We start from the raw sequence: 133,698 nt of genomic DNA on the forward strand, positions 1-133,698 counted from the left end.
TAATACAACAGTCTGCAAACATTCTCTCTTGTGGCTCACTTAAGCTACAACTTGTCCATGAGAGTTAGAGTAATACCATCAAGTGTTACGTTAGTTTGTCATCCATGTCGTTACTACGTGCTTTTAGTTATTTATTTTATATTTTTTTATCCAGTAATTACTCAAACAGAACTTCCTTCATTTGCATTTTCTTATTAGTTTTAGATTCAGGTTGCATACAAGCCGATGTAACTAAATGATTTACGTGTTTGTGCTGTAAACGTGGTGCTCTTTCTTTCCGCATGAACTGTATTATAAAAGCGCAAGAGGGAGTCATGTGGTTTACTGGGAATTATTTTAGCTTGAACTCAGACCTCTATTTATCCATCAGTAACTACAACACACACACACATGTACTGTAATATAATGAATCTTAAGAATTGCTATCTACATATTTCAGTCATTTTGCCAAAGCAGTTTTGTGTGTGTGTGTGTGTGTGTGTGCTTGCGTGCGGAGGTGTATGTGTGTGTGTGTTCCTGCCTGGGATAACAAGAACTCGTTACTTCTTTAGCTACTTTTATCCACACAGATTAACACCACAGAAGTTTATAATCATGCTCAGAGGTAGAGATAGCAAATACAGTACATATATCAACTGTACTTGGTAGAGATATACAGTATAGGAAATATAAATATGTGTGTGCATAATGAGTTGCAGAAACTTACAAATGAATATGGTGTTACTATTTTTTTTTTGTCCTTTATGAATGATTCAGTTAAGATTTTTTTCTCACATTTGCAAATATTTTCCTGCCATTGATGCCCAGTGGTTGGAATGTTCAAGGTGAAGTAATGTTGTTCTCGTGGAAGAAAAACATAAAAATTTATTATTTTTGTATCAATTATATCATTCCTGATGTTTAGAAGCAAATTTTATTATTAATATATTGGCCAATGTATTTACTTGGGTAGTTCTAAAGTCATATTGTACTGCCCTTCCCCTTGATGTTAAAAGTTATGTTCTTGATTCTGTCCTCACCATTGTGGCTCATAGTGGGAAGAGAGTTACTAGTGTGGAAAAATAACTTAATTGAATCACAAATAAAGTAATGTACTGTACCTCATAATTTTATATCGATACACCTAGCAAGTGGCCTTAGTACCGGTTATTCCTGGCTGCTTTGTAGGGCGTTACAGAAGCCTGGCCTCGTACAGTTTAAACATTAAATGATACTGTGCTATATATCTTGTCACGTTGATTCAGTAGTCTAGTGAGTGTCCACTTAATGTTCGTGCAGTTACCTACAGGTTTTTAACAGGTACAGTGGCTGGTACATTTTGTGAGATGCAGCAACTCTGTGTAATGCTTATTTATCGTCCTTAGCCTGGCTACTATTGTAACGTTCCTTAGGGCTACATTACAAAACACAACAGTCGCTGTACCAGGCAACTGTACCTTTTGAAAACCTGTAGGTAATTGCACGTACATTAAGTGGACACTAACAATAAACACTGGCGAACATTTAACTTTGTGATTGTGCCAATAATAAACTAAATTTAATCACGCAGGGGACAACTTAAGGTAGAGTGTATCTAGAAAGTTATACTACCTTTTTAAGTCTCTCATCTGCAGGGTAAAGTTTAGTCTAACATTGCCATATTCAGTGTGGGAGAATTTTTCAGCGTTCATACATCACCAGACGACAGAATCAACATGATAACAGATCCATGTGAAGACTTATGGAGGTAATTTTGAAACCCTGTGAGGCCAGACTTGTGAAAGAGCCACTATAACAGCATAAAATATTTAGATAATGTCCTTAGGTTACCTTCTCCGTCAGCATCAATATCCTGGTGTAATGAAGTACAGCATCTGCCATGAGGATACTGATCAAATGGGCCCCAGTCATAATAAGCCCCAACATGGTCTTTGATATTAAGGTTCAGTCCAAATGGGCTCCTACCAATACTAATGGTTAGGTTGTTCTGAAGTCTGGCGAGGATTGAGGCTTATTTGACTCGCATCCTCCAACAAATAAACCAACATAGTACTGTGTCTTTGGTAGTTTTATCACGAGTCGATATGCAAATTTATGTGTATGTGGGACCTCCGACTGAACATCTACCTATGAATTTTCCCCCCAAAACTGATTAATTTTACTCAATACATTAATATATAAAGGTAATGGAAATTATCAGGGGTTGATGGTGCAAATCTGTTGTTAGCAGCTCAAGCAGTTATGGTCTAGCCCCAACACAATGATTTCTGGCCAGTAATATGAAATCCATATTTGTGTGTGTGTTTGTGTGCACCTTTATGAGGGACTGTGGAAGACAAGCTTAGGGTTTTGCTAACTGTGTACAAGAGGTTTATTTACATGCCATGGACTCGGGTTAGAAATATAAATTGAGTCATTGAAAGTGAAGCTGCTGATATGTATATAAATTATAATCAAAATAGCAAAATAATATGTCTACTCCAAAAAGTGCTGTACTGTACTGTACAATTCTTGATGGAAATATGACTAACTATTGATGTTAGTTACATTGATGGTTTTCATTTTTTTTTTAAGTGTAGTTTGTATTGTACTGTTAATTCTTCAGTGACGTAGATAATTGGTTGAATGTCTGAGGAGATGTTATGAGTGAATAATTATTGCACAAAGCAGAAGGAGTAACTGGTGGTAGATGTACTGTAATGTATGTGTTGATGATAGAAAGAACAACAAGGACCCACATGTGAGACCAGTGTACAAGTCATAAATTATTTATTGTTGTAGATAATGCTAAGCCAACAAAAATGTCAGATTACAGTGCAGGTTCTTACTTGTTTAACGTTTACAGTCAAACTCTGATTATGTGGAAATTGGATTTACTGTACGTGGAAAGCCTAAAAAATATTTAGTTTAAATTCACTAGGCCACCACTTAAGATATTATATTGTTGTATACACATTATGATCAGTATAATTTGTAGCATTCGGCCTTTTTTCTGGTATATAAAACAAGATGTGTCTACCCACAGTAATGTCTACATAAATAAGGTTTTACTGTATAGTAAAGATATTTTCCTGTTAGTATTTGTCATATATCTTGGCTTTTCTATTATATTGTAGGGCTTTCAAAATGATGTGATATTCATACCTCCCTCAATCTGTCATCAGCAGTGGATGAAATGGAAGATACTAGCCTCTGGACCCAATTGTTTGTTGAGAAATACCCCCTGATAACTACCAGGTACTGTACCTGTCTAGAAAAAACATGTTGAAAGCCCTACATAGTTTGGTTTTGTTAAGGTGGAAGTGATATTGTTGATAAACTTGGCTGTTCTTTAGTGAATATTGTGTGTGAAACAGAACTGAGATGACTGTTATACATGTAGCAAAGTGTACAGTAGTATATGGTTTTATTAGAAGGGTCTCAGAAAATGTGTATTTAATGGTGTTATAAAGAACCTTGTATCAAGGCTGCTGGGAGAAGGTGTGAGATAAAGCTCTTGTCGTGTACAGTCATTGTTGCCACATCTGTGTCTCGCCAACAATGGCCGTATATATTAAGAATTGCTTGACCCAACTGTTGATTAATATGGAATTTAAATTTTATAAAGTGTGGAGCAAGTGTTTCATCTGTTAAATTTATGATAATATACACATTTTCAAAGAGCTTACATTTATTTTTGATATTACAAAAATGTACAGTGTATGTACACGTGATGAATATGATAATTTCTAATAGTAACTTATTCTGTCTTATGACGTCTTTTTTCATAATAATATTTTTTGCTAATTTTACAGTTTGTTTTCCAGAAATGTGTTGAAGCTCCGGCAGAGTACCGGTAATAATGACACATTAAATTTCAATTATTGGAATTAGGTAAAATTTGACATTTATTTATAATATATACAGCATCCTCCCAAAAAATTATTGGAAAGATAAGAATTATAAATATCTCCCCATATGGACAACTTGGTGTAGTTGTGTGGAGGCTGGGAGTCAGCAGCTGTTCCTCAGTACTGTACTGTACTGTACCGACGTATCTGAACCGTAGCTTTTAAATTATCCAGTAGCCTAATATATGATATATTTATATTGAAGTCAGATAGAAGAAGTATTACTAGTTATATTAGAGTAACATTGTAATCCATCAAACAGTTGTTTTAACTAGACGAGAAAATTGAAGTTAACTATAAATTGTTTATTCTTGTAATCAATAATGAGAAAGAAAATTCATGTTTACTGTTATGAAGAAAATTCAAGTACAGTACCCTGGTTTGTTATTATGAATACATGTATTAGTCTGTAGGTGTTCAGCAATGGTCTTGATATTTTTTCTTTTTTCATGAATATTTGAACATTGAGATGTTACTGTACACCCACTACAGTGATCAAGCCTTATTAGTCATAGATCTGATGTTTCATAAATTTTACAGAACCAACATATTACTTTACATGATCAAATTGTTCTTGACAGATTTAGACGTCTGCTGCATTCTGTTTTTCGTTGATTTATTAACAGTAACTGCTCTGTGCCCTCTGCAACTATTGTTATACAAGTGTAAATGAGTTTTACTTGCTGTGCAATCTCTTCCATTTAATTAATAGATATTGTATTTAAACATTTCCAGTGTATGAATGGATGTAGCATATGAAAAATGGTAAATTGTAACAACGTACTTAATCTATCTACAGTATATTTTATATATATATTTTATTTATATATATATATATATATATATATATATATATATATATATATATATATATATATATATATATATATATATATATATATATATATATATATATATATATATATATATAATGAGTTCTAGTGTTGTAAGAAGGAAGTTACACTTGTGTCTCATGTATAGTAACCCACAAAGTTTTGTCACCTCTCCTCCTGAACCACGAATCCAGAGATTCAGACTCATGAACCCGAATCAGTAGACACTGATGCATTATTCTGTTCATAAATTCTTCAGATTCACGAGTCTGAATCTCGGGGTTCGTGGTTCAGGAGGAGAGGCGACAGAACTTTTGTGGGTGACTGTTCAATGTATTTTTATCATTCTGATCTATCCTATGATTCACACTCATATGTATTTACATAATATGGTTTTCTCAAGTTGCAGTAAAGCTTTACCAACATTACCACATCACATTACATTCAGTTGTCAGAATATTCCTCACTTCTTGTTTAGTGTATGTTCTTGACATGTTAGTACTGTAGTACTGTACAGGTAGGTTGGTCAGGATGGGCACCCACAGCTAATGATCTTAACCTCATTGGTGATCATTCCTAACCCAAAACCTGAGTTGATCAACCCTGACCTCAAGTGATGCAAGTTTAATTTTCAAAGTTCTGATTCTTTTTAACAAACACTCAGAACCTCATAATCTCATGTAGGATATAAAAAAAATTAAGAGAAGAGAAGGTAAGAGCACTGTACACATCCCTGCAGGTAACTCTTCATCCTTACACTACACACCATATTTGCTTTTACCATTATCTATTCTGTATATTTTTTATGACGAGTATATACGTAGTATTTTCAATGTGTACAGGACTTATTACTTATATATACATAGTACAAGTTTTATTTATTTATTTTTTCAAGCAACAGTTTTAAGTAATTGGGAACAGTATTTTGTTTTTTAAGGGTTTGTGTTGTATATTGTACCATATCTCTCTCTCCTTAGTTATGCTTCCTCGTTGTTTATTTTCTCCAGAATTAGCCGATCTGAAACCTTGTATATATACCCTTCACATTTTATATTCGTTAGTTTAAATACTGTACTACTGTACTCTTGTTGCCTGTTTTCACTCTGTTGCTTATTTCCTTGTTGCCTGTTCTCTCCTTTTCCTGTTCTCCCTTTGTCCTGTTCTTTCCTTATTGCCTGTTCTCCCTTTGCCCTGTTCTTTCCTTGTTGTCTGTTCTCCCCTTGTCCTGTTCTTTCCTTATTGCCTGTTCTCCCTTTGTCCTGTTCTTTCCTTGTTGTCTGTTCTCCCCGTGTCCTGTTCTTGTTGCATGTTCTGTCCTTATCCTAAAAAAAATCCTTCCCTTATAACATTGTCAAGATTTACCAGACGTTGTACAGTATATCCCTTCCGGAAACATGTATTACTGTGTTTACATAATTGGACGACAGTATTTGAATCAGCTGAGGATTACTCCCGCCAGGTTACTTCACCTTAAGATTAACCATCCCAATTTTAACCTAACCTAACCTAATGCTAATTAACCTAACCCCTCCCATAGCATTAAGGGGTTTAATCGTTAGGTGATATAAGCTGGGGTGACTAATCTTCATGTGATTTTAGTATATATTTGCACAGTATATTTGACAGAACTTGAGTACAGTTTGGAATCACATTGCAGGAAATTTCATCAGAATTTTATCTTCTTAATTTTTCTTTTGGCTGAGAAATTTGAATTAATTGATTATTTATAACATTATTCTTTTCATTTGTTTGTCAGGATCACAGAGAATGTTTGTATTTATTTATTTATTTTTTCACCTGTTAGGATTTAATTTCAGTAGCTAGTGCAGAAATCCCTCGATAACTCAGCATTTGGTAACTCGGAATTTCATATAACTCGGCATGGATATGGTCTTGGAATGTATTAGTATAACTCGGGAAATGCCGAGATATGTAAAATGATATCTGGCCACCTGCATCCCTTCCATACCTCTGTGTCACCTACTATGATGCTTCATTCTTTGCCTGTATTGCTGTTAAGTGTTACTTTTTTACATTTAGTAATTACAAGTACTCTGTACACACATATATGGGTCCATAATTTTTTATTGTTGAAGATTTGTAGGATGGGGGAAAGTACCTCAATAAGTCGGAATTTGGGATAACTCGGCAAGGCCAGAGCCCCATATGTGCCGAGTTATCGAGGGTTTACTGTATATAATTATTTTTTCTTATCTGATTCTCGGGCATAAGTAGATCACAAACATACACATGTATGTCTATAGGTCTGAACATGTACACATACACCAAAGATTATTTTTAGTTCTAGAATAATAATGACTAGAACAACTTATATATGAGACAGGAATTACAAGATAGATTATAATATAAAAATATGGCAAGAAAATGAGACCCTTCAATATTTTCTCCATCATAAATACAAATATAGAATACATTAATACTACAGATGTAAAGTACTGTACACATACACACGAATGTAAACGTACTCCCACAAACATTGATGCATATTTGTATAGAGATATGTACTGTACAATGCATGAATGGATTGTGTACATTCATCAGTGTACATAAATAAAGTATACAGTATGCAGATTGACATACTTTTAATATGTACTGTACTAGAAGGCAGTATGACGATATGTAACAGTGATTCTCTTAAAGTTTGTGAGTGATAGCATGTTGTACTAGTCAATCATATTTATTATTTATAGTTACTTTGTTCATATAATTTATAGTGTAACTTAACAAAATACATGGCTTAAGCTTTACCTATCATCTTTTATTTCTACCTACTGGTGTACAATATTTCTCGTTTATACTACAGACATTTAATATCAAGGTAAATCGATTCATTTATAAGAAGAAATGAATCACATGAAGATCAGACACCCCGAGCTTATTTTACCAAACGAATAAACAACCATAACAAAAACTCAGTGTTTGGGTGTTTAATCTTCAGGTGAAATAAGTTAGGTGTATGAATGCATGATTGGAGAGCATAAATTGGTAGATTTTGATGAATAAAGGTGGGGAGCTGAGTATATTTATGAAACAATCTAACCGGATATCTTGGAGGCCGTCTGTTGCTTGTACTATGGCAGAAGTGTGCTTGTAAAGGTAAAAAAAAAGTAATTGCGTATTGGTAAAGACTGCATTTTGATGAGAATACATTATTTAAGAAAATGCCTCGTCAGTTTACTTTCTGTCCAGCCCAATTAATAAAGTACTGATATTTAAATACATCTGTTAAAATTAATTGCAAAGTGTTTGAGTTATTGTTCATAGCTCCTGAACATATACTGTATACTGACAGAGCATAATACAGTATATTCTTATCATGTGTCTTCCTGGTCGACAGTTCATGATAAGCTGCAAAGCACAGTAACTAACCCCTCCGTTTCCTGTGATAAATAATGGCGCCTTTCTTTGATACCTGAAACATACTGAAACAAAAGGCCTATTTTCACTACAATAAAATCATAATATTACTAATGGTAATATATTAATAATCTTTGGAAGGTGGACTGTACCGAATACACTTAAAGGAGCTGATGACAACACCCTATAATAATAATCTGCCTTATCAAGTTTATCTACAAATTCAGACGAGTGTGGCTGGAGGAGGCAGAACGGTGTCATATCTCACCTCTCCAAACTGATCCATTGTGACAGCTTGTGCGGGTATATCCTGTAGTTATAAATTCACGTGTATAGTTCTCTACATCTGCGCTGTGTATTCATACCGTACTGTCATATACATATAATATTAATAATTTCACGTTATCTTATTCACCGTTCAGGCATTTGATCTAGTTATTTGTTATTTTATGAACTTTATTGTCCCGTGTTACAGGGTGTGGCGTTGAGGACATGTGGCACCAAATGTCACACATGCTGAGTCGGTGCTGCACATGTTCTAACTTGGTGTTGACTTTAAAGTATTCCATAGAGGTATTATTTTATTATCTTTTGCTGCTATGGTGTGGGATGTATGGAGTAGTGTCGTTGGTGGTGTTTAAAGTTTATACACACGAGGATTTAAGTCAAGGTTCTACTAAGATCTTGCGTTCGACTTCCGTGCCGAGGATGATGATGGCTCAGGTTAGTTCTTGTGTGTTTTAAGGTATTATTAAAACACTAGACTATTTTTTGGGGGGGCCAGGGCTGAAGGGATGGATTTTTCTAATTGGACGTATCATCAGTTCACTTATATTTAAATCATTAATAAGCAAAATATGTAATATAGTGTGAACAATTTGTGTCTCATTCTTCGCCTTACATGTTTCTCACGTGTTCGTATATTCCTTGACTTTAACTTCGGATGTAATTGTTTCCCAGTTCATTATGTTAATGCTGTTTTTTTCTGAATGTTCACATTTCCGTTTCAGTTAGAGGTGTCAGACATGAAGACAGCTGATGGCCTCAACAAGGTGGGTGAGAGTCTTGGCTCCAACCTACTGAACACATGTTATAGCTCAGCCCAATAATACTCCAGCCAAAAAGCATGAATCGTGATAGTTCAATTCTCTTTACAGATGATTGAGCGGGTGTGGCCCTACTTTGTAAACTACTTAGAAGACAAATTGAAATACCTTTGGGTGCCAGAATTATTACGTTGTACACATTTTCCCTCTTGTAAGCTCAGCAGTGTAAAAGTTGGGCCACAACCTCCGAGGGTTTTGGGCATGAAGGTTTATGATAGCACCTGTAAGGACGAAATCATCATAGATGTGGATGTGGGGTGAGTGACTACAGTGTGTTACAGTCATGCAGTTGTCATAGCGTCAGGATGAGTACTCTTCTGTCCTTTGAACTTCGGAAAATAGTTGCCGATAATTTTTTGAATCCCCGAAAATTTACTATCACAAATTACACTCTTTGCGAAGTGTGGTTGCTGATACTGTGAATATAATTCTCTCATTTGGTTCTAAAATTCGCTGGCTGGCTCCCTGAGTACCTTTAGTCCACTCGACTCGACAGTAAATGGATACAGTACGGTCAGTACCTAACGTTACAGTTGGGTAAGCAACGGTCAATGTCTGCCAGGCTGTTTCCTTATGTACCGAAGGCTTATTATAGTGTCCTGTGTCTAATTTATTGTATCCCCTTGGGTTGATATTGTATCCAAAGTTCACAAATATTAAATTTATGGATAGTACTGTACATAACATAAGTTAGATAGGTAGACAGTTTACCTAACATCATATAACGACAGAACTCACCCCCAAACAAACATTATACATCAGGGAATAATGTTCACAAGACTGCCATATTTCTTCTCTTGGTAAATCAACTGTTTAAAGGTGGTGGACTCATGATATTGTGGAAGTGGGTCCCATAGGGCTAATTGCCTGTCAGGGGAAGTGTGGATACAGCAAACTGCGACCTATACCGGTACCCATTTTTGGTATGCAGTACAAGGACGGAATATGAACAGCACTCAGCAGTACATTTAATCACCTTCACCTTCCTTACTAGTTAGGTACAGTACAGTATATATTTTCAGCTGGGGGAACTGGGTGCAAACCAGTGATCCAAAGGACAGGAGGACTGTTTCCACTTGGCCACCAGACCTTTTAGAATATTTTAAGACAACCATTACTCATTTTTTTCCAAAATGTAGAACACCTTAGGGACATTTTAATAGAGGTTTATATTCACCTCAAAGGGCATCGCTCAGTCAAATGTATGTATCTCTGGTGTTAGCAGATATCTACCCCACTAGAGGTAACATCCTCAAATTATAGAAGCTATCAGTACTATACAGAAAACTTTCAGAACTAACTTTTTTGAGTAAGAGTTGTGAACTGTTGGAAAACCTGCCAGAGAATGTTGTGACAGTACCAAATGTGAGCTCCTTTAATTTCAGACTTGACCTTTGGTACATGGTCAGGTACATTCAAGAATCCAGTATTTGTCAGCAGTGCATAACATAGAACTGACTGACTGACTGACTGGCTAGTATGCTGGCTAGTGGTGTACAGTATAGGATAAAATCAATCCATATGTGTACTGTACTGTATACTCTTCACCACTGATTGTCCTGGTAGCTGTTTGGGTAGTTGGTCATGTGTCTTAACCCTTTAGAAGGCAGTGCCACACTTAGGTATTTTATCCTGGCAAATGCCAGATAATTTTATTCAGCTGAGAGAAACCCCTGCCTTCTAAAGGGATAAGTACTGTTGGCAAATACTGTACTGGCTCTAAAAGGTACTTGACCATGTGCCAGTGTTGGTTGAGTCTGTTCTTAAATGAGCTCACACAAAGTAAAAAGAAAGTACAGTAGCCACTCAGATCTGTCAGTACTTTAATGTATTGAGAATAGATAAAAGTACGTAGATTTATTACAGGCAGTTATTCCTTTGCTGTGTAGAGTACTTTACAGTATCTCTCATAGTACAGTACAAGTAGTGTTAACCTGGTATAGTACTAACACTAAATGCTGATCATAGGATTGCATTTTTTATATAAATATTTTTTTAATTTATTCTTGATTTTCAGATATGAAGGATACCTGAACTTCGAATGCATACTCTGTGCTTTTGAGATAAAATTGTTAAAGGTAAAGTTAACACAAAACTCAAGTTCCTTTTCTTTCTTCAGTAGCAAGACATTTAAGTTTTTGTGTATATATTCCTGGAGCCTAATGCTATCTTAATTGCACTATATTGTACTGTATACTGTAGCTGTTCTTGGGTGGCTGTATGTGCAGTATTTCATTGCACAATTCAGTACAGTATACTGGTGAACAAATAAGAATTTTATGACTAATGAATCTCTCTTTTCTGCAGGCCAAAGGAAGTATTCGGGTATTACTAACACCTCTGATGTCTTCTTGGCCACTAATAAGAAGTGTACAGGTTATGATCATCAACTGGCAAGGAATGGAGCTTAAATTTGGTAGAATGCTACATTTTCTAAGCTCAATGTATTCTGAGGAAAAATTATGGTAAGATGGAGTTGTGTATGTACTGCACAATACTGTAATTTTGCAACACTACCGGTAATTACTTGCCACCTATGGTTTATCAAGGTCACTTTTTGGTGTTTGTTTGTTATTCTAGATGTACTTAAGTTGTTAGACACATTAAATTCCAATTTTGAGAGAAAGATTTTTGGGTCTAAAATCCTATAAGGGGTAAGGCTTGCCGTTTCAGCCATGATCTTGACTTCATTGGTTTTGCTCAAAATTTCAATACAATATATAGTAAATTAAGAGGTTTTGTGAGTTTCATATAAACGTTTTGTCTTGCTTTGGCATTTCCCTAATTAACAGAATTTAGAGCATATTACTGAGTGCTACTGTACAATTAATTATAAATTGGATATTCCAGGTTTAGCTTACAATAAGTACCTTATGGTTTTACTTTTCCTTGGCTGCATGTGTCCAGAATTACTTTTATTTTGACAGCCAGATGTTAAATGATAATGTGTCAAAGAAGATTGAAAATCATTACAATTTTCCCTTGGTACCTGTGCAAAATGCTGAGAATTATGAAGATTACAAATCACCAACACCAATGGTAAGTATTTATACTTTTTACCTTTATCCTCTTTGCCACTGATTGGCTTGTTCGCCACTTGGGCAGTCGGTCACGTCTCTGTTACTCACTGTTGGCAAGTACTGGGCATGCACTGGCTCTTGAATGTATCTGAACCTGCTCCAGTGTTGGTCAAGTCTTGTCTTGAAAGAGCTCACACTCGGCGCCATCACAACTTTCTCTGGCAGGTTGTTCCAAGAGTTCACAATTCTCACTCCAAAAAAATTTGCCCTTACAGTTTTCTGGACTTGTGGCTTCTTCAACCTTGAGCTATGAAGAGCAGAGATAATAATGGTTGCCTCCAGTGTATGAGAAAGGGCCACCCCAGCACCACCTTGCAGTTAGGAGGATTCATGTACTGTATGAACAGGAATGTGAGATGAATAGTTTTCAAGGGATTTAGGAAAAAATTTTCAAGATCCATATTGCTAAATAGCAGAAGTATGCTAATTGGACATACGTACAGTATAAATAATATTTACTGTACAGTATTTTTTTTTTTTTTATAATTTAGAAAGAGAACATTTACCTCTACTGTAAACTGTTCTTGATATCTGTACTGTACTATATTTACATTTTTTATAAGATATAGGTTTATGGCAAAATTAATTTCTTTGTTCATATCTGTAGCTAGCAGAAGCCTGCCCTACTAGAGGTCATAGTACTTGCCAACAGTGCGTAACAGAGACGTGACCTATCGCCCAAGTGGCTAACGAGCCGATCAGTCGTGAAGAGGATAAAGTATAAGTACTGTACAGAAAATTGTCAGAGTAAACAGTAATTAGGTCATAACTGTGGACTAGTATAGTTTTTATATTGCAGATGTTTTTATGTTCTTGTACAGATAGAACTGTTGTTGGGCTTTCTTGTTTTTCTAGGGTGTTGTCCGACTAAATGTGAATACCTCGGAGAGTGAGGAGGTGAAGAAATGCATCATTCGTCTTGGGGTCAAAATATTCACAATTGGCAAATCATGTGAGACTGTATGTGAGGTAAGCGTTTTATACCACTTAGTATATATATATTTCCTTTCTTTCCTCACAGTTCCTCATTCATTACTTTGTTTAATACAGTTTGTGCTTTTTTATATTTTTGGGGAGGAAATGCTGTGCCAAAATCTTTATTGGCCCTGTGGTAATTTATTTACCATTAGGATGGTAACAAACTCCTCAAATTCAATTCACTAAAGTAGTGGGCATATACTACAGACTCATGAGTACTGTATATCTTTGCAGAGAGTGGCCTCTTCATATTAAAATGTGTTATCACTGTACGTATTGTACTGCTGAAGGAGATGTTCCCCTTCCACAACAAACCCTGTTTCATCAGTGATGTGATCACTAAATTAGTTTTTTCTTTTGGTGCTTCACCTACCAAGGTTATTAAGCACCGTTAGCTAGATTTTAATTTTAGGTTCTTCAACTACCAGGGTTATTAAGCACTTTTCTCTTAGTTTTAGTTTCTACATTCTACAACTTTTAGAAATTCAGAATAAAGATCCTGTGAATGTTTCTACCATTTTCAGGATATATGTTATGCATCTGCCAGAACAAGGGGGATAAAATACTACTTTACAATATTTGGAAGTGAAGCAAACGACCCCCTTTTCAGGTAACATATATTGTATGTACCTGTAGTGTATTTAAGTTTGTTTTTGAACTGTTTCCTTTCCCACATACTCCCAGGTCAGTGTAGGAACCTCAGATTTTATGTAATCATTAGTGCTGTACACACGTTCCATAAAGTATCTTTTCGATTTTGTGTTAGACAATATGATACAACGAGGAAGGATTTTGACAACCCTACTGACACTACAGGAGTTACAGTGTTCATTTTGAAATTCATTGGACCCCTCCATAAAGATAGTTTTTGGAGTGTGTGTGTGTGTGTGTGTGTGTACATCAATTTTATGCAGTGCACATATACAATACAGTATACACACACAAACATAGACATACATGCAAATGTTAAATAAAGAGTTTCATTGTATCCTCTAATGCAGTACAGGTATGTAAATTGTGCAGAATTTATGTATATACAGTAATTCAATGATTTATTCTAATGTTTTTACCGATAAAAATGAAAGATTTGCAAGGTAATGTTTACTAAGACCATAATCAGTATTGAAACTTGTAAAAAAAAATACTGTACTGTACTGTATATATATATACCTGTACCTGTATAATTATATAATATACAACTATAGTACAGTATATCTATATACAGTACAAGTATATCTAACATACAATAAATTCTGTACATAGATTTTACTCATAAACTTCAAGCATGCACAGTGCACACATCATGTTGCTAACTGCCTCAGTGAAGAAGGCAAACTAGTGGCCATGCTTTATCACCCAGATAACTGGTAATTGCTTTATGATTTTTTTTTTTTTTTTAGAGATGAACTGGATCTTCAGGATGTCATAACAAGGAAACATATTGTAAGTCTTCAGTTTAGTCTCAAAGGTTATTGAAATGGATGTTTTTTTATTATTTTTTACTATTTATTTTTATTTTTTTAGTATAAATGCAAATGGTAGATGAATTAGCCTATTTTGACCAGGAAAGATTAATGCTTGGGAGATGGGGATGGAGGGTGGAGCTGGTAATTAATGTCTGTCTCTCCCATATTGCAACTTCACATGATAATTATAATCTGCTGCTAATGGAGTATTTTTTTCTCTTGGTTCTAAATCAGGTAACTTTAAAAATTTGTTAATACCCTGTATATATATTATTTGTTATTTCTTTGAGAGTTACTCTTGACTGTGTTTATTCTGATGCTGTACAGGTGAAGAAGAGATACCTTGCCAATGACACTTCCTCGCCATGCTTGAATGTTGCCGCTACCTGGCTTGAGCTCTCAAAAGATAAAGACTTTCTGACGAAGGTTTGTGTTTGAAGAACTTTTCTTACAACGCAAAAATATTTTATGTTAGCCAAATAAAATGTTAATACTATAGTGATGTCCCCGTCGTGAAGGGTTTAACATCTTCCTCTTAGTGATAGAAGTTGTGTGACTTTGTAAGAGCTGTGACTTTTAGGTGAGCAATTTGTCTGTTGGTATTTAAGGGCAGTGGCTGTTAGGTGAGTATATTGTGTGTGACAACTGAAGAATGAGTTAGAATGAAAGTCTTGTGAGGACGAGAGATGCCCAAGACCATATCTGTCTTGTATGAGTTGAAGAAGTGTTGTTAAGTTTTATGCTTTGAATTTATATTATATTTTTTAGTATGCTGTGCTTACTTTGGAAGATAATTATGAGGGCTGTAGAAAATGTTAAAATTTCACATACACTGCACAGTAATTTATTTATTTTTTAACCATGTACAGTAATGTGTCGTAAAAAGTAGAACCTGTATTATATCATTTATCATTAATTCTTGTCTTGTCAGAAAGTTGAGGAAGGAGCAGATGTGACACAAAGCTGTGGGTTACTGAAGGTGTGGGTGAAGTCTGTGCGGAGAGTTAAGGTAAGTTGTTGATGACGCGTGAGTCGGGAATCCACTTAATTATGTTTTATATAAAGTTCTGTAGGTTTCTTGACTCCAGTACAGTATATATACAGTAGTTCATGTTCTGTGTGGCATTACATCAGTGGTTTATTGACAGCGTGAACAAAATCTGTATGTTTGGCTACAAGTTGGAAAGAAGGAGCGGACAACAGGTGTCCGTACATTGTATCAACATGATCAAGAGAGGGAATATGTGTTTAGAGAAGGCTTTGATTTCCTTATTGTTGATCCAGGCACACAGAAGCTAGCGATCAAGGTAAGAACACCCTGTTTTATCTCTCACAATATTCAGATTAAGATTACAACTTGTCACCCAACAGAGTGTAACAGAGAACAGACTGACTGACCAGCTAGCATTTATAACTAGCATAGGTAGATTTTTCTTTACTAATAATACATCATTTTCTCTTCACTATATTACATATACATTAGATTTTTTGGCTGCACAATATTTTTATTTATGTATCAGTCACATTATCTATCCATCGTCCATTTTAAGTATGAATGCATTTTTTTTAGAATATTTTGTTTGATTTATTATTTCACCATTTATCATCAGTTTATTAGTCACTTGGGTGGTTGGTTTGTTATTTGTTACTTTTGTATGAACTATTATGTCTAGTGTTAGTACAGTAAACTGCAGTACAGTACTGTACTACCTGGAGAAAACCTGCCATGTTTGGTAGTGAGGGTCACACTGAACCCTGGAAGCTGTAGTGAGAGATTCACACTTTACCGCAGCACCACCAACACCCCATTAGAATGATATTTGTTGGCTGGTATTATTTTACTTTTACTTTTATCCTCTTCACCACTGATCGGCTCGTTAGCCGCTTGGGCGATCGGTTCACGTCTCTGCTACTCACTGTTGGCAAGTACTGGGCATGCACCGGCTCCTGAATGTGCCTGAACCTGCTCCAGTGTTGGTCAAGTCTTGTCTTTAAAGAGCTCACACTCGGTGCCTTCACAACACTTTCTGGTAGATTATTCCAAGAGTTCATAACTCTCACTCCAAAAAAGTTTGCCCTCACAGTTTTCTGGACTTGCGTCTTGAACACTTTCAACCAACTGACAGTCCGTAGCATATCTCGGGGATCAGATGGGGTGACAGTACTCCAGATGGGGAAGCAATTTTCTCTTGAAGATCGTTATGAGGGACGGACTGTCTAGATATCTGAACGACCTTCTTATAAGACCCAATAATTTATTTGCCTGATTCACCTTCTCGCAATGGCCCGAGAACTTCAGCTTATTGTCAACATACACACCTAGGTCCTTCTCACATTCAGTCTCAAATAGTACAGTTACTCCATCACGTTGGAACATATGAAACGCCTCCTTACCGTTGGTACACCCCAGGTGCATCCTCTTACACTTCGTGACATTGAATCTCGGCAGCCATTTCTTCGACCATTCTTGGAGCCCACAGAGGTCCTTCTGCAGCTCTTCACAGTCCGCTTGGTTCTTGATTTTTTCGAAACAACTTGGCGTCATCGGCAAACATTTGTATGGAGGAGTGTACAACGTCAGGCATGTCATTTATGAAACAAACAAACAACAGCGGGCCCAATACACTGCCCTGTGGTACCCCGCTTGTGACAGGTACGGATGATAATTTCGTGCCATTAATCACCACAAACTGCTTGTGGTCATGCAGAAAGTCTTCTATCCACGCACGGACATTTCCCTGAAATCCGTACCCTTCCAGTTTGATTTTCAGCCTTTCGTGGGGTACACTGTTGAAAGCCTCAGTCTTCACCCCCTGTTCAGCTCACTAGCCAGTCAGGTATTTTCTCTGTTATGCACTGTTGACAATGTACTGTACTGGGCATGTATGGGTACTGTAACACTTTTTATTGCATTCAGATTTATAAAAAGATTGATGGAAAAAAAGACTTAATCGAGCTGGAAGTGGAGCAAGACCTTAGCTTCTTGTTGAAGGAGCCAGAGATGAGGACAAGAGAAAAGAAAATCTATTTTAAGGAGAGTAAGTCTGTCATCGTTCTCAACCTAAGTCTTTGGGTAAGTGATCCTATTTACTGTATGTTGGAGTTAATCTCTTAACCCTTAACTGGCAGCTGAGGATTCCCTACTCTTACCCCCCACATGCACAATACAGAACATGAGGAACAAAAAATGCTCACTTATGGTGGCTGCTGGCCCTACAGCTGCTGTATAAGGGTTAAAGACATCAAAAATTGTGTAGGAAGTGTGGGACATAAGCCTAAATGGGACTCTAATGTAATTTGGAATGGTGAATGGCTGGAAGGGCGAAACTGTTGTTTGCCAGATTTAGACCTCATATTTATAATGGGAGGGATTGATACAGTTTACAACATTGTGGAGTCATTATGATATATGAGCTGCTGTGCTGTACTGTTCTGTAATGTTCCTGCACGAGTATAGAGGAGGAGAGTGAGGTGACTAAATGCTGTACTGTACTATGTATTAAGTGTGAGTAAGATGAGGGAGTAACCAGGAGCATTACTTTTTCATTTATTTATTTATCTTGTTTATCTTTTCAACACTTATCAACTCAGTAGCTGTTTAAGGTGGTTCGTCTACTCTTTTTTTTTACTTTGTTATTACTTTCACCTTCTAATGTTATTACAGGAGGTACCAGAGTACCCAGAGAAAATCGGTGTTTGGTTAGGTTACATTGTATAACACCTATCTCACATCTGTGTGTGTGAGAGAGAGACAGCATATACTGTATGTTCAAAATCATATACTGTATTTCTTTGTAGTATATAAGATACATTTAGTAGTTTCCAGGTCCAGTAGATTATTTTTAATGACATTTTCTTCAGAGCTTCAAGCCTGTGCACATACCTGCTGGTGAGGAGAGCAACATCAGACACAATGAGAATCCTGACTGGGGGGAACCATTTCTTTCTCCTAGTGTAAGCTGTGTAACTCAGCCTCAGAATACTTTCTCAACAAACACTGGTTCTCAGTCTTCAACAACTTCTGTTGTGGAAAACAACCCAGCCAGTGTGGAGAACAGCCCACCCAGTGTGGAGAACAGCCCACCCAGTGTGGAGAACAGCCCACCCAGTGTAGAGAACAACCCAGCCAGTGTGGAGAACAGCCCACCCAGTGTGGAGAATAGCCCACCCAGTGTGGAGAATAGCCCACCCAGTGTAGAGAATAGCCCACCTAGTGTAGAGAACAACCCACCCAGTGTAGAGAACAGCCCACCCAGTGTGGAGAATGGCCCACCCAGTGTAGAGAACAGCCCATCCATTGTACAGAACAGCCCATCCTGTTCCACTGCTGAGGTTGGTGTTGAAGACACGGAATGTGTGACACTAGCAGACCAGATTGATGGTGCAGGTGAGTGTAAAATAAGATCAAAGTGAAGGTAAATGGCCTCTCCTCTCAGGCACACACTTTGGCTATGAGAAAAATTGAAAACACAAAAACAAAACAAATCAAGGAAATGAGGCACCCCTGCTTATTAATTTTAAGATAAAACGCCCTAATGCTAACCTAACCTAAGGTAATATTTAATCATTAGGTGGACTAAGTTGGAGTGCCTTATCTTAACATAATCTGTTTTCAACTTTAGTGATTTCTTGAACTACAGATGGATGCAGCCTGGGACTGGTCCAGCTGGGCATCAGATATGGTAGTCAGAATAAATTAACTATCTCAATCCTGAACACTGAGTAAGTTTTTGTGAATTTATTTTTTTAAGTTTTAAAATTTGCAATTGAAGAGGATGATGTGTGTAAGGTTGAGTGAGCTGAAATGAGAAGGATGAGATAGATGTGTAACATGATACTGAGAACCAAGAAGCCCTGTTTAGAGCTAAGAGGTCAGTTGGGTATTGGGAGTATTGGTGAGGTTTTATGTAGAGGTAGGCTGAGATGGCTTGGACATGTGGAGCGAATGGAGGAGACTAACTGGGAGAAGAGATACAAAAATTTGAATGGAGAAGGGGACGAGAGCTAGGGGTAGGCCATGAATGTGGAAGGGAGGAGAGCTAAGGATTGGTTAAGAATAAAATGGGGAGAAGCTGTAAGAAACGACCTCAGAGATGAGAACCTGATTAAAGAGGCTGCAAGAGACCATAATGCATAGAGAGCTGCCATCAGGTAATCTGTATTAACTCTCCCAAGTGTGGAAGATGGCCATAACGTGGTAATGAGATAAATGCAACAACAGATAAAATGATGAAACGATGATGCATAGGTACATATATACAGCATATACACACACATGGTAGTGTGTATATCACTGGTAGTTAGGCTGTCTGTGGTGTACAACTCCAGTCTGTGAGCTCATGCATGGTGTTGGCACTGAAGTTGGTATTCAGTACCATGAGGTGTAATAGTCATTGTAGCTGACATCATCAGTCACCCTCATCAGTGGAGTATCACTGGAGTACCATGAAGGTTGAATAGGTGTCAAATGGAGTTCCAAGGAGCTAATTAGGGTATCACTAAGGTATAACTGGAGCTTGCTGGGGAAAAAAATTACTTGGACACTTATAATACTGTACTTGAATACTTGAATATATCATAATCTATAGTTCACTGTTTTTTTTGTTTTTGTTTTTCTAGATTAAAAGGAAAAGCCACTAAGGAACCAGGCAGCACAGTGTGGAAGGTCCACCTCTACCCCCAGCAAGACAAGGACACTAAACAGAAAGTAAAATGTTTATCAGACAACAAAATGCAGTTTGAATGTGATATTCCTCTTGACAAACTACCAAGTTACATTCTCACCATATCACTCAAGAAGTCAAAAGCCATCTTTAAGTGCTCCCTTGGTCAGGTATGTGGAGTTTAGATAGACTTTATTGTACATTCTTTTGAGGAAATTAAAGAATATGTAATAATATTTTTGTGTTCTTTCGCAGGTGAGGATTCGCATTGCATCTATAAAGACCAATGAGGTATATATTCAGTGGTATAACCTTGAGAAACCAAATGATGATGGGACAGTACATTTGATTGAGACTCCAGTACTACTGGACAGACGAGAAAATTGAGTTTGACAGGAATGTGTGGATGGAAGGCATATACAATGTTGGGCCAATTACGAAACTTGGATGAAGATGTAATTTACACATTACAGTACAGTATTGGGTTCATTGATGATGGCATAAGGATACAATATGTACTACAGCTGGTACAAGTATTATTCACTTAGTCAACAACAACAGTGCAAAGGAGACTTTTTGATACACTGATGCAGTATATAAATAATACTGTAATGTCATTGTTTCGTAAAATAAAACGAACTTCGACTGATGAAGATCTCCCAATTGTTTACACTTCTGCTAAAGAAATTGCTTTATACAGTCATAAACAAAAGTCATGTTGCTTCTTCTTTACTCCACAAACCCCAAGGTTCAGACTTGTGAACCCGAAGTACTAGGCACTGATACATAATTCTGCTCATAAATGCTTTGGTTTCACGAGCCTGAATCTTGGGGTTTGTGGAATAAAGAAGAAGCAACATGACTTTTGTTTGTTATTACATGTGATAATATTACTTTCATATAGGATTTGTTATTTTGAAGATTTGTTGTACGGTATTCTTACCGGTATATCATCCATATAATGATTATAAAAGTTTTCTTCATGTTTCCTTGTCCCATTGTATTCTCTATTAAATGTTTTACAGCCAAACTAATATTTCATTCTATTTATTTCTTGTGTCATTCTCGTGTTATTTTATTGTAATTTCTGCATATGGTTGTAAGTGATTTCAAGTGTGTATGCTGATTAAACTTGCACACCACATCCTTGCTTGTGTCACATCTCCATCCGTGTCACATCCTTGTCTATATCAGATAAACAATTATTTGTTTTTATTCAATACTGTAGTTAATTTGGATTTCTAAACCTGAATGGCTGGAGGGTAGCTTAGTGTCATGTGGTACTGTGTATGTGTCTGGCTCTAGAATGAAATACAAATGTAACTAAAGTTTAGTATTAATAAAACTCGTGTATTATGTGAGGAGACAAGATTTACAGTACAGTATTATGGTAATCATTTATTCATCACATTAGGTAGAAGTCCAAAGGATTATATATGTGTTGTTCATTAATCTTTGAGGATCACAATAAATATTATTATTATTAATATTGGTTGTACTCAATCACCATTTATGGTTACTTTTAGCCTTACATAAATTTCACCCCTTATTGATAATAATCCTGACTGGCCTCAGGGTAGAGTGACTCTCTGGGCTATGGTTTTTGAGCTACAACTGCAGACAAACTTTGACAGATTAATATTACTATTCTTATTGATATTAGAGAACTACAATGGTAAAATGACTTGTGTAAAACAACAAACACTACATCAATAAATAATAGTGTATGAAACTTGTGAATTTTTTTTAACAATCTGAAAGAGTGTTGTGACGGCACTGAGTGTGAGCTCGTTCAAGACCAGACTAGACCAACACTGGGGCAGGTTCAGGTACATTCAGGAGCCAGTGCATGCCCAGTACTTGCCAACAGTGAGTAACAGAGACGTGACAGATCGCCCAAGCGGCTAACGAGCCGATCAGTGATGAAGAGGATAAAAGTAAAAAGTAATGACACCGAGTATGAGCTCAATCAAGACCAGACTTGACCAACACTGATGCAGGTACAGATACATTCAGGACCCAGTATATGCCCAGTACAGTACTTGCCAATAGTGTGTAATAGAGACATGACCTACCGCCCAAGCTGCTGAAGAGGATAAAGTTAAGTACAGGGGGGTATTACTCAGAATACTGTGTATGGTGATCATGAGACAAGTCATTCATTTTTCAAACTGTAATCCAGAAGGGGCTATAACAATATCATATGAATTTTAGCCCGTGTGTTGTATGGATAAACTGTATGCTTTATTTCATCCTCTTCACCACTGATCGACTCATTAGCAGCTAGTGTAAGTTTAGCTATTCTCTACATCTATGGCAATGAGAAGCTCATTCTGTATATGGTATAACCAAGAATTTTGAAAGAGTTTACAAGCTTGAAAAATTTATGCAGTTACTATATGTTTAAGTCTACCAAGTATTGAGTAAATTATGACATAATTCATTTCATGTGGGAGATGGTGCTCCAGCCTTAATATATTGACATGATTCATTGGAATTTTATTGCATTATATCAAATTTTTGCACTGATATAATTAGTAATTAAGAAAAATATATCAGATATAATTGAAGCATTGTTATTCACCAATAAATGTTGAGCTAGCCTCTTCAAAGCTTCACAAAAACAAAACTGTTCACATTAGGAAACAATATATCTCATGAAATTCATTGTGAACACATGAACACATCTTCGTAAATTTTAAGAGATTAACTATTCCACTTAATGTACGTGTGATCGTTATTTTGAATATTAATAGACACAAAAGTGAGTCATGAGTCAAGGGAAAGTGGGCGGGCGGGAGCTGAAGCCTTACCCGACCATCAACAAGTGTCAGACTCGCTCCCGGTCGTCGACTGCCAACATGTTGTGGCCGAGAGATGCTGCTAAGTTAATTGCCTCTAAATCCCAGAATGTCAGTATTGTAAATGAAGGAGTAAAGAAAGTGGCTAATGTCATCGCAGAGGCCGTGAGGGATGGCAAGCTGGACATGGAGGAGTTCAAACAGGTTAGAGACGACGCTGACCATGAAACTACCTGAGTGCTTCTTGTTATCACCTGCTCCACAAATACACTGAACAATGTAATGGTTATCTTAAAAAAAATAACACCCAATCTCACCTCACCTCATCTCTCCTTGGATCTCACCTCACCCTCCTATGTATGTTAGGTTGGTTAATGTTTAGGTAGAATAAGCTGGGTGGAGATTATTCAGGTGATCTAATGAAGAAAGGTTTGATAATCTATACAAGAATGTTCAGAAGTTGTTACCTGTTTTGTGTGTGTGTGTTGACGTCTTTTACTGCTCACATTAACAGCCGGTTCTCGTCAGTGCTTAGAGCTGGTGACTTGACGTAACTTCTTGATGTGGAGGAGGAAAAAATTGGCAAAAATAGAAGTTTCATTTTTTTTTATTCAAGAGGTAATAAAAATATTTCTTCTGTAACACTTCCCATATTTTGATTACCTGTACTGTATTTAATTTTGCATTGTATCTTAATCCAACTAAACTAAACTGCCGACCATTAGTTTAGCTTCAATTAGGTTGGGTTGTTAGACTACTGACAACCTAACCTAACCTAACACAACTTTCTTGATAAGTGGGTCATTATTTATCCAGTAAGATCATCATATAAGACAGTGGTGCAGATAATGATAAACAGCGATCCGACTAATTACCCAAATGTAGCCAAATGTAGCCGCAATGAAGTCAAATAATGGTCCTACATGAATAAATCGGACTGCTAATCACTTCTCGACTAGTATTTGGTGTCAGAAAGTCACAAAAAATTGGAATACTTACTTTAATCTGAGTTAATAGATCGCTTGCATGTACCGACGGAGCGAGGAATTAAGTATCAGTACTATTGTATTCCTTTTAAAGAGTCATCACTAATAGGTTTAATTTGTAATGTAGTTAAGCATGGAAATACTGAATGTGAAAGTCATTTATGAATTAGATTACTGTAGATGGAACACCAGAGTGTAACATATAACCTGACAGAACTTGGTTAGTTTTGGCTGGTGGCTTACAACAGGTTGTGATCAGAGGTAATACTGTATAGAGTTGAAGGAGATTTACAGTATAATGTTTGAGCAGAGTTAACCTCATTTCTAAATCTTGTGCATTTAATGAGTTTATTTATATAGAATACAGTACTGTACTTGTAACCATTCAACTTATGCTCTGGACTGTTTTGGTTGGCCCACAGAATGAAGTGTTGCCACTGAACAAGGGACTGACTAAGGCACAGCTTGCTGACTGGGTCTTCCTTATTGACTCACTGAATTTTAACTTTTGGACACCTCATGGAGTCCCCAAGTACACCGTTGAGTATGAAGGACAGGTGAGTACTCCATGGTTGTTATTAATATTGGCTGAGAGGTTAAAGTCTGTCATAATTAACTCAGAATGTGAGCTTTTGAGAGTTGGGATCTTAAATCATGAGTGGCTGTTGAATTGAAGTTTCTACTGTACTGTATCTTGAGAAAATTTTAAAGTTTAGGGTAGAAGATGCCTTTGAGATAAGATAAGGTTAGTATATTTTGAATTATGATGATGTCTTGTTATCACCATTACCATACTCCTGTCCTTCCCTGCCTGAAGTCTTTTAATACCTATATTTTTCAGAATGCAAGGTTGTGTAGAACCAAAGAAAATAAATATTTACAGCTTCTCTATTCTTTGCTCTGTTATCTATGAACTTTATTTCTTGTGTACCAAGTTAGATTTTAAGTTAATTAACAAATAATATCCCTCTTCTAATTCGGTGTGTCAACATTGAGGGAGTTACCTAGTCGTTCTTTGGGTGGACTTATTGGCATATATATATATATATACCCCCAAAAAACAAAAGCTCTGTCATTCTATTTGTCCAAAGATGTGGTCTGTTTCCCCAGTGTAAGTTCAGCTAAACTGTGATAAATCTTAGTCTTACTGTTAGTTTGACCTAAGATGTGTTCACACCACCACCACAATGAATGCATTTTAATTCTATCATAATACAGTAGAACTTAATGTACATGTCACAATTTGCGTTAGTACTGGACCATGTTGCCCTGTCAAATTGTAAACATATTTTTAATAACGTCACTTCTCTTATACAGTATGTATTGCTGTCATATCATTTTATGCAGTTGTTTGAATTCAATTTTCATATTCCTGTACTGTATTGTATGTAGCAAGTACTTTTTAATGAGACTGTTTTTAAGTTGAGGTTAAAAAGTATTTTGTTCTTCCTCTTACAGAAAAGGAGTGGATACTTGGCTATGGTTTCTGCTGTCAACAGGGCTATTGATGAGGGGAAGAAGATGTATGACCCAAAGTTCTACTCCCAGCTTACTATTGAAGACATCAAACATATATTCCGTTCTGACACTGCATCAACAATGCCACTGTTTGAAGACCGCGTTAAAGTGCTGAAAGAAGTGGGCGATAAGCTTATAGAAAAGTACGATGGAACATTTGTGAATGTGTTACGGAAAGCAGATGGCAGTGCTGTGAAGCTGATTGACATTGTGACAAGTGAATTCCCATGCTTCAATGATACTGCCACCTTTGAGGGACAGAAAGTGGCCATTTTTAAAAGAGTGCAGATTCTTGCCGCTGACTTGTGGATGTTGTACCGTGGAGAAGGTCTGGGAGCATTTACGGACATAGATTCACTCACCATGTTTGCTGACTACAGGGTTCCTCAGGCCATGGCATATTTTGGAGTACTGAAATATTCCGACAGCTTGATGGAAAAACTCAATAAAGAAGAGCTATTTCAGTCTGGAGATCGAGAAGAAGTGAGTGTTAAATTTTTTATTGTTTTTTCTTTTGTACAAACATATACTGTACATTATATGCAGGGGTGTGGTGGCTGAGTTGATATATTGTACTGTATTACTTGTTTCTTGTCTTAAGGGTCGTTGGTTTGATCCAAGTCATCCTTATTTCAGTCCACCATTTATATGGGCGCCAAATATTACAGTTGGGGGATATGAACGTAGTCATGTGCTGTACAGATACTAGCCACAGTGTGTCCTTGTATACTGAAGACTTAATATATACAGTGTACACTGTTCTGTCTGGCAATAGTACATATGGGATTTACTTTCACCCTTTTTTTTTGTACATATATGTGTACATATTTTCAGTATCAGAGAGACAATGGGTAAAAGGAAAATAATTGTGTGTACTATAGTATTGTATCATGTTTGAAACTCACAGTACTGTACAGTGTAAGCAGAGAAGAGTACAATAGTTAGTTCAACGTCAGGAATCAGTTACGGTAGATGTGAGATGATTAATTACTAAAACTTCACTGTAGCTTGGTCATGGCAGTGTAAGGAAAGGTTGTGAAGGGTTGGGAGGCTGACAGGGGAGTTGGGTTAAGGATAAGCATCATAACATACCCTGGATTTTGTGCAGAAGGATTTGGGATGGTGATAATGTATTCTTAAGTTTGTGGGAATAATGTCACATACGTTTATGAGAGGGAAGACTTACTGATGCTCATCTGGTATGTCATGGAATCTGAGGCTAACTTGGGGTTCATCTGTATTATTTTGATTTCTGTATTATATTTAGATTTGTTGATGTGGCCCATTAAAGGAGGAAGAATTGCCCTGTACAGTATAACATATACCTACCTCAAGGCCATTTACTGCGCATGAACTCCTTTGTTTTTCTAATGATGAATTGTTGTTTTATTCAAGTTTCACAAAGGACAAATGAAGTACAGTATATACAACATGAGGGATTTCTTAATTTAGTAATGTTTTTTCTTCTAAATTTGGTAGAAATTTTGGGACATCTGATCAAGCCCAATTTACACGTTAGTAGTCTTGGGATCTGGGATTTTTAGCTTCCCAGATGTGCTGATTGTACATGAGTTGTCTGAGATGTGCATAAGCTATCATTAATTTTTTGGTGTGACAGCTACACACATTATATACCTGAGACCTCCAGAGATATAATCATATTTCTGCTAATAGTCTTGTCTCACCCAGAACTAAGTCTCAGTGTTTTCAGGGCTCAAGTTTATCCTGTAGAGGTTGCCCAGTTTTTTCAATGTGAGGAGTTTATATTGTACAGTACTCATCTGGCAATGTTGACTTAATTTCATTTTTTGTTGTTTCTTTGCACTATGAAGGTGGAAATCCGTGGCTGCTCTATCCATGCGGCCGAGCTCATAGCGACTGAAACACGCGAGATTCTGGCATCTTGGAATCAGCCATCCGGAGGCATTAATAGTGTCAAGGTGGACTTCTTTCTTTGGGACTACAGGTTGACTAATGCTACACAGTTAGATAGTATTCCCTATCACAGAGTGCGCTGCATTTATTACTAGGACTCTGCGCTATAAAGTAATTACTGAACTATACTCTTAAAACTTTCTGGGTTACTTTGTTTTTATTGTGAATATGATTTAAATCACAAATTATTTTAAACATTGCCCGGTAAGTCATTGATGATTCATTTCATGGATAGAAAGCCTCCAGATAAATTTTGTTGCAATTTTATAAATATAAGTGAAAACAAACTCATTGATTAATAATGATGACAACCCAGTAAATGAACAACTAACTGTAATAAAATAAAATGAACACAAAGAAAAATTTGTGTTTTATTTGTTATTACCATATCATTTTGTATTGCAGTAATGTACTGGTGCATTAACTTGCATTTAAAAGAAGTGTGGTCTTCTTGCAAAGTCTTTTACCTGTGGAATAATATACAGCATGCTGCTGTTCCACTCCTTGACGATGTTGTGAGCAAGGAGCCCCAGAAATGTGTTCACCAGGAGGGGTGTTGGCAAGTGTGGTATGGTAATCACAAAACTTTTCATCAGGCCAAGTGGCTTATAAAGTTTACTTATATCTCCAGTTACAGAAAGTAGTGGAAATTGCCTATGTAAAATAACTACAGTAATCTCTAGTTAACTACAGGGCTGTGATCCGCAATTCTCCAGTTTTTGGCATGGGCTTTGTCATCATCATCATCATCAACATTTTGTGCCCAATTTCTACATTTGTGTGGATTGGCCTTGTTTACTTGATGGCAATTGTCCATGTACAGCTCAATGTTTAAAATATTTACTGTACAGGATGTATGATGTACTGTACTGAGGGACATGAAAATCCTTTACTCTTAGTTGCATCTACATAAATCTGAGAGCATTAGTTACTGCATTTGTGAATGTCTGGAGTTACACTATTGGTCTTTAATGTCAGCAGCCAAGCACCACCAGCAAGGACCTCTTCAGTCAGGCCGGCAGCTGATGGTTAAATTAACACTTGAAGATGTTAATGACTTTATAGGTTTATATAATTTTTCCTTATAATTTTGCTTGACAGAGTACTGTACCTATACACACTGGTAGTTATAAAAATTTGTCATCCTACCTCGAGCTGCCGCTTAAAGACACGGCCTAATTGGCTTATTCTGGTGCAGATGATGGCCCCAGTGACATCACAGGTGTTTATAACAACCCCAGAGGACTATTGAATCCTTATAATAACCCCAAACTTGGAGTTGAGCGACCCCACTGATGGCTCTAGTTTAGCTCCGAGTCTTACACCAGTGTTAGAGGAAATAAAACCCAGCAAGGTTTAAGAAGGATGCTAATATCTGGGTAAATAAATCCTTCATGTACAGGGTTCACCTCTTGTGTGTGAACAGCTAAATACAAATCGTAAAATGTATGAAATCAAATACATGTACAGCTACCATTAAAGAAGGTACTGTAATGTATAGCAGACGGAAGAAGTCAGCACAGCCACTCCTCGACTTACGACGGGGTTAGGGACGTAAATCCAGGTCGTAAGTCGAATTGGCCGTAAGTCGAAAATGCGAAGATAATACATAGAAAATCTAAAATGGGTGTCTCTTTTTCTTCTCAGCACCACAAAACTCTCACTTTTAAGCATGACAGCCATTTTAAAGGGAATTACAAAGGAAAATTTTGAAAGTACACAGTGCAATCACTAACGTCGGGACTCGAAAATACGTAATTTGAAAATTTTTTGGTACGACTGGGACTGTCGTATGTCCGGGTGGTCGTAAGTCGAGGAGTAGCTGTATTTGGAACATTTCACCAGTAAGAGGGAACATTATACGATACATATAGTACACAAAGCCCAGACAAATAAGAATTTTAGTTTCTCATATACCAGTACCTAAATTTTGCACATTAATTATGTAAGTGAAAGCCAACATATCACTTGGATTTTCTATATTTTTCACCATATAGATATGAAATTGGATCAGGTCCCATAGATGTTGAGTTAGGGGAGTGAAAGTCTGTTTAGGTAACTATGTTTGTCTTGATGTCTGTTGAAGCTTCTCTAAATCCTTGGTTGGTGGTTATAGTTTCTCTGCTTGTTCCTCTTGTGGGCAGTCTATTAGTACTTGGTATGATGATGATGATGCAGTACAGTACAATACCATGTTGGAACTAGGGCCTAGCCTTTTACATTTTCCCTGTAAGAGCTGGAGATGTAAGGATGCATCTATCTGGCTCACTCAAGCAATGATACAAAGATACATTCTCAAAGGTTCAAATGTTACTTTTCTACCCAGAGAAGAGAGGCAAGGATATATCAATATGGTTTATTTTAAAGGGATATCCAGATACAAATCATGAGATGTAATGGCAGACATTTTCAGACTTTAAAAAGGAATCCATGTCTTCTCCTTGATAACAAACAGACATTACATACACAGGAAAAGACTACTGTATAGAATAAAATTTACAAATATATACAGTACTGTATATTCCAAGCTCATTGAATAATTTCTGAGTGAATTTTAGGTCTAAAAATTAATATCTTGGTCAGTTAGACATAGTATTCCTGGTGGAAAGTCTAGTGACCTCTACCCATCAAAAAGTGCTGTAAATATACAGTACAGTACAGTATATATATTTGTAAGAGTGATTTAAGATGGGATTTTTTTTTGTGAGGGAGTTTGGAAGGAATAGTTGTGGTCTGGATTTGCTTGTAGAAGGCCAAAGGAACATCAGGGATACTGTTAGGGATGTCAGGAATGGTAATGGTATATTGTCACAGAAGGTTGGGAGTCATGGGGAGGAGGTAATGGCAGAACTCAAGGATGGTAACTGTAAAACTCTAGGTCACAGAGCTCCTGGGTGATTGAGGATGTTATCGTGTTGTTCCTGGATGGTTGGGTATGATACTGTAAGAGTTTCTGGATGGTTGGGGATATTGTTGTAGACTATTGATAATAATTGGAGATTACAGAGCTCATGAATGGTTGAGGATGTTATTGCAGAACTCTCAAGTGGTTAAGGAGATTATTGTAGAACTCAAAATTGGTTTGGGCCTCGTGGATGGTCAGTAAATTCAGTAATGGTTGGTGTGAGTGGGTGGGGAAAAAGAGGGACTTGCAACTAACAGGCTCAGGGGTCTCAGACACAATTTGCCGTCAAGACACAGTTAAGAGTGCTATAGTCAAAGGTGTAACTAGTAGGACAAGTCATTTCTTGTCCTGGTCCGGAGGTTATTGCACAGTAGTAGTAATTCGGGTTGCATGCATAGGGGCACTTGGCGAATGCACCCACTTGTGTGCAGGTGCAGGAAGGCAAACAGTCAGGGGCCGGGGTTGTGGGGATTGAGCAGTTTGAGGGTAGAGTGCAGTAAGGGTTGTTAGGATTTGTGTCAAACACCAATCCAAACTGGCATGGCCACAGCTCTGCAAACTTCCCAATATGGTCATAAGAGCAATGAAAGAAATGACTCATGCAGTAGTCATCACACTGGGGGAAATTCCCAGCTGTACTGCAGTTATAGCTGTCTTTACACAAGGCGTCCACATCAACGGTGTTCACGACCTGCCCAAAGAGAGAGAGAGGAAGGTGTTTGATAGTGGTAGAACCAATTTATGTACTTTGATCCCAATATCATACGGGGAAAATAAAAAATACTGTACTGGATTTGAGAGACACACACATGGGGTAAGTAGCAGCAGATTTTATACTCAATATCTTGGTTTAGTACAGTACAGTATACACGACAGCAGGGCCTCAAGACTATACAGTACTGTACTGCACTATGCTTAAATTTTCCTCCCAAACTGACACAATTACTTTAAGACATGAAGGTGGTGGCCAGAATATTTTTATATTGCATGCAAGGTTTTAGTATAATAATAATGCAGTATACTGTAATGATGAAAAAGATAATTATAGTATTGAGTCTTGGCAACTAAATAATGTACTGCACAAGCACATACTATACCATAATAGGTTTACTGTATCCTAAGTTTGCATGGGGGGGGTGACCGACTAAAACTTTCAGCATCCACACATTCAGGCTTGAGAGTACTGTACTGTATTTAAAAAGACCATAAGTTGAGGTATAGTCTTACCATAATTAACAGGAGGACTATGACAGGAAAGATATTAGACTTGGCCATATTGATAACTAGCTGGGGGACCAAGAGAGGCGACTGTGGTTGTGATGATTGTCAACTCGAGCACTAGGAGAGAAAGTGTGGGTAGTGGGCAGGTGCGGTGAGTTTTATGCTAGACATCACTTTAACCTTGCTCGATACTTCATTGCAGATAACAGTAATGTCTGGTTTTGTTTCTCAGATCTGTGAAGGTTGACATCATGGTGTGTTGTTACGAAAGCTTGGATTTTTAGTCAAGTTTTTGTGTGAGTTTATGGTTGTCAGTTTAATGCTAAGTTTACTCCTGTATCACTTATACACCCAGTCTTATTTTTTATTGAAACATAATTTGGATTGGCCTTTGTTTAATTTTGTTGATTTTTCTGTTTAACATAATAGAAAACTAGCTCAGGTATCTGGCCTTGTCTTCTCAGAGCTGTTTACATAACCACACCACACTTCATCTCTATGTTACGGAGGAGTTAACACCAACATAATAAAACACACACACAAACACCACTATTAAAGAGGGTGCCTAGAATTAGAAGAGCAGCTCAGAGTCTATGTACCATATGTCTGCCCTTGGGTAAAATTAAGTGCACAAGCAAAGAATAACCATACCAATTTTCAGCTCTGTTAAAAACTGTGGTCATGCACTGTTAGGCTGATCTCCACCCTCACAATTTAGACATTTGTAAGGATTCTCGGTATTATTTACAAAAGCAAAACCCAATTCTATGCCAAATTTTAGCCACTTACAAACACTATGCTTTATATATATTGTACTGCTGCATTTGAAAGACATTGAACTTTCCAGCTGCTAACAGTATACTGTACTAAGTTTCATTAATTTTAGGTAAGTTGTACACCCACTAACAAATTATTTGGCACCCGTGTCATATTGTATCATGCAGTAAGGGTACCAAAATTTTTTTTGTGGGTGTACATGTATGTATCATGCATGTATACAAGTGTGTGTGTGTACAAGTATCATGTACACCCACAAAAAAAATTATTTGGCACCCTTACGGCGTGATACTGTACAATATGACACGGGTGCTGAATAATTTTTTAGTGGGTGTACATATTGTGTTCTATAACAGTGAAGTACTGAAGTACTGTATAAGTATGGGACCGTTTATCTGCATGCGGTGGCCCGGGGGGTTGCCGAATAGGGTTTTTTTATTTTCTGGAATTTGTAGCTCCAGGCCTAAAATGTATACAGTAAACCTTCTGTTCCGGCAGTAAAGCTGCTGTTCGGATAACTAGATTCACCCTTAAAAGTAGCTGTAACTGTACACTGTAACATTAAAACTTTAAATGGTAGACATGCAAGCAGCAACAATGAAAACATATGCAGTATATAGTACAGTAATAATGAAAGCATAATAAGTGGAAAACTATATAAGTTAATGTACATACTGCACTGTAGTTACCCCTGATACTCACCTTAACAATGGTGCTCTGCCACGGACCCTCTGACCTCCACACACACTTGCCACATGTCTTGACAGTGGAAACCCGTAGATACGTAAAACTTTATATCTTCTGATAATTATTTCTTTTTGCACTTTCTGTATGTAGGCATGTGTGTGCATGTAACAGAGTAAAAAAATAAAAGTAAGATTATGTGTAGTACAGTATCTATTCAAAGTTACGAGTTGAAAAATAGTTTGTACCTTTACCTATTATTTATTTATTCTCTTTCATTTTCTGTATGTAAGATTGATTGTGTCTGTAACAGTAAAGAAAGTGAGGAAAATTAGATATACAGTATCTACCCAAATTTACGAGTTGAACAATAAGCATAACATAACATACAGCTCACAGGTGGGGAACGGTTGGAAATATATTCTCACTTGGTCCGGGAATTACTTTTGGCACTCATTTTAAATAATTTGTTGCAGAAGAGCCAGTTTTTGGAGTATTCTGGATACCAGGACATTGGATAAATGATCCCATACCTGTACTGAAGATTCCTATGAATGAGTACAGATATTGTGGGATACGTCCAACTTGATTCCCATAATCTTTCAGGTACAGTACTGTAATTTAGAATATTGTGTTTTACTGAGGATGAGCAAATTTATTTTTTATTTTATCATGTCAATTTGTTTTTTGAAAATTTTAGTATACAGTAATTTGTTTAAAGTTTGTCACTAATACTCCATAATTTAGCCAATTATATACAGTATATCTACATAGTCCCGTCCTGACATACCTTACCTAACTTAATCCTTGTCATTACTTATCATTTATTAGCCAACCTTCCATTTAAGATTTTCACACTTCCTGAAGGATTAAATAATTGTCTTTAAAAAGTTCTATCATCATTATCAAAGTTAAATCATTATCATCAAATGGTTAAATCATCATCTTTAAATGATTAAACCATCATCCTTAAAGGATCCTATCATCATCCCCAAAGGGTTAAATCTTGGTCCTCATAAGATTAAGTATGTAGTAGTACTGTACAGGTATATGATAGAGTATTTGTTACCATACTGTACCTTGTTAGATAAGATAACAGGAAACACGTGTCTTTGTTCCAGCACTGTACGATGAGGTGGCTGTACAAATGACATTGAAGTCTCTACAATAGCAATTAAAGAGCTCAGTGGATATTAGGCCTTTAATGACTTTCTTGGGCTAGCACTGGTTGAAACAACATACTATTAACCATTGATTGTGTACCTGCACAGTCTATGTACATGATGAACCAATGAAACATGCACGATAATATACAGTATACTGTATAAATGTCGTTATGTGTGGGTGTACGATGTTTGGTTGTGGTCACATGCAACTATTTATTGTCCCTTCCCACTGCCACTTACCGGCAATATTATCAAAGTCGTTGAAAGCTTACTTCCACGGAGATCCATAAAGACTTTAGCTACAAGTGAAATTTTTTGCTGAAACTTCTTTTTGAACTTCAAGATTAACAATGCAAGATGGATACTGTACTGAGGAAGGTAAGAAATATGAGAAGCACAAATGAGATTAAGTTTGTAGATTCATAGACCTTGTATACTGCCATCATAGGTGCCTTGTATACTGATGCCATGAGTGCCTTTTATACTGCTGCACTAGCCCCAAATTGGTGGCCTGATTCCCTAAGAGCTTATACAGTAACATTATTTTCTCAATGGTGTAGATGATAGAAGGATTAAAATACAGTAGAGTCTGAATGCAATCTACAGTAGATGTCATTTTGAACCATCAGCTGTGTACTCTCTCTCTCTGTTGCCTCCCAACTGGTGGTAATAAACATACCTAGTGAAGGCAGGAGCTCAGTACATTATCATGTTACAGTACTATACAGTATTTGGATGTAAAGGGTATACTGTACTGGTAATTATTATGTTTAACTTAAATCAATCAATCTCATATATCTTTTTAGCTTCACTTCCTACACGACTTGTGAATTCTGGGTAAATAGATTATCCTGGGAAAATTTCAGTGAATCGTAAACAACATCTGCAGTTTCTCAGCCTTGTCTCTCAAGTATAGTACTGTACAATGGTTTAACAGTAATAGCATCGACTTTGTTCAAAATCTCAGTACAGGTACTCCTGAACATGCTGATTAAGGATCTGTTGACCAAAATTTGATATCTGAATTATTATACATTTGAATTGATGCTTGTGTATTATTCTGGATGTATAGGCACATTAAATTTTAGTTCTGAGAGAAAACGTATTTTTGGCCAAAAATCCTGTAAGGCATAAGACTTGTCATTTTGGCCAAAAAATAGATTTTGTTCAAAATCTCAGTACAGGTACTCCTGAACATGCTGATTAAGACTCTGTTAACCAAAATTTGATATCTGAATTATTACTTGTTCAAATGGCTTTTAGAAAATTTTAATTACTTTTCAAAGTCATTTGAATAAGTAATAATGCAGATATCAAATTTTGGTTGACAGATCCTTAATCAGCATGGTCAGGAGTACTTATACTGAGATTTTGAACAAAATCTATTTTTTGGCCAAAATGACAAAAATTGTAAGTCTTATGCCTTACAGGATTTTTGGCCAAAAATACTTTTTCTCTCGGAACTAAAATTTAATGTGCCTAACTATTTAAGTACATCCAGAATAATACACAAGCACCAAAAAGTGACCTTGAAAACCCATAAGTGGCGAGAAATTAGCATTGCAAATGTACTGTAATTAAAATTTTCCAAAACTCATTTGAACAGTAATAATTCAGATATCAAATTTTGGTTAACAGAGTCTTAATCAGTATGTTCAGGAGTACCTGTACTGAAATTTTGAACAAAATCTATATTTTGGCCAAAAATCCTGTAAGGCATAAGACTTGTCATTTTGGCCAAAAAAATAGATTTTGTTCAAAATCTCAGTATAGGTACTCCTGAACATGCTGATTAAGACTCTGTTAACCAAAATTTGATATCTGCATTATTACTTATTCAAATGACTTTGAAAAGTAATTAAAATTTTCTAAAAGCCATTTGAACAAGTAATAATCCAGATATCAAATTTTGGTTAACAGATCCTTAATCAGCATGTGATATTTTGGGCTGAGAAATTAATTTTGCTTTCAGAATCTCAGTACAGTATAGGTATTCCTTGAAATGCTAACTAAGGATCTGGTTAAAAAGTTGTTATTTTGCCAATAACTTGTCCTAATGATCTATATTCTGCAATAGTATATTTAATTACATCGTTTCAGATTGCAATGTTTAAAGACAAAATGTAGCATTTGTCACAATTTTATATAAGTTTTAATGTTTTATATTTAACACAGGTACACAAGACATATAGTTCACAGCAGCAGTTCAGCTCATTCAAGACACGGTTGACCTGTAGTTCAGTTACAAGACACCAGCGACACCACATGTTGGTGGAAAGAGTGCTGTCTTTGTGTTATGAACAGAAACTTAATGCTGGCTGGAGATTTTCATTTAATTTTGACAAAAGATTTTAAGTTTGATATCTTTCTTAACTAGATTCAAAGTTTATTTTATAAATGGTTCACTTTACTGTACTTTAATAAATGGTAAAGCTCCAACCTTACAAATAGTCTTATTTAATACAATTATAATACTGTATACTGAAATTAAAACATGGAAATGGTGAGAGAATTCTATCATTAAATATAACATATAAATAAAGAATAGTGTGGCACACTACTGTAGATGAAAATTTGAACACAAACAGTTGAAAAATGTACTGTGACTAGATCAGCCGTTTTGAATTTTATTATCCACACACATGATGACAGACTATAAATATCTGGACACTGATAAGTTTGTATTGACATATACTGTATTCATACAGCTTATTGGTTACAAATGTACAAGAAAATATAATTAATTAGTACAAAAACACTACATGTGAATTACAGTTCATCAGCAAACTTATAATGCCTTTAACTTCAAAGGATAAAAATAATAGTCATGTGACCAAGCAAATAAAGCACATCATGACACACAACACTTCTACAATCTTTTATCTTCAATAAGATTAAATTGCAGCAGAGCAAAGAGGAAAAGAACAATGTTTATATCTACAAAAACACAATGGAATCATCAGAGGATAATCCTGAGGACATAACTAGTTTTTGTTGATTCTGCAATGATTTATATCTGGTCTAGAAAATTTATTTGATAAAAAGAATTACTTTATGAGGTAACAATTATGAGAATTATTTATGCTGTAAACAGATAAATCAGAAAGATTATCGGATTAAATGGATAAGCCAAAAAATAATATAGCATAATTCAGGTGGCAGTGGATCTCATCATGATTAGGAACCCCAGCTAATGCTAAAGGATGGGAGTTAGCTTAGAACAAGTTATCAATGGGGAGTTTAATCATTGGGTGAAGTAAGCTAGGGTTTCTTACCTTCATAAAATCTGTGACAGTTTTGCGGAGTATGCTAAGTCAGAGGATATAATGAAGAGTTTACCAGAAGAAGGGTTGACTTATACAATCACCATCATGTACTGTACAGGCGGACCTCTTATCACTAGACTGCATGGTAAAAGGGGGTGATATAAAACAGCTCAATTAGCATCACGTTGTTCTAACAGAGACGTGTTGACGACAACACTATTTCTTACCCACGAGTGATATACTGTACTGAACTGTACATTATGGGGGTTTCTCTAGCATCAGTAATAGCACTCTTAATGATACTGTTGACCAAAGAAATGTATAAAAAAAAAAAAAAAATCATTCATAATGACACTACAGTAGACATAAAAAAGTACAGTATTGTACAGTACTATTGACAAAAGTACTCATGGGCCAAAACAAATGCTGGACATCAATCCTAACATGCTCCTACAAACATCACAACTGGCTCTCCACCTTACTGCTTCTTGATTTGTTTACATCCTTGAGAATGGTTCAGATGATTGACATAGCAAGACCAAAGCTATTACGACTACTGTACGTACTGCCCCACATGTCTTATGACCAGCATTTTTACATCCATGTTGATGCTTTAACCTTGACTGGGTGGCAAAATTACCAACAATATTACTCGTAGGCCCATTCCCGAACATTTTAGGTAAATAGTAAGTTAAAAAGCATGTCTGCAGGAAGTATTCAAATCTAGCAGGGCAGGATGCTAATTGGTGATGTAATAATCAGCATATGCTTCTCTAACTCACTCAGCATTTGCTTTCCAGATGGGACAAGAGCGATATATGTCACATGGTCTCACCAAGAACTTTTCAACTGTTTTATAAATATAATTTGTAAATTTATACGAAAATAATGAGAATTATAATGAAACAGTGTTGTATGAGGAAAGCCTGTATAGTATGTTATATCCCAAATTCAGAACAAGATGGCATATATATAAAAGAACTGCCCCAACTATATTGATGCTCAAAATATTTGCTGAAGACATTTACATTCTGTCAATTGCCAACTTAGTGTATATAACTTCCTGGGGAATGGACAAAGATTACCTGTATGTACCTGTGTTTGCACTACCAAAAAGTATGAAGTAGGGAACAGGTAAACCAAAATGCAGAATTTTAGAAAAGAAATATGAATCGCTAAACCACAATACTGTACTTGAAAAAAGTAATTATAAGCCTGAGAAGGTTTAGGTTACATAACTCTGGATTTTTAAGTTTAACGTATAAACTTAAATTTATTATTCAAATGAAGTTCTGGGTTTGATGTACAAAGGAAACAAATTTTTTTATATGTACAGTACTGCACCAACCTTGTGTGGATAAGTCAGCATGTAAAGTACTGTACACAAAAAATCTTGATATGCAGTACTGTACTGTACATTCACCATAGCAAATGTTGCAGTTCGCAATTATCATTTGTTTCATTCAAGTACAGCACTGTATCTCCTTATTCATATAGCCTTAAATGTTAGCACATTAATTTGGCTGCAAAGAACAAACTAAACTGTGTTTTACATAGTAATGCATAATTTGATATTCAATACGGACAAAAACATAATGAAGTGAAATGTTTCAAAACACATGTACAGTATTTTATATGAACAATAAAACTGTAAGGTACAGTATACTGTAATCTATATAAAGTCGTCAATACAAATTCACCTTAGTCTTGATCCTGCAGTTTATATACTGTACGCACTCTCAATCCTTCCACTCAAACTCACTCTTATCTGTTACACAAGCTTCCTCCAATCATTTCATTTATATACTGGTATGCTATAATATCCACCCTACCTACTGGTCTCCGCTGATCTCTCTACGGTAGTGTTAAAATTCCTGGGTTCACTTAACACAGACGCTAAGTAATCCCTGATCACATGGCTGACGTTACTGCCAATACAGACCAGTGTACAGGAGTTGTGGGGACATAAGCAGAGAGCAGCAGAACAATCCTCTTTCCACTTTACAGAGGCAGGCAAAAATTAGGGGTTACACAATTCTTTCTAAATCTTTTTCCAAACTACCATTCTTCCCAAATGTATTACAAAATACAGTAATCCCTTGTTAACCGTGGGGATTACATTTTAGAATATTTCCCGTAGTTGGCTAAACTGTGGTTGGCGAGGGCCGAGTCTAATGAGAAATATGGAGTTAAGGTGAGTGACCTCTGAGCCATATCTAAAGTCTTGTAATGTATGGAACATTAAATACAGTCTACTGTATTTAGTTGAGTTCCCTAAAAGTGAGATAAATGGGTATGCTGACCTCCCAGCAGCTTCTAGGCTAGATAGATTCATGGACGATAGAGGGTGGTTGTAACTCCCAACAGGAGCTGCCATGCACAGGCCAACCGGCCTATTGCAGACTCCTTATTTTCTTATGTTCTATGTTCTAGTGAGTTATGACATTTGCCAGCAGTAAAGTTCATAAATAATTATTTTACAATTAAATAAATAGACCAACTTGATTATTTTTTTTTTATTTATTGTATTAAAAAAATATTAATATTGTTTTCACATACCCTTTGAAATTAATATTGGTCATATTAAACCTAACATTAGGGGTAACTTATGTCAGATGCTGCTTGTCACATGGACCATGTGACATTGCCATTATTAAGCAAGTGTGTTGATTGCGGCTGGAAATATTTAAAACATTCAATTTTTCATAATACAACTACAGGACTGTATTAAATTTTGCCCATTTTTGTTTGTAATATAATCATGTTTAGAAAATTTGCATGAGTATGAAACTAAACCATGTACTTGGAGGCATTAAGCATCATCTGTATGCTACAAAATATAAAAATGTGGATACTCAAAACTCCAGTTACTAGTTGGTGAGCCTGTGGTTAGCGAGGGATAACTGCAGCTAAACCTCCAGCAATTTCATCATACATATACTGTTGTGGACAAAAAGAATTCAGCAGGAGGAAGGGAGGGAAGTGGTGTATGGGAGGGTAGATGGACACTTGGCATTGTTGCAGTGGGGAGGCAGTGAATAGTCTCCTCAAACATTCAACTTTTTACAGCATAATTTAACAAAATAAAAATAAATCTGTGGCATGGAAAAGAAAACTGGAGACATAATAGCCATCTCTAGATGACGCTGTACGGTCTCCACCTACCCCTACCCTCTGTTCCTCTCTGCTGAATTCTCTTCATCCACAACTGTACATCCATATAACAAATTTATATCTTCTCATATTAAAAATAGAACCTCTTAACTTTTCATCTCCCTCCAGTTATCAAAGTTACTTTATTTACACCCATTCAAAACTAATTGTGCTGTAGTCCAAACAAAGGGCAGCTTATTTCTTCACCCAAAAACACAAGTAGGTCTACATATCTCTCAATTGATGTGTTTAAGACCATCATCCACCCCATTAGTCTTGATAATGATGTGATAAAGAAATATGATGACATACGTAACTTTTAACACTTAACACTTTAACACTTGCACAGTGTACAGTACAGCATTCAGACAATGACTTATTACACAACACATTCACCTACTTTCTTCACAACATTACTGGCATACATACAGTATATATCACAAACTTCCCCACACTATCACCTCTCTTTCATTCATATTTGTGACAGATTCAGTTCATGTTTCCCCCCTGTTGATAGCTTCATAATACATATTCTTATAAGCTACCAGATAAAATTCCTGAATTTTTTTTCTCAACCTAAGTCACGTCTCCCACTGACACACACAGTAAGGAGACCGATCATCAGTATTGTGACTGACTCCTCTCTACAAATATACCCATACCCAAAAAAATTCTGGATCACATCATGATTAGCTCCCCAGCTTACTTCACCTAATGATTAAAACACCCTAATGCTGCTACCTCGGGGGTGGGAGGGGGGGGGGGTTAGGTTAGGTCATGTTAGCTTAGGCCAGTTTGGTTTAGGTCAGTTTAGGTTAGTATTAGGGTGATTAATCTTAAAGTGAAACAAGCTGAAGGGATTAACCTTTAGTGATCCAAAATTCTACTCTCTTATACATCTCTACTGACTTTCATTTACTCATTCCTGACACCCCAAATACCTGATACTTTTGATACAGTACCAAAAATACAGAACTCATAATGTAATATAAAAAAACCTCCAGTAATATTTATTTTTTTCAGAGTAATGTTGGTTTTAAATGAGATCAAAATTTGCATATATTAGAATACAACCAATAATAATACTACACTGTACATATTAAAAGGACAATACCTGCACAAAAACAGGGCAATGGCAGCCAAATTTGTACATAAATACCATATATGAGACGTTGCCTAAGACAGTGATGAACTAACTTGGAGGAAAACATAACATTGTTGGATTTTAAATGAACCAGGTCTCATTTTGTAGGTATTTTACTGTGGATTATGGGTGGGATAATGCAACAGGGGAAACATTACCACATATGCAGCAATAAACACAAAATATAAATGGTACAAAGTAAAGATGTGTATTATTATTAGTGTATCGTTATGTGAAGTGGTGCGGGAGTGTTGCTGGCGTGAGGAAAACTCCAACCCATTCCTCACTGTCTTATGCCCAATGTTGGTGGATTTCTACCCCAGGACAAAGCTGGAATTTAAGTAGAACAATGACAAGTCACCCACACCATTCTGTAGAACAAGGTCAGGTGTCTGGGACCATGATAGGCTCATCACTGCCTTACTCAATGCCTCATACAGTATTATTATTCATAAATGAATTTGCTTTATTTTATCATTTCTAATGTATCAAACATTTGCTTTCTAAAAAAAAAAAAAAAAAAAATTATGCACATACAGTAAATCCAGAATTTTTGGTAATGCTTAAATTAATTCTTTAACAAATTCATTTATGAAGGAGCTTATAAATGCTTTAAGTGCATAGAAAGGAAAGCTTTAAGAGAGGAGCACATTATTGCTTACCTTATAAAAAAGTGTGTATGGTACTGTAGTATAAAAAAATAAAAAACATCTTGTAGAAAATGTCCATACATATTAACACTATACTGTACAGTACTTATATAATGCAAGGAAAGCTGTTTGTCTGTAATATGTCTACCCTATATACATGTAGTCCTCGTTTATCACAAGACTTCCATTCCCGAAAACCCTCGTGATATGTAAAATTGCTGTACAATGTGAAACCAATTTTATCATAAGAAACAAAGTATTATGGAGGGGGGTTACAGTATTACCACTAAATACTGAACTGGCTGCTCACCAGTTATTTCGGTATAGAGAGGAAATTCTGTACTCGTGTTGCTTTATCGTACAGAACCCATTATAAATTGATAAAAGAACATAAAGTGCATACTACAAACATATATGAAATATGGCCTACAATATAACTGAGAGGCATATGCATGATGTTCCACTCATCGCCGACATTCAATTGCTGTTCCTTCACCATGTTCATGTTGTTTAACCCCTTCACTATGGTGATGCCACTTTTAATATTTTATTTGGCTAATGCCAGACGATTTTATTTAGTTCAGAAGGACACAAAGAAATAAGCAATGTCTAATTTCATCTCAAAAATGACCTTTTTTCACTATTTCTTGATACAAGGTTTGCTTAGCGGATATCTAACGGGTTTCTTTGATCTCATTATGCACGATTTGTAAAGAAATAATTAAGTACATCCATAAAGAACCCCCACACCATGTGTCACCTCACCTACAAACTTCTCACGGATTCACGCGCATAGTATGAATATTTCTCTTGCAATAAAACTGGGAAATAACAGAACATGTGATGATACAATATTTAGTTCATAAGAATTAAAATGCGATAAATTGAAACTGCAATATGCAAACTTGAGATACACGAGGACTACAGTACAATACACAAATCTATGTATTATCTACAGTTACTGTATTATAAGAAATTAATATATTGGCCATTAAGAATACAATACAATACTTACGGCAACAAATAATCTTTTATGAACTATATATTTACACATTATGTACAGTCTTCTAAAAAATATATCATCACTTATATTGTCTGTATGTATATCAAAGGCACCAACCTCAAATCTGCAACAGCGTTGGATTAAATCAAATAACAGACAGGATAAGTTTTCTAAAGCTTCAAGTGACATAAGCTGAAGAGAGAGACCAGCCTATTCCATTTGCATACAGTAGTTTAATTCTGTAAAGCTTAAAGATAATCTAACTTAGGTTTAGTTAAGTTAAGTTTGGTTAGATTAGGTTATGTTAAATTACATCAGATAAGGTTATGTTGTGTTAGGTTAGGTTACAGCTGGATAACATTGAGATGAGTTTGATGAAGGTGAACTGAACTGTGTAATGAAGAGTAAGTAAGGTGGGGAAGTTTTAAGTAAGGTGGGGAAGTTTTAAGTAAGGTAGGAATGTTTTAAGTAGGGAGGAGAAGTTTTAAGTAATATGGAGAAGATTTAAGTAGGGTGGAGAAGTTTTAAGTAGGATAGGGAACACTTAAGTAGGGTATAGCAGATTGGTTAAGTGAAGTTTATCGCTTGGCTGACCGTAAAATAATCCTAAGCCAATACACATCAAGTGGCTGTGCACACTATACACACACATAAACAAACATATCAGTGACTCTTACACTTCTATGAGAATCCAATTGATGATAATGAGGTAAAACTAAATGAATTATTATCAAGTACATTTACAATAATCTGATGATATATAATAATCCCTAAACCATCAAATAGTTACTTGTTGGTCACACTCTTAACAGTTATTCTCAAGTTCATCTTACTAAATATATTATGCTTGCAACCTGATAACTACTGTAGGATTTACGATGTGATATCTTCTCAATCTTGCGGCTAACGAGAATTTTCACGAACCTTTACGTCAGCCTTATTAAACATTAATTCTCACCGCCTGTAATGTGATCGTTATATTCGGTAACTATTCATCTGGAACAGGGAAAGTGAGATGTGAGTTCTTGTTAGTTAATTGCACTGTTGGGGGCAGGATGAAGATGTGGCCAAGGAAACTGTTATTGCCAATATGTGATGGTGCCTGTATAGCTGTCTCACTAGTGTGTAGCAGGAGGACAGGATTATGAACTGTTTGTGTGTGTGTTGCAAATTTTTTCCCCAAAGGCCTGATATGTATGTATGTATGTATGTATGTGTGTGTGTGTGAAAAATCTTCAATGCATTCCGCTCTAAATGTGGTCTCTTGAAGCATGTATCGGTGCGGTTAACTCAGAATGTCATAATTCCTCCATCACACACGCAAGAGCTAGATGGCTATAAGGGTGCCTGGCATCCATCAGTGTGAGTGACAATAGCACAGGTCATGTCTGATATCCTGAACCAACCATGTAAAAAAAAAAGAATTATACTTATAAAAAAATCTGTAAACTTCTCTAATACCTTCATGTTTCCATATAAGGTAACACAGGTGCCGCTACTTCCCCAAATATCTCTTCTAGTGTACCGTACATCTTATCATCTTGATGTTTCCTGGACAGCTGTCAACATAGGCTCTTGCTCACATCCTACATAGCTGACAGAACCTCTACAACTGCGTCCTCTGTAAAGATACTAATGTGTTAAAACTGACAGCTATAACACAATAAATCATATATTCATTAACTTTAATGCATTCTCAACAGTTTTACAGCACCAGGTAGGACAAATATTTTTACAGTGTAAAAAAAGCTTTGAATTCAGTCAATGAGATATGAAGGCACAGTGACCTAAGTACCTGAACAGCCATATAACTGGCCAGGTACAGTACACGGGTCTCTCTCCCTCCCTTGTAAATACTCTCCCCTTTCTAGCCCCCCAAAAATGACCCATCCTTATATTTCAGGCATATCACATAAATAGGTGCCCACTATGCAAAAAATTACAATACTTTTTCATGTTATATCTTGTTTTAATGAGTTTTAATTGACTGATAATAATAAGAACAGCTTTAAAATATCATGCCTTTTCAAGACTGTAACAGGATACCTCCACATGGTTAGAATTCAATACTATACACCCCTCCATTTATCTACAACTTCAATGTAATTATCAACAAATGCGTAAGTGGACTGGATATTTTGTTACTAAATTTTCTGTATAAAATTATTCCTTTTAATCACATTATGTTCCCAAGTCACATCATCTCCTCATTCCCGATTCATTTTACTTTTTCCACTGTGTCCAAGAACATCCATTCCTACCTACAGTCCTTGTCTTTCCATCTGTTTATCTTACCTACAGTGCTTTTATCTGTTTACATTTTCTCGGTGACAGGCAGAGGAAAGGGTCCCTCTGTCCACTTGATTAGTTGGTGTTCAGGGAGCTGTGATGCAGTCATATAGTCAGTGAGGAGTGTCTGAGAGAAATTGTAGTGGTTCTGGTTGCTATCTTGCTCCCTGGGGACGTCTCCAAACTGACGATACAAATCTGCAAAAATGTGTGTTCGGTATAAGGCCTCTTTCACACGAGCATTATTTTGTCGTTCAATGGGACCATTCACTCCAACATGTGAAAGAAGCCTAATAAATAAAAAAAAGTTAACAGACTAATGAAAGCCAGGGATAATAGTGTACAGTTATATATCTCAAAGTCACTCACTCAAGACCCAGATTTCATTGAATTCTATAAAGTACATAAGCCACAATTAGCAGTCACTCTATATATGTGGATTCTTAACACAGGAGTACAGTACAGTAAAGTACTGTATTACACAACAAACCTTTTAGTATAGCAGACGACCAAAGCTGCAAATGTAGATCTGGAATCTTGGAAGCCAATTGCATAGCGGGTGTGACCATATTGTGAGCTTCCCGTGGATTTCCCAAGGCCAGGAAGATGTGTCCAAGGAGTACCAGTGAGCAGGATGTGAGGCGGTTCAGGTCCTCAGCATTTGCCATTTTCAGGGACTCGCGCAAGAATCGTCTAAGATCAAAAGTATCAGCTCAGGTGAATTAATAACACACATAAAAAGTCTGTATTACAAGCAAGGATTTTTCTTGACTGTGTGTCTTACCTTTTTTTGTTTTTAAAGGTACTGGATGGTTTGTGACTACTGTAAGTGCAAGACAACTGAGCAGCAACAACACTAAAAATATCAACTGCTAGTAGGAAAATTGTTTCGTGTTTCAAATAAAACCTAAACAAAATAAATACAGAAAATAAGTTGTAAAAGTAATCACCCACCAGGGACAATACATGATACTGTACCATTAAATTTGTTTTTCATGTCTTATGTGGAGTGATTGAGATGTGGTTGAAAGACTGGCTAAAACACACAGCAAAAAAAAAAAACGAACTCCCCTTTTAACCCTGATTGTACTCAAAGGGTTAAACAAGTAGCAAAGAGTAGCTGAGTGTAGCCACTGTCTCTGAAAAGCTTTCACTGGTGGAGTCTATTATGTAGTAAATAAATTAAAAGTTTCTGTACACTTACTTGCCATCATTATGACGACTAGTGAAAAACGCGTGGAGGCCTTGAACATAAAATGACGCTGCACGCAAACTTTGAGATTGTGTTGGGAGTGTGTCAGGATTTATTCTGTCCATAATAGCTGCAAAGTCCCGTTCCCGCTGACATCTCAGGTACACCACGGCCAGGTTGAGATTTGCAAAGATCCATAGATCTCTGTTCTTTGAGGTCTGCAAAATATGCAATTATTTGAAACTGTATACTGTGCTGTACTGTACTGTACTTACAGCGTCTACAACACGTCATATAAAAACACATGACTACAAATTGGATAGCCACTGTACAGGCATTGTTTTGATATTCATGTATGAACTGCTAAAATGGTGGTTAGTGTGCATACAAGAGCATGATGTAGTGTACAGGTGCCTCAGCTAGGTAATGTGTGGATCAGTGAGCTGGATATACTGTGTGGGTGTAGATACCAGATACATGAGTTGACACAGTGACTGGGGTACATTCTGAAACTTCATTAAAACCAAAACACTTTGACGACACTAATTCAAGAGATCCCCAAAAAGGGATGAAGTTCAGCAGCATTGTGTCCTGTCCTCCAGAGAATTATTCTTTACTGATGTTAACTTCTTAGTGAAATATAGGGCTGAGTTACTTCACACCAAAGTTCTTCAATAAACCATCATGAAGTTTTGAAATAGCCTTTCAAAGAACATAACATCATCACCATCAATGTTTTATGGCTATTTTCCACACTTGCATGAGTTACTTGTGATTACCTGATGGTTGCTGTTAAGTAAAACCAGAAGGGCACTACATGTATAGTCAATTACTAAAGTCCATTCACCTCTCTCCCTGAACCACGAACTCTGAGATTTAAGCTCATGAATCTGAAGCATTTATGGACAGAATAATATATCAGTCCACTGCTTCGGGTTCACGAGTCGTAATCTCAGGGCACAAATTTTACTGAAGTATGGTATATATACTGTAATGTACTGATTACTTACCCTGAGAGCTGCATTAAACTGAATCTCTGCTGCATTGGAGTCATTCATACTCATGGCATAAACAGCTAACAGTGTGTGAAGTTGTGCACGGTGCGCCTGTACAGAGAAAGAACACTTTGAATGTAAACAATATACTGTGTATAAAACTTTATCCTCTGAAAATTAGATATTGTCATTTCTTAAGATCTGAGTAATATTGGTCTTTGAAGCATTTGTTATTATCATTTGTAAAAAGTTCAGTCATACAAGTTAATTAGATAAATAAGTCCTGTATGACAATTGTCTAATATTCAAACATCTCATTGTTATTTGATTCTGTTTCTTTTTTAGTACTGTACAGGATAACCAGACACAAGGGTGGAGCCACTAGCCACACACCCCTGGTCTTAGGACGAGGGATGTGTTCAGCCCAAGAAGGTAAAACACGTACGATAATCCCCCACAAAAAATATACTGCAATAGCATTAATGATGGACACACCTGAAGTTGCTTGGAATCCTGTTGAAGGAGCTGGCACACCTTAGCAATCTCCTTGATGGCTTGAGCTTTAGAGCCAATAATGAGGTGACACATGACACTGTGTTCCAGAAGCAGCAGCTGTAGTGAGCTCAGGATAGATACATTCTCTTCAGCTGAAAACCACATAATGGTATAAAAGCTTTGATTTGATTATACAGTAATCTGTTTTCTAGTTAAGCAGAGAAACAGAAAGATGGTTAGTTTGTAAAGGAGTCTCAAGCCAGACCTGGTTAAAAGTATTAGAAATATTAAAAGTAACTAGATAAAGTTGATTGAATTTCCTAAAAGTGAAGTCAAGGTTTTTAAATTAAAATGTAATATGAGGAGGTCTGCAGATGAATGGCTGGAACAGAAACCATACTGGGTCTGAGAAAGGGGGCAGTGTTCTTCAATTTGTTTGATTATGACATATTCCATAAAGTTGGAAGATAACTTGTGGTCTGAGAAGACTCTGGGAATGAACTTACCTCAGTGATACAAAATATCAGTATAATGTAATGTACTTTCTGTTAAAACTGCCACCGCACTTTATACAATTCTGAGACCGTGACTCAGAAATAACAATATACTGTATTTCCATTAATAAAATTTCCTCTTTATTTTAATTCCACTAACCTTTAAGTTTATCAATCTGCAGCAGAGCTTTATCTGTGTACTTCTGTGCCTTCTCCATGTAGCCCGCCTGCATGGAATGCATCACAGAGACGAGGTAGACCAACACACACAGCTGCTCTCGTGGCAGCCAGGCAAACATTTCACTTCCACTGCTGGGAATGATCTCTGGAATAACAGTCAAACAATACATATAGTTATTGTTCACTTAGCTCCTGTCAGGTAACACCAGTACAGTATAAGAGCAAACACATTTTGTAACAAGGTACCACTGATAGTACATAAAAAAAAAAACTGTTACATCCAGCATAACAGAATAATAAACACACTGAATAACTATTACATTATGCTTGAATGTTTTTATTTAATTATTAGTTTTCACTTTTACTGCAGAAGTACTTACTCATCAGACATTAATTGTATATCATAACTTAGTGAGATGCTCTGAAACATGGAAGGAAAGACAGGTTGCTTAGGAAACCACCCATGATACAAACCTGATGGGAATTATCAAATGAAATATACCCAAGCAAAGATTTATTAAATTTATGGAGGTATTCTGGGATGTTTACAATGATTACAGACATACGATGATACTGTAGTAGGTTCATTGTTCGTCACAGAAGACCACCTTTACTGTAACAAAGTCCATGACCCTCTTGTTCCCCTTGTATATTAAAACACCACCCACCACCAAAATATATATGGCTCAAAAATGTCAAAATTTATCAACTCAAAATTCAGCACTCTCATTAATTCGCACATTACCTTTTCCTTTTCAGATACAGTACAGTACTTACCCTGTTCTGAGAGCTGTGTGATGTTTTGTATGGACTGTTGCAGCTGTTTGAGGGCTGGCTTGACACTCTTCACCTGTCCACTGTTGAGGTTGTGACATACCAGCAGCACCAAGTAGAAAACCTGATGATGAAAGATGAATAAATAAAAACAGAAGAACAGTTTTGAAGTATGTCTGACTTATTTTCCCTTGTATGGATTATTTTCCCATGTATGCATTATTGTCCCATGTATGCATTATTTTCCCATGTATGCATTATTTTCCCATGTATGCATTCTTTTCCCCATGTATGCACTCTTTTCCTATCCCCCTTGAGCAATATTTTCTACTCTGTGTGAGGGAGAGAGTCAATCAAGGGTGTGGACTGTAGTTTGTGTTGGAAAGAGGATGGTACAGAAGAGGAACACAGATGATGATACTTCAGTCACTGCTGCAGGTCTGACAAGTACAGATTTAACCTAAGGGTGGGAGGAAGTAGGAAAAAATCATGAGCATTTAATTTTAAAGGCACAAATTTACTCTAAAATAAGTGACACTCCTCTCATCACATCCATCAGTCAAAAAAGGGCGTTTCAACAGAGTCTTGGTTCTAAAACATAAGGGACTGACATATAAAGTTCCTTACCCTGAGGTGCTCCTTCTGACCCTGGGCTCCATTGTACTGCTCAACACTCTGGTTAGCTTGAGCGAGTAGAGTCTGAACCTCTGCTGCTCCCCGACCCTCCAATAGCATCACCTGCACAAATAGAGTTACCCAATAAATTAAAGCAAACTGGTTTTGAGGATTTTCTGGTTTCCTGGGTCCGAGGTCATTCATGTTGCCCCAGGCCTACCAGTACAATACAGTACACCAAGTTTTGCTTCCACACACACACACAAGCTCAGTTGGACTTTGTTTACTTCTTAAATAAGAAAATAAAGATAACCCCATTGCATGCATATGTAATATAAAAAGAGAGAATTTAATATAGTCTGTTTAAAAGTTTGAGAGTACCCTGGATAGGCCTACACAGCACCATATCTTGGGGTTGTTTACGTCTGAAACCCACAGCTTCATGTGTGTAGTGAGATATTCACCAGAAGTAAAGAATTCAGAAATAATTATTGTCTGGTTGAATGAACAGCCTAATACCTTGATTAATTTATTAATTTTTACCAGCATTAATAGAGTACCAGTATGTCAATTTTTTTGAGAGTTTACAGTTCTGAGGGTCTGTACCTGTAACAAATTATCATCAGGAGTTCACTAGACAGTTGTGAGTCTGAAAGTCATACAAAATGCCATCCTATAAACAGTTCTTGATAACTGTGTGTTCTCTGACCCACTTTAGCATATCACAGCACTGCAAGGAACTGGTAAAACATTATCTATCCACTCCGTCTATTTTTCTATCGTTTAATATGAAAGTAAATCTACTATACGGCCCCGTCAAAACTCAGAAGTCCCATGAGTGAAGTAACAGATATTCAAAAGGTCTGACATAAATAAAAATAAAACACAAACATCACCACCAAACTAACACCTTTAAGGACACAGGGATGATGTGCTCATGTTCTGACAATTTAAATTTCACATAACTCATTATTGTGAGACAAGTTTAAAGACTATTATGTGGTACAAGTATTAGCTCGTTAACATCCTATCTCACTGCTACAAGATACTTAAGTCTAGTACAGTATTTACAGAGCCATGGGTCTCCTCCCACCCAATCAAATACTGACCATGATTTTGCTTAGCAGGAAGAGCAGCTGAGTGTAAGCAACGCCCTGGATATGACAGTACTCAAGACCCATTTGCAGAAGACCACCTGCAGTTGCATAGTCAAGTTCTGCTAACCCTAACTGCTGTAAAAAACATTGCAAAGATTAGTTACTGTACAGTTATATAACTCTAATGACCTTAATAAATACTTTTTCTATGTATTAATTAAACATTAATCTTTTTAACAATAACAAATCAAAATTTTCCTCTACAACAGAAGAAAATTATTTCAAAAACAAGTATGTCTTCTCTATTACTGCCTCTATGGTAAAAGTATAAAATACAACATAATTCAAGGAGAAACTTATTTATTTTCCCAGTAACTAAAAAAAAAACAAATTATATTTCACATCTTATCTTAGTTTTGAATATAGCTTCAGTACACGCAATACGGTAATTTATTACAACCTACCCTAGCCTATCCATAAGTTAGGTTCGGCCCAGTTCATATTAGAATAATTTTAATGATTTGTGGAGTTGCAACTCACTTACCATTAATGGTAAGAAACAGAGTACAGTACAGCACAGTACTGTATAGTATAGTACAGTACTGTACTATAATGCCACACTAAACACACTAGCAGCAAACACCACTCCCACTACAATAACACAACTGCAACCTGTAGTTACAAGTGGAATACCTGTACATTACAGTATTCCAGGATATAGTACTGCTGTAATAATAGAATATTTAATTCTAAGTAAAATGATGAAATATAACTTACAGCTAATTGGAAGATCAGACGACAATGCCAATACACACTCTGGCGAGAGAGCTCAATTGCTCGACGCAGAAGAGATTTGGTATTACTAGCACCTCCGGCTTGTTCGTATAATTTTGCCAATTCACTTGCTGCCTCAAATCGTACGTCATCAAACCCGGCAATGTTCATTGAAAGGTTCCACTGTTGGAAAAAAAATCAGTCAATGAATTATTAATATTAGTACTGGTAAGTCATCCAATACTCGAGTCTACCTGTACTCTTAGATTATCCGAGACTGTTGATGCCGACAAAGGTGTGGGCACATACAAGTATTATAGACGTACTAAAAATGTTACCTTATGCCTTGTTGATCCACTTGTTTTGAGTATTGTATATAATAACATCTGCATGAAATGATACTTTTTGTTCTATCATTAAAATTCACATCTGGGTTCTAATACTGTAAAGTACACAAGTCAGCCAACACTGGGGTAATCATACAGCTGTTGTAATCTCAGTAATACTGTCCGTAAATCACTCTTGTACATCTCAACAACAAGTTCTGTAATGTATTGGACAGCTTCATTCTTACCTTGAGGAACACTGCAAATTAAGTGCAGGAGCTGTAATTTCTTTTACTTTGTTTTTCAGTAGTTTTTCTTCCTTAATTAAAGGTACAGTACCGTTACATTCTGCCATTTCCATTTTTGTGCTTCGAGTGTTGGTGACATGATGATGCGAAAGACTGTTCCACTTATCATACATCATGTGCTTAGGGTGTTCCAATAAGGTTAATTAAAATTATCATGGATTATTTGTACAGTATAATGTAGCAGTTACTTACGGTAGTGTTCATATGGAAAGTTTATATGAAGTGTTTGTATATTAACACTACGAAGCATAAAAATGGTGGTGATTGGATAAAATACACAAAACAAAATACTGTCAAGGAATTGCAGTTTCGTATTTGTTATTTTGCCGACATTTTCTGTTCTGAACACTAAACTATGTTTTGGAGTAAATTTAATTTTTTATACATAACAAACCTTTCCAGTGACCATTGCATTCACACATACGCTTCCAGTGACTGCTAGGTCTTAAGACGAACCAAACTACCCTAACCTAAACAAGTTATATTTATGTATACTGTATACCATATTACATCACTGTTAGGTAAGGTTAGGTTAGATTACGTTGACTCAACTTATCCGTATAAATTATCAACTGACAGTATGAGTTTGTTTCTCAATAACTGATCAAGTGTCAGCTCAACGTGGGGGATAAAGACCATTATTTATAACAGCTCCGGAAAACAAAAATATGAAAACTAGAATTAATCATCTACAATTTTCTCGATACATTAAATGTTGTCTTCAATAAAAAAAAAACTAGTTGAGACCGGGTGGTGTAGGTGTGCTAGTATTGCTAACTATTACAAGCAAGAGTATGAAATGCCTGCACTTGATTTGCAGGCGAGACACAGACAATATCAGAGCGAGAGACATTACCCAGGTGAGAGAGACATTACCCAGGTGAGAGAGACATTACCCAGGTGAGAGAGACATTACCCAGGTGAGAGAGACACTACCCAGGTGAGAGACAAGACACAATAATATTACTCACTGCTTGTTCCAGGTGGTCACGAGCCAGCTGGGAGTTATTAGTGTACTGTATGAGGAGGTTGGCCAGCTGGAGGTGGGTACGGGCCTCTACCTTAGGGGGGGGACGGAAGGTCAGGACTGCTTGGAGACACTGAACACAGCTCTTAATATTAGCAGGCTCTTGGGTACGGAACCTCTCAGCCAGTGCTAGTAAGGAGAGGTAATAAGCATCTTGGGAATTAGCCATAGCATCGAAGTTAAGACGAAATAGAGCGACACAGTGGGAAAAAAAAGTATAATGTGTCCCTGGACGCCTCTGAGACCTCCTCCTCCCACCACCTTGTAAACACTAACCTCCAACTCCATTTATTTACACTAAAACACAATTAATACATACAATTATATACTATACCTCATAAATTATATATTACAATATTATTTTCATCATTAAAATAGAGTAATTATCATAAATAAGAAATATAACTCAAATGACCATTCATACTTTATCTCACCACTATTAACACCAATAAACCCAACCATCATCATTATTTTAAACATTATAATCAATTAAATTATAACTCTATTTGTATATTATATAAATAAAGTTAATTGTAATGGATTATAGGAAGATTTAGTAGTAGTAGTAGTATAATGGTCCTTGGGTAGTATGGTGGGGCGTCAGCTGTTAACCTTGAGAGGGAAATATTACTGCAGCTTTTATAATGTGATTTAGTGAGTTATTTCTACTTGTATTACTCTATTATGTATGTATATAATATTATGTAACTATAGAGGATGTTATATAATGGTTGGTATATGTGGATTAATGGAGAGAATGTTGTAAATGAGGTTAAGTGATTGGGTCCAGGTGTTGAGGAAGGGGGTGGGGCTACTGTCGGCTTTATATACTGTCTTTAATTATTATTTTCTTCAATTATTTCACTATTATACTGTTGGGTTTAAGGATTGTGTGTAAGCAGTAGGATTATTGTGTTAAATAGTCATTATTTGTGTAAGTTATGCCTGGTTGTAGAGTGTCAAGCTGTCTGTCTGGGGGGTGATGGTGTACTCGAGAGCTTAATTGTTTTATACAGCTTGAAATATATGAAAGCTTTAGGTGAAAATATGTCCTGTTAATTTATGTCGGTAATGTGGAATTATATACAGGAAAAGCTGGTGAAATGTGAACTAGTGTCAAGTGAATTGTCCATTACTGCATATGACCTGACCCAAGTTGACCTAACCTTATCTAATGATCATTGCAGTTTGGTTAGGTTAGATACCATCTTGTAAAACTTTCTCCATATATCAATACAGTGTGGATTGTTGGTGCTCGGAGAAATTTACTAAAGAGTGGATATGGATTATTTGGGCGATTGATGTTACCGTCATGATGCTGTATTAAGCATAAAATCCTAAACCACTGTAGTAATTAAGCCAAAAGCATAAACTAGAAATGCTGGTAATGTTACAGAAAAAGGTGTTACAACTTTCTTTTATAATTCTCTGCCAGTAAACAAACAGTTATTCCAGACGACCGATTTGTTTTTCATTTGTTGGTACCAATAATGGCGTCAGTGATTCCTTTACAGTAGCCAGTGTAGCGTGGCAGTGGAGACAGTACACTATAACTGACTTGACTGTGTGGTGAGGATATGATTTTTCTTATTCAATGAAAAATGAATACGGTAATATCTCCGTTAGCCGGAATCCCTCAAACCCGGAACTCTCCGATAGCCGGAATTGAAATTTTCCGTGGGGCACATTTTCTGGAAACTTCTGAGAAAATTTTCCAACTACCCGGAAAATTGCGGGGATGTGGGAGTGTTTTCCTTGCTTTGAGAGAGTAGTCTCTTTGCCCGGAAATCCCTCATTCCCGGAAGTGCTCTGCACCAGTTGTTCCGGCTAATGAAAATATCACTGTACATACACTGTATTGTATAATATTTTTGAAGTGGTTATTACTGTTTTTTATGTGAGTATAGTACTGTATTGTTGGTGCCAGCCTGTGTTTACTATTATCACAACATCAAGGTGCTTTTATTTTATAAGTTTAGTTGGAATAATTGTGTATCCTGATATATGAGAGTCATTAAGTTCTTTTTTGGTTAGGTTAGGTTAGGTAAGGTAAATATTTATTTCTCCATAATTTGGGGGGTTTTCTTGAGAAAAGGAAGTTTTATACTACTGTAGTATGTAAAGTTTCCTTGTGATACTAGTTACCTGCACACCTCTTGTAAAGTAGTATCGGGTAACTTATAATTTTGGGGGGAAATAGCTGAAGTATTAAACATTAAAAAGATCATAAATGTTTATCTCAGAATATTGTACTAAGAGTGTTGTTTTGGGGGCAGTGTGTCAAGTCTCTCTTATATACAGTATTGGAATTTCCTTGTATTCTCTGTTTTCTGAATTATTAAGTGTGTTTGTTTAGCTCCTCAGATGATACCACCTAATACCTCAGTTCCTGTCCATCACTAAGTTATTTACCTACAGTGTATGTGTGACCATCTCTCTCTCCCTCACCCCTCTAATACAGTCAGAGATGTGAAGATCCTCCTTCAATGTCACTGTGGAAAGTTTAACTCTTAATCTGCTCTATGCACTATATAGTACATGTTAAGATATTATCATTTGTATTTATAATAAATTGATGATACAAAACATCTCTTCCAGGTGACTACTGTACTCCATCAAACCCTCACCACCTACTGTAACGCCCAAGCTTTTCACAGCTTCCTTGTATGGTTTCTCACGTGTACTGTAGTCATGTCCAATATGGATTTTGAGAGTCCCGATGTAGAGAAAGAGTTCCCTGGTCTTTATGCCTCCGAGTCGTCTCGCCGCAGTGACAGTGACTGTGAGTACTGTAGTGTAGTGTATTGTATGGTGTTTTAGAAGATAAGTAGCCTAGCTATATTTGCAGTAGGTGACTTGACTTGTTTTTAGCATCATACTTATATATGAATACAGAAGTGAACAGTGATTAGAAAAATATATAAACAGTTAGAAATTTTTCAATAAAGTTGTATCAGTTTTTAATATTCATCTACTTTCTTGATGTTTTGATGGGTTGGTGTGACTGGCCTCTTGTGGAAGTTAGTTTAATGAGTTTAAAATTATCTTTTAACGTTAGATATGTTAGTCTTGTGTTTGAACTTTGTTAACATACAGTAGTGGAAATTATGTAACGAGGAAACAGATGAGGTTCAGTATTAACTAGTCATGAGAGTTCTACATAAGTCGTCTCTTCACAAGTTAAAACTATAAACATTACAGGATTAGCTTGATATTTGAAAAGTAATGTAGGTTATTAGGGTGATGTCTTCTGTCTGTAAAATTATACTAGTCTTGTACAACAAACTAAACTATTTAGGAGGTGACATCACTATAGGAAATGACATCAATACATTTAATTTTCCTCCCGGTTACACCAGAAGGGAACTTAAGTCTTACCCGTAGGTTGTCTGTTTATTTGCCTGTAGACAGCATCAGTGTTTTAACTATTGTTCAGATGGCAGTATATAGTGTTAAATGCTATTATACGCTGATGCTCCTCTCATAAACTTAGGATCAGATTATGAATACTTCCTGTAGTGTTTTGGTGACATTTCTTTACTGGAAGTTTCATAAACCAAGTGTTGAGGGCCAGGAAGGGGAAATGTATTATACTTTACATATACTGTGTATTTATGCAGCATGTATATTTACAGTATATATATATATATATATATATGTATAGATAAGCCAGATACCTGTAATACTGCAGATTGATACGGATGAGGACAAAAGAATAGCTTCATAAATTCAGTAATAATTTGGTAAAAAGTTGTCCTTTAGAACTTTAAATTCCACATATAAGTCTAAGTTACTGGGAGATTTATTCCCCGGGTTATTGTGTGCTGTAGCAGAGGAACTCGACAGATCATGGCCAGGTCATGAAATCCGGCAAGTGCTTATGGCCGTATACTGTACCTCTTGAGTGTTGCTGGTGCATGAGTTGTTTATGTTGGTGCACGTTAACTCTTATGGCCATCACGTGTCTTACTTATTGCTACTTGATATATCAATTGTATTTTTTGAGATATGTACTGAACTGAATTTCTTTGTATACAGTTATTAACACGTGAAGATATGTTTCAGGGTTGCTCACACTACACAACACTGCTTCTCCACTACTTTGGAAGCCTTTTTTTTATTACTAGATACCATACCTTGTGTTTCTACACTTTTGCACTATGTATTTGTATTTATTAGCGTACAGTATGGGTGGTGTATGGACACAGAATTGAATGCAATACACACACAGTCCACACAGTCTGAGGGAAAAGATTGACGTTTGAATTAGGTAAGTCACTACCTGATTGTTCAATATACCTGTACTGTACTATTGATGTTGCCATCTTGTATTACTGACACAAAGTTATTAGATAGGAAATTCTGTATAGTTTCCATAGATTAAATAACGTTATTCTTATGTAAGTTGAACGTTTCTTGTTGCTTGCTTTGTTGCATTCACTCTCCTTATTGCTCCCAGTAAGATGTTTCTAGGCCAACTTTATTTCAGAGGCTTTGTCCCAAGTGAATTCTCAGGAATGCCTAATTTAATAGCATGATGAATATGTTTGTCAACTGTTATATACAGAGTAAACTCCAGCCACTTCTTTAATTAGTTACCACAGGAAACAAAATATTTAAATGCTAATCTATTACTTCTCTTAATTCAGACTTCTGTACTGTATTACTGAATTAGAATGTCCAGGGAAGAAGAGATAGCTGTATTTTGTAGACTTTTGAGAAGACATTTGACATAGTACCATGTGAGGTAGTGCAGTTGAAGGATAGGAAACTATTCAGAGATAAGAAGGTGACTGGGTATTGAGAGTACAGTATGGGTGAAGTTTTGGGGTAGAGGTTGGTTGAGGTGCTTTGGGCATGTGGAGACAATGAAAACCAATTACTGTACGGTAAGTCAAGGGATACATAAGTCAGAATGTGGAGGGGAGGAGAACCAGGGGTAGGCCAAGTTGAAAACCTAATGAGAGGCTGCAAGAGGTCACGCAGCAAATAGAGCTGCCATCAGGCAATGGAGGCTAACTCGTGCAAGCCTGGAAAATGGGTGTAAAACATTGATGATGATTGCGTACAGGTCATTGATGAGTGAGTTGAGAGATTTTTCATTACTAAACACCCCTGAGACAGCCTGCCATCACCAATGGGTAAAACTGTACTGTATAGAAGACAGAAACAATTATCCATGTGGATAAGTCAGGGCTACATGGAAGGGGTGTTTTGGGGTCCTGGGAAGGTAACTTCTGGTCGTTTCTTCTCACCCAAATGTTACTGTTTCTTTCAGAAATGAAAAAAAAAATTGTTTTGATCAAGTATAAGTAGTCCTTATTTATAGTATGGAATCTGTTCGTGAAAACTCTTATGACACCAAAATAGGACGTGTGCTAAACTAATTTATCCTAAAAAAATGATATTGACTCAGACCATGAAATGTTGTAGGTAACATAGAGGCAGTAAAAACACTGATACTGAGTTCACCTCAGCTAGAGTCTGGGGTGTGTTGTTTAGTGTTGAAGTGAAGAAAATAATACAGACTAGACTATACCTGTTAGGTTAGGTATCACGACACACTTACCATGTGACCATCACTGTCGCCTTTTCTGATGCCTTTTTAATTTAATGTTACACTGCTCTGTACTGTACCATACTGTACTGTAAGTTGAGAGCCATGGGGGTTTAAAACTCACTGATCAAAGGGTTTGATAGTAATTTTTGCTCCTCACTGTTGGAAAGTAGAATGACACGGATTATTCTGTAAGCTGCATTTCCTTATGTAAGATGTTAATTATTACACGAAGTTGCAGGCTTAAGATAGACGACTTTGGACAAAACTGACATAACTCGGAGCCTTTACTAAAATAAATTTCTTTTACATGATCATCCATTTTAATATGATAATAGTGAAATATATCTCAAATGTTGCTCCTTGTCTGTAAGATATTCTTCATACAACTTTATTTTTCTGTAACTTCCAGTCTCTATAGTTTTTCCTCTGTTCATCAAATTGTCTTGACGGTAATGAAATGGACCAACAAATTCTCTTTATTAGTACAGGGTTAGTTTTTTATTTGAGAACCCTATACAGTGCTGTATATTATGTACAGTAGTAATCATTTAGGATTTGCAAATGAAAAATAATGACCTGTGTTATAAAGAATGTAAGTTTTAGTGGAGATAGAATGAAGGTAGTGAAGTGTTTCATACATCTGGGGATGGAACAATGATTGATGAACGAGTAAAAAGAAGGGTAAATAAGAGGGGCTTTGAGTAATGTATGGAGAGAGAAAGATAGAGGTACATTAAAAAAGGCAAAAATGCGAATGTTCAAAGGTTGTGATGCAAGGCTATGAATACAAGTAGAGGAAGAAGCTAATATGAAGCAATAAAACTGACATACTTGAGAGCAGTGTGGAGGATGAATAGGATGCAGAGTATGAGAGGGGCAGAAGTGTGGAGTAGATATGGAAATGAGAGACATGCTGGGCAGAGAGCTAGTCAGATTGTACCGAGGTGGTGTAGAATCAGACATCGTGAAGGGCTGGTTAAGAGTGTCAATTGGATGGTTGGGGGAGATGTGATTGGTTAAGAGTGTGTAAATGAAAGGTTGGGGAGGGTGTTAGCTCTCGACTCTAGCCAGGACTTGAACTCGGAACTATTTAACTCCTTGTGTTCGCGTCCCCCTCCGAGCGAATAAAATCGCCAGGTGTTTGTCAAATAAAATAACTATTAAAAGTGGCGTCCCTGTAGCGAAGGGGTTAATTACAAGGCAGATGTTTTACGATAGATTTATACAGAATATTGAGCTCTTAAAACAGTAATGCACCTCTCAACAAAAGGTTGGGTATCTAAACACAAGACCTTAGGCATCATGGTCGTGTGGTTCCTGGCAGGGGAGTGTAGTGCATCCTCTCACCTGCAATTGAGTGGCATTCCAGATTACTGTACTTTATAGTTATTACAGTATCATCAGAATAGTTAAAGGAAAGGAAATTTATTTTATGTTATTTGTTATGTACTTTTAAGGTATTACATTGGCTTAGTACAGTACTTGACGAATATATATTATGTAACTCGAATGTAACTGAATTAGATATGATCTTACTGGTACAGTCACCTGCACTTATACCTGGTGCAGTTGTATTTTGTGAGATGTGGCATCCCTGTGAAATGTTTTTCTAGAATCTATAGTCTGGCTGCTATTTAGACTTTCATTGGGGCCATTCTGGGAGTTTTAATATGATGTAAACAAAGACAGAGTTGCCACATCTCACCAAATGTGCCAGCCACTGTATCAGATATAGGTAAGTTCATGTGACTGTACATTATTGGATTTATTTAAAACACAAGTTCTATATACAGTTGACAAGGCCATTCAGTCCCCTTCAGGTTCTGTCAGTTCTTGTGGTAACATTTAATGAAGGTCTGATGTGTTGTGTGTGCGTGTGTGTGTGTTTTATGAGCATCTTTTGACATGACTTGCCCAATATATGTGGTTTTTCTCACTGTGTTTGTCTACCCCTAACAGTGTAAGCACGAGACTGAGTTGCAGAGGTGATATGCTTGATGATCTAATTTGCATGTCACTCGTAATCTAGAGCAGGTAATGTAGTCTTGACATTTACCGGGGCAAGGGTGTAGTTGTAGTTCTTCTGGTGTGTTTTGTGTCAAACGCTCTCTCTCTTATTTATTATTCCACTGTACTGTAGTGTCTTTATATTTGTTTAAGGTGATTGGGATTAATTATGATGGCTTATATGTTTTTTTTCACTCCGTCAGGACAACTTGATTCTGTACAGTTACGATCAAAAGTCCTATTGCCTCTCCTGCTGTTTGACGAACCCCTGAGATTCAGACCTCTGAAACCGAAGCAGTAGACACTGATACATTATTCTGTCCACGGATGCTTCAAATTCGCGGGTGTGAATCTTGGGGTTCGTGAAGCAGCAGGAGAGGGGTCGGGACTCTTGACGGTGACTGTATCTGTAGACATGAACTTTGTGATTCAGATCTTATTACTGTAGCTTCTTCATTGCATTACTGTACTGTAGGTAGTGTATGGTTGATGTCAAGCTTTCCTCTTCACAGATAAGGATAATTTTTTATGGGGTATTTTTGGACGACTGTTGTATCACATTTGTAATCTATTTTTTGTGATCTATTTATTTTTATTCCCTCCCCCTCACTACTATGGCAGAGTGAGGGGATATATAGCTTTATCTGTCCCTCCATCTACCTGTCTGTTCTGCCCACCTGTCCTTCTATTCATCTGTCCTCAAGACTATTTTACACCTTAGCTTTACCAAATGTCATCAGATTTGGATCATACTGTATTTGCGTTGAAGAAATATACTGTATGTTCTAATGCCCTTGGTTGAGTACCGGGTGTGTGTGGCTGAGTACCGGGTGTGTGTTTGAAGTGAATAGCTCTTCAAACACTAGGTATTATATGATTTTATATTATGTGTGGCACTTAAAGGTTCATTTATTGGTAGTACTGCCTATGTTTACCAGTAGTGCTCTGTGTCTGTTGAAAGCACTTGTTTGTTTGTACATGAAGGAAGATGGAAGTGTTTATGTGTGCTGTAGTGTTTTGTGTTATTAATAGGCAACCCTCACCCAGACGAAGAGTTCATTCTCCCTCTCATCCTTCTCATTTCTTATACAGTAACATAATCACAGTTCCAATTGGTTTTATTAATTCTTAAACCAGTTATTTTTTCCCTTTGGTTATTTATTATTAATTCTGATGTAGTACTTGTATTATTCTGTCCGTTCTCACTTCTCATGTTCTGTTTTCCCCTCTTGTTTGTGGTATATATTTTATTTATCTGTCCATGTTTTTCCCATACTGTTTCTGGTGTAAGGTGCTCACACTTCACGGCAGCTGACGTGTACTGTAGTGTATTAGAGGCAAATGCACGGTGAAGGTTGTACATACAAGCGTCGGTGTTGTGTCTTTTAAAATTAAATATATGAAGATGGTGATTATGACCTTAGTGTTTGCAGGAAATAGTGCCTCAGTCGCCTCATTGTAGATTCTGGAAAATGCTCTCGTGATATAAATGTGTTTTAGGCACTAGGTGTAGCCCTCCACACACGCAACTTTTGTGGACTGCCCCAACAGTTCTGTCATTACAACCACTACTGTATTTACCCCACATTCAACTTGTGGATCATAGACTTGGAATCAACATGTTCAGGAGTACTTACTCTGAGATTTTGAAAAAAAATCCCAGAGATTGAGATTTTGGGCTGAAACTGCCGAAATGGTAAGGCTAATGGCTTAAAAATATTTGGACTGAAATATGCTTTTCTCTCAGAATTTAAATTTATGGGGTTTAACAACTTAAATACTTTCAGAATAACACAAAGACACCAAAGAGTCACCTTGGAAACATATAATTGGCGAGTAATAAGCATTGAAAAAATGGCATTAAATTCTTTCAAGCATCATTACCACCTCAAAAGGTTACTGTCGTCCATTTTGTTTTCTCTTGTATGGGAATTCTTCATGGAGGACAAAGGCACAGGTGACTGGTTGGTTCAATGGCTTAGTATGATAAAGGCCGGCTCAGGCACTTCATATCATTATCACGAACAATAAGGGTAATTTAAAGAGAGTGTGATAAAAGGAAATCAAAGGTAAATGTTAGGAATAATATATTTATATTAAGTTTTGTTTGGAGTTAGAGATTTTAAATATATTGCCTGATGTTAAATTACTGTAGAAAGTTATGATGAATTTAAATTACAGAGAGAACAGTCCATGGTAGGAGAGTGATTGGATACCTGGGAAGTACAGTATCATAAAGAGAAGGAATGAAAGGTTAGAGGCAAAGAAGGAACTCCGATATAGTGTAATACTGTACTCCATACTTTGACTTTTGGCAGTAAAACATAGACTTGGAGTGTAAAAAAAATGCTTTATTCAAGGTAAGAAAGTAATAAAGTGTTTGGGAGTGAAGGCAGGGAGTGTAAAGTGTTGAGTGGTGGCGTGAGCACTGAGATGGTATGGACATTTGATATGGTTGCAGGATGAGAGGACAATATCGAGAGTATTTTGGAGTAATGTAACAGGTGCAATGCTTAGAGGAAGATGGAAGAATATATTAAGGAGACAATAGGGGAAGGGATAAGGAGAATAAAGAGGAAAGTGAAGATGTAATGATAGAATGGCTAGGTGGGTCTCCTATCATTAGCCATCTTCCTGAGAGAGAGAGAGAGAGAGAGAGAGAGAGGCATTGCAAGATAAGTATTCATGTCAGAGCTTAGAGTGCGTTTGTAAGAGAGCGCCTCACCATCGTCAAGTGCAATGAGGCAGTTAATCAGCAGTAAGTGAAATTGATATCATAGTGAGGTTATTTCCTAATAGAGTAAGGTAATCTAATCTCTCCCCCTGCATTGTTTTGAGTGGTTGGTTGGTTGGTGCATGACGTTAAAAGTGAGAGAAATGTTGATGTAAGAGAGAGGTGACTGGTGATGAAAAGTGTACTGGGAGAGAGGAGGAGGGAGGGGATCAGTTAAGGAAATGCCTGAAGTGTGGGAGACTGAAAAACGTGAATGAGACTTTAAATATACTGTACTATACTGTAATTTTGAACCCATAGATACAGTTACACACACACACACACACACACACACACACACACACACACACACACACACACACACACAGTATCAGGACAAATATTGAAGTTCAGTTGACGGCATCACCGTCCTTCTCCTTCCTGCTGCACGTGCTGGCTGTGTGATTCATTATTCTACGCACTGCTCACCGCCTCATTATGCACTACACACCCTTGGTCCACCTGTGTCATGATTGTTTTCGTCACCTCCTAAATGTATCATAACGGCAGGGCCACCATCATCAAGGCCAAGTCCTCTGTGTCATGTACACGTGTCATACTATCTGGGCCACCTGTGTTCCCACAAGTGACACATCAACTGGGCCACCTCCCACAAGCGACATATCAGCTGGGTCACCTCCCATAAGTGTCACATCGGCTGGGCCACCTTCCACAGGTGTCACATCAGCTGAGCCACTTCCCACAAGTGTCACATCAGCTGGGCCACCTCCCACAAGTGACACATCAACTGGGCCACCTCCCACAAGTGACACATCAGCTGGGCCACCTCCCACAAGTGACACATCAGCTGGGCCACCCACAAGTGACACATCAGCTGGGCCACCACAAGTGTCACATCAGCTGGGCCACCTGGGCTCCCACAAGTGTCACATCTCCCATAAGTGTCACATCAGCTGGGCCACCTCCCACAAGTGACACATCAGCTGGGGCCACCTCCCACAGGTGTCACATCAGCTGGGCCACCTCCCCAAGTGTCACATCAGCTGGGCCACCTCCCACAGTGACACATCAGGCCACTCCACAGGTGTCACATCAGCCACTCCCACAAGTGTCAACATCAGCTGGGCCACAGTCACATCAGCTGGGCCACCTCCCACAAGTGTCACATCAGCTGGGCCACCCACAAGTGTCACATCAGCTGGGCCACCTCCCACAAGTGACACATCAGGCACCTCCCACAAGTGCACATCAGGCCACCTCCCACAAGTGTCACATCAGCTGGGCCACCTCCCAAGTGTCACATCAGCTGGGCTATCAGCTGGGCCACCTCCCACAAGTGTCACATCAGCTGGGCCACCTCCCACCTGTGTCAGACCAAACATGACTGCATCACACCTCCCCTTCACTCAGTTGCCACTTGAGTATTAATGTTTTGTGTCCAGGCGTATAATTTATGTCATAAAGTTATTGACATAATGACAGATGTGTAAGGTAACAATTAATTTGTTATTTTGAGTAAAAATCGTGTGTGTAATATATAGTTATTGTTGGTTAATTCAATAGTGTAAGAAAAATATAAATTTAAAATGTGGCAACTCGTTTGGAAACGCCAAGCAACCTTATTTATTTCATTATTATTTTGCGGTCATAGTCTTTGACTCTGAATTTGAAGATACAGTTATTAGATATCCATCATTAGGTATTTAATGAAAGGAGAGAAATTAGTGTTTGTTGTCGTAGAGTCCGTACAGAAGTGGGGCAGTGATATAAGGCAACTGGCAACTGTCAGCCTCCACACATGTGTTGCTACAACCCGCCGCCAGTTGTACGATAACCGGAGACCCGCACTGGTGCTCTGGTCCCAATGTGGATCTCATTGATTATCCGCGCATGGTGACACACTTTATTTTCCTAATACTGGATCATGGATATTAATGCGGATTATTTCCGAGTGGTTCATAGATGGTGCTATTCATATATGTTAAGTCTGAGTTGTACTGTAGTTTGGTTAACGTAAGCTAGTGCATGGCCTAGTGGTGTAGTAGATGTACAACAATATTGTGGAAGATGTTTTGTGGTTCAGACCTCAGCAATAAGGTCCAAGAGGAGGCATGTATGTATCCAAACGTATTACTTATGTGCATGTTAGTTACTACTATCTTATTCCTACTGTCATATATAAGTGTCAGTTGTGTAGAGACACAGGTGTCATGATCGTATTTGCATATATTACTTTATGGCAACTTAACCACCACTTGTTTCTATATAGAGGTTGCATTCAGATGAGGCATGTGAGACGAGCATGTCATGAATGCAGCGAGTGAAAGAGATGAAAGAAGTGAGTGGGAGTGTCAGGTGAGGAGAGGAGAGCTTGTGTTGTGTAGGTGTGTTTGTGTGGGTGTAAGATACCTGTACCTTGTGTGTGTGTTTGTTTTATGCATCATTGTATAGTGTGTATGTACTGGCGTTTATATACGTGTGTGTGTATTCTGGCGTTTATGTACGTGCGTGTATATGTTGCGTTTATGTATATATGTTGGCATTTATATGTTCATACAGTATGTGTAAAAAATATTACGTAGAACTGTACTTAAGATAACACTATCGTAATCTTGATATGGTGGAAGGTGCCCAATAAGGCGCTGAACCGTACTTGTTTATCATAGTACAACAGCCAGAAGTGGGTTACAACTCTTCCCTCAGAACAACTGCCGTGAAGGAGGGGAAGACTACGTTACTTTCAGCTCCTCGCACTGTTAGGTGTTTAGAGTAGGAAAAACTTAATGGGTAATGTGAAATTGTATAATGCAGGGGTAATAACAATAGGGCTTGTAGGAGTATATTATAGAGTGACTGACGTGTGTGTGTGTGTTTAGTGATGACAACTGTAGGGGAAGTTAAAGGGCACAATGATAAACTGCGTGTGTGTCGTAATAGAGAAAGCTGCTGAGAAATAAACGACTCATGATGAAAGATGGTAATGTTTTTTTTCCACCATTAGGGGAAGTTAATTAAGATACACATATTTAGGCAACTGTATAATACACTATGTTACTCGACATATGTTAATATTATAAAGAAGAGATGGGTCACCTGAAGATTAGACAGCCCATCTTATTTCTACTGAAGATTAGACACCCAGAACTTATTTCATAGAAAGATTAGGCACCCCAACTTATTTCATCTGAAGATTAGACACCCCAACTTATTTCCCCTGAAGATTAGACACCCCAACGTATTTCACCTGAAGATTAGACACCCCCTTTTATTTCAACATTTATGGTCTTGTATTGTTCATTCTTGATCAATCTTATTTAATTTGTGTATACTTGAGTCTCCATTCTATAATATTCTAGGCTTGCTTTATGTCTGTATTGTCTCAGTCTTTCTTATTATGTTTCTGGTAAGCCTCTGAGACATATGAGATGTGAGCACAGTGGTTGATTCCTCGTTGAGCACCAAAACATTGACATTAGATACATGTCAGCGGTTTTCTTGTGGTTTAGTGTTTGTGTATAACAGGTGGAGAAATAGTGTACAGTATTCTTTCATTATCGAGTACAGGTAGTGAGTTTGGTTAAGTAATTTTTGAACTTGGGAAAATATGAGACCCCTTAGTTTAGCGAGAGTTTGGGATGAGTGGATATTTCTGTCTTGGGAGGTGAGATATTAATGATACTGTACACCCCAGGTAATTGACTGTACAGGTGTATATAGTGTATGGTTGCTGTACCTGACTAGCTAACATTGCGATTAGGGAAATGGTTTTCTTATTTTAGAATCCTGTCTTTATTTTTTATCCAAAGAGATGAATAGAGTTGACCTGTGTGTTTTGGTGCTTGTTTGGTTAGTAGAGCTATTGTCCATGTAACAGACCTCTCGCAGATGACCAGATGATTGTGGGTCTTTATCCATAGCCGAGACTGTTGAACTATGTTGGTCACACTAGATGGTACTGTACATTTACTGTTGCATTTTATTGATGATAAGTTACTGGTTTATGGAAATGTTTATAATAACCTGCAGTTGGTTTGCTATGTTCACAGGAAGATTGTGTTGCCTTAGTGCTTTGTAATGTTGATTTATGAGTGATTGATATGCTGCTGACTTGCTTCCTTGGTTGTTTATGAACATTGTTTATTGCTTTGGCTTTCCTGAGGGCCTTAAGTCAATTAAAATTACTTTTGTTTTTCATTCGTTTTTCCTTGTATGGACTGAGCATGTTTATTCAATTGTCCCCGGAAGAGTCTTATCACATACTGTTCTTATCTTGCTTGATGAACCATTTTGAGCTTTTGCATCTTGTTCAAGGTTACTCACTGCTGCAACTTGATATAACAGAACTTTGTATACACACTGTAGTGACCTTTGCTAGACGACACTTCCTTTCAATTATATACCTGTTCTGGCTTTTGTGTGGTATCTTTTATATAGAATGAGCTTGTTTAATAAATGTATTTTTCCCTGTAACTAACTGCTTGAGATCTGACAGACGGAGACAGCGGCCATGAGCGGGGAGGGAAGAAGGAGTTACTAAGAAGTAAGAAAAAGGACAAGAAAGATAAAAATAAAGACAAGGGTTATGCAGCGCTAGGAGAGGATAGTTCCCCCGACGAGATGGACCAGTCAGATACCAGGTGAGTCTTGGGGTGTCTCTCTGAACTGTGATGCGTCTTTCTAGCGTGTGATTGGTCGAATGTGTGTGTGTGTCTGTGTCTGTGTGTGGTTTCTTCATGATGCCAGATAAGTGTTAGTAATTCAGTTTGTTGGGTACTTGAGTTTATATTTTACTGCTTGATCGTTTGGTTCATTTATGAGATTATCGGTTGTTACTTCTTACTTGACATTCCCAGAGGTACCTTCAGGTGAAACATGTTTACCTGTATCTATAAATTAACAAGATCATGGATGTGTCTTTTGTACTCATTGACTGTTAACATTTTGCTACTACCACATACTCTGTCTCCACAATAATCTGTAAATATTTTTCTGAGACACCCGGTATGAACCTCTCGTTAAGGATGGCAATTAAACCTCTTGACACTTATATACAGCTATCTAATTGCCGTCCGTGAGGAGTTAACCGTTTAAATGAGTTAGATGGATATTTTAATTCACGAATGTTTTGTTTTTAACAGGAGTCCACTAAAGCCCAAGAAGCCTAAATCCTTCAAATTCTTACATAAACGAGAGAAAGATAAAGAGGAGAAGGAGAGAGAGAAAGAGAGAGACCGGGAAGAGAGAAGAAGCGATAAGGCCAGGGATGACAGGAAGAGGGAGAAGGAAGAAAAGAGGGAAGAGAAGAAAAAAGAAAAAGAAGAAAAGAAAGGTGACAAGAGAAAAGAGAAAGAAGACAAAAAGGGCGACAAGAAGAAAGAGAAGGAGAAGGAAAAAGAAGAGAGAAAGAGAGAGAAGGAGGAGAAGAAAAAGAGTAAAAAAGACAAGAAGAAGAAACTGGAGGAGATATATGAAGGTGTGTGTGGATGGTTGAGTGATTACTTTAGCTCAGAGTCTCAAACCTTCCCACCTGTGTAACCATCTTGAGTCGTTACCTGTGTGTGTGTGAAATTGTCCTAAGGATGTTGATGAAGATGTTTGGCTTTGATGATAATGAAGATAATGATGTTTGGTCTTGACAATGATAAAGATAATGATGTTTACTGTTGATGATAATGAAGATGTTTGTTCTTGATGTTGATGGATACAATGATGTTTTAGATCAACATTCTTATTACTAAATGTGTACTATGTGTCCGCAGAGGAGTTGCCAGTGTTTGGTGTGCTACTTAACCTAGCAGTAGACAGATGCCCAAGCCACGATGGTGTTCACTTGCCTGTCATCGTGCGCGAGTGTATCGACTACATTGAGGAACATGGTAGGTGTTGCTGGCTGTCCTGTACTGGGTGATATCAAGTTGCTTCAGTACTGTACAGTACTTGGGGGTGGGGAGTTTGGTGTTTAAACTATGACTCTTATCACCATCCCCCTCTCCACCACCATCACCATCACTCCAGTTGTCTCACAGTCATGCATTTTGTCCTTCTAAAACTCATTTGTATTCTTCTGGTGTATTTAAAGGCTCCACATTGAAAGCTTAGGACTCTTTATACACCCTAAGGGCTGGCTCGAACATCTCCCTAAGTGCTCTTACATCATTCCAAGGGCTTGTACATCACCCCAAGGGCTTGTACATCATCCAAAGGGCCTGTACATCATCCCAAGGGCTTGTACATCATCCAAAGGGCCTGTACATCATCCCAAGGGCTTGTACATCATCCAAAGGGCCTGTACATCATCCCAAGGGCCTGTACATCATCCCAAGGGCCTGTACATCATCCCAAGGGCCTGTACATCATCCCAAGGGCTCGTATATCACCCCAAGGGCTCGTACATCACCCCAAGGGCTCGTACATCACCCCAAGGGCTCGTACATCACCCCAAGGGCTCGTACATCACCCCAAGGGCTCGTACATCATCCCAAGGGCTCGTACATCACCCCACAAACATTGCCACAAAAGAAACCCATTATTGGTAGATGACTATATTTCTGTGAAAAATGATAATCTTTGACAAAATTTAACCCCTTACGTACGGGGTGAGCTGAATAAAATTGTCTGGGGTTATCCAAATAAACCATTAAAAGTGGCATCCCTATATTGAAGGGGTTAGTGTTGTTGGAGGAGTAAATGCAACACCGTAAACTGTTTCAGGTCTACACTGTGAAGGTATCTACAGACTAAGTGGAGTGAAGAGTAAAGTTCAACACCTCCGCCGTCAGTACAACTCGGGTGATCCCGTCAGACTCACAGACCAGGAACCTCATGTTGTTGCCTCGCTGTTAAAGCAATATCTCAGGTGAGAGGTTTGTTATATGTTATGAGATACAGTATGTGTGTGTAAATGAAGGTGATTTGAAACTTATGGGAACAGTGTAATTGACTTTTTAAATATTCTAAATATCTTTAATTATTTCAAATGTCATTACACTAATTCCTAAAAATTTTCATTTCTGATCCCAAATCTACTATAAATCATTAAAACCATCTGTAAATAATAAAGTCACAAAAAAAAATATTAAAACCAAGAAGAAAGGCATAGATTCACCCTTCCAAAATTGTTTTTGTTTGGTTTAAACCATTTTGTTTAAACCATTGGGTTAAATTGGCCAACCCTGCCAATAGGTGATAAATGGTCCTTTGAAGGCCATGAGAAGATTTGTTTAGCCCACCAACTGTACACAAACTTGGAGGTGAGAGATAGAGTCATGCGAGATACATGCTCCCTGCAATGTCATTCTTGTAAATTTATCCAGAGCAGAGAATCAACAATACCAGTCCTAACAATAGCCAGTATATTAAACAGGTTCTCTTGTGTAACAGGTATTACATTATTCATATTCTTTGCAGGGAATTACCAGAACCGGTGCTAACAGTAGACATGATGCCACATTTTGAAGACGTTGCGATGATTCCTAATCCAGCAGAGCGAGCAGAGGCGATGAGACAGCTGATTGACAGACTGCCCACAGCCAACAGACTACTTGTTCAGTACATGTTCAAACACATGGGTCATATCATTGCACGGGTCAGTCAGTCAGTCCTTAGTGATGGAGAAATATTTTTATTCTTAGAGTTTTTGATGCCTTGGTCCTTGGAACTCCCTATGTGTGGGTCGGCCTTGACAGAACCCTTCAGCTCAACCTATAAAATCACCCCTTTGCTTCTTGTGTTCCCTCCCTCTCTCCCTCTTGAGCTCTTTCTATTATCCCAAGACCATTATTCTTTTTGCATTTTATCTCTGTATCAGTTATGACAGATGCACAAACCATCTTAAGAAAGTTTCTTATATTTGAAACAGGAATAAAGCTTAGAATAATTGAGGCATATCTCTGTATAGAATATTTTTGACCATGTGTTATCTCAGCTAACTTGAGTGCTGTTATTTATGTTGTTTTTTGTTTGTTTTCCCCTCAGGAGAGAGATACAAAGATGAATTACCAAAATGTCAGCATTGTACTCTCTCCAACAATGCAGATCTCTCATCGTGTCCTCAACGTTCTGTTCTTAAATCATCCTTATCTCTTTGGTAATGTAGTAATCAAAAGGTAAGGCAATATTTTAGTCATTTTTTTATATACTGTATAACATGTAATTACCAGCATGCTATTTCTTATTAGTGTTCTGTGGATTTGAAACTGTAATTGATGTAAAGTAATGTCTCAATTAAGTAGCAAATTGTGTTCTTGAAAAGGTGTTTATTTGGTGAATTTTCATTATACAGGACCCACTTTCCCATAGGATCCCATATTAAAAGCCGAGATATATTTCAACCAAAAATACATTCAATCCAAACCCCAATTTATAAACTGAGGTGTAAATTTTGGCAGCAACCTTCTCTCATATCAGCCAACACTGTAGCTGTTCACCCCATACAACTGTTGCTGGTTTATCTTTATTTATAGCTTCAAGACCTATTTCATTAAACATGAATTTGCTCAAATCTTATCTAGTTCAGGTATACTGTAGTGTGTACTTTTTCTACAATATTTCAATGCCAATTATTTTTATGCTTTGTGTATTCTGTACTTCTGTATTGATTAATTTGTTGTTGCACCGCCAGATATGTCCCTCCCATCCGAAGTACCGGCGGAGAACGAACAGTCGACCAGCTTAGGTCAGTGGCGGAGATAGAAGATGAGATGATGAAGCAGGAGTCACTTTTAGGTTATCTTCACGCTCAAGTAGCTCGAGGAAATGTGTCCAGGAAGAAAGAGGAGAGACTGTGGGAAGCTCAGAGAATAGTCACCCTTCTGAAGGTACTTGTGCATCTTGTGTACAGTCACACCATGAATTATTTTTACCTCGTTAGTTCGATGGATTTCAAACTACTAAAGCATTACTTCACCTGTCGTCTTGGTAGGGTTGGTAAACGTGTTTGCGCTGTTATTTCCCTTATCCATGTTTTTCAAAATATTCTAATCATATTTTGAAACATAGGATTACTGGACACAGAAAAGGAAATTGCTTTATGAAAAGTGACAGGAATAGTGTACCTGGTAGCTCCACATATTGCCATTACAAGGAAAGCACCCAGATGTGAGAACTATGTACAGGTATGAAGTTTTCACTGGTTTGTTTTACAGTATTGTTCAACATGAAGAGGTGAAAGTAATTTATGGTCTGACTGTCCATAAATATAAGTGACATACAGTATTTACTTTTGCATTTGGGAGACATTGTTCTGTCACTAAGGATTTTGTATTTTTCCTTTCTTTTGATGTATTCCTATTCACAGCCTCTTATTTTCAACAGAGAAAACTAAGATCAGCGCAGAGAAGAGAAGAAGAGGAGAAACAAAGGGGAAGGAATGGTGAAGGAAGAAAGGGTGAATTATCAGTTGAATTTGAGAAAGAGTCTACCTCAGAAGATTCCCAGAAGGACACAGACATGGAGAGAGAAGATATATCCTCTAAAGAAGCTGCGTCTGATGACTCCAAGCACGGTAGTGAGAGTGAAAACAGTAGCGGACACTCTAGAAAAACATCGAGATCAGAAAACAATGTGACGGTAGTGAGTGTGAGTGTAGAGTCTGAAAGTAGTACAGGTAATGAGAATGACAAACAAGGTAATGATGACAGTAGTAAAGATGGATCTCATGTAACAACCACAACGGTACCTCTTCCTCCTACACAGCCACCCACAACGATCCCGGCTCTGCCTAAACCGGTGTCGGCACGAACTGAAAGAAATAAGATGGCTCAGGCCTTACACAGTGACAACAGAGAACAGTCTACTGAGAAGTGTGTCCCAGTTCCAGTTGTTACGGATGACAGTGGCAGTGTGGAAGTTGTGGAAGAGGCGGAAAGTGCTTTTCAGGAACCGAAAATGAATCTCAGAGACGAAGAACAACACGGACACATAACTGTAATCCAGGTTGGGGGAGGCAGTGGGGTAGTGGAAGAACACACTCACTCAGGTGCTCCTCGACTTGATCACTCTCAGGTATTGCTTAATCAGAGGCCAGAAATGAAAAGATTAACTGTAGATAAAGTTCCCCTGAGAGAGAGCAGAAGTTTGGATGATTCAAGAGCCAAAGGTTGGTGCATTTATGTGTTCAAGAATTTAGGTGTCTTGGTGTCTCTTGTGTTAGGGTTTTCTGGGGTGTTAAAGCACATAGAAGAATACTAACTTGATGGTCTGCCACTCATTCTCAAGCTCCTCACAGTCTTGCATGTTGCTCAAAATATTATTGCTTATTGCATTTCCATTTTTACATAACTGTACTGGTCTCTTTAAGTATGTTTGTAGATGAAACTTTCTTTTTCACATCTTTATATTTCAGCTTCTTCATGTAAACAAACTGGTGACAACTTACATGAACAGTATTAGGGTTTAAAACTAAGTAAATGACTTGTTCCACTATAGTCGGTGTCCATGTGCACACAGACACACATACATATACAAACAGTGGTAAAATAATAAATGTATAATTATTTGACCTACATTTACTTGCCATCTGTTACACAGGTATTGGGGACTGAGATGAGATGTAGGAGAATAACTGTGCTCATAATTAAATACTGTATAGCAAGAACATTAAACTTCACTTTTTCAACTTTTGTATTTTCCAGTCCCTTTATGTAATTGAGACTTACAACAGAATATATACAATATTATGTTGAGTAAAACAAATACATTATGACAAATACATTTCAAGAAAGACTCCAGGAACATAATTAATATCTTAAGTAATGTTGTGTGTGCTTGGGTGTTGGCTGGTCTCACTCTGCCAACTATAGCCAGTTATACTTTGATCATGTCTGAGGTGTATATGACTTGAAAGGTTTTGTCAGATTTTCTACTCTCTGACCAATGGAAGTTTCAAGGTGTGAGCTATAGATACACTATTGTATATATATTTACCATATGAACTTAAAAGTTGAATGTTAAAATGTAGCTGGTTAAAATATTGGTGGTGCTTGCAGGTGACAATGAGTACTTGGCTCTGTTAACTCAAGAGGCCATAGTTCAGGCACACCACGAGGAACTCTTGTCCATGAACCACGATCTGATGCGTAAACTGCAGGCAGAGCGGGCCGAGATCACCAGACTGAGGGAAGAAATACAGGAGATGCAGACCTTGTATGGTTATAGGTAAAGTTGAAGTACATGACATTGTTTTGCAAGGTGCGGGTCAACAGATTATTTTATATTGAGCAGTTGAGACACTTCGAAGTTTCATGTCTTTAAGTTGAAGACTCTAGTGATACTTGGAGCTCTTCCTATACACCACACTGAGCAGGTAAACATTAACTTATTCATGTAGAAGTATTACATCACTTGAATGTTATCTTTATGTGTGACTTAATCTTGAAACAATTGTCAGAGATTTTTAGTAAATTGTTCTCAGTTATACCGATTCTAAATTGGTTTGTGTAACTTGGTGTATATGTACAACCCCCTCTCATCCCCCGCAATGTTTTACTCAACTATAAAGCCTTTTTGAGGACGTAAAACAATATAAGTCGGGAGTTAATTTATTTTATATTGGTGGTCATTTGGTGGCTGTCAGTACTGTACCTCGTATCAGCAATTCATTTTTACCAATCTCACAACTATCTTTGTATCTGGAGTGTGGATACTTAGAATATATAGAGGAATGTTCAAGTCTGTGGTAACTGTTGCCATCAGCTTTGTGAAGGGGTTTTAGTATGTGTACGTGCTTATATTTGTGTGTTCGTTCATCCTAATTTATATTTTTTTGTAATACCCGCCAGGACCTACTCGTACGACAGCAGTGAGAGTGAGGGTAGTGAGAGTGACGGGGAGAGCGACACCGAGGAAGAGATGCAGAGTCAACTGTCTTCCGTCACCAAGATCAATGCTTCCCTTCAGGTACTGTAGTTGTTTTCCTGTAGTGAATACAGTACAGTTCAATATTGTATAAAATTGTGTTTTTATAATTTGACATAACACTAGTTATTTAATTCATAACACTAGGTAGAAAGATATCCTTTTAAAAGAGTTGTGCAGTACTGCTTTTAATAATTTTCACTGTGTTATCTGCTCAGGAGGAAAACTTTGCCCTCACACGGCGTATACAGGAGGAGCGAGAAGCAGTGGTGCATCTTCGTGTGCAGCTTCAACAGGCACATTGGAAGTGTTTCCCTCATCACTCCCCCATAGCACCAGTCTGCTAGCTTGCATTGCTTCCCACCATTGTGATATTTCATTGCCACAAGGTGGGAGTACGTCATGGCTGTTATTAGGATAGAGTCTCCATTACCTGAACTTGCAGATGATAAATTGTAAGTATTACTCAACAAGTTCATGTCTTAAGAATATCTTTTGTAATGATAGGTAATAAACTGGTGCATAAGTCCCACGACACTTCACAGCTGTCTTAATAAGTCTTGTTCTGAGGTTGTCTGTCTGTATGTATGTATGTATTTTCATGACATAATGTAAATTTTTCATATATCATTTTCAGATAACCACATTCACTCAGTAACAATATTAAGTCTGAATGCAACTGAAAATCAAATCTATATCTGCCCATATCAAAATACACATTGGTTTTGTACATTTTCTACAATGGAAGAAAAAACTACCTACTAATAGACTATCCCCAACACACATATAATTTGAGTTAAACAGATCTAACTTGCCTCTTCACTAATTCTCAACACTCATACTTTACCTTTAGTGTGAGGAAGACAGGATTTTGGTCATAATAGTCACTACATGCACCAGTCCAATCTTATTTAAAAAAAAAGAAGGATATTGCTTACCGATTTTTTTCTCCAACTATATTCCAATATTGAATAAGATGGTCTGATTGTAAGGCTGAAGTTGCTTTAGTTGTGTGTGTTAAGAATGTGTATATCAGAGCAGATAGGTGGCTAACATAAGGCAGGAAAAAATCTTGTTGGAGTACTGGTACTTTGTCTTACACAGTTATGATCTGCATCTCAATATGTCCTTCATTGTATTTTTAAGAAGAAATTATATATGACTTAGAAACAATGTCAACTTGCTCTGTATTTTAATGAGATTTTTGACAGCAAGAGTCCTGACTGACTAGAGAAGTCAGTCGGTAACTCTACAGTACATGGGAAGTGCCAAATAGCCAGTCAAATAATATTCCTATGTCTGAGTAGATATTTTTTAGGAGTTGGTCTATAAATTCCTAATGTAGGTACGTCTTATATTCAATTTAAATGGGTAAGAAATGTTAGGGACCGAATATATTGCACAAGAAAATTTACAAAGAGTTTTATACAATTTTCTACATAGCAAAGATAAATATTCCCTAGCTTGACTTTATTTATATCAAGGTGGAAGTCGTACCGTATCACTTCTTAGCAATTAGTTATGTTATCTCAGGCAAACTATCCTTTGTCAGAAGTCAGAGTTATAAAAGACATGGTTTATAATAGAAATAATGGTGAATCTTCCTCAGCATTTATGATATGATGCAATAAATGCCACAACAGTTGCCAGAAAAACTGCTAAAAACAAGCATCTCTTGCCTGTTGAGATAATATTCAGATCGTTCCAAAATGTTAGTCTGTAAAAATGTGTTAAGTTTACCAATTGTTACTACTTTTGCACAGGCCAGAGTCAAATAGAATATATTTATAATGTATCCGAGTAATGGTTATACGTTATGGTAATGCCGATTTACCTCAGCGGGACAGTGACGACGTAGCTTGCATGCAAAGTTTGGTTCACTGGAGACATGGTGTCTAAAATACTCTTTTTAGTTATTATATACAATACTCTTTTGTGTTACTCTTATACAGGTCTTGATTACAACTATTGTGTGGTCGTGTATGATGAGCAAAAATATGATTTGGATATACAGACTTTGGTGAATATTTTCTGGATGGAACAAATGGACGGGAAATGTAGCACCTACTCGTCCAGCCTCCGAGGGATTAGCATGTGCCCAGTCGAACGTAAACAAACATATATTAATTATCTCTTCTGAAGCAGATGTACTGTGGCTTATTTAATTAATTATCACTTGAAATTGGCTTCTACGGTACATATTTAATTATTTTTCAAGTAATCTAGTGAAAAAAGAACGCAGAATGATGGAAGCATTTTACCTACTGCATCAGTTGTTGTTTTTGTACATGTGTTCTTCCAAGTGGTTATTCACATGTAAGACTTATATTTACAGTAGTATGAAGAAGACTAGTTCTTACTCAAATTACTTCACATCATATTTGCTGTCCTAGTCCACGCTAGTTATGTTTAAGAGGAATTATTCTTGTTCTTTTTTTTAGAGGGGGGGAGTTGTAAATTTAGTACATACCTGTATAAAAAGCTGAGTCTCATAAAATTATATATGTAAGCCAGAGATGAATAGTGCAGAATATCTTTCATCTTCACTTGAAAATATATAATCAGTGTAACAGTACAGTAGTACATTTCCACCTACTGTACAGTATTCATATTTAACTCCCATTTGTCAGAATATACACCTCACATCTAACACTGAGGTCTGTATAATGTACTGTACTCTATGTACTTGTCAGTTTGCTTTATACTCCTGCAGAGGTAATGATGTTGCACTCAAGGCCATATGGTAGCACTTCCCTCCTATACTGTATCGTGTTTGGTAATGCCTAGTTACAGTTATCATTTTGTATACTCTAATTCTTTGTTTTGTATCAAAATTGAGGTTTGAACATGTATAAGTTTCATATATATACTGTACTGTATATGTTGAATTTGTACATCAACTGTTGAAGTGTTTTCCCTGTATTATAAATCATGTTATTATTAATGGTACGTATTCCTCTATTTACGAACTTCGGTATCTGAAATTTCACGTTAATGAAAGGGATAAATTGTGGATTGCTTTTTTTATATACACAAGCAATTTTCTTATTTATGATATTCAGTTTTTGGGTCATAATTGATCCATTAGTACAGCAGTATAACATCACCTGTTTCATTGATTATTGTTTATGCTCATTCTCTCCATTATACAGTAAGTACCAAAAGGAGATCATCTTCAGTAGTTATTACAGTAAAGAGAAGAGTCAGTCTGTTTTGTAAGTGATGCAGATAAGATTAAACAAAGTGGTGAAACTACTGTTATACCCTCGAGTGTACATCAAGAATGAGTACGTAATGGTAAAGGCAGTGAAATGTAAAAGCCCAGTATAGTACTGTATGGAGGAATTGCAACATCACATCGCCTCACGTCTCTACTTCAGTCAATGTGCACGTTTGTCACCATGTTTTGGTCCGTTATTGTTTTTCCTAACTAAATTATTGTTTTATTATTTCTGTGCTTTATATCACTCTATCCTTATTACAATATTGTATTATTCTAAGTGAAATTTTGCATATCGTTAGGATAGAAGATTGTCCGGAACACATCGCTAGTTTTCCCCCTGAATTTAATGAGATTTTGGTACTGTACCCATCAGCTATTTTGGGAATGTATCCCTTTTGTAAATAGAGGAATATTTGTATTATTATTTATATTTATATTATCATTATTATAGCTCTTTTAACTTGCATACTCTGTATAAATTATACAGTACTTGTACTTACACTGTTATGGTTTGCATGTGTTGTATGTGTTGATGGATTGGTGGAAACAATAATTTAATTCAAAGCTTTCAGTCATCTCTGGATTGGGTTTGTCATCTGGGAAGATATGAAGAAATCTTTTTATTTATAAACCGAAAGTCTCTCATTTATAATCAAAAGGTGGGTCTCTATACACACAAGCTGATAAATTTCAAAATGAACACTGTGACTCCTCTTGTCTCGGTAGGGTTATCAAAATTCTTCGTCTGTTGTCTTTTTTGTCTAACACAAAGTAGTAAAGATACTACTGTATTTGGTGTACCATCCTCATTGAACTGTATGTGTGTTAAGGGGTAGTTTGACTTATAGTACTTGGACAAGAAAATTGTTAAGACTGATGACTGCTGCTTCCTAACATGAAAATACTGTGCCCCTGTTTGACTTTGACCCCATCTTATGATTTTTTATCTTCATAATTTGGACCTGGGAGTAGTTTGTTGACATTAACCCTGATGTAAACGATCATTAAAAACCCTACACTGGTTCAGAAATTATAGAATGGACACGAATTATGAGATGGATAAACTTACGAATACTGTAAACAAATGGACTGTAAAGCTGTGACAAAATGCTCCTCCCTTTTGGAGAGCATGGGAGAGTACAGTAATCCTCATCATTGACGTCCCAGTCAAGAGGGAGTACTGAAGGCTGATCTAGTCCAGAACTGCTGTGAAAGAACTACTTGTATTATTCTCTTGGTAATGTGAATATGCCATACATTAATTGTTGTTATGAATTTATTATATAGCTCCTGTTATCATTAGGAACTGCAGGGTTAGCAACTGAAGGCTAAACAATAAGGTCATCAGTATACGTGGATGTTGGATCTGCCTTTGAAAATATAAAACAAGGAAGAAAGGCAGTTATTCATATATTCTTGGCAGGCTGTGTGGGAAATGGTTTTTTCCATATATATGATGCAAGTCTCAAATATTAACCATAAATATGACTCGTATCAAGAGAGATTTGAATTATCTTTGGATACTTGAGGTACATCACTTGTAGACGACATTAAGGGAGGTATATTATTGTTAGCTAAGCCTTGTGTGTGTCTGTGTGTGTGGTACAGCACATTAATCAACAGAAATCCCTTGTACAGTATAATATAATTTCTTCACAGCGAAAGATATTTATCATGATTGTCTCTTGATCTCTCAACTCCTGTTTATATTAAGTGGAAGATTCATCAAGATTAAGTAGAAATTTAAACGGATTCATTAACTTTATCCAAAATCTTTCCTATTCGAATACTAAGTATAATACATAAAAGTTTTCTGTACTTTTTATCCTTCTCCAGAGGTTAATGGTTTGTGCATACAGTAACGCTGCCATACCTTTCATTTGTTACATATTATTGTAGTTTTCTGAACCCCTAACCCAGACGTGTTAGGAAAGGTTGGCATTTGATGAACAGTAGTTGATGATGAACTTCTCAGCCCATTTTACGTACTACTTCAGCTTTGTTTTTATTATTACTATTCCTCGGTGTATGGAATGCTAAAGTAAACTGTCCATATTATTACGTTTGCACGATGAAAAACACATCATCAATATATATATATATATATATATATATATATAATATATATATATATATATATATATATATATATATATATATATATATATATATATATATATATATATATATATATATATATATATATATATATATATATATACCTGTACGGTGTATTTCTATTCTCTAATACTGTAGATATACTATATTTATACTGTACTTACACACAGACCTCTTACTTGTGTTTCAAGTACAGTACTGTCGTCATCTTGTGTAGTCCAGGCTGTAGGTCAAGTTGCAGATGAGGGTAGTCAGGGGAGGCTGTGTTCCTTTACTTAGATCTCTTACTTCTGAGGAAATTGTCTCATTTTTGTTCCTATTAACTATTTTGCATCTATGCCGGAGTTTTTCAGGAGCTTGTTTTGTATTAAAGGTAAATTTTATAAGTGTGCCTCAAGTGTCCAAGTTTAATGCTAGTCTTGTTTGTAATGGATAAACTGTACTGTATTACAAAAAATATATATTTTTGAAACAATGTGTGGTGTAAACTAATTTTTGATATATTTGATCCAGTTTATAAGGAGTTAGTTGCCTAAACCACAGTACAGTACTGTACTTAAAACAGGCCAGTGTATGGCAAGGTCTTATATTTAATGTCATCTTCATTATTATTATCATGTCATGAAATAATGAATCACCAGATCTCATATCCAAATAATTATAATAACCAGGTGAATAAGAATCTTTTATGAATTAACTCTTAATTTGGGGGAACATTTTACTGTACATACATACTGGATGTGTAGTATACATACAGTCTGGATGGTATGATGGTTGTTCTCAGTCATCTTTGGTGAGGAACACTAGATCATGCGGATTATGTATTATCAACTGTGTACTGTATTTAGAAGAAGATTTAGGGATACTGTACCTGTAGTCTCACACCAATATTAAGTCCATTATTATACGTGCAGACTTCAGACACCACATGTAGACAAAGGCTTTAGGTCACAGATGTTTACAATCATGATCCATAATTAATATTGTTAATACTGAACTAAGCAGTTGATGTGGATAGGTGCAGTGTTTTATTGTAAAGTAAATGTGACGTTCAAATGTAGGATGGTGTAATGGGGGGGAGAGCCAGCCTGCTTGAAGAAAGAACTCTTCAGGACAGCAGACCTTAGAAGAATATTAAATGGGTTCACTGGGAGATGGTTAAGGCCAGTGTCTGTTCATAGGGCATGTAAAGAATGAGCATGAGATTCATTCATGTGTCCATGGATTATATATTTCATGTACACGAAAGTAGTACTGTACTTGCCCTTTCTGACAGAGGTTATCAGCTTTTCTTTTATCTTGAGACTGAGGGAGGGAATTGTATTTATCTATAATTGTTTCATTTTCATACTTATTGGGTTATATGTTTGTGAGGATTAGTTGCAAACTTTTTGGGGTTACACAATTTCAGTACCACAAAATATTGAAACATTAATGCTAATTTGTCTGGTTATGTAAGCTAATTAAACTTTTACTAGTAAAAGCAATTGCATCAACTTGAAATAGCCATCCAAATGTGTATAAACAATGAAAATTTCTGTAATTCAGTGCCATATGGAAGGCAAAAGGTTCAGTAATATGGATGAAATAGTTGATAGGTAGGAGGAGGTGAGAGCCACCTTGCTGTTTAATATAGAAAATATATTAGATTATTGTAGACATACTGTACTGTATATTGATTAAGGTGACCGAAGCAAACCCTTCTTGACTGAAGAAGAATATTACATAAACAGAAGTCAACAAGGATTAGGTTCATTGAAATTAGCAGAAACGTTGTAATGTTGAAGTTATTGTGAAATCCATTTTCAATAGCTTTCTTTTATGTATCACTGTATGCAGTCTGCCCAGCCACAAAATGTGGAAAATTGGAAAAAAATAAATATATATAGTATAGTGTATGTATATATATATATATATATATGCACGCTCACACACACATATATATTTTTACCAAGTTTTATAAATATTGTATATTCTGATCACCAATGTTGAATCATATTTAAAATCTCATTGGTTGTATGATAATGTCACTAACCATTTGAGATTAAAAGACTGATCCATTTCATGATTCATGTTCTTAAAAATCATATACCCTGTACATTAAGCACATGTTTCATGTATATTATGTCAATCTACCTGTACTGGCATACTGTATTACTCAAGTTATTCATTTATCATTATAGCAATACAATAATGTTGCTCATATAATTACCACATAGGTACTCCAAGCCTTCCTATTAACAGCACTTATTCACTTCCTTTCTTGAAAATTTTTTCATTATACTTAATGGGTCATTACTGAGCATGAGTATTAGAAAATGAGTTTAATATTATATAACAGCCCCTTATTCATGCATGTACATTATAATAGTTGTTAGACAGTGAAGGTGGAAGGAGAAAACCTCGCATAGACGTAAGCTCCATTCAGTTTATTTTATACAGTACGTACTGTACTACACCATAATGTACTACACTGTTTAACTTTCATTCCTCTTAAGTCAATTTTTAATTTCCAGTAGACAATGAGTCACAGACTTTAAGCTGTGAATAAAACATATGCTGTTTACTTAGTTTTATAAGACGGCAACCGTAAAGTTAGAAGGACCGAGTGTGGGGCCATATTATGTCAGATGCCTTGTGGCTGCATGGGACAGCTATATTGGCTTCTGAAACTTGATATTTTTTTAGGAATCTTGTTATATGAGCATCTCAACTCTCACACCTAACCTGACTGACTGACAATGACAACTTGACCTCTGTTTCACCGATCATCCAGCACCCTACCTATAATGGGGGGAGGGCTTACTAAGGATTACTTTTCATCCATGTTTACTTCAATATGTTCATTGGAACTTTGTGTTTACGTGGATTATTACTAAGTAGGAAGAGATATTTCATAAGTTGGGATGTATCAGTATATTAAGGACGGTAAGAAGATTATGCACGTGATATATTTTTTGGATCTCATTCAAAATGGTAGACTGGCTGCAGGTATATTTTAATCAAATCTGGCACATATTTTCAAGGCAGTGAGGTTATTGTATTTGTCAAATTGTATTTTCATCTTTAAAATAGCAGATTTCTGTTTATTTATTTTTGGTTAAAGCAAGTTGTTTATGCACTGAAAATATTTTACCTAGTGATTCAGAATAACTTATCATTCATTGTCAACATTTTATGGCTATTGTTTACCTGACTCTCAGTGTCCTGCCACCATCTTAAGTTTTTTTTTATCAATTTCCAATGTAATACTTGAACATAGCTACCATACATTGTTTTAACTGTGTACTGTACAACATTTCAAAATTAATCAAAATCACTGCTATTTTAACTGTGCCATTATAGTATTCAGTACAGTACAGTACACCACAGTACAGTACAGTAGTGTACAGTACCATTATTAGGCCATGTTCTGACCTTTTTTTGTGCAGGAAAATGTTCTTTTATTCAGACTGAATTAGTTATTTTTTGTTATTTACAATTAGTGTATCTCACACCATCTATTATTATGCCCTGATAGGTACTTGTGTTAAACTGGTACTGTACTGTATGTGGTATGTTATTCTTGTCCAGTTTTATCTTGTTTCACCCGGAAGTTGATGTTTTTCATAACACTGCTGTACAATTGTGGCAAGTTACCCAATTATTCCATGAAAACCAATTTTCTATTTAAATTTCAGTGGTAAATTTACGTTATTAGAATAGTATGAACGTTACTGTCTAGAATGATTTACAAAATCTAAACAGCCTCATACTTTACTTATATACAAAAACATTACAGTAAAATCACGTCACTTGTGCAGATGTATTACACCAGTGGAACCAGTTTTAAACTTAACATCAATATCAGGCAGTGGGTAAACAAGTCAGAAATCATGGTTGTTGATTAGATCAGTTTTTATCAGTTGCAAATGTAAGTGTAGTATGTTGGGGGAAACAAGCCTACAATTGGACGATGTAAGATGTGGAGAGTAATTAACTTTATTATATTCCTTGATCTAGTTACTGGACGTGTACCTTAGGTAATGTACTTATGAAAATATCATCAAAATCATTTTCAAGTAAAAGTTTTAACGTTGTCAGGGAATTCACCATGATATTTCTTTGCCTGTTATGATATAATCAATTCTTGATCACCGGAAGCTCAATGTCAAAAGTGGACTAAAATTTGTAGAATGTAGGTATGTTCATTATAATGGAGTTGGTCAGGTATCCCAAGATAATTCTCCATGGAAGATATATATGGTAAACCCTTGTTGAACTGTACTGTGCTCTACTAAACTGGAAAATATGGATAAACTGAACTCTATCTGTAGTATTCTATGAAAAATTGGAAATTGGTAGAATTTGCTGATGCAATAGAACAAGTGATGATCTGGTGTAGTGGGTTGCCACATGTAAATGTCACATATTCATTTGAGCTACAGCTTTGCCCTGGGGGATGCTATATGCCTGAGCCAGTCCATTGTTGACAGTTGGTCAACATTGACTGTGTAGTGATAATGTACCATCTGTTTTTCTCTTGTGTGTGTGTTGTGCTCCCTCTATCTAGTGGTAGTGGTAAAAGACCAGAGTGAGTGCATGAGCATACAAGCAGTGTTGATTCAGCTAAACTGTGTTGACATCCACTTCACTCGCTACACTTTGGGGTTTAAGCTGGCTAGCTAGTATAAGTTTTAATGTAATATTATTGTAATTGTTGTTCATGTTTTTTGGAACAATGATTCAACACTAGCTATAAATGCTCATTAAATGGTTGAAATCAAATGCCTGTACTGTACTTAAAAGTTCAGAAATTTGCAAAATCCATACCTCCAATCAGTCCAGTTCAACAAAGGTGTATAGTACTGTATTACATAGTAAGACAGCCAAGTGGAAACAGCACTCACTTCATGTCTTATGGGCTGTGGGTTCATGCCTGGTGCTCCCTCAGTTGTAATTGGGAACCTAACTTTACAAATGTGAAAGTAAAGTCTATTAGAAGCAGTGCTGGTCAGTCTGCCTACTTATACAGTATACTGAAGCTTAGTATCTAGTGTGCTGTATCTGCCCAGCCCTTAACCATCTGTCAGGCCCATGGGACCCATGTTCACTGTATAACATTTACTTTACTGATAATTATCAGTTATCTTAGTCTTTTTTCATACCAAGCTAATTGGGCAAGGTTTGACCAAAATGGATTTGATTGTTCCTCAGAGACTATTTGGAGATTTTGAAATGGAAAACATGTTTTAGCATTGCTCTGGACATACTCCAAGACAGTAGTTCCTTTTATAAGACTGAACATGTATTTTGAACCAGAGGGCCACTGTTTCCGATTCCTCTGAATTATCTTGCCTTTTTTAAAATACTTCTTGGCCATCTTTTACTAACTAAAACACATGTCAAAATTTTGTAACCTTTTGAATATTGTAACTTGCTCAGTCCATCTAATATGATCTTCCAAGAATTTTAACTTTATTTTTTTTAGTGTTGATTGTTAGAAAACAGTACATTACATAAGAATTAACAGAAAAGCATTTGTAGAAATAAAATAAATGTTTGTTATAAAATCATATTAATTTACAAGCACACTAACATTTACATCTTTTGTGTCCGACAAGAACCTTTGTAGTTGGTACAAAATCTGGAATCAGTACCCTGTATAGTTAATCCAGGTGTTTATGTATACATAATATACTTGTAGTTGTCCAAGAACTGATATGAATACATCTGCATGTGATTAGGAGGGCATTAATGCAAATTTAAGGGTTAACAAGTCAAAGGTGATGGGCTAGGGAAGGAACATAGGACAGTGCACCCTGACAGTGTTCAAACTAGGTTTGTGTGGGACAGTCTCATCCACTTTGACCTGGTATCTCATTTCACACAGATTGAAACAGGAGCTGTGGGGACATGTTTATGACACTAGTACAGTACAGTATTGGTTCACACAGGATATTGATCACACATTATCTCCTTCTTGAGAGTTTAAACATGGGACCAATGGACTGCCAACCCAGAACAATAACCACTATGCCACCACACATCACATATGTACTAAGAGGATCTATGCTCTACCTTGAAATATAAATAATGGTGTAATAGCCAGTTATTGTTGATCTTGTATGAGAACAAGTACTGTACTGTACTAATCACACAAACACACACACAAATATAATTGTGTTTGTTAGCATTTAGCCATGTTGAAAAATTAACATTATTGTTCCAAATTTAGGCTTTTATCATTTATTCCGAGAGCCATAAAACATTTCCTTCTGGTTAAATAATTTGGACATTAGGAGAATTATATACTGTATTCACTTTAACTTTGTGTCATGGTGTTAAGAAACTGTAATTTGGGTTACCAGAAAATATGATGTATTGTGGTTTAGGTGACAGAAGTGTTTGTATTTTGATGTACTGTAAGTAGACATCATATAAGGATTTTATTAATTGTATTAGTGTGTTTCTTTTTATGGCCTGTTATTACCCAATTTGGACCACAATTCCTGGAAAGTGATGTAATGGTAGTTAAGAGTAAGGTTGGAGTAGTTGAGCATATTGGTGCTAGCTTTATACCACGTGTTGAGTGTGGTGGGGTGTACGCATGAAACTGTCGTCCTAGGTTTTGTGCCTTGTAACTTGTTGATTTTCTCTCAAAGTCTGATCTGTTGCTTGAAATGAAGAAACAATAATAAAAGTTCTACATTCCATTAATTTTTTGTTTTAATTCTAATCCGAGTCCAATGTCATAGCTCCTGTTGCTATAGTGAATATAGGAAGTCTCCCCAACAGCTTGTCCTTCACCCCTTGGCTGAGATCAAGATTATGGCAGAATTTTAGGCCCAAAGTACTTTCTCTCAGAACTGAAATTTAAAGTGTCTAACAACTTAAATACATCTAGAATAACACACAAGCACCAAAGTGACATTGAAAACTCATAAGTGGCGAGTAATTGGCGTTGCAAAAGTAATGAAATTTTCCAAGACTCATTTGAACAAGTAATAATTCAGATATCAAATTTTGGTCAACAGAGCCTTAATCAGCATGTTCAGGAGTACCTGTACTGAGATTTTGAACAAAATCTATTTTTTGGCCAAAAATCCTGTAAGGCATAAGACTTACAATTTTGGCCAAAAAATAGATTTTGTTCAAAATCTCAGTATAAGTACTCCTGAACATGCTGATTAAGGCTCTGTTGACCAAAATTTGATATCTGGATTATTACTTGTTCAAATGAGTTTTGGAAAATTTTAATTATTTTTGCAAGTCATTTGAATAAGTAATAATGCAGATATCAAATTTTGGTTAACAGAGTCTTAATCAGCATGTTCAGGAGTACTTATACTGAGATTTTGAACAAAATCTATTTTTTGGCCAAAATTGTAAGTCTTATGCCTTACAGGATTTTTGGCCAAAAATACTTTTTCTCTCAGAACTAAAATTTAATGTGCCTAACTACTTGAGTACATCCAGAATAATACACAAGCACCAAAAAGTGACCTTGAAAACCAATAAGTGGTGAATAATTAGCATTGTAAAAGTAAATAAAAATTTCATATTGTCATTTGGACAAGTAATAATCAAGATATTGAAGTGTGGACAAGAGATCCTTAATCAAGAGTACCTACAGTATACCGAGATTTTGAACAAAATTGATGACCAGCCACACCCTTCACAAGTGAACCTGGTGTGGTGGGGATGGGTGACGTCACTCATAAAGGTACTCACCATCTGTAGGTGTCTGTAGAACATGTGTTTTGATCCTTCCACCAACTGCAGGGTATGATGTAATGTACTCTAAAAGTGTACTTCTTGGTGGAGGGTTCGTGATGCATCCACATGATGAGAATTTTATAGCACTATAACAAAGACAAAAACATTTGAAAACATTTATTTGAATGAGATCAGGAGAAATGACAAAAATGAGTTACAGTATCACACCAGCACTGATTATTGCAGTGATGCAAATATTTCCTACTTGTGAAATTGTTTAAAATAAGGTCACATTAATATTAACCTTTCTTCAAATAGATACAGTACTGTACTGTATTATGTTTACAAAGCACCAGAAGTAACAATCAAAATATTAATAAACCACTACTGTACTTCCAAAAAACTGGCAAATATTTAGCTATTAGTGATGGATATTGTTGTCTCTTGAAGACTCACACGACACCAGTTGCATTCACGTTAATCACAGTTGATGCTGACTCGTTGCACAGCTGGCCTTAACTACCTTCACAACGACATAGACATAAACTTTAACTTGATCAATGATAAGGACACCATTTCTAACACAGATGTTGATGTGATTAATTAAATCTAGACTTAATAGATGGTAAGCCAAGAGTAATTACAGTTAACCCTCACTTTACGCGGTTAATGTAATCCGGAGGGTCCCGCGTAAAGTGAATAACATAACATATGGGATTAATTGAAATGGAGTCCGGGCCGATCCCCAAACTCCACTTTTTGACGACACACAACTATGTTGTAGTAAAAATATTATCTTAACTTTATGATGGTATGCACACACAATTAATAATTAAGAGAAATATCAATAATATTAGGTTTTTAACACTTACATTAGTAGAAAAAATGGCTGGGCACACGGGGATGGGCGGTTGGTTCCGAGGCAGAGGGCAGATTATTGGCCCTCACCTGTGTCACTTGTATCAATTGTATCACTATCCACCACAGAGGCTTGCAGGGCCTCTTTGTCAAACTCCCCAAAGTCCATATAAGTCCATATCCTCACCATAATTATCACTATCACTGACTTGGGCCGGCTGTGGTGGGTGGCGGGTGAAGAACTGGTAATGTTTTGATGACTGGGCGACCTTGTGCGCACCATGTTCGCGCAGCTTACACAACATGGCGGATGGCGGGAGGTTTGGATCCAAAAATGGCGCGGCTCGCCAGCCGCTCTCCGCGTAAAGGGGTACACGCACCGCGGAATGTGAGCATCCTGGGTTCCGGCAGGGCACCGCGTAAACGTGGAAACGCGGAATGTGGGACCGCGTAAAGTGAGGGTTAACTGTATTACTATTACGTATTACAACTCAAAGACATAAGAAACAAAATTGAGGCAACAAACCTAATTGTAAAGTACAGGTATATGCATTATTGCAGATCAGTGATCAGGAGGTATATACAATAGTGCTGATGGCTATTTTATCCTCACCTCCAAGAACTTAAGCCAATACAGTGACTGAGGTACACTATTCAAATACCTGAAAAATGAAAAAAGGATGGACACACATGAGAGAAATTTAACATGGTCAGCCTTACGGTAAGGTCAACATCACAGATACCAGTCTTCTGTCTTATCACACACTTCACTTTAATATCTAATTACTACACTTGTAAAAGTGTTATACTGCATGACAATATTGCTATATATTTTATACTACAGTACATGTACATTACATAATGAGCACTGAACCATGAACAGGTTTTTGATTGAATGCTTTCATCTACAGCACCAAGTGTTGCACTGCCTTCCTATGGCACTGTCTACAAGGCTAATCCAAACTTCTACCAACAGGTACAGGTAATATGTTCACACTAATATGCAGTTTATAATTTAAACTACAGGTTGTTCTTGGCTAAGATATAAGTGAGATAATATAAACGTGCAAAATTTTTCATCAGTCACACTTGTAAATTTGATCACAATCTCTTGACAACAAGAACTACTGTACAGTATTGTCTAGTGAGCAACAGCTAACTAACATGCTAAGTCACAGGGATGTCTACCTGATCACTGATAATTATGATACTGTAGAAGAATTATCAAACATCAAAGAGCACAATGCAAGATTTACTTACAGTAAAACCACCAAATTTCACAGCCCTAAAAACCATAAATACACAATTCATACACAGCAAACAATTTCCTATATATTTTCAACTCCATCATATCACATCAGGAGATAGGATTTAGCTTCCAAAACAGACGATTAAACACACCATGAAAATGCTTGCACTGTGATCAAGTTCTCCCTTCTAACACACAACTTAAATTACAACTGTATCAGGAAAGGGCTTGTCAGAGAGAGAGAGAAACCTGTTGAGTGTAATTTACTGTACTGTTGGAAATGATATACAGTATAAGATTTACAAATAAAATTCAGATCATACAACTCTCAGATGTGTAAGTTGCCAACCTTAATTTAGCAAAAGAAAAGACCACATACCTAATAAGCCCCACAGTATATCCATCCTTACTACCTTTGCTCCTCTACATCCGGAGAGGTGCAGTGCAGATTCTTCCTTAAGCATTTTTGCCACTGCCCTTCTTCACAATGAAGACTTTCACTGAAATACTTACAAAACCAAAAGCTACACCTGTACAGTAAAGACAAATACTCGCATTTTCTATGCGTTCGGGTATGTAAATTTCATGAAAATACTGCAACCAAATACAAATCTGCCAACTTTTCTGTAATCAAAATACTCTAGTACACTCTAGTATCTATCTATTTATTAATCATCAGCTGAAAAGACACGATGGTAACTTTGGAAAAAACCTACATTATAAAACAATAATATACTGACACACATCAATAGCGTCGATGTTTAACAATATTTCCTGAAACAAGGTGACATTTTTCTCTCATTCAACACAATGAGATATAAATCGTTAAACTAGAAGAGGAGAAATACAATTAGCTCAAGATAAATTATTACATCAGGTTCCGAAAAATAGAAACAAAGATGACCACTCTTCCTGCCCACGATTACTCACAGATACAACCACATATGTATAGTTCAGTACATTTATGCTCCATCTTGAGATACTTTGGGTAAAAACATCAAATAAACACTTCATGTACCTTTTGTGGGAGTTGGTCAAGGTTAGGAAGCTAGATAAGTGAGATGGGATGGAGTCAGGTAAATACTGTACAAAAGAAAAGACAGTGTTAGAAGGATCAGTTCCACTCAGTTATTTGTACTTCTTTGCATGTACTGTACTCTGAATAATCACATTACAGTAAGCAGATACTGACAAATATTGCAAAACAATCAAAAGGTTTATAATACCATGCACAAAGGAACAACCTAAAGTATCTCATTTTCCATATTAGTTGAAAATGGTCCCCTAGGAATAGGTGTCAAGATATTGTAATGATCAGTAGTGAAAATAAAGTATTGTACCTATACAGTACTGTACTTCATATTTTTGGATACCGGTATTTTAAAACGAGGTTGATGTATCATTCTAATACAGTAAACCCTTGATTTCTGTGTGGGTTGTATTCCTGACATGAAGATGAGGCTTTGGGGTAATAATCTTGGTGGTTTGGTTTGGTCACATATCAATACAATGGAGAGTTACCAAATACAATACAGTACTCCCTGACACAAAGTTAATGAATATGACTGTACAGCATTAAGTTTTTTGCTCATAACTCCCAACTTCACCTGGAATACATGAATATGGCCGGTGAGGAGTTTTAAATTATGGTCTCAATCGGTGCATTGCGGCATAATGAAATCGTGAACTTGTAAACTGCGGAAATCAAGGGTTTAATGTATATTTGTAGGTTCACCTCATATCTACTACAGTATTTAGCTTGAGGCTTATATAGTACAGTAGTGTCTTACTTACAGAAATCACAGAGAGGTACAGAGCTAATGAGGAATGTTGGTGGTAAAGCGGTAGCATGCTTACCTCTCGTCACTGTCGCAAATTCAATCCCTAGGTCGGATGTGAGAAGGGTTTTATCCAGTGTGACCCTACCAAACATAGTAGGTTTTCTCTGGGTACTCTGGTTTCCTCCTGTACTGTACTAACACTGGAAAATGAAAGTCCTGCCACCCAAAAGCTAGTAATATGACAAGTGGTGTAAAAGATAAATTAATACTCTATCACATGTCTCTCTCTGGGACTGCTTGTGACCCTGTCTTAAGTACAGCTTTTACAAGTTTACATTAAATTAAATAAAGTTAAACTCAGGCTGTCTTTTGCTATATAAAACTATCAACTGATAAGATGAAATTTAATTAAATATTAAACTCAAATAAATCCTAAGCATTTATCTCATACCTACTTAAGGGTACACAACTAGCTCTAATGTCAATGATATTATAAAAGAAATACAATACTCCATACAAGGAATATATTGTCTACCTGATGTGGATAGTTCTCTTGCAGGAGATAACCTATGTACAGTACATCTATTAAAAGTTGACAAAACCTCTCTTAAAAAAAAAGTAAAGACTTGTAAAGTGAAGAAATTTCCCATTTTTTTAAAGATGAAAATAACCTGAGACTTATGGGAGGTGAGGAGAGCTAGTCCAAGAGTTGAGATAAGATTCACAAGAGGTGTCTGGACAATATCATAATTATAGGAGGCCATATTAGAAAAATTCAGTGAAAGCTATGAAATTTAAGACATTCTAAAGCAAGGGCAAAGACTGGCAATTGTAGAAGCTGAGAAACTAAGGTGAGGACTGCTACAGGAGGTTACCTGTGTCTAAGGTAACCAGTGTAGTAATAAAAAGACACATCACAAAGAGATCTGAGATTTGTATCTTCTACAGGGCAAAGTAACCTGAGAGTTGCACGAGTAAGGAATGACTAGCTGGCCTACTGCTTGAGGTGAAAGTTACGGGTGACTATATGGGACAATGCTTAAGCTCGTTGAGAATATTTGCCATGAGAGGATACGGGTTCTGTTAACATTTGTTCCCATAATGTGACACTAAAGAAAAAAAGAAACTTAAAAGGAAGATAAAGTACAGGTAACTACATTCGAACAAAACTTCCATCCACTAGAATCAGGTGAGCTACTTTCACTAGCAAAGTCATAAACAAATAAGAAGATGAACCCGAATATGTGTCTGCAAAAAATTAAATTCAAGATGATAGCGAGGGAAAAGGAAAAATGTAAACTGATCTATTGTAAAAAGTTCTACAGAATCAAAGCAAAGAGAAAATGACTGAAAGATACCACAACAACAGCTTATTAACCCCTTCACTACTGGGATAAAGTAATCTTTATATTTTATTTGACTAACTGCAGACAATTTTATTCAGTTCAGTGGGGGTCCCATACACAAGGGGTTAATAAAAATGTAGTTGTGCATTTAGAGAGAATGAAAGAAGGATGATATAAGGGTTAATGCACTGTAGCAAGTATTAGTTTAGACGTGCCAAAGAATAAGCTCACCATCAGTTGTTGCCTCCAAATGGAAAGCCACGTCCCGTTATGCTACTTCAGATCTCACTCATTACATGCATCAAGTCTATCTGCACAAGATTGCCATTTAACTTCACTTTACATCAGTCATCCTTTTCAAAAATGTAACTTCTGGTCTTCGATTACACCCTTAATTGGCGGCTAAGGACTCCTCGTTCTCCCTCCACATGCAGAAAAACGGAATGCAAATGAACACGAAACTTCCACTAATGATGACAGCCGGCTTTACAGCTAACTTCCACTAACGATGGCAGCCGTCCTTACTGCTAACTTCCACTCACACTGGCCATTATTTAACTATCAAAAGAACCCTACAACACGTTCATAGATCATCTACCTAATTATTGCGTTCTTTCTCCAGCATAAGAGGTGTATCATCCAGCAACAATGTTCCAAATTGTCCTGTTCTAAAGCCTTTGATAAACTTAGTTGCAGACAGCATGATATTTGGGACAGTTTGAATACCTCTGTGGTCACGAATCTTCACCATCCAGTTGTTTCTAGAAATGGGAATAATTCTTACTTAAAAAATGATTTACAGTACATGCTCTTCATTCAACACAAGAACAAAAACTGCCTTAGAGAATATAAATAAACTTTTCTATACTAAGGTACTTCAGGGTGAAATATAACTTCATGAATTATTCTAAAATTCCTGCATAAAACTAAGAATGAATTACATAAAACACCACCAACACTTACTTAATTGCCGCTGATACCAGAAGTTGCTGAATGGTGTCTGTTGGTTCATCTATCCCGAGGTAACTGACATAAGAATGATTTCCTTGGGAATTTAACCTGAAAAGGATACAATGGAAGAATGTTAGTCTAATAATTTAGGGACTTTCATCTTCATTCTACTCTGATGTTCACGACTCTTATTAGTGATCCGTCCTAACTAGAGAAGGATCACAGCGAAGTAGTAAGAGCTGTGGTAAAATAATCAATAAGTCAGCCAGGCAGTTAAAAGCATTAGCTACATGATGAGTATCGACTGACAATGGTCAATGTTACCTATAAGTATATAAAACAGCTAGACTTTGAAGTGAAATTTGAAATATTCGCCAAATAATTCTTAGAAGACACTGCTGGTTTGGCCAAAGTACATGTTCTACAATCATATATTTACACCGAGAAATATTAACGTGTGGAAGCCAACACGACAAAGATCTTACAGCAAGGAAGCCAAAAGGCACAATGTTATGACTAAGAGAGTTTCAGATTCAAGTCATTTACACTATATCCATGTACAGGACTTCTTTCTACATGTACACAACATCACCTCACCTGTATAAGAGATAATCAGCCATGATATCCTCCCCAACTAGATGGTCCTTGATGGTGGCGACCAGTGCTAACTTGAGGCCAGTCTCTACATCAGGGATCCTTGGAGACAGCACACCGGGGGTATCAAGCAAATAAACTTTAGGGTGATGACATACCTGCAGGAAGAGAAAAATTTTAACATTACAACTTATGAGGAGGTAGCCGAAGATAATTCAAATCTTCCATTCCATGCAGCAACTTTTTCACTGTGAGTTCCACAAGTGTCAGATCCCTCAAATGACTCTCCCAAAAAGCCAGTGTATGCTTTTTAGTTGAAATACACCAATTAGTGAATAGTTAAACCCAACAGACTGCTCTACATTTTGATTAACGTTCAGGCATTATGTTCCTTATACATTATTATCCCATGAACAAACCTTAACTATCCCAACAGCCATTAGTGATAGCTTACATACTGCTGGTTGAATAATTCTGGAGAGGTGAACAATATTATCTCATACTTGGCTGCCATAGACACAAGGTAACATAATCTAGTTGAACTTCCATATAATTTCTTATATAGCACTAACCCCTTCACTACAGGGACAACACTAAGATTTTATTTAACCAAAGCCACACGATCATACTAAGAATGTTTAGGCCAACCGATTTTATCATCGTAACATTACCAAAGGAACGACAGAGACGTGGTGAATTAATTTGTTTCTGACTGACTAATAACCAATGCCTGTGTTTTGGAGGCACTGAATTTGATGCCCCCACAAGGAACACCAACTTAAATACGCGCTATAATCATCAAGAAACTTACCTTTATCCTCTCCAGAACACTTCTTGTTATACCAGGAAGTCCACCCACTTGTGTTGCTTTACTCTTCCTTGTATGTTTAGCTCTCAGGGCATTGATTAGTGATGACTTTCCAACATTAGGTATGCCAATGACCATCATCTGATACTCCTTCTCCTCGGATCGGTTGAAGCGTTCTGCATTTTGTACCAACTCGGAAACTGTGGGAATTATACTCTTTATGCCCCGGCTGTCAGGCTTCTTGCAGTTGGCGAAAATGATGTTCTTCACTCCTTGACTCTCATAATAACTCTCAATCTTGTTTCTGTGTCTCAAGTCAGCAAGATCAATTTTGTTTAGAATAAGAATATGAGGCTTGAGAGACGACAAGCCTAATCTTTTTTCAAACAAAGAGTTTCGTCCCGACACTGGAATCCGGGCATCGTGGACCTCTATTATACAGTCCACACTTTTTAGTTTCCGCTGCATTTGGTTCAACCCCTTGGCCATGTGTCCAGGAAACCACTGAGCCACATCTTGATTCTTAATATTGAAAAATTTCCGCATTCGCAACCCGTGTCTGACAACGGGAACGGCCATTTCTTTAACGTTTTCTTGTTCTCTTCACAACACTGTACAGTATTTCAAAATACTGAGAGGTTGATGCAACTACTGAGACAAACACTTCTTCCTTCAACATGCACCAGCCCTTAACTTACAGTCATCACAGGCACTGCTCTTCATATAAAAATATAATTAAACTAATAAGCGATGTGTAACATTTTACTCTGTAAATAATTTTCCAGGTAAAAGTTCCAAACATAAGATCAACACCCAGGAACTGCTTCTTCACTCGTGGTCTTCACAAACGTTCAACACCGGGTCAGTGACTTCGAACAAGTATCCGTGAGGCCCGCTCCTCATTGCCAGGTCTTTAGCCGTCTCTCCGTTACTGTTGGTGAGGAGAGGCTTCACCATGCAGTTCATCAACAGCAGCTGCAGCGTCTGGTGTGCCTGAGGGTTAATGGCAGCAACATGGAGAGGTGTCTGCCCACTGTTGGTAACACCATTTACATCACTTCCCCCATCAATCAAAATCACAACACAGTCAAAGTGATTCCAACGACAAGCTGAGTGCAGAGCGCTCCATCCATCCACAGTCTTTGCATTTACTGATGCACCAGCACTCAGAAGTAGCTGCAAAAATAATCAAATATGAATACACCAGAATTTTCAGCATTTATTTCAAAGGGAGATTTTTTTTTTGTTAAATATAGTGTGAAATCATAAGTTATGACCAACAAGATACAAACAGCTAAATCACCCCGACACAGCCTGATGAGTGCTACAGGGATGAAGGAACAAATAATGTTGACCCCATTTGATGCAGTCCCTGAACAATTCGTCTTTAACAGCTGTGCCTTGCATTACCTTGGCAATACATGTATGTATTTAAAGCCAGTTCTTAAAATGGAGGAAGGAGGCAACAATGATACCTGGATTACTACCCAAGGAACATATGTTACACGCCCTCTAGTGATACACTGGCCAGAGGTGACTTATCTGCTGTACCTTCTCTTACCCGTCTACCCATTTCCCCTTCCTTAATGATAAATGGCATCAACCTGCTACTTCTTAAATAAACAATCAACCTTAATTTTATTTACACATTAACTGTAAACATGATATGGCCCACTGCACAGTATATGGTAAATACTGCATCACTTTCTCGTTACACACCCGACTCACCTTAATTATATCAGGGAAATCACTGTACGCTGCCCGATGGAGGGGAGTGTATCCATCAGAGTCTGTTGCACTTATTGCTTCTGGATGTTGCTGCAAGATTTCCTCAACAAGACTCTGTTTCCCATTCTCACACGCCCACAGGATTTCACGTTCAGGTGTTGCTACAAAAAAAAAAAAAATCATCAAATGTTTACAATTGTCATGATGTTTGTACAACATTCAGCATTTCTACACAAATCAATAACATATGTACTGTACCGTATATAGAAATACTATTTATTAATAGTAATTCTACACAAGCATTAAATCAGCGTGGGATAATTCCTAATAAGACGGCCCATTAAAATTTATTGTACGCTAAATCACTAAGATCTATGATGTAGAACTGGAGGGATATGTACAGTAATTCTTAACCTGTAATCTTGTTAAAGAAAATATCAAGGACTACCAAATAATTACTTGACCACCACATAACCATCACCTTCCACTAAGCTAATCATAACGAACCCTCTTGAAGGACAACCCAAGAATACTGTACATTAACAACTGCCCCTTCAGGATTTCATTTCCCTGCAAAAACTTTTCTTGGACTGGAAGAAGACATGGAGAATTATGTGACAAAATATGGGTATCAGACTTTTCCTTACGGTGCAGAACACTTGAAGGTGACATGCAGCTTAAGTAAAGGATGCATGAAATGTGTCAAGATTACACATGGGAGTTGATAGAATTCATCAGGCCATCTTTCCAAAATAAAGGGCAGAATTATCCAAGAGATAAATATATTTTTAATGAAAACTGACAAACAGTACTGTGCTAAAACTTATATATGGTCTGAGGAGTTATGATATTTGTGTATCTATAATGAATCTAAATAAGTGTTGCTGGCAAGTAGCTGATCACAACAAAAGGGGCATTTGAGATTAAACGTATCGCTGTTTAATTGATTCTTATGATTATAATGACAACTGTTTACACTTACACTGATGATAATATTAACTACATCATCAAGCACAGTCATCTACAGCTATACATGATTCTGACAAGAGGAAGAATGATGGACAGTATTATGATGGGTGATTCAATATCTTAACCCCAGTGTGTACAGACTCCCCTCAGTGCCAGATAACATTGTCTGGCATTAACCAAATAAAATATAAAAAGTGGCATCCTCCTAGTGAGGTTTTGAGGCATTTTTGTTGTTTATTATTAGTAGTAGTATAAATAATGTTCCCAATGCTCTAAATTTCACACTGGGATGGGAACCTATATAAAACCCACCATAAACCACTGTAATATTAGTACGGCAGCCTAATGTGTGTTGGGCAGACCGTACGATGATAGTTACTAAGATTGTTTCTTTCAGGCTAACCTTACCTTACCTAACCAAACCAAATGCAACATAACCTAACCTAACAACATAGTCCATCAATACGGCTGCAGTTCATTTAAACAAGAATTTCATTGTTCTGTGAAATTTTTCCTAGTTTTGATGGTTTTCACATGATAAAAAATAAAAATATGATAAATGTTTTCAATATTTTAAACATTTGTTATAATTTTGTTCTAAGTATTTATGTAAATTTGGTGATGCAATTTTCATCGTTTACATGACAATTTCACACTATGGTATAAAAATGGCAAATCCTTATCACGTTGGGGGGATATTTTTGAGACAAGAAAGACATTAACTTCAATACAAAAATTTCTAAAGTGGCTGGTTAACACGTGCTCCTGTTTCAGAGTGTCCCTTACTCCTCTTCATTAACTAGGAGGATTGACAAGTAAGGCACTCAGCTGTGTCTTTCATTAAGCTGGACAAAGCAAAAGTGTAAGAACCCTCCAATAACTTGCAAAAATATCACAATTTCAGTAAACAAACTGAGAACCATCTGGCCATCTCAAACTAATTTCATATTTGAAGGACCAACTTTTTACCATAAAGGTACTTTTACCAATTATCTTATTTTTTTCCATGTGAAAAACATCTCTGGCAAACCATAGATTGTAAATCATGTAATGAAAATATTTTAATTATGGGCAGCTAAGTTATGCCTAAACTTGAGTTTTAACAAAGATAAGAAGCGCTCGAAAACTCAATTGTGGCTGGTGATGGACTCTCCACGGAACCTGTGTTCTAAAATATGGGTGTAAGTGATACAGCTCACACTACAACTGTGACCAACATGCTGGTGACGAGAAGTGGGCTACAAAAAATGGATAACTCATAAGGCAGCACGTGGAAGGCCAAGGTACTCATGAGGGCAGGACGCACCATGGGGGTCAGGGTCGGCCTCCACGTCGTTGCTCTCGTCGTCCCAACCAGACGTCCACACCAGGGGTCTCTCCGGCTCCTCTATGTCCTCGCTACCCATCTCACATGCAGCCTCTTCGCTCTCTTCGTTGTCACTCATCAGCGCAAAGTTATTTAAATAACTCAGTTACTTCTAGACATAATTCCTATCACAAGACACGGGTAACTCCGCACCGCAGGAATTCAGCGGTGATGGATGGTAATACTCACGTCCATGGACACGCCAACACTTACCTCCCTCGCCGCGCCGATCAAAACAAATATCACCTCAGCAGCTGTTTGGGTCCATTTTCTTTTACGGCTCAACCAGGTACTCTAATATTGCTGTGCTTCTATTATACATGCACTCAGGAATACGTATTAAGCAAGACAATCATACATAAATCACATTGGTTTTGTAGTACATAGTGTAGCGAGTAGTTACATTACTTTTATATATATATATATATATATATATATATATATATATATATATATATATATATATATATATATATATATATATATATATATATATATATATATATATATATATATATATATTATTTTTTTTTTTTCAGGTTTCGTGAGAGCCCTAGTCTATTCCCATATATTAACAAAGTAAGGGCCAATTAGGTAGATTATTATTCCAAGTCACCAGTGAGCGGTGACTAGCACTAAACTTAAATGACCATTCGGGAAACGTCTCACTAGGTACGGTACTGTCGTGTCGTCTTTTGTTGGTTATGATCTCTACATGGCATTCTTCAAATGATGACAATAATCACAGCTACATAAGGCCGCTTGGGCGATCGGTCACGTCTCTGTCACGTACTGTTGGCAAGTATTAGTCATGTACCGGCTCTCTGTTAACAATAATAATAATAATTAACGATTTATTAAGATAATATGGCAGCCCGAAGGCTGAAAATATACAATGAACAGAGATGATAAGTTACATATGGTGGAATCTGGGAGCGATTGACAAAAGCTTTCAACACTGAAACATAAGAAACATAGAGTCAACATTGAGATTAACTGTAGATCTGCTGGTACTGTGGCAGCTGGTCTTGTAAACATTCTTGTGACACACTGTTGGCAGGTACTGGGCATGTAAGATTGGAATGTCGACTTTCTAAGCTTCCCATCTCAACTAGACGTACAATTGTCTTCATCAGCGGAATCAGTAGCATGACAACCCACTATCCCACATTTTTGTGCAGCAACAGATAGGTTTCTAGGCTTGAGTCACAGGTGACGCCTATCTTGGCAACACGAGTCTCACCTGGCGTTAATAGTAAAACGATTTAATTCATTAGGTAAAAAATAGTACATATCATCAAAATTACCAAAGTATAAGTCTATATACTGTAGGCTCAGCTGTTACAGTCAGACCATCAAAATCCACACTAGTAGTACAGTTTCCTCCATTCTTATGTACAGTGGCCAATGGATTTGGGTTTTACTTAAGGGGTGGGGTGACGGGTGAGGCAAACTGTGCTCTGCTTAACTTATCTTACCTCTCATACACAAGACAGATGGGGGTGAGGATTGCCCCCTCGAGTGTCCAGGATGTAGGGTTCACACATGCTTCCATCAGTCCAGGGGCAGCGCCTCAGTGGTATCCAAAAGGTGAAGCCTCACAAGTTGTGTGATTTTGCCTCAACGTTGTAAAGAATATAACGTTATCAGTGTTAAGACAATGTTGTCACGGTATTTTCTCAGTTTTGTTAGCTGGGTACAGACTGCTGATGCTTAAAGCTGACAGTATGTTTCTGCTTCTACAACCTGGTATATTTCCAGAGAACATTCCTAGCCGCACAACGCCAGAACAACTCAGTGAAAACTTCAACTTCCGGGTATAACTGAGGGAAAGTTCATTCATTGAAGAAACTCAGACTTGACTACAGCCTATCGTGCTCGTGCTCGGTTCACCTGAACGCTTCCGGTGATTGTCATTGTCATCGAGGATTTACAGTTAGTAGTTATTTAGTTATTATCCCGTTACGCTATTATAGATCTCCGACATTGTGTGCTCTACAAAAGTTTGTGAGCCGTGAGAATATGAGGATAATGTAGGTCTCTGGTACATGTGACGCTGTTTGTGTGTTGGATGAGACCAGGTGTGTAGACAACGTTGTTAAATACAGTAAAGTCTATACAGCTTCATTTATCAACTATCTGTTCAAAATAAACTTCCGGTTAAAGATTTTTTCCGTGATCACCGAGATAATGGGTGATAGTGATGGAAATTATACACTGAATAATCTGACCAGTTCCTTTAGATAAACTAATCTTGACCCCTTCATTCATCTTTACAATAAGGGATGCGACTTGTATATACGTACTTTATTCCTACATAAAGAGGATGGAAAGTACGCGTTCAATACTGCTTTTAAGACGCCCTGATGTAAAACGACAGAAAGAAATTTTGCTCTTTTAAAAAATATAATTATTTTGGGAGAACTAGAAACTATGGGTTGACGTTCTTTGTCATTTGGGTAAGTGATAATGTCGTTTTTACTTTTCACTTCTTCCTTGTTGGTAAATGTTGGGTTTCCATACTTGATACTAGGACTGGGGAGCGGAATCAATTCTTCACTATGTGGTAGATTACTTTGGCGTCCATAAACACACAATAGGAATGGAGTAATAATATTATTCGTGGCGGAGTTGTGAGCATGTCGAGACCTACCATATCTCACTTAAGTATGGTGTAAGAGATTGTAATCTACATCATTAGGCAGAAACGCCACACTAATAAATAGTCGTTGTATACAGTGTGAGGAGGTTGAAGAACTTGAGAACACCTTCACCTAACATCGCGTCGCAGTTTCTCTCGTTATGTAAGTTACTTCAGCCAGAATCAGTTACAAAAGCCTAGATGCGGTACTGACAAATGTGAATTAAATCTGTAATTAAAATGGGACCACATTAAGTCAAGCCACCTCTTTATTTTACCTGATGATTAAACACCCTGATGTTACCGTTAGGGAGGTCAATATTTAGGTGGAATAAGTTGAGGGGCTAAGCTTCACGTGATCTGAAAAAGAGAGCAAGATGCTGCGTATATCCTGTAATGCTAAACCTGTTGTGTGTACAGTGCAGCAGTAAACAGGAGCTACACAGGTTTAGCTTAGGGGAAGAGAAGAGCGAGGAGTAAACACGAAACTACAGTATACTGTAGTTATATATATATGTATATATATATATATATATATATATATATATATATATATATATATATATATATATATATATATATATATATATATATATATATGTGTGTGTGTGTGTGTGTGTGTGTGTGTGAAGGGATACAATCATATAAATAATGCCTGGAAATATTTGATGTTAGTAGCTACCAAGTAGCTACCATTTGTTAGTGCATATTTCAAGTTAGCAAAAACACTATTCCGGAAATAATTATAACACAAAACCCACTAGTTCAACAAGTACAGAGTACTGAGTACAGCACTACAAGTCAGTGTTGTACTAACGTAACTCATGGGGAGGGTGTATTTTATTGTACTACAGTACACCACTTTTTTACTTTTATCCTCTTCGCCACTGATCGGCTTGTTAGCCGCTTGGGCGATCGGTCACGTCTCTTTTCATTTATATTCTTCACCAAAAGATCGGCTCGCTAGCCGCCCGGGCGATCGGTCACGTCTCTGTCACGCACTGTTGGCAAATACTGGGCATGCACCGGCTCCTGAATGTACCTGAACCCGTTCCAGTGTTGGTCAAGTCTTGTCTTGAAAGAGCTCACACTCGGTGCCGTCACAACACTCACTGGTAGATTGTTCCAAGAGTTTACAACCCTCACTCCGAAAAAGTTTGCCCTCACGGTTTTCTGGACTTGCGGCTTCTTCAATCTTGAGCTGTGACCCCTTGTGGGGCGAGCGTCCGCCAGCTCCAAGTAAGGACACTCAACTGAGTAGTGCCCCCTGAGATGCTTATACACCTCAACTAGGTCCCCCCTTGCCCGTCTGTAGTATAAGCTAGGCAAGTTCAGGCGCTCCAGTCTCTCAGGGTAGCTGAGGTGCCGAAGTGCAGGCACCAGTCTGGTGGCCCTCTGAACATTTTCAACCAACTGACAGTCCCTAGCATATCTCGGGGACCAGATGGGATGACAGTACTCCAGATGGGGAAGCACTTCACTCCTGAAGATCGTTACGAGGACGGACCGTCTAGATATCTGAACGACCTTCTTATAAGACCCAATAATTTATTTGCCTGATTTACCTTCTTCTCACAATGGCCCGAGAACTTCAGCTCATTGTCAACATACACACCTAGGTCCTTCTCACACACAGTCTCAACTAGTGCAGTTTCTTCATCCCGTTGGGACATATGATACGCCTCCTTACCGTTGGTACGCCCCAGGTGCATCCTCTTACACTTCGTGACATTGAATCTCAGCAGCCATTTCTTCGACCATTCCTGGAGCCCACAGAGGTCCTTCTGCAGCTCTTCACAGTTCGCTTGGTTCTTAATTTCCCGAAATAACTTGGCGTCATTGGCAAACATTTGTATGGAGGAGTGTACAACGTCAGGCATGTCATTAGCAACATATTATCACTCGAGGGTTAAACTAAATAATAGTAACTTTAACAAATTAAATAACATTGATTTTAAACATTTACTGATCAATGTTAATGGCAAAAAAAAAGATTAATGATAAGCTACTATAACGTTATACATTGGCTGTGCTGCCATCGCTTACAGACTATGTACAGTAGTTATAGAAAGTTGTTGAGGTTTATCTGTGAAGCAGTGATGTACGCCAGTAATTCTAATGACTTGGTTAAATAAACCTTTCTCCGAATAACCAAGTACAGTGCTGTACCGTGTCCAGAGCCAAATGTTGCTGCCGTGTTCCCGGAGACGCTACCTTCAACTCTCGCTCGCCCGCTCCTACCCTGCTCCAGATCTTGCAGCCGGCGACGGCGACGCTAAATGTGTGTCACTGCAGGACGAGAAGGTCTCCGGCTCATTAAGTCATTTTCTGGTAATAGAGTAATGTGGCAGATGACCGAGTATATGAACGGGTGGCATACGGTGGCCATCATCAGTGACCACCAACCGATCGTCCGCAGCGCTTCTGGTGGACAGTGTATGCAAAGTACGGATATACAGATATACTCAGCGTTGTTCATCAGTGAAGCTAAGAAACGAAACATGGTCAAGTTTACGTATCAGGTTATGTTGGTGGTAACTGTAGTTCTGCACATAGTGGTGCTGGCCATCGCCTCCAGCTACCCCTCAAGAAACAGTGTGATGGTAAGGTCAGACGACGACTTGCTGGACAAACCTGAGTGGCTGCAGAACATCCCGGAGGAGAGTAAGGTGGCCAAGTACCGAAAGAGACGCTTCGTCGCCTTCCCTACAGGCTCTGTCCTTGGTGTAAGTCATCTTTACACTTTCGTCTTGGCAACAAATCTTAGTGAAAAACTTACCAGTTAAACCGTGACTTCCCGTTTGCGTATGGATAGTGGTATGCATTTATTGATGCATATGTATGTTGTACTGTATTTATTTGTGAATTTAACCAAAATTCATGGAATAAAGGAGAACATATTTCTTAAAAGTGACTCATAAGACAAGTTGATACTTGTACAATTCCAGGACGAACTAAGGAAACACTAGGACTGATCTTTTGTTGCCGTTTGTGGTCGAGCAAGTATCATGTCAACTGCGGTGCGTGAACTTTTATTAGGCGGGACTGTCTGATAGGATTATTTTTGTTATTTGCACACCCACTGCTCGACGTAAGTAACCCCACTCCTCACCCCTTACAGGTAGATGTCACCTTGCAGATTCCTGTAGTAGGCGTGAGCGACACCGATAAACTGGCGTTAGCGAGTCAACACAAGTTTAACCTGCCCAATAACTCGGCCAACTACGGCAGAGAGCTGGGTGGTGGCCTCACCAACAGAATGGGCTTCTATCATGGAGCAGAGCAGTTTCTCGACAGGTTAGATCACCACAGATCCCTCACTCAACCTCCTGTATTATTTCCGTTTCCGTTTTCTCTGAATTGTGCCGCCTGTATTTGTTTTTCTCTCACTGGATTATCTCATTCTCTTGTCTCACTGAACCTCCTCTATCTTACAGTTTGTCTCATTGAGTATTCAGTTCCTCTTTATATTTTTTCTATGATTCTTCTTTTCCTGTCTCATATCTCTCTAGGTCGTTCTCACTTACATGTTGCTCTCCTTCTGTACTGACCCATGATTTTGACCTCTTCTGTTCAATATGAATGACTCCTGATCATCTCGGGTGACCTTAGTTCTCCTATATCCTACATTGACCTCGGCAGCTTGGGTTACGATGGCCACTCCTGCATCCTGAGGACTATCTGCGAGGTTGCCGAGATGCCCTTCCAACAAGGTCTCTTGGGAGAGGTGGTCAACCTTCTCCTCTTGTGAGTATTGCAGCATATGTGTTGTGCTCTCTCCTCACTCAGTAAGAATATTCACTTCATTGATATTGTATAATACTATTTGTTCCCTTCTCTCCCATGAAGTTGAATTCCTTGTAAGAATAAATAAATTTATCTTACATGTATTTGAAATGAAACGGAGTTGATGTACATAAAAATTCTGTGGATACATCCTCATTAACTGCGTCAAAAACAATTCTTTTCCCTTGGCGGGTTGCATTTCATCTCACAGTTCAGGTGTAGCAACTATGGTCATTTAATTATTAGATAGTAATTAATTGAGTAAAGTTGTCACGCAAGTTTACACTGACATAGTATGTATACTGTACTGTACAGACAATGGGGGAATATAATATACACAGACACTGCAGGTATAGTGTACATAGACAGTTGTTTATTTTGACTATGGTTCTGTTTCCCAGGGTGGTCTCTGGGTCTTACAGTGAGGTGGAGAACAGCGTGGACGAGTACACCACGGCTCAGTACTACGGTCAACACCATGGCTCCTGCTTCGCCATCTACCCAAAGTGCCCAATCTCCTTCACCAACCTCCTCACTAGGCTTGTTCCTGTCCAATAAGACCATCCCAGTTACCAACCTCCTCACCCGGGTCACTCTCCTCTACTGGAACCAACCAGACTGTCTTCATCTTCTCCTCTAGTACTTGTGGTGCTTAATTAAACTCCTGCTGACATTCCAGGGATGTTGGAGTTGGTTAGCTCATCTGGTGCTGACATTCCAGGGATGTTGGAGTTGGTTAGCTCATCTGGTGCTGACATTCCAGGGATGTTGGAGTTGGTTAGCTCATCTGGTGCTGACATTCCAGGGATGTTGGAGTTGGTTAGCTCATCTGGTGCTGACATTCCAGGGATGTTGGAGTTGGTTAGCTCATCTGGTGCTGACATTCCAGGGATGTTGGAGTTGGTTAGCTCATCTGGTGCTGACATTCCAGGGATGTTGGAGTTGGATTAGCTCATCTGGTGCTGACATTCCAGGGATGTTGGAGTTGGTTAGCTCATCTGGTGCTGACATTCCAGGGATGTTGGAGTTGGTTAGCTCATCTGGTGCTGACATTCCAGGGATGTTGGAGTTGGTTAGCTCATCTGGTGCTGACATTCCAGGGATGTTGGAGTTGGTTAGCTCATCTGGTGCTGATATTCCAGAGGGTTGTGAGGTTAGGCTACCTCTACTACTGCTTGTGCTCTGATAGGGTGTACTGTTTTGATACACCTTTCCAGTAGGGTGGTGTGAGTAGGCGGTGTACACTTGCTACCATTCCACAAGGGGTTGTTGAGATAACCATTTATGTTTTCACTGTTCCTTGGAAGGACAGCAATAAGCAGTAATGACGAGGTTGGGTTGGGCTCTCCTAGTGCCACCCTACCAGGATCAGTGAAAAAACACTAGCCCTTATTTTCACAACTTTGGTACAGTACTACTTAACACTGTTCAAGAAGTGTAGAAAATTACATAACTCTTCCACTGCTATAGCTCTAGGACTGATAGCAGGAGTATCATTAACACACTCCTTCATGTTCTGCCTTCTCGGGTCTCAACCTTCTGACAACACTGTGCAGTAGTCAAGTTCACACACCATTCTTCATCTACAATTATTTATATGGCCCCACCAGGTTGGTTCTGTTGAAAGTTTCCCACCATTTCCCTCCTTTATTCCCTTAAAAATACCGGTTACACAATGTTGCCAACTCTGCGGAAGTACCTCAGTTTGTTATTTATTATTATTTATTTTATAAGTGTATAAGTAATTATATTAAGCTTTAGCCAGAGGTGTACCATAACACACTCCCTGATCCAAGGATGACAGTTGCTCACTGATTGGTTAACAATGATAGTGACATCCAATGACTTCATGGTAGACAAATTTCCCCCAATCACTACATCTTGTCTGTCAGTGGATGCTTGTGATAGCATTAGTCAGGTCAACTTAAGATGACCAACCAAACTCATTCTCTTTTGTTTAGTACTGTACTTAACATCTTGTTTACTGCTCTTTATACAAGCGACAGTTACATAATTTTTTAATCAAGTTATTTATTAATATACTGTAGTTTAATACTGAAAAATATTAAAACAAAATTTCTTCAAGAGGCGACATTATGAGTGTATAGACCTATCACAGTAACAGGACATAATGTACCTTGACAAATGGTACAAGTGACATTTAATGCCGACACTTGTACTGTATCGAGATAATTCAATGTAGACCTTTATGGTAGAGTTTTGACACCAATAGAGATCTTGGTACAGTATTGCCATTTGACTTAACAGTGAATCTAACAAGAATAATAGATTTGCTTGTACAGTATGATAGTGCCAGTGATGTAGCTGTTGCCATTTGCCCGACTGGTAAATTAAGAATGGACAATATATATTATTTTACAGTGTTTAATTTTAACTTAGATTTTCGACAATGCTAACACAGTGACTTGCTTTTAATGTAATGGTGATTTTGACTATCGCAATGACTATAAATAACGAAGAAACTTGTCGGATTATACATAAAGGATTTTGACTTTATTTAATACAATATTGTTAATTAATTTATGGACGAGGAATTGTTAACGACTTTACGGACAAGGATTCCGACTGACAGTAATTCTACGGCGACAAGCACCCAATTTCTTAGACTTATAACACCGACGTGAACTTCCCTAACCCCCTTACCATCTGTTACCTCTGTGTAAATATGAATAAAGAAAATCGCCCAATTTCTGTGTTTTCTTTCTTTCATAATTTTCCCCTATAGTCAATGAACTAAAGGTGGCTTGTGGCTTACCATTCATCAGGTGTTAATTAATGAACTGAAGGTGGCTTGGATTACCATTCATCAGGTGTTTAATTTATAAAAGGAAGAACAGGAATACGAACTTCTAATCAACAGACTAGTTACAACATTCACCTAAACTAAACTACATAACAAATACTACTGTATCTGACTTAAGAAATAACTTACTAGCTACTTGTACCTACAATATTACAGCCTATTTTCAAAGCTATGCTGGCTAGTTCTGATTTTTAGTAGTATTTCACAGTAATGAGATCCTTCTTGCTGTTAATAGTTTGTGAAATTTGTCTAGGATCCACCACCATAACAGATGATTACTCCAGTGGCCGAATGGTGATCGGTGAAGCAGACTGAACATGGCTACTTGTCATATGTCTTCCTCTTTAATTTCTCATGCTGGTTGAGTGGCTGTCTAAATCTTCTCCCCCCACATAGATAAGATCTCCTCGTCAACAATCAAGAAACAGCTCCCTAAACTCCAAGCTGGTCGAGTGATTGCATACAGCTTTTCTTTAACATGGAGACAGGATCCCCTAGTCAACAATTAAAAGAAACATCTCCCTTAAATTCCTTCCAGCCACTTTGGATTCTTTAACAGTTGATTTAGCTTCAGCACTAATCATGTCACCCAGGTAGCAGGACTCTCATGTATTGTTCTATAATATTAACTGATAAATTTCACTCCAGTTGTTTATGGTCTACTGTATGGTATGTAACCTAAGGCTTAAGGCCATCTGTTAGTCCCACAACTAACTGGAGTGAATGAACTACATCTGCACTTTTAATAAACTAGAATAAATCACACTACTGTACATCTACTAATTACCCATTTACACAAGGAAGAGATGGAAACACATTCAATTAAGGAAATTATTTACGTATTTACACAAACTCGCACAATCTTGAGTGACATACAGCCATTGGATGAATATAACAAGATAGAAACTATATAAATAATCATTTTCACATTTCTGTAAATGACATCTGGTCGTAGGCCTTAAAACCTCTTCAGGACGTTACACGGTGGATGTCTGTCTACTCCTGAGGTGGTATGGAGAGAGAGAGAGAAACACAATGGTCAAAGAAACATTATTTCAACCATTCATCACTACAATATATCAAATCTACAGCTGCATTGTTCAAAGTTCCCCATTAGTAAATACTACTTTATAAACAATCTATGTATACATGAGTCAGTTTTACAGTTTCTAACCTAAATAAAATTCATGTTTGTATATATCCTTCAGTCTTCATCATCTGCTGGGATACCAAGCTCACTATTCGTCCACTTAGATGGGTCGGGAAAGGGGAATTCACCCTGAAAAAAAGATGAATAAAATTTAAATCTGTATTATAAAAAACACAAAAATTATCATCAACTACCAAAATAACATATCCGTACATCCATTCATTTAGTTACCCTGCTTAAGCATCCATAGACAATATATTACGAGAGACATGAGGTAAATATCTAAACACCAAACTCTGTAAAGGATGATCCAGCGTCAATAAACAAATGAACTGCAACACCTATTTGACGCGTATCTCACACTTAGTTCAGGTTCACCAGGAAGAGTAAAAATTTTAATAACCGTTCACTCCCAAGTACAGGTATTTGTTTTTCTCTATAATTTTAATCCCCAGTAAATTTGAAATCTATCTGTTACATTGTGAGTCAGGTAGAGCCAATTATCTAAGCTAAGAATATGCTTTAGACTGTGCCAAATGACCAGAGATGAAGATAAGTAACATCCAAGAATAAAAAAGCATTGAAACCTGTAAATAGTATAGTATTTAATAGAATGGGAGGCATCTATCTTAATTAATCAACTAAAATATGACAGACTTCAAAACTGTGTAATATACTGTACTGTCAGAGAACAAAGCATATCGACTTCCTACTGTATTTCAAGGCATTCTACTACAGCACTGTCAATATCCTCTACCAAACATGAATAGATGCTAACACGACAAATTCTAAATGAAGTGACATTCATATTTGGTGATCAACTTTAGAACACAGGGAACAAACAAGAATTTATATCATTACAATCTGTCCCTAAGTTGAAACCTACACATGGACTTGAGAAAAACAATAGATATTAATTTTCATATATAAATCTGTACAGAATGAGAAGAGAGGAGAAGACAAGAGAAGAGGAGATAGATTTACTTACAGTTAAATGTTCTGGCTCAGTAAAGACATGATAGAGGATCCACCACCACATGAAGCCTCCCAAAACCTCTGCTTTCAATAGTGTCACCTTCTCTGGTGCCTCGGGAGACGTCCGGTAAGTCCACCTGTAAGAGCATCATCGTTCATTAACTAGTGTCTTGTCATTAACTATTGTCTTGTAAGTATAGGGATCAAGAGGAAGAGACAATGTTGACTATATGTACAGTAGCTAAAACAACTATCTGTGCATACTTTGTGGGAAACATTATGAGACCATGGACGATAAATTTTGGTGCATGAGGGGCTGTCACTGGCCACACATAAAATTTCGGAGCATATCGACCCCCACCTGCACAGATAGTTGTTTTAGCTACTGTACATTCCAACTTGGTTATAGACACTACGACAAAATTTAATGGTTACTATTTCATAATTCAATGGGAAAATTAATACTGACAATGGAAATAAACTTGTAATGGTGTTCTTATTAAATCAACTTATTATTTACCATTGTATACCTGCACTATCTCTGTTCAATTAATTCCTTGGTTAACATTCACTTCTACAAAACTAATTCACTTTTTAAACTATTATTAATCAGGGAATAATTTTCTCAATACATGATCTGTTTTCTATTTGACATAACCAATATTTTGACGGTTTTAGGAAATTGCAATTTTTTCTTGAAGAGCTTTTATACACACTATCACCTACCGCTACAGTGTATGATTTAGTGGAGATTAAATGAACCAAGCTAACCTGACCTACCTAATCTACCTGACCTACCTAATCTACCTGACCTACCTAATCTAACCTGACCTATCTAATCTACCTGACCTATCTAATCTACCTGACCTATCTAATCTACCTGACCTACCTAATCTAACCTGACCTACCTAATCTACCTGACCTACCTAATCTAACCTGACCTACCTAATCCACCTGACCTGTACTTAGGAGCTAGTTTAATTACATCGTTTGCTTTGGAATAACAAGTAAAACATGTCCAGCCTTAATTATATGATACACAAGCTATAATCCAGAATTCTGACACTATGTGGATTGTCTTAGAATAATGTTGTGTCCCTAAAATATGGAATTTATAAATATTTCCTCTGGTACAAGGCTGTGGTCTCTCGGCCAAACATTTCACGGGGATATATTTCATATTTTCAACCCTTACAATATATACTTAAGGAAAGCCACGTGTAGGATTACTTACGTTCCTCCTCCTTGTCTTGGAATGGAAGTTTTAAAGCCTCTACATAAGGCCGGGACATGTTTAATAGCTCGCCGGAGAGGAAACATCTTGAGGCCCCAGGGTGTCCCTCATCAGCTGGGGCTAGTTCACTCATCAGCCGCTAGAGGGGGTTACTGCTGCCAGAGAGAATGCTCAAAAAGTACCACGAACAGAACCCTTTAGATTGATATAGATATCTATTCATTTCTATAGTCATGCAAGTTTATTTATATATAAAAAAAATAAAAAATATGTATTATTTTGATACTAGAGCTGTTTTTGTGTATATTTATTAATAATTTTATTGTTAGTGTAATGCTTATAAATAGATGTTTGTAATTTTCTTTAACATTAATCAATTTTGGCTGTGTTCACTAACAAGTTTATTTTTGGGTTTAACGGTAAACTATGAATATGTTTAGAATGGCATATTAAAATACCTTATTATTCTATTTATTGGTGTTGTCAGGAAGTTGAGTGACTATCTAATTTGTCTGAGTAAAGCTATAGGATTCCATGCACTCAGTATAGCCTAGTAAGTGACAGATGGAGTATTATAGGTTTTCAGGCTTCTCCCCTTGACAATGTATTAAGTCTTCAGTGTGATAATAAGTCAATCCAATAATAACCAAACATTTTTATTCCTCATTTGTGAAATCAGAAAGTCAGCTTCATTAAAACACAAAGCTCAACTAAGAATATTACAAAACACCAATGAAAAAATAAATAAATAAAAAACCTTGTCCAGAACTACCTAATTATTTTTTTCTCACAGTCTTCATAAGTAAAACACACGAATATTTGCTTAAGAAAAATAAACAACTTATGTCATTATGAATATTTGATTAGCCAGATATTGAATTGCTTATTATTTTGGGTTTGTGTGTGTGTGTGTGTGTGGTGTTTGTGTGCGTGTGTGTGTGTGGTGTTTGTTTGTGCGTGTGTGTGTGTGGTGTTTGTTGTGTGCGTGTGTGTGTGGTGTTTGTTTGTGCGTGTGTGTGTGTGGTGTTTGTGTGCGTGTGTGTGTGTGGTGTTTGTGTGCGTGTGTGTGTGTGGTGTTTGTGTGCGTGTGTGTGTGTGGTGTTTGTGTGCGTGTGTGTGTGTGGTGTTTGTGTGCGTGTGTGTGTGTGGTGTTTGTTTGTGTGCGTGTGTGTGTGTGGTGTTTGTGTGCGTGTGTGTGTGTGGTGTTTGTGTGCGTGTGTGTGTGTGGTGTTTGTTTGTGTGCGTGTGTGTGTGTGTGGTGTTTGTGTGCGTGTGTGTGTGTGGTGTTTGTTTGTGCGTGTGTGTGTGTGGTGTTTGTGTGCGTGTGTGTGTGTGGTGTTTGTGTGCGTGTGTGTGTGTGGTGTTTGTGTGCGTGTGTGTGTGTGGTGTTTGTTTGTGTGCGTGTGTGTGTGTGTGGTGTTTGTGTGCGTGTGTGTGTGTGGTGTTTGTGTGCGTGTGTGTGTGTTGTTTGTGTGCGTGTGTGTGTGGTGTTTGTGTGCGTGTGTGTGTGTGGTGTTTGTTTGTGTGCGTGTGTGTGTGGTGTTTGTTAGTGTGACTGTGTGTGTGTGTGGTGTTTGTGTGCGTGTGTGTGTGTGGTGTTTGTGTGCGTGTGTGTGTGTGGTGTTTGTTTGTGTGACTGTGTGTGTGATTTGAGTGGTAACTGTCACTTGAAATAAACAGTCTTGCTTTATCAGTATCAATACCCGACTAATAATACATAACCTAACCAAACCAAACAAGAACGAACCTAACCTAACCAAACCTTACCCCACCACACCTAACCTAACCTAACCTAACCTAACCACATCTAACCTAACCACATCTAACCTAACCTAACCTAACCTAACCTAACCTAACCTAACCTAACCTAACCACATCTAACCTAAAAAGAATCCAAATAAAATAGAGAGAGAATTAGCGAACTCTGAGTCATTACCACAATTGAAAGCTTTTAGGTGGACGATATGTCTAATTAATTCTTATTATTTCGTCACGTGTCTGTAAGAGTGAAAGTAGATGAAAGTTTATTTGAAATGAGAAGTGAATTTTTGGATGACGGACTTTGTGAGTTGCGGTGAAGAGGTTGAGAGAATGACTAACTTAACCAGGGAAAAAGAGAGAGAGAGAGAGAGAGAGAGAGAGAGAGAGAGAGAGAGAGAGAGAGAGAGAGAGAGAGAGACTCCTTTCACCCACATAATCTTCTCAGTTAAACACGGTGGTGACGAATTGAGATGAAAAAATCTAATTCATCTAAAAATAAAATGGTTAAATAGACAGGTAGACTGGACATAAGCGAGTGACAGGTGAGAGATAACAACTCAACCTAAATTGGCATCAAAAGGCTTATAATTATGTAATATAGTGACCACAAAATACAAGATACAAAAATAAAATATAAAAGTAAGGAAAAGCAGAATAAGCGTCAAGATAGAAGTGTAAATAGTTGTTCTGAAGGGCCTTAACACTGTCTGGTACTGGCCACGGTGATGACTCCTCAACTTTCACTCCTCGGGTGATGGTGATGGTCGTGGTATATGCATAGGTTCACTTCTCTCATACTGTCTTATCATAATGACTGGCCAAAGACAAAAGAAAAAAACTTTAAAAACTTTCTATTTATCAATCATCGTTGTCATTGTTATCATTCTCATTGTCATCATTGTTATTATTATGAATATTATGTCCCATGATAGGGCAGAAAGAGAGAATGAAAGGGTTAATTATTATTTAACGAACTGACTAATTAAGGTAGAGTCTCAATGTAATTTTAATGTTATATCTGTATTTAAACTATTGTCAATAAATTACGTTTAAGTTATTTTATATTAGTTACGAGGAATATTTATTGTAAGAATTTCTGTGGATGTACTTGGGTTTAACTCCCGAGTGTAACCAGAGACAGCTGACGCCTCGCCTCCCCACGTGCTTCCGTTTACACAGTGACGTGATAAGTGACTTGCTGGTGTTCAACAATTAAATTCTCTGATACCTTCGGATTACTTGAAGATTATCGTCCCCAGATTATTTCATCTTAAGATTATCTCCTCTAACGCTGTTTTAACCTTACCTAAGCCTAATCTACCCATAGTTTGGTTATATTAAGTTATATTTAATGAGTCAAGAGTAGTCTAAGAAATTAATTGTTTAGGTTTAGGCTTTTCCCGGCGTTATTTATCTTTTCAACTTGTTACTTTCTTCTCGGAGTATTTACGGGAGGACAGCGTTTTCTATTGACTTAGTATAGAAAACGGACCATTGTTTGTGGGTAACTATACTAAAATACAAATTTATTTTTACCCACCCGCCTTACCACCCATCTACCTACACCACCCGCCCATCGTACCACCCACCTTACCACCCATCCATAGCCCATCCATAGCCCATCCACCGTACCACCCACCGTGCCACCCATCCTTCACCCATCCACCGTACCACCCACCGTACCACCCACCGTGCCACCCACCCTACCACCCATTCTTCACCCACCACATCAGACCAGAACCACAGCCGAGATACATAGAGACCTGAGAATAAAACCCATCAACCAGCAGTTGCACACCCTGGCCAGCAGAACCTGGCAAAAGATATAACGATCAGAGCAAGAACTCCTTCAAAGACTCCCACCAGATAACGACAACAACCATACATGGTTCCCAAAAAGTAACTAAATCTCAAAAGGTCCATTACCACCCCCGATCTATACGGCCAGGCAATAGACAACCTCCCTAGACCAGCATCCGCCAATAGGGTCGGCGGAATATGAAATAAGGCCCTTAAAACACCCATATATGGGATAGGGTAGGAGGTCTAGTGCCTGTACCGACAGACAATAACTAACCCATGACACAACCCTAACACACTATTAGCTTAGCTCGGAGGTCAGCCCGCCCTCTCTTACATCCTCCTAAATTTCTTCAATTTCCGAACTATAACTTCCTTCCCCCACCTCTTATCTCCTTTCACCCCTCCCTTCACCCCTCCCTTCACCCCTCCTTTCACCCCTCCTTTCACCCTCCCTTCTCTACAAAAAAAGAAAGAAAAATAAAAAGACTGACGCAGGAATCGGACATAAACTGACGGGTTATTCTTCGTCCGTTTTTTTACAGATGAAACTGTCGGACATCTCACCCAAACTCATCTGTACTTGCTTGCGTTTCGTTCTTTGGGGCAAAAAACTGGTAGAGCTGAACCAGAGTGTAAAAGGTTAGTAGAGTCGCCATGTTGTAGATCCACCATCGCTGTGGTAGTCCCCCTTCTAAGTGGTATTAAGTAAGTGTCTCCGTTAAGTGTCTTCGTTAAGTGTCTCCGTTAAGTGTCTCCGTTAAGTGTCTCCGTTAAGTGTCTCCGTTAAGTGTCTCCGTTAAGTGTCTCCGTTAAGTGTCTCCGTTAAGTGTCTCCGTTAAGTGTCTCCGTTAAGTGTCTCCGTTAAGTGTCTCCGTTAAGTGTCTCCGCTAAATGTCTCTATATTAATCAATGCCATTTAATCAATGTTTAAAAATTTACCCGAGGATTAAACACACTATTTTTTTCCTTTACCTGGTGATTAAGTAACGTAACTTAATACTGATGCTGTGAAGAGGTTGGGTTAGGTTAGGTTCAGTTGTGTTGGGTTAGGTTAGGTTAGCGTGACCTTTTGTTTTAGCTGTACCTTGGAGGGCGGTGATGTTAAGTGTGAGGGGTTGGAGGGTGTGAGGGGTTGGGAGGGGGTGAGGGGTTGGGAGGGGGTGAGGGGGGGGGAGGGTTGGAGAGGGGTTGAGGGGGGAGGGGCTGGGGGAGGCTGGAGAGCGTGTATAAGAAGGTAATTTTTGAGAGAGAAATGAGAATCTGCCCCCTCTACCTCTCCCCCTCTTTCTTAAAAAACTATATCTCTCTCACTGAGATAATTTGGCTTTGTTTTACGTTTGTTTATTTCTCACTCGGAGCACTTGACACACACACACACACACACACACACACACACACACATACACACACAAGGGTCCTCGTGTAATCTGCCTCAACGCATAACCCAGCAGCACAGCACAGCACAGCCTAGCACCCTGCGTTCCTGAGATGTGGCCTTGTGAACCATCCAGGTATTCCCCCAGGGTAGCCAGGTAGGTGGACAGGTATGGTGGCCAGGTAGGTGGGCTCGTAGGTGGGGGTGGGTTGGGAGGTGGGTTGGGAGGTGGGTTGTCTTGAACATAGAGAGACCTTGAGCACTGGCTACTGCTTACTGTCCAACATGATTCACCCACTGTTACTACCTGTATAACCACGCCTACCTGTATAACCACGCCTACCTGCATAACCACGCTTACCTGTATAACCACGCCTACCTGTATAACCACACCTACCTGCATAACCACGCCTACCTGCATAACCACGCCTACCTGTATAACCACGCCTACCTGTATAACCACACCTACCTGTATAACCACGCCTACCTGTATAACCCCTACCTGTATAACCACGCCTACCTGTATAACCACGCCTACCTGTATAACCACGCCTACCTGTATAACCACGCCTACCTGTATAACCACGCCTACCTGTATAACCACGCCTACCTGTATAACCACGCCTACCTGTATCAACCACGCCAATCGTCCAATACCCAACTTAAACTAACAAATAAGAAGAATGTAACAGAGGCAGACGTTGATATACCCGTTACAGGTCGCCTATATCCAATAACTCATACCCAAGAGAAAGTTCAGAGCCTCAACAGGTGTGTGCAGGAAGCAGGTGAGTCTGAATAATGTGACTATAACGTGTTCAGGTAGCGGCGGTGGCTGAGTGGTCTCCATACTCGCCTTGAGATTAGGAAGAGCTAGTTCGAATCTCTTTTTCTCTCAGGGGTAAACTTAGGGAATATTTGTGTTGGGAACTGAGAAAGATGCAACCTGAGAGACGAGGCTGAGAGAGATATTTAGGTTAGGTTAGGTTATGAGAGGGTAGGGTAGGTTAGGTTAGGAGAGGGTAGGGTAGGGTAGGGTAGGAGAGGGTAGGGTAGGTTAGGAGAGGGGTAGATTAGGAGCTTATACCATCGTCCTCCAAAGGTTAAAACACAGTCCTACAAGAGTTAAACCATCGTCCTTCAATAAACCATCGTCCTCCAAAGGTTAAAACACAGTCCTACAAGAGTTAAACCACCATCCTCCAAAGGTTCACATAACACTTGTCAGAGAAATCATCTCTCTTGGTCATCGCGAAAAAAAAAATAACAAAAACCATAATTACTGTTATTGTCACCTAGAGGCCTCCCTTGTCTTCTTCAGTACAGGAACAATAACCATAACGAGAGGACTAACGATATCGTCTAGTTTTAAGTAAGGTCGACTGAGAGAGAGAGAGAGAGACGAGAAAGATGGGAGGAATGAATACGAAAAAAATATTATTTATAAACGCGTGGTGATTGGTCGAGGGGATGGCGTGGGGCGGGGCGCTAGTGTAGGAGAGCCCGAGTCCCCGCCTCCCCCCATACCACCAACGAGACAGTCAACAGAGCAAGTGGAGGTTAGGGTTGTGGTGCAGGTGGTCCACTGAACTGTTCCTCCGTCCTCCTCCATTCCTCGTTGACCCCCCCCCCTCCTTCCCTCCATCCCTCCCTCCCTCCCTCCTACCACCAGCCCCAGTAGTTACCTGGCCACTTGATGTCCGTCTCTCAGTATGTCGGTGAGAGGCATCGTGTACAACGCCAGGGAGTGAGCGAAATGTGTCTTGTTGACGTGTGTGTGTGTGAGTGTGTGGTAGTATGGTGACTATAGCAGCAGGTCAGTCGGTGGTCGTCAGTGGTAGCGGCGACAAAGAGGCTACGACGACGACTGTTCACCTTCTCTCATAGCGACGCGACTTCAACCAGGCAGAGTTATTGTGAAACACTTTTGGTTATCTAATAGGAACAGCACACACACACCTCGATAACCCACCTGTAAACTTTAATACCTCTGTCATAACTTATCGAAAACTTACAACCGAGAGAGAGAGAGAGAAACTTGATTTGAAAATTATTGTGAAACTGAAACTGCGTAACACCAGCCTCCCCCAGCAGGTAGTCTGTGTGTGTGTGAGGCAGAGCTGGTGGTGGTCAGTGGTGGTAACAGTGCCTGGAAGTGTAACACGTGTTTTAGTGTTGGTGTCTCGTGAACCTACTGCTGCTACTGCTCCTCCTCCTGCTGCTGCTCCTCCTGCTGCTGCTCCTCCTTCTGCTGCTGCTCCTCCTGCCCACGACACAGTAAGTACTACACAGCCATAGTATTAAGGACTGTCACACAAGAAGGATATGAGGTTTATCTTACTGACATAACATTTGTGAGACGGATTAGGCATCGACGTTGATACAGTTATTGACACACACACACACACACACACACGCACACACACACACACACACAAACTACTATTCCAAACTAGGCCAAATATTCACCCAAAGAACTGGACCTAAACTATTGACCTCATTTAATCCCTAAACTACCCTAAACAAATAACTCACACTGGGCCACGAAAGGTCAACTTCATTTAAAAAAGGAACCTTGTGAAGGGAGGGGGGAGAGGAGGGAGGTGGGAAGGGGAGGGTGGGTGAGCACTCTACAGTACACTCTGGTCTAAACTTTCACATCGCAAACTGGTCGGTCGTATCCTGTCTGTCTGTCTTTCTTTTGATTTATAGCGACTACCCCAGTGATATGGTGGACCCCAGGATAGTATGGTAGACCCCAGGATAGTATGGTAGGCCCCAGGATAATATGGTAGACCCCAGGATAGTATGGTAGACCCCAGGATAGTATTGTAGGCCCCAGGATAGTATGGTAGACCCCAGGATAGTATGGTAGACCCCAGGATAGTATGGTAGACCCCAGGATAGTATGGTAGACCCCAGGATAGTATGGTAGACCCCAGGATAGTATGGTGGCCCCCAGGATAGTATGGTAGACTCCAGAATAGTATGGTAGGCCCCAGAATAAGAGGCTAGGTTAGGTTAGGGTGGTTAATCTTCAGGTGATCCGATAATGTTATTTGGTATTGAGGAAAGAAAGTGATTTAGGGTGGTGGTGGTAGCAGTGAGGTCAGTCAGTCTCCCCTCCCCCATCATCTCCCCTCCCTCCCACCCTCCCCTACCCTCCCCACCATCTCCTCTCCCTACCCTCCCACCATCTCCTCCTTATCCTCCCCACCATCTCCCTCCTTATCCTCCCCACCATCTACCCTCCCACCATCTACCCTCCCACCATCTACCCTCCCCTCCCCACCATCTACCCTCCCCCACCATCTACCCTCCCCACCATCTCCCCCTCCCCCACCATCTACTCCCTCCCCACCATCTACCCTCCTCAACATCTCCCCTCCTACCTCCCCACCATCTACCCTCCCCACCATCTCCCTTCTCTTTCTTCTCCATCATCTACCTAACTCTTCTCCCCACCAACTCTTTCTCTTCTCCTTACCCTCCCCACCATCTACCCTCCCACTACCTACCCTCCCCACCATCCCTCCTCCCCACCCTCATACAGTAAACGAGCTTTCTTTGCCCCCCCTGACCATGCATGACCAGCTCTTTCAAGAAAACCAAACATCAAAAGCAGCAGAGATCGTAGAGTCGTTTAATGGCGTCAGAACTACGTGGGTGTTGTGGGCGTGTGTGGAGGCGTTGTGGGCGTGTGTGGAGTGGGTTGTGGGTGTGTGTGGAGGGTTGTGGGCGTGGGGGAGGGGTTGGTCTCCTCTAGGTAATGGTGGGGTACGCGGTTGAGAAGACCAGGCCTACACTTTCCATAACAGCGAGAGCCAAGACTATACGGTGACGTGTATTGGCTGGAGTTCACCATCTATCACTACTCTCTATACTAACCATCATCATCACCATCGTCATCACCATCGTCATCATCATCATCATGGTTTTGTCGACTTCCATTATGACCATCACCATATCCTTTGACCGCCATATTAGGCAACTACCATACACCACCATAACCTGCTACCATACACCAACCATATTCTGCCACCATACACCACCATAACCAACTACCATACACAATAACTTACTACCATACACCACCATGAACTCCTGCTACCATTAAATCGTACCACAAAACACACAGCCACGTACCAGCAGAGAAAGACACACACACACACACACACACACACACACACACCTGCTGTTATCTATATAAGGAGACAGTGAGGCAATAATTGAAGCTGTGATGACTCTACTGTTACCTCTGTGATGACTCTACTGTTACCTCTGTGATGACTCTACTGTTACCTCTGTGATGACTCTACTGTTACCTCTGTGATGACTCAACTGTTACCTCTGTGATGACTTCCCCACGCGCCTCACCGCCTGACTATACTCTCAGTCCGGTTTCCTGTTGGGTCGAAGTGTCGCAATGTTGATTCGGAGCTTCGAGACGACGGTATGATTATCTTACAACGATGCTTTGTTTGTGTACGATGAGGCTTCACTTTCTGTTTGGTTCGAATTGTTGTAATGGCTGATTCGAAGCTTGGGCCAAAGGTATGAACCAGTATTGTTACTTTTGTTGGGTTTTATTGGTTATATTTCAGTTTGGTTCGTCTGTTTTAATTCCGAATCGAAGTCAATAATATTAAGTTTGTGAACGATAAGATGGGAGAATATTATGGTAACTCTTATTGTACCGTGGAAAAAAAAGTTGTTAATGTTACTGTTTCAATAACTAGGTTAGGTTAGATTTAAGTTAGGTTAAGTTAAAACAGCTAAGGTTAGGTTAGGTTAGGTTAGATTAGGTTTGATTGAGTTGGGTTAGGACGATTATTTAACCCTTTGTGGACGATAATTTAACCCTTTGAGAAGGATGATTTAACCCTTTGAGGACGATAATTTAACCCTTTCAAGACCCATAATCTAACCCTTTGAATAACACGATTGAACCCTTTACAGACCACAACCTAACCCTCCCACTCACAAAGGCGTTAAATAAACTCAGATACATCAAGACTCGCCAAACACAACGCCCTCGAGAATGACATTTTACCCCCCGAGAGAAGGACGAGTCTAATGCACACGTTCTTACCTCAATATCTTATACCAGTTAATGTTGTATTGACAAAATGTTACGTGGTGGCAGACAATGGCGTTGAGGGATGGTGGGATTTCCGGATTCTTTTAGGTAATATATTCGTCCCTTTATCTCTCCCGTTATTCTTCTGTTTATCTCTCCCGTTAGTCTTCTGTTTATCTCTCGATGGTGGACGTGACTTGGCATTTTTTGGGTGTTTACGTCAACACAAACAATGTCGATGTTTTACCTTATACTACGTCAATGGTTCACCTACAATAACAATGTCGACTTTTTATCAATAACTATGTCAACTTTTTATCAATAACTATGTCGACTTTTTATAGGTAGTTTTTTTCTCTATACATACGAGAATAAAATGTTAAAATATATAGAAGTGATATATTACATGTGTGTTATTGAAGTATAGTAATATTTTATAAGAATAACATTGATATATGAATCATGTGCGTCACTGTGTCTTGTATGTATGTATGTATGTATGTATGTATGTATTTTTTCTACATTACCTCGTCCATTTTAATCGTGTTATCTTATTTACTATGTACGTCACCTACCTACCCCCTCCCCCTCCTCTCCACCCCCACCTCCTACCCTCCTCCCAGTACACTCTCACTCTCGCTTTCCCAGGACTTTCTTTCCCACTTGACTTTCCTCACTACTTTCCTTACTACTTTCCTTACTACTTTCCTTCTCCAGGTCCAGGAAAAACTTGTTACCTGTCCACCACTTTCCATTTTCATTATCTTTCATCTCCTTACTCTCCTCCGCCCTCTCTCTTCCTCCTCCTCCTGGTTAGGTTAGGTTAGGTCAGGTTAGGTTAAGTTAAATTGCCTTAAAGTGAAATTAGCTGGGGGTGGGCTGGGGTGAGGTAAGGTGGGCTGGGGGTGGGTTGGGGTGAGGTAAGGTGGGCTGGGGTGAGGTGGGGAGGGCTAGGGGTGTGGAGGGGGTGTCTAATATACAGGTAAATTAACTTGACTTCATCCTGTTTCCACCACCACCACCACAACATTTTACACAGGTATGTTTTTCAATGTCACGAGCTTACCTTTCACCTGAGCTTCAGTAAATGGTCAGGTGTGTTTCAGGTGTCCTTCAGGAACTTTACCTTGTGGTTAGGTTACTGTTACTTATGTTACTGTTACCGTTACTTGTGATGTTACTGTACCTCACTTAACCTAACCTAACCTACCTAGCCTAGCCTACTTATACAATTAAATACCTGTTATGTAACCTGTTTGTATTTCATGGGTATACAAATTCACAGGTTAAAGATTTAAAGTCACATATATGAATAAAAAATGGCGAGAGAGAGAGAGAGAGAGAGAGAGAGAGAGAGAGAGAGTATGTGTGCGAGTGAGTGAGTGTACGTGTGTGTGTATGTGTGTGCGAGTGAGTGAGTGTGTGACTGACTGAGTGCGTGTGTGTGACTGACTGAGTGCGTGTGAGTGAGTGTATGAGTGCGTCTGAGTGTGTGTGTCACTCTAGTACAGTAATAACCAAGGTAGCAGTTACTGAGTGAGGTTAGAGTGACTTGATCAGCGTCTTAAAGAAACTGATAAAAACTGTTTTCATATCAATACTTATCAAAAGTATTATTCCTCAAGTGTATAGTGTCTGTATGCCTGTACTGTCTATGTATAGTGTCTGTATGCCTGTACTGTCTATGTATAGTGTCTGTATGCCTGTACTGTCTATGTATAGTGTCTGTATGCCTGTACTGTCTATGTATATGTCTGTATGCTTGTACTGTCTATGTATAGTGTCTGTATGCCTGTACTGTCTATGTATAGTGTCTGTATGCCTGTACTGTCTATGTATAGTGTCTGTATGCCTGTACTGTCTATGTATAGTGTCTGTATGCCTGTACTGTCTATGTATAGTGTCTGTATGCCTGTACTGTCTATGTATAGTGTCTGTATGCCTGTACTGTCTATGTATAGTGTCTGTATGCCTGTACTGTCTATGTATAGTGTCTGTATGCCTGTACTGTCTATGTATAGTGTCTGTATGCCTGTACTGTCTATGTATAGTGTCTGTATGCCTGTACTGTCTGTATGCCTGCTGTCTGTGTATAGTGCCTGTATGCCTGTACTGTCTGTGTATAGTGTCTGTATGCCTGTACTGTCTATGTATAGTGCCTGTATGCCTGTACTGTCTGTGTATAATTATATAGCAATGCCTGTACTGTCTATGTATAATTGCCTGTATACCTGTACTGTCTGTGTATAGTGCCTGTATGCCTGTACTGTCTATATATAGTGTCTGTATGCCTGTACTGTCTGTGTATAGTGCCTGTATGCCTGTACTGTCTATGTATAGTGCCTGTATGCCTGTACTGTCTATATAGTGCCTGCTTATGCCTGTACTTTTCTCTATGTATAGTGCCTGTATGCCTGTACTGTCTATGTATAATTGCCTGTATGCCTGTACTGTCTATGTATAATTGCCTGCTTACCTGTACTGTCTGTGTATATAGTGTCTCTGTATGCCTGTACTGTCTATGTATAGCTGTCTGCTTATGCCTGTACTGTCTATGTATAGTGCCTGTATGCCTGTACTGTGTCTATGTATAATTGCCTGTGCCTGCTGTCTATATAGTGTCTGTATGCCTGTACTGTCTGTGTATAGTGTCTGTATGCCTGTACTGTCTATGTATAGTGTCTGTATGCCTGTACTGTCTATGTATAGTGTCTGTATGCCTGTACTGTCTATGTATAGTGTCTGTATGCCTGTACTGTCTATGTATAGTGTCTGTATGCCTGTACTGTCTATGTATAGTGTCTGTATGCCTGTACTGTCTATGTATAGTGTCTGTATGCCTGTACTGTCTATGTATAGTGTCTGTATGCCTGTACTGTCTATGTATAGTGTTTGTATGCCTGTACTGTCTATGTATAGTGTCTGTATGCCTGTACTGTCTATGTATAGTGTCTGTATGCCTGTACTGTCTATGTATATGCCGAATCAATGTATACTTGTATGATGACTTTACTGAATAATCTCTATCTCTCTGTCTGCCTGTCTGTCTGTCTGTCTATTGATGTTTATTACTGTCACAATTATCAAACTACTATGGTTATTAACACACACACAGACACACACACACACTCACACACTCACACAAACAGACACACAGACACACCTCCACACACACACAGACACACCTTACTCACACACACACACACACACAGACACACACACACACACACACACACACTCACACTCACACACACACACACACACACACACCACACACACACACACACTCACACACACACACACACTCCCCACACACACTCCCACACATACACACTCACACACCTCACACACACACTCACACACACACTCACACACACACACACACACACACACACACACACACACACACACTGTACTCCTTAACACCATTTCACCTCGACCTTTGATGATGTGTCAACTACCCCTCGTTACTGCCAAGAGTGACAACCGCTAATGACCTCGTTATCTAGTACTGCCTTAACCACCCTTAATAACGGCCAAATGTCACACAACTGTTACCTCGTTATTGTTTAAGGTTTTGTTATATTTTTACTCAACCAATTTTGTTTTTCATGTTATTTTGTAATTTTGTGTGGGTGTGTGTGTGTGTGTGTGTGTGTGTGTGTGTTAATGGTACCATGACTACCATATATTAACAAGCTCACCTGGATGACGTCACGACCACACCACCTAACACCAGGAGGAGGAGAAGGAGGTAAAGGGGAGGAGGAGGAAGAGGAGGAGGAAATAAAGGGGGGAGGAGGAGGAGGAGGAAAAGGAGGACCTCACTACATCAGCAACACACCTTCCTTCCTCCTCCTCTTCCTTCCTCCTCCTCTTCCTCCCTCCTCCACTTCTTCCTCCTCCTCTTCCTTCCTCCTCCTCTTCAAAACAACAACAACAACACGCACTTCACACCAGTAATCACCCTGGCAATAATCCCAAACCAAACTAGGATTAACGTAAACACCGAGGGATTTACACCGCGTTGGCAACTGTGTGTCTCCCTAGTCTGGTTATTGTAAGTTGGTAACACTGGTTCCGTGCCACTCTGCCCTTTACAGCTATTTTCACCGAAAAAAGTGGAAGCGGTCGGTCAGTTTAGCTGGGGGGGAGAGGGGAGGGGGGGGAAGGAGAGGGAGAGGTAAAGGAAGGGAAGGAGAGAAAGAGAGAAGGGAGGGAGGGAGGAAAGGATGGGGAGAGAAGGGGGGAATAAGGAGAGAGGGGAAAGAAGGAGAGGGAGAGAAGAGGAAAGTATGGGGTGAACTAAAAACGGATGTTCTATTAGGTATGTTATCCTGGTTGATGGTGGTAGATCCTGGTTGATGGTGGTAGATCCTGGTTGATGGTGGTAGATCCTGGTTGATGGTGGTAGATCCTGGTTGATGGTGGTAGATCCTGGTTGATGGTGGTAGATCCTGGTTGATGGTGGTAGATCCTGGTTGATGGTGGTAGATCCTGGTTGATGGTGGTAGATCCTGGTTGATGGTGGTAGATCCTGGTTGATGGTGGTAGATCCTGGTTGATGGTGGTAGATCCTGGTTGATGGTGGTAGTTCATGGCTGTGGTAGATTTGGTTAGGTTAGGTTAGCGTTAAGATGGTTACCAGCCTTGTCACGTCACCAGCCTCGTCACGTCACCAGCCTCGTCACGTCACACACACACAACACAGCCGTCACCAGCCCCGCCACCAGCCCTGTCACGTCATCAGCCCGTCACGTCACCAGCCCTGTCACGTCACCCAGCCTCCGTCACGCGTCACCAGCCCCGTCACGTCACTCAGCCCCGTCACGCCTACTCAGCCTTGTCACGTCATCAGCCCTGTCACGTCGCTCAGCCTCGTCACGTCACTCAGCCTCGCAATACCATCAGTCTTCGTCACGTCACCAGCCTCGTCACGTCACCAGCCTTGTCAGCCACGTCATCAGCCTTGTCACGTCACCAGCCTCGTCACGTCACCAGCCTTGTTCACGTCATCAGTCTTGTCACGTCATCAGCCTCGTCACGTCACCAGCCTCGTCACGTCACCAGCCTTGTCACGTCATCAGCCTCGTCACGTCACCAGCCAGTTGTTGTAATGGTGACGAGGTTAAAGAGAAAACCACACCCAGTCACCAGGTCATCTCACCAGGTCTAATTTGAGTTTCTTTTCAGTGATAATCTTAGTGTGTTGAGGCAATGTGTACACGGTATGGTTAGGTTAGGTTACGTTAGGTTAGGTTACGTTAGGTTAAGTTACATTAGGTTAGGTTAGGTTAGGTTACGTTAGTTTCTTGTGATATGAGAAATAACAACAACAATAATAATAATAATAATAATAATAATAACTATAACACAAACAGACTAATAATCATCTCAACAGCTTCACCAGTCACTTGATATAATAATAACAATAATAAGAGTGTCACAACTTGTTGATGTAATGACACAACTTTTTTGTTTGTCATTGTCGCCACTTAAGTATACAAGGCCTCAAATAGTGCACAATATTAATCTAACCTAACCTAACCTAACCTAATGTAACTTAACCTAACCTAACCTAATGTAACTTAACCTAACCTAACCTAATGTAACTTAACCTAACCTAACCTAATGTAACTTAACCTAACCTAACCTAATGTAACTTAACTTAACCTAACCTTACCTAACCTAACCATAACCTAGCCTAACCTAACCTTCAAAACTGTGGGATGCGTAGGTAATACAGACAGACAGACAGACACAGACAGACAGACAGACAGACAGACTTCAACAAGTAAGGTTCTCAAGCGTGAAGACTAGGTTAGGTTAGGTTAGGTAATATACAAGTCATCAAGAATGATTCAACATTAAGAGAATTACGGCTGAGGAATTACTTGGTGATGATGCTGTGAACTGAAGAACACAACTTAACACAACACAACACAACACAACACAACACAACACAACATAACACGTATAAATAAATCCTCTACAACATAACAACAACACCTACCCCCCCCCTTTAAAATACAACAATAACAACACGTATTAAACAAGGTCATCTCCCCTCACCATCTCTCAAGGTGTGTGTGTGTGTGTGTGTGTGTGTGTGTGTGTGTGTGTGTGTGTGTGTGTGTGTGGTTAAGGTTAATTTGATTCTTACCTCCGGGTTTAATTAGGTCAGATTATTATTATATTATTATTATTATTATTATTATTATTATTATTAGAGTAGTAAGAGGAGGAGAAAGGGAGGAGGAGGAGGAGGAGGAAGAGGGAGAAGGAGAGGAGGAGGAGGAAGAGGGAGAAGGAGGGGAGGAGGAGGAGGAGGAAGAGGGAGAAGGAGAGGAGGAGGAGGAAGAGGGGGCAAGTCCGTGGCTTTATCCTGATCTTTCGACTCTTCCTCCTTGGTCGTCTGGTCTAGGATTACTGTAAAACTTAAAAGCTGTTTCTGAAGGGTTTAGTAATGTCACGTCTGTATGTTTGGGTTAGGTTAGGTTAGGTTACGTAACACGGAAATAGAAAACTCAGTTTGTGAAAAAGATCTAGGTGTATTCGTTAGCAACGACTTGAAACCTAGAAAACAATGTATTAGCGTTCGCAACAAGGCAAACAGGATTCTTGGGTTCATATCTAGGTCTGTGAGTAACAGAACTGCTGACGTTATCTTGAAATCTTTACCTAGCATTAGTGAGGCCACACATGATTGGTTATGCGGTTCAGTTCTGGGTGTCCTTATTACAGAATATTATAGATTCTTTTGGGAGAGAAAGTACAAAGAACACGACAAAATGATCCATACACAGAAACCCTTCCATGAAGAAAGCATCGAAAAAGCTTAGGCTTATATCTATTAGAGGCGTAGAGTTAGGGGAGATATGATAGGAGGTGTACAAGTGGGTAAGTGGGATTAACAAGGGCAAATGGAAGATAAATTCTTGAAGCTCAGTAATAACGAAATAACTAGAAATAAATGGCTTTTAAATTAGATAAATTCCGATTCAGAAAGGATATAGGCAAGTACTGGTTTGGTAATAGAGTTGTGATAGGAATAGGCTATCAGAGTGCTATAGAGATCGGGGACGCTACACGGGCACGAAGTTGGATAGGCACATGGAAGTGCTGGGATGGGTGTGAAAGGGATCTGCCCTGTATGGGCCAGTCGGCCTCCTGCAGTATCCCACTTTCTTATGTTCTTATGTTCTTATGTTAGGTTGAAGGTAGGTTAGGTTAGGTTAGGTTAGGTTAGACTGGTAAGTTATGATGGTGATTGTACTAGAATGGTTGTTAGTGTTGTGATGTTGGTTATCAGTTGGTGGTTGTGGTTATAGTGATGATGATGGTTGTAGTTGAAAGAACGGTTGTGGGGATTGTGTTATCAGGTGACACTAGTTGACGTGGTGGTGACTGACAGTTCAACAACAACAACAACAACAACAACAGCAACAACAACAACATCAACATCCTTCACTCTTACAACCATTACACCACACAAGAAACGAAGAACGTCACAATAACACATCTAACTCTTGAAGATGCTGACAGATGAAGTAATACACAAAAACACCTATCCATTACACCCAAACTACCTGTCCATTACACCCAAACTACCTGTCCATTACACCCAAACTACCTGTCCATTACACCCAAACTACCTGTCCATTACACCCAAACTACCTGTCCATAACGCCCAAAATAACGCAATATCATCAAAGTTCCGTAAGAGAGGATTTACATGGAGACGCCCTGAAAGAAAATGGTAAAATAAGTGAGGTAATTCCACCACTAACTATGTCATTTTGGTCATTGAGTAGTTGGTGTTTCTCAAGCACGTAGTAAGTGGGTGTGTTTCTGTCTGTCTCTCTCAATAGATGTGTTTGTAAGAGTCATGTGTGTGTGTGTGTGTGTGTGTGTGTGTGTGTGTGTGTGAAAATCTGGCCTCACAAAGTGGCTCTCACTGGACCGTAAAACCGCGTATTCATATATAAAAAGTAAATACTTTTTCTTCAAGCACACGACACGAACCTGACAAACTTGTTTAAACTTTCCCGTGACTGTTTGGTTAGGTTAGGTTAGGCTAAGTTTGGTTAGGTTAGGTTAGGCTAAGTTTGGTTAGGTTAGGTTAGGCTAAGTTTGGTTAGGTTAGGTTGAATTGAATTGAAACAGTTTATTTAGCCAGAAAAACACAGATACAGAGTGGATAATAATAACAATATTAACATGGCTGAGCCAGTTGAGAACCTGAGCTCTCTTTTAGGTTAGGTTAGGTTAGGTTAGGTTAGGTTAGGTTAGGTTAGGTTAGGTTAGGTTAGGTTAGGTTGAGTTTGAATTATATTCGCCACTATGAATGACGTCACAGAGCAGTTAACTCACCCCCACTAGTTACTAAGTTATCATTAACCTCAACCCAAAAATAAATCATAAAACATCAGATTTGTATCAATATATAAAAATCCTAGTTTAGATTTTTTTGGAAGGGAACGTAATAAATATTTTATTCGTTGTTTATATTGTCAATTTATTTTCCAATTCACAACAACAACAACAACAACAACAACAACAACACTCTACCTACATCTTTAATTAAAAAAATACAAGTTGCAGAATACAACATTTATACCATAATTAGGAAACTGGTCGTGATTAATTGATGAATAGTCGTGACTAGCTGACACTCTCTCCTGTTACCTCCAAAACAACACTTCATTATTACCCCTCATACTTCCACACATTCTCACACACTTACACATTCCCCATACTTTCTACCACACTCCACACCCCCCACACGGCATTTTTCCTCAAGTTTACCTTCTCATAATAACTGTTCACCTGGTGTCTGTTTTAAGCAACTTTCTTCCATTCAATCCTACTTGTTTATCTTATCTTGTTTATTGTTTATTTTCTTTATTTTCTTTATTTGAAGATTAGATTCCCATAGATTGTTTCGTTCTGGTGATTAGCCATTCTATTGTTACCTGAGGATTGGGTTAGGTTAGGCTAGGTGTGTAGGGTAGGTACAGGTGTGTGACATACAGGTGTGTAGGGTAGGTACAGGTGTGTGACATGCAGGTGTGTAGGGTAGGTATAGGTGTGTGACGTACAGGTGTGTAGGGTGGTACGGGGTGTGTGTGGGGACATACATGTGTAGGGTAGCATGGGTGTGTGACATACAGGTGTGTAGGGTAGGTACGGGTGTGTGACATACAGGTGTGTAGGGTAGGCACAGGTGTGTGACATACAGGTGTGTAGGTAGGTACAGGTGTGTGACATACAGGTGTGTAGGTAGGTACAGGTGTGCACAAGCAGGTGTGTGTAGGGTAGGTACAGGTGTGTATTATACAGGTGTGTGTAGGGTAGGTACTGGTGTGACATACAGGTGTGTAGGGTAGGTACAGGTGTGCACATACAGGTGTGTAGGGTAGGTACAGGTGTGTGATATACAGATGTGTAGGGTAGGCACAGGTGTGTGACATACAGGTGTGTGTAGGGGTAGGCACAGGTGTGTGGGACAGGTGTGTAGGGGTAGGCATGGGGTGTGTGGGACACAGGTGTGTAGGTGGGGCACAGGTGTGTGTGATATACAGATGTGTAGGGTAGGCAGCAGGGTGTGTGTGTGACATACAGGTGTGTAGGGTAGGTACAGGTGTGTGACATACAGGTGTGTAGGGTAGGTACAGGTGTGTGACATACAGGTGTGTAGGGTAGGCATAGGTGTGTGACATACAGGTGTGTAGGGTAGGTACAGGTGTGTGACATACAGGTGTGTAGGGTAGGTACAGGTGTGTGACATACAGGTGTGTAGGGTAGGTATAGGTGTGTGACGTACAGGTGTGTAGGGTAGGCATAGGTGTGTGACGTACAGGTGTTTGTGTGGGGGGGGGGGAAATCCTTAATAGTGATTTGCAATTCCTATTTTTTCATCCACTAACAGGGAGCCATTGTTATGTTCACAGCAGCTGGTCTCAGGGTCCTTACCGTACCTACTACCATTACTACTACTACCATTACTACCACTACCATACCTACTACCAATACCTACTACAAGTATTACCATATCCACTACTTTTGTCTGTCTGGA

At 38.1% G+C, this 133,698-nt stretch overlaps 9 protein-coding genes and 1 long non-coding RNA gene across 21 annotated transcripts in view; 5 read left to right on the forward strand and 5 right to left on the reverse strand.

The window, feature by feature from the left end:
• Positions 1 to 4,675, forward strand: part of LOC121864905 (adenosine kinase-like) — a 16,776-nt gene extending 12,101 nt beyond the window's left edge. Inside the window, exon 5 of the mRNA XM_042364082.1 lies at positions 1 to 4,675. This exon is cut by the window's left edge and continues 3,149 nt beyond it. The gene's annotated coding sequence lies outside the window, so the exon portion shown is untranslated.
• Positions 4,676 to 8,377: 3,702 nt separating this feature from the next.
• LOC121864906 lies at positions 8,378 to 22,105 on the forward strand. The gene is made up of 18 exons (XM_042364083.1): positions 8,378 to 8,392; positions 8,556 to 8,803; positions 9,091 to 9,132; positions 9,238 to 9,443; positions 11,204 to 11,264; positions 11,494 to 11,651; positions 12,114 to 12,225; positions 13,122 to 13,235; positions 13,769 to 13,854; positions 14,645 to 14,687; positions 15,038 to 15,136; positions 15,642 to 15,719; positions 15,859 to 16,017; positions 17,628 to 17,783; positions 18,572 to 19,097; positions 19,351 to 19,432; positions 20,330 to 20,543; positions 20,629 to 22,105. The coding sequence occupies exons 2-18, from the start codon at positions 8,573 to 8,575 to the stop codon at positions 20,758 to 20,760; spliced, it is 2,499 nt and encodes an 832-aa protein (XP_042220017.1). The 5' UTR covers positions 8,378 to 8,392; positions 8,556 to 8,572; the 3' UTR covers positions 20,761 to 22,105.
• A 1,087-nt stretch (positions 22,106 to 23,192) lies between these two features.
• Positions 23,193 to 36,728, forward strand: LOC121864908 (queuosine salvage protein-like). Of its 4 annotated transcripts, XR_006088696.1 has the most exons (6): positions 23,193 to 23,378; positions 24,583 to 24,717; positions 25,619 to 26,161; positions 33,677 to 33,806; positions 34,322 to 34,744; positions 36,542 to 36,728. XR_006088696.1 is itself a non-coding variant. In XM_042364086.1 (4 exons), exons 1-4 carry the CDS (start codon positions 23,235 to 23,237, stop codon positions 33,719 to 33,721), a joined length of 867 nt encoding a protein of 288 aa, XP_042220020.1. In that variant the 5' UTR covers positions 23,193 to 23,234; the 3' UTR covers positions 33,722 to 35,386. The 4 variants fall into 4 exon arrangements, 2 of the variants coding, with proteins under 2 accessions (XP_042220020.1, XP_042220019.1); XR_006088695.1 differs by having other exon boundaries at positions 33,677 to 34,744; XM_042364086.1 differs by lacking the exon at positions 36,542 to 36,728 and having other exon boundaries at positions 33,677 to 35,386.
• Positions 29,578 to 32,703, reverse strand: LOC121864909. The gene is made up of 2 exons (XR_006088697.1): positions 31,746 to 32,703; positions 29,578 to 31,209 (listed from the first exon to the last, which is right to left on the reverse strand). It is a non-coding gene; the product is annotated as an uncharacterized LOC121864909 (long non-coding RNA).
• LOC121864907 (MAU2 chromatid cohesion factor homolog) lies at positions 36,493 to 54,405 on the reverse strand. Its single transcript, XM_042364084.1, has 12 exons — positions 54,093 to 54,405; positions 52,491 to 52,670; positions 51,726 to 51,848; positions 50,629 to 50,739; positions 50,005 to 50,125; positions 49,208 to 49,372; positions 48,554 to 48,705; positions 48,074 to 48,169; positions 47,076 to 47,281; positions 46,362 to 46,564; positions 45,878 to 46,069; positions 36,493 to 45,203 (listed from the first exon to the last, which is right to left on the reverse strand). Exons 1-11 carry the CDS (start codon positions 54,315 to 54,317, stop codon positions 45,897 to 45,899), a joined length of 1,755 nt encoding a protein of 584 aa, XP_042220018.1. The 5' UTR covers positions 54,318 to 54,405; the 3' UTR covers positions 36,493 to 45,203; positions 45,878 to 45,896.
• A 313-nt stretch (positions 54,406 to 54,718) lies between these two features.
• Positions 54,719 to 88,342, forward strand: LOC121864910 (ralA-binding protein 1-like). Of its 6 annotated transcripts, XM_042364091.1 has the most exons (14): positions 54,719 to 54,802; positions 56,747 to 56,930; positions 61,668 to 61,742; positions 68,942 to 69,086; positions 69,588 to 69,922; positions 70,209 to 70,325; positions 71,161 to 71,305; positions 71,857 to 72,034; positions 72,424 to 72,554; positions 73,070 to 73,265; positions 73,762 to 74,545; positions 75,435 to 75,603; positions 76,227 to 76,344; positions 76,521 to 88,342. In XM_042364091.1, the coding sequence occupies exons 4-14, from the start codon at positions 69,067 to 69,069 to the stop codon at positions 76,647 to 76,649; spliced, it is 2,322 nt and encodes a 773-aa protein (XP_042220025.1). In that variant the 5' UTR covers positions 54,719 to 54,802; positions 56,747 to 56,930; positions 61,668 to 61,742; positions 68,942 to 69,066; the 3' UTR covers positions 76,650 to 88,342. The 6 variants fall into 6 exon arrangements, with proteins under 6 accessions (XP_042220025.1, XP_042220021.1, XP_042220026.1 ...); XM_042364087.1 differs by lacking the exon at positions 61,668 to 61,742; XM_042364092.1 differs by lacking the exons at positions 54,719 to 54,802; positions 56,747 to 56,930; positions 61,668 to 61,742 and adding an exon at positions 65,777 to 66,342.
• LOC121864911 (mitochondrial ribosome-associated GTPase 1-like) lies at positions 75,441 to 97,525 on the reverse strand. Of its 3 annotated transcripts, none has more exons than XM_042364095.1 (6): positions 96,932 to 97,525; positions 96,124 to 96,278; positions 95,539 to 95,634; positions 95,174 to 95,336; positions 89,357 to 89,487; positions 75,441 to 75,559 (listed from the first exon to the last, which is right to left on the reverse strand). In XM_042364095.1, the coding sequence occupies exons 1-4, from the start codon at positions 97,505 to 97,507 to the stop codon at positions 95,174 to 95,176; spliced, it is 990 nt and encodes a 329-aa protein (XP_042220029.1). In that variant the 5' UTR covers positions 97,508 to 97,525; the 3' UTR covers positions 75,441 to 75,559; positions 89,357 to 89,487. The 3 variants fall into 3 exon arrangements, with proteins under 3 accessions (XP_042220029.1, XP_042220028.1, XP_042220027.1); XM_042364094.1 differs by lacking the exon at positions 75,441 to 75,559 and adding an exon at positions 76,253 to 76,361; XM_042364093.1 differs by lacking the exons at positions 75,441 to 75,559; positions 89,357 to 89,487 and having other exon boundaries at positions 90,570 to 95,336.
• A 151-nt stretch (positions 97,526 to 97,676) lies between these two features.
• On the reverse strand, positions 97,677 to 101,221 carry LOC121864913 (ankyrin repeat domain-containing protein 49-like). The gene is made up of 3 exons (XM_042364096.1): positions 100,932 to 101,221; positions 98,657 to 98,817; positions 97,677 to 98,104 (listed from the first exon to the last, which is right to left on the reverse strand). Exons 1-3 carry the CDS (start codon positions 101,068 to 101,070, stop codon positions 97,757 to 97,759), a joined length of 648 nt encoding a protein of 215 aa, XP_042220030.1. The 5' UTR covers positions 101,071 to 101,221; the 3' UTR covers positions 97,677 to 97,756.
• Positions 101,222 to 105,900: 4,679 nt separating this feature from the next.
• Positions 105,901 to 108,011, forward strand: LOC121864914. Its single transcript, XM_042364097.1, has 4 exons — positions 105,901 to 106,358; positions 106,754 to 106,929; positions 107,275 to 107,379; positions 107,820 to 108,011. The coding sequence occupies exons 1-4, from the start codon at positions 105,912 to 105,914 to the stop codon at positions 107,974 to 107,976; spliced, it is 885 nt and encodes a 294-aa protein (XP_042220031.1). The 5' UTR covers positions 105,901 to 105,911; the 3' UTR covers positions 107,977 to 108,011.
• A 3,052-nt stretch (positions 108,012 to 111,063) lies between these two features.
• Positions 111,064 to 113,751, reverse strand: LOC121864915 (NADH dehydrogenase [ubiquinone] 1 beta subcomplex subunit 2, mitochondrial-like). 2 transcript variants are annotated; one of them, XM_042364099.1, is made up of 4 exons: positions 113,602 to 113,751; positions 112,381 to 112,504; positions 111,417 to 111,521; positions 111,064 to 111,244 (listed from the first exon to the last, which is right to left on the reverse strand). In XM_042364099.1, the coding sequence occupies exons 1-3, from the start codon at positions 113,685 to 113,687 to the stop codon at positions 111,447 to 111,449; spliced, it is 285 nt and encodes a 94-aa protein (XP_042220033.1). In that variant the 5' UTR covers positions 113,688 to 113,751; the 3' UTR covers positions 111,064 to 111,244; positions 111,417 to 111,446. The 2 variants fall into 2 exon arrangements, with proteins under 2 accessions (XP_042220033.1, XP_042220032.1); XM_042364098.1 differs by having other exon boundaries at positions 111,064 to 111,521.
• Between the last annotated feature and the right edge of the window lie 19,947 nt (positions 113,752 to 133,698).

This window comes from Homarus americanus, unplaced genomic scaffold, assembly GCF_018991925.1.
Source record: "Homarus americanus isolate GMGI-L3 unplaced genomic scaffold, GMGI_Hamer_2.0 scaffold2539, whole genome shotgun sequence".
NCBI classification, from domain to species: domain Eukaryota; kingdom Metazoa; phylum Arthropoda; class Malacostraca; order Decapoda; family Nephropidae; genus Homarus; species Homarus americanus.

What these genes read in the sequence shown, in the direction of transcription:
- LOC121864906 (XM_042364083.1), top strand. Translation starts at nt 8,573, where the DNA reads ATGTGGCACCAAATGTCACACATGCTGAGTCGGTGCTGCACATGTTCT. An exon ending in ACAAATCACCAACACCAATG is followed by an intron (nt 12,226 to 13,121) that starts GTAAGTATTTAT and finishes TTGTTTTTCTAG; the next exon opens with GGTGTTGTCCGACTAAATGT. An exon ending in TTAAGTGCTCCCTTGGTCAG is followed by an intron (nt 20,544 to 20,628) that starts GTATGTGGAGTT and finishes GTTCTTTCGCAG; the next exon opens with GTGAGGATTCGCATTGCATC.
- LOC121864908 (XM_042364085.1), top strand. Translation starts at nt 23,235, where the DNA reads ATGTTGTGGCCGAGAGATGCTGCTAAGTTAATTGCCTCTAAATCCCAG. An exon ending in CCGTTGAGTATGAAGGACAG is followed by an intron (nt 24,718 to 25,618) that starts GTGAGTACTCCA and finishes TTCCTCTTACAG; the next exon opens with AAAAGGAGTGGATACTTGGC. An exon ending in AGTCTGGAGATCGAGAAGAA is followed by an intron (nt 26,162 to 27,510) that starts GTGAGTGTTAAA and finishes TGCACTATGAAG; the next exon opens with GTGGAAATCCGTGGCTGCTC.
- LOC121864907 (XM_042364084.1), bottom strand. Translation starts at nt 54,317, where the DNA reads ATGGCTAATTCCCAAGATGCTTATTACCTCTCCTTACTAGCACTGGCT. An exon ending in GTCAGAAGGAGCACCTCAGG is followed by an intron (nt 50,126 to 50,628) that starts GTAAGGAACTTT and finishes TTTCATCATCAG; the next exon opens with GTTTTCTACTTGGTGCTGCT. An exon ending in AGTTTAATGCAGCTCTCAGG is followed by an intron (nt 47,282 to 48,073) that starts GTAAGTAATCAG and finishes CATATTTTGCAG; the next exon opens with ACCTCAAAGAACAGAGATCT.
- LOC121864910 (XM_042364087.1), top strand. Translation starts at nt 56,840, where the DNA reads ATGTCCAATATGGATTTTGAGAGTCCCGATGTAGAGAAAGAGTTCCCT. An exon ending in TCGCCGCAGTGACAGTGACT is followed by an intron (nt 56,931 to 68,941) that starts GTGAGTACTGTA and finishes GAGATCTGACAG; the next exon opens with ACGGAGACAGCGGCCATGAG. An exon ending in ACTGGAGGAGATATATGAAG is followed by an intron (nt 69,923 to 70,208) that starts GTGTGTGTGGAT and finishes ATGTGTCCGCAG; the next exon opens with AGGAGTTGCCAGTGTTTGGT.
- LOC121864911 (XM_042364095.1), bottom strand. Translation starts at nt 97,507, where the DNA reads ATGGCCGTTCCCGTTGTCAGACACGGGTTGCGAATGCGGAAATTTTTC. An exon ending in GTGTTCTGGAGAGGATAAAG is followed by an intron (nt 96,279 to 96,931) that starts GTAAGTTTCTTG and finishes CTCTTCCTGCAG; the next exon opens with GTATGTCATCACCCTAAAGT. An exon ending in GCTGATTATCTCTTATACAG is followed by an intron (nt 95,635 to 96,123) that starts GTGAGGTGATGT and finishes TATCCTTTTCAG; the next exon opens with GTTAAATTCCCAAGGAAATC.
- LOC121864913 (XM_042364096.1), bottom strand. Translation starts at nt 101,070, where the DNA reads ATGAGTGACAACGAAGAGAGCGAAGAGGCTGCATGTGAGATGGGTAGC. An exon ending in GGCCGACCCTGACCCCCATG is followed by an intron (nt 98,818 to 100,931) that starts GTGCGTCCTGCC and finishes TTTTTTTTGTAG; the next exon opens with CAACACCTGAACGTGAAATC. An exon ending in ATTTCCCTGATATAATTAAG is followed by an intron (nt 98,105 to 98,656) that starts GTGAGTCGGGTG and finishes TTATTTTTGCAG; the next exon opens with CTACTTCTGAGTGCTGGTGC.
- LOC121864914 (XM_042364097.1), top strand. Translation starts at nt 105,912, where the DNA reads ATGTGTGTCACTGCAGGACGAGAAGGTCTCCGGCTCATTAAGTCATTT. An exon ending in CTACAGGCTCTGTCCTTGGT is followed by an intron (nt 106,359 to 106,753) that starts GTAAGTCATCTT and finishes CACCCCTTACAG; the next exon opens with GTAGATGTCACCTTGCAGAT. An exon ending in GCAGAGCAGTTTCTCGACAG is followed by an intron (nt 106,930 to 107,274) that starts GTTAGATCACCA and finishes TGACCTCGGCAG; the next exon opens with CTTGGGTTACGATGGCCACT.
- LOC121864915 (XM_042364099.1), bottom strand. Translation starts at nt 113,687, where the DNA reads ATGTTTCCTCTCCGGCGAGCTATTAAACATGTCCCGGCCTTATGTAGA. An exon ending in CCAAGACAAGGAGGAGGAAC is followed by an intron (nt 112,505 to 113,601) that starts GTAAGTAATCCT and finishes ATGCTCTTACAG; the next exon opens with GTGGACTTACCGGACGTCTC. An exon ending in CTGAGCCAGAACATTTAACT is followed by an intron (nt 111,522 to 112,380) that starts GTAAGTAAATCT and finishes TCTTTTTTTCAG; the next exon opens with GGTGAATTCCCCTTTCCCGA.